This window comes from Neophocaena asiaeorientalis, unplaced genomic scaffold (genome assembly GCF_003031525.2).
Source record: "Neophocaena asiaeorientalis asiaeorientalis breed wild unplaced genomic scaffold, Neophocaena_asiaeorientalis_V1.1 scaffold99, whole genome shotgun sequence".
In the NCBI taxonomy this organism is placed as follows: Eukaryota; Metazoa; Chordata; class Mammalia; order Artiodactyla; family Phocoenidae; genus Neophocaena; species Neophocaena asiaeorientalis.
In genome coordinates this window covers 1,584,510-1,699,745 of record NW_020173022.1, presented here as the reverse complement: position 1 = coordinate 1,699,745, position 115,236 = coordinate 1,584,510, and the positions used below count along the sequence as shown (strand labels likewise).

At 40.0% G+C, this 115,236-nt stretch overlaps 1 protein-coding gene and 1 pseudogene across 1 annotated transcript; both read left to right on the top strand.

The window, feature by feature from the left end:
- The first annotated feature begins 40,401 nt into the window (after positions 1-40,401).
- DPT (dermatopontin) lies at positions 40,402-80,530 on the top strand. The gene is made up of 4 exons (XM_024742472.1): positions 40,402-41,400; positions 63,254-63,379; positions 75,690-75,797; positions 79,384-80,530. Exons 1-4 carry the CDS (start codon positions 41,096-41,098, stop codon positions 79,448-79,450), a joined length of 606 nt encoding a protein of 201 aa, XP_024598240.1. The 5' UTR covers positions 40,402-41,095; the 3' UTR covers positions 79,451-80,530.
- Positions 80,531-84,141: 3,611 nt separating this feature from the next.
- Positions 84,142-86,752, top strand: LOC112398050 (riboflavin kinase pseudogene; annotated as a pseudogene).
- The last annotated feature ends 28,484 nt before the right edge of the window (positions 86,753-115,236 follow it).

Genomic DNA, 115,236 nt, shown 5'->3' with positions numbered 1-115,236 from the left:
AAAAAAAAAAAAAAAAAAAAAAAAAAAAAAAAAGCTTCCCCACCAGGCACTATGGTGTGGAAATGCAACTACTAGAAATATGCTTATTTCAGTAATGCATTGCCCTCTCCTCTTGGTCCTTTTAATGTAAATATCCTTGAGAGGGATCATACCTGAGTCACTGATACTTTAATCAGAAAATATACTAATAAAATAATCAGAAAACTTTCTTTAGTCACAGGAGAATTGGTGTGAGCACCCAGCTGCTGGGTTGGGGATGCTTTGGGGAACAGAGTGACAAAGGAGGATAAAAAGATAAGGACAGGCACAGAAAGGAGAGAAAGGGATATCAAAGCATCCTCACTGAGTTAAAAGGCTCTCTACCCCACAGCTAACCAAACTCCTCAGGTCTCTTCTTCTCTTGTCCTCAGTGTCACGTTTTCTGGGGTCATTGTCAACCATAGTGCATGTGTGTGCATGTATGCGTGTGAATGTATGCGTGTGCATGTGTGTGTGTATCTGCATAGTAAGTAGCCTACATTCTAGTATTCTAGTATATAGTAAATGGTATTCAGTGTATAGGAAGTATATACATAGCATACAGGAAGTGTTCTAGAATTCTATCATGTTACTAATACAGATTTACTTGTGATCACTAAGAAAAAGAAGAGTTCAGAAAGTGACTTTTGCTTCACTGCAGAAACTACTAAAAATGACTAATTTTCTTCTCTAGCTACTAAACTGGACTTCATTTCTCTCATAAAAGTTTGAAATTGTATCCACAGAGGTGACCTCAAAACAGAGTTAATTGTTCTGGAAGCAGGCTGACACATTTTCCAAAATTCTAGGACAAAGGGACAGTCAGGTATGAAGTTTCTTAATGGCCTATTCCAGGAATTAAAATGTAAAACCATTTTGGAACAAGTCACCTGCAACCCAAGACAGAAAACGATCTTTCCAGAAATGAGGGAGGGGGAAGGTGGGAAGGACTTGGATGATGTAGCAGAAGAAACAGAAAACCAGCAAGTATGGACAACTTCTGTAGAAGCAGACTTTGCAGTTCACCCTGTTTACTGTTTATTAGACTCTCCTGAGACTCACTTTTGCTCTGACACCTTCAGAAAATTCACAGATTTTAACTTAATGCTGCCATAAAAACATTTTTTGTCCCTAGGAGGACATAGCTTCCTACAAGATAGCTTCCTACAAAATAGCCTTGCACGAAAAATAAAAAGCTTTTAGAGGAATGTTGACAGTAGGGCCCAGGTGGTCCAGGCTATCACTTGAGTTCTATTCATTCACTTTTACTCCAAATTCAGGTCTTATAGCTCTGGTACACTCATGTATATTTTGCTTAGAAAAAAAGCCATCACTCTAAAATTTTTCAACTCTGAAAATACTGTCATTGTTGTTTTCCAAGCTTTCTTCAGCCTATCATCAATCAGTTACACTTCTTTACAGACATAAACCTAAATAATTTGAAGCAGTTTTGGGTCTTTCCTTGATAGCTGTTGTTTAAATGGAAATCTTGTGAATGAGAATAGATTCTAATTCATATCAACTCAACCAATAATCGAGATTAGCAGATGGCATCTTTTTCTATAAAGGGCCACATAGTAAATATTTTAGGGTTTCAGGCCCAATGGTATCTGTGGCAAGTACTCAACTTTTCCCTCATAGCTGGAAAGTAGTCATACACGGAGCATAAATAAATGGGTATGGCTGTGCTCCAATAAAGCTTTACTTAAAAACTCAGGCAGCAGGCTGAATTTGGCACAGGCCATGGTCACTGACCCCTGATCAAGATGGCTATATAAAACACCCATGACACAGCAGAAGCAAGAAGAACTACAATTCTGCATCCTGTGGAAGGAAAACCACATTCACAGAAAGACTGACAAAATGAAAAGACACAGGACTTTGTACCAGATGAAGGGACAAGATAAAAACCCAGAAAAACAACTAAATGAAGTGGAGATAGACAACCATCCAGAAAAAGAATTCAGGATAATGATAGTGAAGATGATCCAGGAGCTCAGAAAAAGAATGGAGGCAAAGATCGAGAAGATGCAAGAAATGTTTAACAAAGACTGAAAAGATTTAAAGAACAAACAAACAGAGATGAACAATACAATACCTGAAATGGAAAATACACTAGAAGGAATCAACAGCAGAATAACTAAGGCAGAAGAACAGATAAGTGACCTGGAAGACAGAATGGTGGAATTCACTGCTGCAGAACAGAATAAAGAAAAAACGATGAAAGGAAATGAAGTCAGCCTAAGAGAACTCTGGGACAATATTAAACACAAAAGCATTCACATTATAGGGGTCCCAGAGGAGAAGAGAGAGAAGAAGGACCCGAGAAAATATTTGAAGGGATTATAGTCAAAAAATTCCCTGACATGGGAAAGGAAATAGCCACCCAAGTTCAGGAAGCACAGAGAATCCCAGGCAGGATAAACCTAAGGAGAAACACACAAAGACACATAGTAATCAAATTGACAAAAATTAAAGACAAAGAAAAATTATTGAAAGCAACAAGGGAAAAATGACAAATAACATATAAGGGAACTCCCATAAGATTAATAGCTGATTTTTCAGCAGAAACTCTACAAGCCAGAAGGGAGTGGCATAATATATTTAAAGTGATGAAAGGGAAAAACCTATAACCAAGATTACTCTAATCAGCAAGGATCTCATTCAGATTCGAGGGAGCAGTCAAAAGCTTTAAAAGCAAGCAAAAGCTAAGAGAATTCAGCACCACCAAACCAGCTCTGCAACAAATGCTAAAGGAACTTGTCTAAGTGGGAAACACAAGAGCAGGAAAGGACCTACAAAAAGAAACCGGTAACAATTAAGAAAATGGTAATAGGAATATACATATCAATAATTACCTTAAACATGAATGGATTAAATGCTCCAACCAAAAGACACAGGCTCACTGAATGGATACAAAAACAAGACCTGTGTATATGCTGTCTACAAGAGACCCATTTCAGACTTGGGACACATACAGACTCAAAATGAGGGAATGGAAAAAGATATTCCATGCAAATTGAAATGAAAAGAAAGCTGGAGCAGCAATACCATATCAGATAAAATAGACTTTAAAATAAAGAATGTTACAAGAGACAAGGAGGACACTACACAATGATCAAGGGATCAATCCAAGAAGAAGATATAACAAGTATAAATATATATGCACCCAACATAGGAGCACATCAATACACAAGGCAGCTGCTAACAGCTATAAAAGAGGAAATCGAAAGTAACACAACAATAGTGGGGGAATTTAATACCACACTTACACTAATGGACATATCATCCAGACACTTCAGCCTAAGAGAACTCTGGGACAATATTAAACACAAAAGCATTCACATTATAGGGGTCCCAGAGGAGAAGAGAGAGAAGAAGGACCCGAGAAAATATTTGAAGGGATTATAGTCAAAAAATTCCCTGACATGGGAAAGGAAATAGCCACCCAAGTTCAGGAAGCACAGAGAATCCCAGGCAGGATAAACCTAAGGAGAAACACACAAAGACACATAGTAATCAAATTGACAAAAATTAAAGACAAAGAAAAATTATTGAAAGCAACAAGGGAAAAATGACAAATAACATATAAGGGAACTCCCATAAGATTAATAGCTGATTTTTCAGCAGAAACTCTACAAGCCAGAAGGGAGTGGCATAATATATTTAAAGTGATGAAAGGGAAAAACCTATAACCAAGATTACTCTAATCAGCAAGGATCTCATTCAGATTCGAGGGAGCAGTCAAAAGCTTTAAAAGCAAGCAAAAGCTAAGAGAATTCAGCACCACCAAACCAGCTCTGCAACAAATGCTAAAGGAACTTGTCTAAGTGGGAAACACAAGAGCAGGAAAGGACCTACAAAAAGAAACCGGTAACAATTAAGAAAATGGTAATAGGAATATACATATCAATAATTACCTTAAACATGAATGGATTAAATGCTCCAACCAAAAGACACAGGCTCACTGAATGGATACAAAAACAAGACCTATATATATGCTGTCTACAAGAGACCCATTTCAGACTTGGGACACATACAGACTCAAAGTGAGGGAATGGAAAAAGATATTCCATGCAAATTGAAATGAAAAGAAAGCTGGAGCAGCAATACCATATCAGATAAAATAGACTTTAAAATAAAGAATGTTACAAGAGACAAGGAGGACACTACACAATGATCAAGGGATCAATCCAAGAAGAAGATATAACAAGTATAAATATATATGCACCCAACATAGGAGCACATCAATACACAAGGCAGCTGCTAACAGCTATAAAAGAGGAAATCGAAAGTAACACAACAATAGTGGGGGAATTTAATACCACACTTACACTAATGGACATATCATCCAGACACAAAATTAATAAGGAAACACAGGCTTTAAATGACACAACAGACCAGATAGATTTAATTGGTATTTATCGGACATTCCATCCAAAACCAGCAGACTACAATTTCTTCTCAACTGCACATGGAACAATCTCCAGGATACATCATATGTTGGGTCACAAATCAAGCCTTGGTAAATTTCAGAAAATTGAAATCATATCAAGCATCTTTTCCAACCACAACGCTATGAGATTGGAAATCAATTACAGGGAAAAGAACGTAAAAAACACAAACACATGGAAGCTAAACAATACGTTACTAAATAACCAAGAGATCACTGAAGAAATCAAAGAGGAAATTAAAAAATACCTGGAGACAATTACAACGAAAACACAATGATCCAAAACCTATGCGATGCAGCAAAACAGCTCTAAGAGGGAAGTTTATAGCAATACAATCCTACCTCAAGAAACGAGAAAAATGTCAAATAAACAATCTAACTATACACCTAAAGAAACCAGAGAAAGAAGAACAAAAAAACCCTTAAGTTAGTAGAAGTAAAGAAATCACAAAAATCAGAGCAGAAATAAATGAAATAGAAAGAAAGAAAACAATAGCAAAGATCAATAAAACTAAAAGCTGGTTCTTTGAGAAGATAAACAAAATTGATAAAACTTTAGCCAGACTCATCAAGAAAAAGAGGGAGAGGACTCAAATCAATAAAAATTAGAAATGAAAAAGAAGAAGTTACAATGGACACCACAGAAATACAAAGCATCATAAGAGACTACTACAAGCAACTCTATGCCAATAAAATGGACAACCTGGAAGATATGGACAAATTCTTAGAAAGGTATAACCTTCCAAGACTGAACCAGGAGGAAATAGAAAATATGAACAGACCAATCACAAGCAATGAAATTGAAACTGTGATTAAAAATCTTCGAACAAACAAAAGTCCAGGACCAGATGGCTTCACAGGTGAATTCTATCAAACATTTAGAGAAGAGCTAACACCCATCCTTCTCAAAGTTTTCCAAAAAATTGCAGAGGAAAGAACACTCCCAAACTCCTTCTACAAGACCACCATCACCCTGATACCAAAACCAGAGAAAGATACTCCAAAAAAAGAAAATTACAGACCAAAATCACTGCAGACCATAGAAGCAAAAATCCTCAACAGAATACTAGCAAACAGAATCCAACAACACATTAAAATGATCATACACCATGATCAAGTGGGGTTTATCCCAGGGATGCAAGGATTCTTGAAGATACACAAATCAATTAATGTGATACACCATATTAACAAATTGAAGAATAAAAACCAAATTATCATCTCAATAGATGCAGAAAAAGCTTTTGACAAAATTCAACACCCATTTATGATAAAAACTCTTCAGAAAGTGGTCATAGAGGGAACCTACCTCAACATAATAAAGGTCATATTTGACAAACCCACAGCAAACATCATTCTTAATGGTGAAATACTGAAAGCATTTCCTCTAAGATCAGGAACAAGACAAGGATGTCCACTCTCACCACTATTATTCAACATAGTTTGGAAGTCCTAGTGACAGCAATCAGAGAGGAAAAAGAAATAAAAGGAATAGAAATTGGAAAAGAAGTAAAACTGTCACTGTTTTCTGATGACATGATACTATACATAGAGAATCCTAAAAATGCCACCAGAAAACTACTAGAGGTAAGCAATGTGTTTGGTAAAGTTGCAAGTTACAAAATTAATGCACAGAAATCTCTTGCATTCTTATATACTAAGAACAAAAGATCAGAAAGAGAAGTTAAGGACACAATTCTGTTCCCCATTGCAACCAAAAGAAAAACATAGGGATAAACCTAAGGAGACAAAAGACCTGTATGCAGAAAACTATAGGACAGTGATCAAAGAAACCAAAGATGATACAAACAGATGGAGAGATATACCATGTTCTTGGTTTGGAAGAATCAATATTGTGAAAATGACTATACTACCCAAAGCAATCTATAGATTCATGCAATCCCTATCAAATTACCAATGGCATTTTTTACAGAACTAGAACAAAAAATCTTAATATCTGTATGGAGACACAGAAGACCTTGAATAGCCAAAGCAGTCTTGAGAAAGAAAAATGCAGCTGGAGGAATCAGACTCCCGGACTTCAGACTATACTACAAAGCTACAGTAATCAAGACAGTATGGTACTGACACAAAAACAGAAATATAGATCAATGGAACAAGTTAGAAAGCCCAGAGATAAACCCATGTACTTATGGTCAACTAATCTATGATGAAGGAGGCAAGGATATACAATGGAGAAAAGAGAGTCTCTTCAATAAGTGGTGCTGGGAGAACTGGACAGCTGCATGTAAAAGAATGAAAGTAGAACACTCCCTAACACCATACACAAAAATAAACTCAAAATTGCTTAGAGACCTAAATGTAACACCGGACACTATAAGACTCTTAGAGGAAAACATAGGAAGAACACTCTTTGACATAAATCACAGCAAGATCCTTTTTGACCCACCTCCTAGAGAAATGGAAATAAAACCAAAAATAAACAAGTGGGACCTAATGAAACTTAAAAGCTTTTGCACAGCAAAGGAAACTAAAAACAAGACAAAAAGACAACCCTCAGAATGGGAGAAAATATTTTCAAATGAATCAATGGACAAAGGATTAATCTCCAAAATATATAAAGAGCTCATGCAGCTCCATATTGAAAAAACAAACAACCCAATCCAAAAATGGGCAGAAGACCTAAATAGACATTTCTCCAAAGAAGACATACAGATGACCAAGAAGCACATGAAAAGCTGCTCAACATCACTAATTATTAGAGAAATGCAAATCAAAACTACAATGAGGTATCACCTCACACCAGTTAGAATGGGCATCATCAGAAAATCTACAAACAACAAATGCTGAAGAGGGTGTGGAGAAAAGGGAACCCTCTTACACTGTTGGTGGGAATATAAATTGATACTACCACTATGGAGAACAGTACGGAATTTCCTTAAAAAAACAAAAATAGAATTACCATATGACCCAGCAATCCCACTACTGGGTATATACCCAGAGAAAACCATAATTCAAAAACAGTCATATACCACAGTGTTCACTGCAGCACTATTTACCATAGCCAGGACATGGAAGCAACCTAAATGCCCATCCACAGACAAATGGATAAAGAAGATGTATTACATATATACAATGGGATATTACTCATCCATAAAAAGGAACGAAATTGGGTCATTTGTAGTGACGTGGATGGATCCTGAGACTGTCATACAGAGTGAAGTAAGTCAGAAAGAGAAAAACAAATATTGTATATTAATGCAATATGTGGAACCTAGAAAAATGGTACAGATGAACTTGTTTGCAGGGCAGAAATAGAGACACAGATGTAGAGAACAAATGTATGAACACCAAGGGGGCAAAGTAGTTGGGGGTGGTGTTGGTGGTGGTGGGATGAATTGGGAGATTGGGATTGATATATATATATTAATATGTATAAAATAGATAACTAATAGACAACCTGCTATATAAAAAAATAAACTAAATAAAGTTCAAAATTTAAAAAAACCACCCACTACCTTTTATTTTTATGTACTCCTTATTATATTATCTGAGAGTTATGAAAGTCTCTAAATTGCATAAACTATCTATACATTCATGTAAAGTTAAAAAATTTGCAATACAAAAATGTTTCATTTTTAAAAATATTTTTGTCATAAACTTACAGATGAAATACATACAATGAATTCCATCTAGCTAAATTCCAGTTATTTTTCTGAATTCATGAACAAATTTTTATGCTGTTGTAATTTGTATATGCACATCATCTTTCGATTTTGTGATTTACACTCAATACTCTCTTGTAGATCCTTTGTTTACTATATTGATATACTCTGCTTACTTATTTTTAAAGATTATGCAATAAGTATTTCATTATACTTATAAAGGTGGCTTAGCAAAAATTCTCTTATTGTTAAATATTTGGGTTTTTTCCCATTTTTTCCATGAGCTAAATAGCACTCTATAAAAATCTTTGTACAAGTGACATACAAGAAAGTTAAAATCTAAATGTAAAATCCATATTACTTCTTCCAGCTTTACTAATTATTATGCTTGAAATATGGTAACATTATGTACTCAAAAACACAGCCAGATAATTTATTTTAAAGCAACCAGACTGTAAATTAATTGAATTGCCTATCATTTTGAATGATCTGTCAGACTATCCTACACAACTTTTTCTAAGAAATGTGATTTGATCTTAAATTTTTTTCTTTTTCTATAGTTCTCTACAGATATTGTATATTCCTTCACAGATTCAATGCTTTATTTCAGTATTATTATACAAGCTCACCTGTGCTGATGGCTTAAATACTCCAATCTGTGGTCAAATACTGTATTTATTATTTTAAATAAGACAGCTTCATTGTCAACAGCTACATAATTAACCTCCAGATACTGTCATGCTCATATTCACAATTTTCTTTTTCCAAATGAAGGAGATTTGAATGTAAAGTTCGGTAGTTTCCTATTAGAATAAAAGACTTTGCTCCAGCTCAGAGCTCAGGCATTGCTTGGTATTTCTAGGGCCAGCAGTAGACTCTTGCCTTGTAGATCCAATGGACACTGATGTCTGAAATAGCAGAGAGGGCTAGGTGGGAACAGTATAATGATTTCTCTGTAGGAAAAGGTTTTCATCAGGACGGCTCTCATTTGACTGGAGTATTTCAGAAATACAAATCACCCATTTAAAATGATTGAGACAACTAGGCACCCAAATACAGACTGGTTCAAAACTTTTGATCCATCCTATTTGCATCTTCAGGCACTTAAGCCAGCAAGGGACACCTTTATAGAGAAATGGCACATACTCTAGATTACAGCTTCTCAAGCAATCAGTGGTAAAGAACCAGGTTTTTGTTTGTTTGGTTGTTTTTCCAAAATGTCTTCAACTGTTTTATAAAACAATAAAAATAATTATCAGAAAAAAAAATTAAAAAACAAAGACATGCCAAAGACAAGCCCCCGCCCCAATTTTGCATTTACTATTAGAGACAATTTTTATTTTTTATTATTATAGTTAATATAAATATATTTATTATAATTATGTTAGGTATTATATCAAATTAGGGTTAAATAAATATAATCAGAACAAGCACAGCATAGGTAAAATTATAAAAACTATCCTCGTGTTTTCATTGAAAGTGTGTGTGCGGGTGAATAACATAGACTTTACCTAGCTAATTGTGAAAAGTTCTGAGGCCCAAATTTAGAATAGCACCACTGTAGAGGACCTTGGCTTTAGAGTCAAAGACAGCTGGTTTTGTCTCAGTCTCTTACTGGCTGGGTGACCTGAGACGACTTACTGTCTTAGCTTCCATTTCTTCATTTGTAGAGTAGAGATAAAAATAAAATCAAGTAGGGTTTTTGTAAGGAACTAGTAAGACAATACATGTAAAGTGCTTAGGTTAGTATCTAGCATAATAAATGCTAAAAATTGATAGCCAGAATTTCTGTTACAGGGTCAGCCATCATGGAAAAGGCTTAAGGAGGTTTAGTGATAAAAAGTGTAAAGAGCAAGCATACATCTGTCTTCAAGGTACACCTAATAAAAGGAGTCAGATACGTGTGAAAAACCTACAGCACAATAGACTACTAAACTAATAAGACTTCGGCAAAGCTGCCAGATACAAATTCAACTTACACTATCAATAACCACCAAGAAACTGTAATAGAAATTGAAATGGCATTCACAATATCAGGAATCTCTAAACTTTCCAGGAATAGAAATAACAAGGAATGACAAAATTTTATGGATAAATCTTTCAAATTCTATTAAAAGACATAGAAGACATAAATAATGAATGAAATGGAATTAGTTGATATTATAAATTTGTCAGTTCTCCCCTAAATTAATGTATATATCTAACATGTTCCAATATAAACTTTAGCTGAAATTTTTGAAAAAGTTGACAAACTGATTTTAAAGTCTATATTGAAGAATTAGGTTTCACAAAGAGTTGTCAATTTTGTGTGTGCATGTGTGGGCACACAAACACATATACACACACACACACTCACATACAAAGAATGGAGAGAGAATAGTATATAACAGCACAGCAGCAGACAAAATATGGAACAGATAAGAATGCCCAGCAACAGAGCACATGTGTAAAGAAATGGAATATAATAGAGGTGGGGAATAGATAAATTGTTTAGTAGATGGTGTTAAGAAAGCTGGCTCATTTATGAGAAATAAATATATACATTCTTATTTCATGCCATGTATACAATGAACTCCAGATGGCTTAAAGCCCAAAATATAAAAGTGAAACTTTAAAGCTAATAGGAGAAAACATGACCTCAGGGTGGAAAAAGTTTTTTTTAAACAAGACTGTATAAACACAAATTATGAGGTAGAAAATTGTTGGATCTGACTACACAAACATTAAAGATTTCTATTCAACTTGGGCCTAATAGGAAGTGTTAACAGATGTGTACCACACCTAGAGAAGAATTTGCAATGTTTAAAATCAATGGGATTTATACATTATAAAAATAATTCCTATTAATCATTGAAAAAATAGAAAATGAGTAAAAGATATGAATACAATGCACAAAAGGAGAAACCTGAACGACAAAGTTAAAGAGATTCTCACCCTTACCTGTAATAAGAGATATAAAAATTAAAACAACAATATTATGTCACTTAATTGAAAAAATATTAAAACTTAGAGGACTCCAAGTTTTCAGCAAGTTGGGAGAAACAGGAATCCACATGCCTAGCTGGTGGGAATGGGAACTAACACAGTCTTCTTGGAAAGTTATCTGGCAGCTCTGAGGGGAATTAGAAAGTCTATGCACCCTACAATACAGCAGTCTCTCTCCTGAGAACATGCCTGAGAAAGTCTCACACAAGCCCATGAGGCACCATGTAGAAAAATATACACAGCAGCATTATTTGTAGCAGCAAATAGCTCTCCATGATTAGATGGAATATTATGCAGCCATCAAAAGCAATTAACTAGTGGGTATACATTAGAATATAATATTGAGTAAAAAGGTAAGAAATACAATGAGACACCCTTATGGAAGCTGAAAGCATGTACATACACAAAACACCACCACATATTTTCTGCAGATACATACATATCAAGAACGTATATTAAACATCATAAAGGAGGTGACTTCTCAATGGTAAGGAATAGTAATAGGAAATGGGAGATGCAGGGAAAACTAAAATAAAATAATAAAGGGACCTTGTGGGATCAAACATAATAGTGTGTTCTGAATTAAGAAAGGTGTTTGATTAAATCAAAGCTCTGCACCTAAAATCCAAAAAGTTAAAAAGGAGGGGGAAAAAGGTACATGCAACGTGGAACAGAGTGTTACCAAAGGCACGCTTGGTTCCCCGTATGTGCTTTACCTAAGCACATGGAAACACTTGAAACCCTCAGGAGAGAAAAATGAGGATTGAGACTCTGTTTAATCATGAACTGTGGTTCTCCCAGACTGGTCTTCGATCCCTTGACGTTCCTTTCAATTCTGCTATATTTGTGATGATGAGCCAAGTGGGAAGCAGAGGGCTTGGTTTCTCTAACCTGAGAAGCTGGTGACAAAGCTATCTCCTGGTTGAGGTATCCTAGAAACGCTCAACTGTGTTCTTGCCTGAGCAGTGTTTTCCATGTTTCTCCTGTACTGCTGGCAGTAGCAAATGTCTTTACCATGGCTGCCGTCCAGAGAATTTGAAGCCAGAGCTTTGCTCTGGGCTAGCATCCAGAAGAGTAATTTGGATTCCAAGGCTGAAGAGCCCCAAACTTTAAGGAGGACTCAGAGGCTACACTGACTGCCTCTTCAAGCCTTTGTAAGCAAGAGGGGAAAAGGCTGGAAGCGCTCAGTCACTCTCAAGTCTGTGTGCCGGCCTTACTTTGAGTTTTGTTCTTGTGCCAGGAGGCCCAGATATGTGGTGTTTCAAGAGCAAGAGGTGAAGCGTTACCAGGATAGGTATATGTTTGTATTTTAGACCTTGCCTCACCTCCACCCTGGATCTGAAGATCAGTTGGGTAACATTTTCCTTATGGGTGCTGTGTTTGTGAAAAGACTGAAGTGTGATTATCTTTTCAGTGTGTCAACATTCATTGACAAAGCAAGCATGTTCCCACACAGGGTGATAAGAGACATCTGAAAGTTCTTCTAGTCTCACATCAAATGTCTTCCAACAAGCTGAAAGTCCCATTATGTTTATTAATGGTAACTATCATTTAAAATATGTATAGTGTTGTAAGATGTTTATAAACGAAGTCTCATTTTATAATTTTAACAAAACTGCTAATGCTCTTATCATTCCTAGTTTACTAGTAAAAATGGTGTCAGAGAGGCTCCTGCCTCACCCAAAGTGACACAGCTAGGATACAGCAGATCCAAAATGCAACCCAGGTCTACATGGGTCCATGTGTACAGTCTCACACCATCTCAGTATCGGTATTAAAAGCTTCTGTTGAGATATAGATATATTTTATGCAGCAAATTGGAAACTAAGTCATCCTCAACATTCAGTATTATTGATTGGTTAAAATTAGGCAGATGTGGACTCAAAAACAGGACTTTGAAAGAATGAAGCACAGAAAACATAAAAAGCTTCCAAGCTTGGGACCACTCATCACCTAAGGAGAACCAAATAGTGCATCACATAGGAGAGGCCCAATCAACACAAATTCCCTTCCCTTTTTGTCTTGCATGAGGTACACAGTGGAGTGTTAGAGACAGAAGCCTGGACACCAGAGATCCTGGATTATAGGAGAGGGGGTCGACAAAAACTGAGAGTTCTCTGAAAGGGTGATAAGAGATTCTCCAAGGCAAACAGAACCCATTTTTTCCAAACACACCAAAGGTCAGTCCTCTCTAATCACACAAGGGCTGTTCCCTATGCCATCTTCTAGCTAAGGCTGATGGTCCCAAAGCACAGGACAGGTTTTGATTCTTTCTCATTACCTCTAAGTCTACCTGAGGACTCTGCTGATAAGGAGCCTATAGGTTGTCATTGTTATATGTCAGGCTTACTGACTTTCATTTGATAGCCAAAATGCCCAGTGATTACAGGTAATAATAATCATAGCTGCAGTGATAGCAAACTCTAGTTAAGCACTTAGTACGTGTTAGAGGCAGTGGCAAATGCTATGTGTGTACATATATATATAATATATATGTATATATGTACAAAATATATGCATATATATTATATATGTATATAGTCTCATTTGATACTCTAACAGTCCTCAAAATTTAATATCATTACTCCTATTTTATATAATTAAAACAGAATGGAAAGGTCAATTAATTTGCCTGTGACCACCCAGCTAGCGCGTGGTGGTGTAGAAACAATTTATTTCAGGCTCCAAATGCCATACTCTTGACCCTTACATTATACTCTTTGCAGCTATTACCCTGATCATCTATGATCTGGGGAAACTGAAACACAGAGTATAAATTCATTAGGGTAACAGTTTGTGATATATTTGTGACCTAAAAACATATTTTACTTCTTAATTGTCCAGCCGTTTATTTTACTAATATTTACAGTGAGAAATAATTAATTAATATAATTAACATCTGCAGTAAAGTATAATTGAACGTGGTAAATATATTACTAGTAAATGAAAAAAAGTAAACATTAAATGCCATCATAAGTGTTATTTCCGCCACAATTTATTGTCTTCAACTCAAAAGGCTTCTTTAATTTCCTCTAAACCAGGGATTCTTAATCTTGGGTCCCAAAGGATTCATGGATAGAATTCCGGGGTGGAAAAGGGAGGATATACAAAGATTTTAGAGAGGAAAAAAAATGGCATTTTTGTTTCACTGATCTCTAATTGAAATGCAATATGTTTTTCAATGACAACTACTGCCAACAAACTACCCCAGTATTTATGAATATCTAATTGATGACTTTGTCATCAATAAAAATTGCATATTTTAAAATATTATTGTACAGGTGTGACAGATACTTGAAATATCATTTGTGCATATCTCTACTTAGAAATTGAAGTAGTTATTAGACCTACTGCTAAATCTTTTATCTAATACTTCCATAAAGATACAAATATAATTACTATATAAAAATATTTTGATAAGTGCATTTCAATATAATTTGTCTCTTTTGTAGTCCAATGTAATTGATATATTTAATAACATTATTGAGAAGAGTACATGGGCTTTACCATAGAAAAGTTTGAGAACCTCTCCTTGAAGCTACACATTAGAGGTAACTTCTCGTGCAAGTGGGACAGAGAAGGTAACTGAACCTGACCTCTGCAGAGAATGGGGGTCCTGAACATAAGGCGCCCTCTGAAAAACTCCTTCTATCCCACCTTGCTCAGACCAGTGAATGTGCAGATAGAGGTCTCTCTTTGGTTAGCTTATTTCTTCACGTTCCTGGAAAGCAGCATGTCCTCATAGACAGAAAGCTCAGCAATTGGTGTCTCTCCAAATATTGACTAGGCAGGGTCTGCAGTGCTGGCGCGTACTTCAGGAGTTTGGTGCTGACACCCGGGTCCTGCTGGACCTTCCTATTTGATTCTGGGCAAGGACTTCAAGACTCTGAACCTCAAGTTTGTCTCATCTAAAGTCAGGATAACAAGGCTTGATATTTGTAAAGCACCTTACAACTTTCAATCTCCCTTTACATTAACACTTCAGCCGTCACAACAGCTCTGAGGTACTGGATAAGCATTATCACCTTTGTGCCACATGTGACAGGACAGGGTAGAGCTGGGACCAGCACCCTTAGCCAACTACCACTTCCTCAACACAGATGCCCCCGCACTGTTTCCCTGCAGAAGTAGCTTCTGGGCACCTCTCGCCTGTGGCTTTCATCTTTAAAGACGCTCTTCCTCCAATGACTCATTTCTTCCCATGATGATCCCTCTCTACCCTGCTCTATGTAGCACCTGACAGCCTACCTCTCATGAATCCATCTTAAATAGTAATATTCTTGTGTGCTCAGATCTGAATCTCATAACAAATGTCAGTCCACAAATTTATGGACTGGATGAGTCATTTAAGCTGCCTGAGCCTTATTTTCTTATCTATAAACAGGGTATTACTGATTTGAGGTTTGTCATGAAAATAAATGATGTATGAAGATACTTTTGTAGAATCATACAGTACTTTATAAAATGTCACTTGACGCTATCAACAACCAAAGTAAAGACAGACTGGGTCCCAGCTATCATTTTTCAATGATTAATAGGAATTATTTTTATAATGTATAAATCCCATTGATTTTAAACATTGCAAATTCTTCTCTAGGTGTGGTACACATCTGTTAACACTTCCTATTAGGCCTGCTGCTCTATCTTAAATAAACAATAGCAATCTTCTCTTGACTCATTCATTTAACTTATATATATATTGAAATTTTGCTACTGTACCCAGGAGTTGGGTTTAAAAAAGGAATAATGCTTTATTGGTTCTCTTGGGTGTATTATTTCTTCAAATTTTCCTCCATAGAGAGGGTAAAACTCATCTTGGTCTATAACAAAGGTAAAAGGTCTAAGGAAGGCTTTTCAAGGGAGAGGCTGTCTTAGTTCTCACTAATCCTGGACTGATCTGAGTGGAGAGGGGGCCTCCCAGGAGAGATGGGACATGAGCACTGAGTCACCTGTGGCCAAGCACAGAAGGAATACGGGACTACACATCTTGCGTGTAGGAAGGCAGCTAATGTTTTTTAACAAATTTAGAGGACAAGTGTAAGCTACTGTGAAGGAAGGAACCCCTGGGAGCCAGAGACACTAAGTCCGTATTCATCCACTTGGAGATTCTTCCCTCTGGACATCTACTGGGTGCTCATGGTAGGTCTGAAGTTAGGGCTAGGGACCGACCCAAGGGACCATCCATGGATGGTGCAGGCCAGTTGCACATAAAGCATGAAACATCATCCACACCCTCTCCTCTAATGAACAAAAACCTGCAGTTGCTTGTGAGAAGGCAGCTAACTCTGTCACCCCTGGGTCAAAATTGAAGATCCAGGGCTTCCCTGGTAGCACAGTGGTTGAGAGTCCGCCTGCCGATGCAGGGGACACGGGTTCGTGCCCCGGTCTGGGAGGATCCCACATGCCGCGGAGCGGCTGGGCCTGTGAGCCATGGCCGCTGAGCCTGCGCATCCAGAGCCTGTGCTCCGCAACGGGAGAGGCCACAGCAGAGAGAGGTCCACGTACCGCAAAAAAAAAAAAAAAAAAAAAAAAAAAAAAATTGAAGACCCATTGGGGCTGGGAGAAAGCAAAAGAAAAGAAAAAACACTAGCCCCAGGGTAAGGGGATGGAAATCTCCCTGGGCCAGTTTTTATACGAATCCCACTGCTGAGAGTAGGGCAGGACCAAAGAGAAAGACCCATCCTAGCAACCTGAGACCCAGGGCATGCCTAGAGCAGATTAGCAAGCCCCTAGCAACAATCAGCAACAGTCTAGTGCTGGGAATCAGGAGGAAGCAAGGAATGAGATGCTCTCAATCACAAGGGCACAGGAAAGCAGGTTTGGGTGGTGCAGGAACACTGAGGAAGACTTTCAGGCTGCCAACTGTCACCAAAGATGATGCTAGAAGAATCCGGAGCTGGTGGTGCACTGAAGGTAACAAAAGCTAAAGTCTGATTGGGGTACATTTGGGCTTTCTGAAACTAAAGGTTCATATCAACCGTCAATTCTTTAAAATAGTGTTGCCTTTTCTCCACCTTCATTCCTGAACTCTGATTAGACCTAAGTTAGTCATCTAGTCTCTATGGTCCATACTCCTCATGTTTCCCATCTCATTGTTTCCCTGTGCTACATCCTGGCTTATTTCTGCAAATTGATGCTTTCAGGTCACTTATCGTTTCAGCTGTGTCTAATCTGTTGCTCAGCCTACTCAATGAGTTTGTAAATTTCAAGTATACTTTCTTTTATAGGAGCTATATTTGATTTTATTTGACTCTCCTTTGTCACTTTTGTAGTCTCTTATTTCTTGCTCATACTTTTGGCACTTTTTTTTTTTTTTTTTTTTTTTTGCAGGCTCAGCGGCCATAGCTCACGGGCTCAGCCGCTCTGCGGTATGTGGGATCTTCCCGGACCGGGGCACGAACCCGTGTCCTCTGCATCGGCAAGCGGACTCTCAACCACTGCACCACCAGGGAAGACCCTGGCACTTTTTAAAATGTATTTAAACTAGGAATTCCCTGGAGGTCCAGTGGTTAGGACTCCACACTTTCAATGCCGAGGGGCGGGGTTTAATTCCTGGCCAGGGAACTCAGATCCCACAAGCTGCACAGCGCGGGCAAAATTTTTTAAAATGTATTTAAACTAGGAATTCCCTGGAGGTCCAGTGGTTAGGACTCCACACTTTCAATGCCGAGGGGCGGGGTTTAATTCCTGGCCAGGGAACTCAGATCCCACAAGCTGCACAGCGCGGGCAAAATTTTTTAAAATGTATTTAAACATTTTAAATATACACACTTTATATACCACAACTAACAAATCCAATATCTGAAATCCTCATGCATCTGATTCTACAACCTGTTTGCTTCTGCTGGTTCTCATCCATGATACCCTGTTTTTTCCATGCTTTTTGATTATATTCTTGTTTGATTTAACTTTATGTGGAAAAGGGTCCTGGTGAAGCTATATTCTTCCATAAAGAAATTGTGTTTTGTTTAGCCAGATGATAGGGGGCTACAGATGGAATACAATCTAAAAATAAAGTTTTAACTTGCAGTTTTTTTAAACTAAATAGGTAATATGAATTTGACAAGAAATCCCAAGAGGGCCAATGTTCAGTTAAGATTTCTTATTTCGGGGAATAATACTTTTTTTCCTCTCCATCTGTGGCCAAGTTTAAAGCGGCAATTTTCCTTGTGGGCCCTATTTGTGTGTGTGTGTGTGTGTGTTTTCTTTCTTGTAACTTAGTCTATTCTTTTGTGAAGAGTAGATGGTCTTTAGGGTTCCGGCTTTCCTTACCCTCTCTGATTTGCATGGACTCCTACAACATGGGTGGTCACCCAGATCACCAAGAATTAGCTGATATCTCCAAGACAGCCAGTGGTTTAACTCTTACTCTCCTTTCGGATTCCTGCTTTTTCTTTGTTTGTATCAAGTTGGAATCACTTATAAAAAATAAAGGAACAGAATGTCCTAGTGATGCTTGTTAGTCTATTCTCGGGTTTGAATCCCAGGTCCGCTATCTTAATCATTATGCAAACTTAGGTAATCTATTTGCTTTTCTGAATTAGTTTTATCATTTTTTAAACATAACTAAGAATACTTATCTACATATCTGACTCTCAATAAGATTCAAGATAATGACTGCAAAGTGCCTAGAACCAAAGACCTTGCCTGTCTATTAAACTGTGGCAACCATTACAAGTTTTATTAGTAGGCTCCCTTGAGATAAATGCCCTGAAATCTTAAAAAACTCCAAATTGGCCACGTCAAGGCACGTCTGCTGCTCACTTAGCCCAGAGTGATAGTAACACAGGAGAGACCCGGTTTGGAGTCCACACACTATTATACTATGGGTGAGGGGAGTCGTAAAGGAAATTTATTTTTTTCTCCATCTGTGTCTCAATAAGAAATGACCTGGCAGCATAAATGGCACATCTCATGTATGAATGATTGCCTCTTAAAGAAATAATAAACAGGATAGGACTCTCAATCAAGAGACCAAGTTTTATTATTTATACAGGCTCTTGAAGAGTAACAAGGAGTCTGATTTCAGTGGTATTTGCGCTGTGACGCAAGCATTTTCCATCTGCCAGGGTGATGGTCTTAATGATTACATACACAACATCCAAAGGGTAATTTAATTCACAAGTTCCTGATCCACTTACACCAATCTAATTTGAACTTGGCCTGATAGACACCGATAGACATGACAATAAGATTGCCCTCTCTCCTTTTGGTTAATTTGGCCAGAGAAAAATTAATGCTAACTTAACGTCCATTTGAAAATTCTTAGGTCTATTGGATTTTACACATGGCAAAACACCATTACTTTTAAAGGTTTTTAAAAGTTTTTTGATGAATAGTTATGTGTTTATGGCCGCTTTGGACTTTTTGTTTGCTGTGCTCTGCAGCAATCATTTAAATGTCTGTCTTTCAAAGAAATAATAAATTATGACAGCAACATTAATTGGAAGCTGTCCTATATCTTAGGAAATGTTTGCCTATAAAACTATGGAAAGTGGCCATGGTTTCCATTCTTTCCCATCTCTGGAGGGATGTTTATACTAAACTGAATTGATTTTACTGGCAGCTCTACCCCCTTCCAGTGTTCACTCAGACTTCCACAAATATTATTTGAACCCTACAATGAGTATCTTTTTGGGTTGGGCTCCCTAGGAAACAGATTTTGCTGGCAGGTCTATTGACAAATGCTTTTGGCTACGACACCTGTAAGTGAGGGAGGAAGGCAGGACCGGGAAAAAGTAGAAGTTGAATTTTGACCCAGTATCAACGAAGGCCTCAGCTAGTCATACAGAGAGTTCTGGAGCTGAGGATGGCCCTTCAGAGTTGTCTTAATTGAGGCAAGGGCCCCAGGCCTTTGTACCACTGTACTGACCAGCCATTGGTCTGCGACCGTAGAGGGGATAAAGCCTTGGGCAAGGAACTTTCTTCTACCAGGGGCAACGCCTGAGAAGGCACTCAGCTGTGAACCATCAGCAGCCAGCATTCCCAGCAGCTAGGGAAAGTCTATGCTTCCATCCTGAAGGTGGGACATGGGCAATGCATTACAGTGTCCCCTAACCCGGGGATACACCGGTGAGCAAATCAAACATAGTTTCCTGCTTCAATGTTTCTCTATTTCCTTTACCTTGGCCTCCAAAGGTCACACGCATCCTGTGCTTGGTAGCCCTGCTCCACTCTACCTTCATTTACTTGTTTGGGCTTCCTTTCACTCGAGGACCTTGGAGACAATTATGACCATCGTTAGCAATGTTTGAATCAGCATTGGGCCCCTTCTTGCTTGAGGAAAGAGTTCTATTAGCCCAGTGCTGTGTTCCCAGTGGTTTAGTTCTATCCATGATCTGAAATCACAGCTATAACATGAAGGCATATTTAGGATTGATCCAGGGAATGGGCACTCTCCAACATCTCCTTTCCTCCAGTGTCTTTTAGATATGGCTCTACACTAGCTGGTCTCAAACTATTGAGCATCAGAACTTCTGGAGGCTGTTTTTAATGACGCAGAGGTATCTGGCCCCAGAGGTTCTGATTTAGCAGGTCCAGGTAGGGTACTGGTACCTGTAATTATAGAAAGATTCTGAATTGGTTCTTATGCATTTCAGATTTGAGAAGCACTTCTCTACTCCATGTGCTTTGTGATTCTGGGAGTCTCTTCCCCTCACCCAGACTTACATTCCTGACTTGAATATTTGTCTCCTCTGGCTAAATTCTGTTCCCCTTTGAAAACTGGGCTCAAGTGTCACCACTGCATATAAGGGCAAAATAGCACCATGATTGAGTAGGGTTTCTGCAACCAGACAGGTGAAATCAAATCTCAACTTATTTTATTGACAACATACAGAACTAAGTTTGCTTATGTAATCTCCCTGAGCTTCAGTTTCTTCATCTGTTACATGAGAATCATAAACTATTATCTCATACGGCTCTCAGGGTTGTGGTGAGGATTAAATGATATAATATTCAATACATGTAAAGTGTTGCAGGCACACACTAAGTATGCAACTGTCACTTCCTGGTGGGAAGGTAGCACAGCACCGTACTGCCAAGTGCAGGTTCTTCGTCCGTATGTGGTCAGAAGCGGGACCTTATACAGTGTACTTAATGTCTCTGAGCCTTAGTTTCTTCGTTTTAAAATTGGAGTAATACTAACCTCCATCTCAAAAGATTGTTTTGAGTATTTGAGACAATACTACCTGTAAAGTACTGTGTACTTTCCTGGCACTTAGGAAGGATCTCAGCAAATATCTTTTATCATTATTCTATGAAGATATCCTGTCTTTTCACTCACGTTGCAGAATTTACTTTTCCTCTTTGGCATTTCCATAAAACTGTTCATACCCTTATGAAAGTACTCATATTACTTAACAATTATCCCGGAGAGACCTTCAAGACGGCAGAGGAGTAAGACATGGAGATCACCTTCCTCCCCACAAATACATCAGAAATACATCTACATGTGGAACAACTCCTACGGAACACCTACTGAACACTGGCAGAAGACCTCAGACCTCCCAAAAGGCAAGAAACCCCCCCACGTACCTGGGTAGGGCAAAAGAAAAAACAGAGACAAAAGGAGAGGGACGGGACCTGCACCAGTGGGAGGGAGCTGTGAAGGAGGAAAGGTTTCCACACACTAGGAAACCCTTTCACTGGTTGAAACGGGGGGTGGCGTGGGGGGAAGCTTCGGAGCCATGGAGGAGAGCACAGCAACAGGGGTGCGGAGGGCAAAGCGGAGAGATTCCCACACACAGCATCAGGGCCGACCAGCACTCACCAGCCCGAGAGGCTTGTCTGCTCACTCACTGGGGCGGGCGGGGCTGGGAGCTGAGGCTCGGGCTTCGGTAGGATCCCAGGGAGAGGACTGGGGCTGGCAGCGTGAACACAACCTGCAGGGGTTAGTGTGCCAAGGCTAGCCGGGAGGGAGTCCGGGAAAATGTCTGAACCTGCCTAAGAGGCAAGAGACCATTGTTTCGGGGTGCGTGACTAGAGGGGATTCAGAGTTCCGCCTAAACGAGCTCCAAAGACTGGCACGAGCCACGGCTATCAGTGCAGATATAAGCGTGGACCCCAGAGACGGGCATGAAATGATAAGGCTGCTGCTGCCGCCACCAAGAAGCCTGTGTGCGAGCACAGGTCACTATCCACACCTCCCCTCCCGGAAGCCTGTGCAGCCCACCACTGCCAGGGTTCTGTGATCCAGGGACAACTTTCCCGGGAAAACACAAGGTGTGCCTCAGGCTGTTGCAACGTCACACTGGTCTCTGTGCTGCAGGCTCGCCCCGCATTCTGTACCCCTCCCTCCAGCCTGAGTGAGCCACAGCCCCCTACTCAGCCGCTACTTTAACCGCGTCCTGTCTGAGCAGGGAACAGACGCCCTCAGGCGACGTACAGGAAGAGGCGGGGCCAATCTAAATCTGAACCCCAGGAGCTGTGCAAACAAAGAAGAGAAAGGGAAATTTCTCCCAGCAGCCTCAGAAGCAGCGGATTAAAGCTCCACAATCAACTTGATGTACCCTGCATCTGTGGAATACATGAATACACAACGAATCATCCCAAATTGAGGAGGTGGACTTTGGGAGCAACAGTAGACTTGGGGTTTGCTTTCTACATCTAATTGGTTTCTGGTCTTATGTTTATCTTAGTTTAGTATTTAGAGTTTATTATCATTGGTAGATTTGTTTATTGATCTGGTTGCTCTCTTCTTTCTTTTTAATTTTTAATATTTTTTATTTTTAATAATTTCTTAATTTTAATAACTTTTCTCTTCCTTCTTCCTTCCTTCCTTCCTTCTTCCTTTCTTTCTTTCTTTCTTTCTTTCTTTCTTCCTTTCTTCCTTTTTTTCTCCCTTTTCTTCTGAGCTGTGTGACTGACAGGGTCTTGGTGATCCGAATGAGTGTGAGGCCGGTGCCTCTGAGGTGGGAGAGCTGAGTTCAGATATTGGTCGACCAGAGACCTCCCAGGTCCATGTAATATCAAACGGCGAAAGCTCTCCCAGAGATCTCCATCTCAGCGCTAAGACCGAGCTCCACTCAATGACAGGCAATCTACAGTGCTGGACACCCTATGCCAAACAACTAGCAAGACAGAAACACAACCCCACCCATTAGCAGAGAGGCTACTTAAAATCATAATAAGGTCACAGAGACCCCAAAACACACCACTGGACATGGTCCTGCCCACCAGAAAGACAAGATCCAGCCTCATCCATCAGAACATAGGCACTAGTTGCCTCCACCAGGAAGCCTACACAATCCACTGAAACAACCTTAGCCACTGGGGACAGACACCAAAAACAATGGGATTTATGAACACGCAGCCTGTGAAAAGTAGATCCCAAACAAAGTAAGTTAAGCAAAATGAGAGGACATAGAAACACACAGCAGATGAAGGAGCAAGGTAAAAACCCACCAGACCAAACAAACGAAGAGGAAATAGGCAGTCTAGCTGAAAAAGAATTCAGAGTCATGATAGTAAAGATGATCCAAAATCTTGGAAACAGAATGGAGAAAATACAAGAAACGTTTAACAAGGACTTAAAAGAAACAAAGAGCAAACAAACAATGATGAACAGCACAATAAATGAAATTAAAAATTCTCTAGAAGGAATCAATCACAGAATAACTGAGGCAGAAGAACAGATAAGTGACCTGGAAGATAAACTAGTGGAAATAACTACTGCAGAGCAGAATAAAGAAAAAAGAATGAAAAGAATTGAGGACAGTCTCAGAGACCTCTGGGACACATTAAATGCACCAACATTCGAATTATAGGGGTCCCAGAAGAAGAAGAGAAAAAGAAAGGGACTGAGAAAATATTTGAAGAGTTTATAGTTGAAAACTTCCCTAATATGAGAAAGGAAACAGTCAATCAAGTCCAGGAAGCGCAGAGAGTCCCATACAGGATAAATCTAAGGAGAAACACACCAAGACACATATTAATCAAGCTACCAAAAATTAAATACAAAGAAAAAATATTAAAAGCAGCAAGGGAAAAACAACAAATAACATACAAGGGAATCCCCATAAGGTTAACAGCTGATTCCAGAGCCCACGCTCTTTGCACTACATCAAGACCAGGCATTCTGATCTCTAGCCTAGAAGATTGCACTGTGGGATAGGGAAAAGGTACTGGCTTTTGAAAAACCTGTGATTAAGTTTCAGGATTTCAGAGAGCAGTGCACAGGACATGGTTGAAGGTGAATTTAGCCTCAGGTGAATCCTGCTGCAAAGCCAGTTGTTCCTGGTTTAACGAATGTGATTAAGTTGCAGTGGGAAGTGGGTTCGAGAGGAAGAGTTTCAGGACCCTGCTCTGGCTCAGTGGAATAAATAGTGCAGGGATCCAGCCCTCAGCTGGAAAGAGGAGCCTCTCGCTTGAGTGTCCTGCAGAGAGGAGCAGGAGAGAGAGGCTGTAAGCTAGTGTGGTCTCGGGGAAAGCGTGGACTGCACAGCCAGACAGGCTAGGTTTCAGCCTTCTTTCTGACATTCTCTAGGGTGTGCCTCGGGTATGTTCCTTCACCTAGCTGAGCCACTGCTTCCCAGTTGGGAAATCAGAGACGTTCTGATCATTTTCACAGCAAGGTGATGATGATTACAAGAACTTACGATTAAGAGGCCAATCTCAGAGCAGGTAGTTTGACCTTCCAGCTCTGGGATGGCTGGGACTCAGAAAGCAATCAGAAAGCCAAGCTGCTTCACTGGGGGATGAGGTGACCCAGGGCAGCCCAGGCTGGTCTGTAGTTACCAGCATAGGCCAGACCTTGCCTTTACTGCCCTACAGGAAGGAATAGGTCATGGTTCTGGTTCACTAGCTGGTACGAGGTAGTTTCTACCAGGCTAGCGTAGAAGAATGAAGCAGTGAGAACAGGAATTGCTCAAGGCGAGATTATGTCCCGGGAAAACAGCACCAGGCCGCCTTGTTCAGCCCAGAAAGCAGCAACCTGCAAGTTGGAGCTACAGAGTCCCCGGGTATGGGAAGGGGTAGGAGAGAAATTGTCTACTTCTCAAGGCCACTTTCGGGCCTCTGATACATCACCCACACCTTTGAGCAGAGTGTGAAAATGGCACCCAGCCCTGCCAGATCCCCCTCCTTGTATTTTGCCTGCTGAACAGCAGGCTCTCAGGGGCACAGCTTTAGAAGAGTGAGAGTTTTCCAAGTCCAGACTAAATGGAGCCGACATGGCACCAGGGCCTTGGCATTTATTATTCCTGGGGAGACTTGAGCTCTCCTGTAATTTGCAGTTAATATGGTGAACTGTTTCTCACTTGTCAGCAACCTTGACTGAGTGCCTGCTCTCTGCAGAGCACAGCTGCACAGACGGACTTAGAGTCCTGACTTTGAAGCACACAGTAGGGAATGGGAGCCTGAGCCAGGGCTTACTAACTGAAGGGCTTTGAACTCCCTGAATTTCAATTGCCCCATCTGTAAAATGGGAATAGTGTTAATATAACCTGATGCAAATGAACAAATGCATTTTCAGATACTTTCTCTAATGCCTGGCACTTGTTAGATGCTCCATAAATGCTACCAATACAGTGAATAGTAGAATAGTTGTATTCTCAATGTGGTCACACTGAAAAGCAAAGGAAATAATGATAGAATGAAATGCACAGATTGCATGACTAGAAAGAAACATGGGCTGCAGAATTATGGAGAATGACCTTAAAAGCATTTTTTTCAGACAGATGGCCACACTGTCACTGATGAAAGTCAGTCAGCTCTAAGGGGGCCTCGGCTTTAGAACTGCATTTTATATGAGAAGGATTTTTAACTTAGTTATCATATGGCTCAGGGGTGTGGGTGATAATTTCGTTCATTCCACAGATATTTTTACTGCCTCCCATGTACAAAGTTTTCAAAGTAAAACAACTGCCACATCCAGACTAGAGTGATTGGAATTATTTGGGTCAAAACTGAAAAGAAGGTAGTTTTCCCTGTGCGTTTTCAACTGGTTCTTTCAGCATTCCCTTTCCGCCGGGTGTCTTCTCCCCCAGCACATCCCATCTCAGCACAAGTGTCCTTAGTCATCTCTTAGGGTCTCCCTCTCTTCCGGATGTCAGTCAGAACTTACCTGTCCTTGCTCACTGTCTTTGGTTTTTTGGGACCCAGCCTCGGCTAACTATGAGAAATTGAACTGGGAGACCACATTTCACATCATATTAATGATTACAATCCCATTATAGTCTTAACCATCTGAGAAATATTTACAGCATAAACAGGGACGGGTTGGGGACTGTACACACTGGCCCAAGGAACAGAATCTAATAGGACTTCAGACACTGCAACAGGAAGAGGAGGTATGTACAGATATTTTTGCTTCCTACTCTGTCATTTTTTTTGCCAAAAGATGGGAAGAAGGAAGCAAAACATTTGCAGAAAGAACAATGGGCCAGATGCTGACTTGGGCTTTGGAAATATGTAAATGAATAAGACAGTCTGAACACGTTTTAAGTAGAAAAAAGGATGTGATTTGGAAGGTGCTAAGATACCTTATACTTTTTTCCTCCCAATAGAGCTTTTAGCCATTGTTATGCTTGTCACCTCTCACCACCCACCTAACTCATTTCCTGTTTGACCTCTTGGATCAATCCTTAAAATGCTCCAGGTCACAAAGTAGACATTTAAAAGGGAATTTGTGATTGTACTGACACAGTGCTTCTGCTAAGTGGTCAACCCTTAAGTTTGTTTTCCTGGCATTTTAATAAAATGGTCACATCAGGGTGGTTCCTTCAATCAGGCCTATAATAAGGCTTCACAGGTGAATATTAGTTCTTATCAAAATGTGATTATTTGTTTATATTTACAGTCTAGGGTCAATTATTTTTTCCTGGGGAAATACCTTTGAAATAATAATTCAAGTAGAAAGTCTGGTTCATTAAGAAAATTTACTTCTATTTACAAATAGACAGAAAGGAACCTAAGGCTTATTTGAAGTTGTTTGATTAAAATGTTATAATACTGTATGGGTTAAAATTCAGAAAATATCAGATTTAAAAATTTTTAACCTGATACTCTCTAGAATATTGAATTTAAAATTAGGTCTTTGAAGGCAGAAGCAAGTGCCCTGCGGTTTATCCTCTCTTGGTAGCAATTCATAGTCATAAAATATTAGGAAAGAATCCTTTGGAGCAGGGACCCATGGTCTGTGGTTGGATTCAAGGTGTCCATAACGTCCCTGAAAATGTATGTTAAAAGTCTAATGTATGCACTTTCTTCTGGAAGGAAGGTTTAGTGTTTTCATCAGATTCTCAAAGTTGTCTATGATCTTTAGAATGCTAAGAATCACAATCTTGGAGATAAGCTACGCCGACCTCCTCATTTTACCGGTTGGGAAACTGCCCACTCCCTCCCAAACTTGTACGGTTAAGCAACTTGCCTGACAGTCTGCATGAGCGCAAGGCAGATCCCAGGCATAGACGAAAGTCTGTGGACTTCAGGAGCATAAGAATTAGAACCATCTGCACTAACACCAGTATCTTCTGGACCTTTTAGGCAAACGAAAGATACTAAGTTTAGTTTTAAAAAATATTATTTTTCACCGTAATTGTAAATGGCTCATTAACATTGAGGAGCTGGAATTGTATCAGTGAAACCCTGCATCACTTAGGTTTACTGGCATCCAGTTTGGCTCTGATTTAGGACAGGGGCTGCATATGTGCTGGAATAAACACCCCCTCCCTCCCTTTCTCCTGCGCTGCATCCTGCTCGCATGTTTGGTGCCGGTGGCAAGTATTTGATCTCTTCTGATGAAGCCCTGGAGTTGAGGGATGCTGTCTGCTTTTGTTCCATGGAAAATTACTGCCATATCTTGCCCTGATATCTGAAACCTCATACCATGGTTCTCATCCAACAGGTCTGTCAGGTGTGAGGTGTTTGCACAACAGTTTCTTGGCCTATAAGGAGAAGATAAAATTTCCCAGACGAGGAGGAAGTGATATGAGTGGAAACCTGCAGAGCTTTAATTCCCATCTCTCCTCTCCTCACCTCATCCCCACCTCTCTCAGAGTCTGTCAGTACAATGCTATCTGCATACATACTACAAGCTGTACAGGGTCCATAAATCGTAGCTGTAAGTGATCCACCATTTAATATTTATTCTACTCAGTGTGTCAACTGATTTGTCTTTAGCTGAGTGAGAGTAAATAAAGTTGAATTTGAAAAGTTAAACTGTCAGGAGTTGGGCTTCCCTGGTGGCGCAGTGGTTGAGAGTCCGCCTGCCGATGCAGGGGACGCGGGTTCGTGCCCCGGTCCGGGAAGATCTCCACGTGCTGCGGAGCGGCTGGGCCCGTGAGCCATGGCCGCTGAGTCTGCGGGTCGTGCTCCGCAACGGGAGAGGCCACAACAGTGAGAGGCCCGTGTACAGAAGGAAAAAAATAAAAAAACTGTCAGGAGTTGAGTGACCTTGATTCCCTTTCCTGGCCAACCTGGGAAAAATTGCCCAATTCATCGATCTCGATGCTCTCCAAATAAGTTGTTTAATATCATTACTCATATTTTTCTCAGTGATTTTTCCTGTAAAATGGAATTTTTACTTGTGTGTTTCAATCACTTCTCACCCTCAATCAATTTCCTGACCACCCATGTCAGGGCGACTGTTAAGTTTGGTTTGTTTCTTACCGTTTTAGTTGTTGCTGGGGAGACACGGCACCTCTCTTCCTAGGTACCATGTTTGGCAGAAGGAGTTTTCTGTTTTAATTCATCATTTCAGTTCAGCTCAACAATGGCTTTTGAGCCTTTACTATGTACCCACACTGACTCTGAGGAACTCATGGCTGAAACAAGCAGTCCTTGTCTTCAAGAAGCACACAACTTTGTGTGGGAGTCTCGTGTAAGCTGCTAATTTTAACACATGGCAGCATGACAATTTCATGCTAAAAAGAAATACGGGCAATGTGTTATGGCAGCTCAAAGCAATGACATCTGAGTTGTGTGATCAGAAAACTCTTCAGAGAGGAGGCTGCATGTGAGTTAAGCTTTTTTTTTGCCTAAAATAGTCAACGGGTTATCTTTTGTTGAATGCTTACTATGAAGCATTGTCCATTTTCTCCTTTCATACTCACAACAACCTATGAAGTAGATACTATTATCCCTACATTACAACTGGGCAAACACAAACGTAGAGTTCAAATAACCAACTGCCAAAGGCAGTTCTCCTTGCTGACTCCAGAATCCCTCACCTCACCACTCTACCACGCACCTGCTTATTTGTGTAAGTTCTCTAATCAGCAGGAGTTGAAAGCATCCCAGGCTGCACCTCTATGTCTACTGGGTGAGCAGTGGAAATGGAGTGTCAGAGGACAGGACTGTGCAGCCTCGAAAAGAGGATAGGGATTGTCCTCAACTCCTGAGTGGTTCCTCTGAGCCAGGCACTGCCTGAGCACTTCACAGACTCAATTATCATCTCATCCTCATAATATATTTGAGAACTGGATTTTATTATGCCAATTTTTATAACTGAGGAGACTCAGAGAGTTATGTTTACTTACTTGAGGCTTCAAGGAATACTGGAGGGCAGAGATTTGATCTCAAGTCCTGATGATTCCTTCCCAACCTCTCTAATCCACTACTAAATGTTAGAGATGGAAAGGGCCCCTCATCTGATGCAATCCCCTTGTTTTAACAAATGAGGCTCAGAGAGGTTTGATGACTTATCCAAGGTCTCAGCAAGCTTTAATAAATGATTTTGCTTTAATAAATGCACAAGTATATTACATTCCTGGATGGGAAGAAAGTACTGTCAAAGTGAAGTTTTCCCAATTCAGATATGTCATTCATACAGCTCCAATTAGAGTGGCAAAAGGATTATTGACAAACAATCCAACAAAATCATTCTAGAAATCAGTGACACTTAAATGTTCAAGTCTTTCAGGGTAATTGTCTATTCCATAGTACAGTCTACACAGAAGGGTAGAATGGAAGAGATAAGAACCCTTTCCTTCTAACACACAAGGTACTTTCATATGTTATACCCTCTTTCAATGAGTCCAAGTACATTTTAAGAGAACACTTCCAGGGGAAACGTTCTTATCCTTACTACTGTCCTGCAACCTGACAGCTAGCCAGCAAGCTGATGCACAGGTAAGCCCTGTGATGACGCCTTCAACGAAAGGGGCAGCAAAGGCATCATAAGTCATCCCTGAGTCAAAGCCTTCCATTCCAGCCCTTAAAAATATTTACTGTATTAGTTCTTCTTCCTTCCAACTGCAATAAGAATTAACGCTTATATAATGTCTCTCATCCCAGGAGCTTTAAGGGATTGACTAACATAATGGTGCTTAGTACCTTTCTGATTAGCCATGGGAAAATGTCAGTTTTCATTGCTCAGGAAAATTATTGCTCTTCCTTGTAACTGCCCCCCACCCCCGACAGCCTAATTCATCATTCTCAGGCCAGGAGAGCAGAGTCCCTGCACTGGAAGAGCAGACTGAGACCGGAACAAGGGAGGGACTTGCCTCAGGGATTGGGAGGCTGTTTCTGAGGGGTGGTGTTTACACAGGGCTCCAACTCCCAACGTGAGCAGTGCTTTGGGAGTTCCATGGTTTAGGGAGCCTCACCCTCCCTGCTGCTCTCCGTGGCTCACTGCAGCGCGCCTCACTACTGTGGTTTAAAACCATGCGCTTCCTGTAAGCCACCTTTTTGTCTCATGGATTTGTTTCTGATGCCAAAAGCTCTGTGTGTGTGTGTGTGTGTGTGTGTGTGTGTGTGTGTGGTTCCTAATTAACAGGGCAAAGGTTGCAGCATATGGACGACCTCCTTTCAGAACTATGCAATCTCACTTGCCCAGTATCCAAGTACTTAGAAGAAACACATTACTCCTATGGGGATACTAGTACTTTACACTATACTCCTTCAGTACTTTTCCATCATTGTACTACAGATGTATTATATGTATATGTAACAATCCACATAATCTAGCAGATAGAAAGAAAAAAATTCATTCAGAAAACACTTAAGTGGTGTCATTCCAAGTCAAATTTCCTAATTTGAAATCGGCCTTTTAAATGCTTAAAGCTATGTATATAATCCACATGGTCTAGCAGGTAGTAGGCACTCAGTAAATATTTAGTCTCTTCCATTGGCAGGGCTATAGCATGAATAAGTTCATCCTTGCGTTGATTGGAGGAGGTAAAGCTGGCCTTATTATTTCCACTTTACCAGTTTGGAAATATGGAAAGAAAAATGTTCCTTTCAGTTGTGTCAAATTCCCATCTTTCATACCAGTTTGGAAATATGGAAAGAAAAATGTTCCTTTCAGTTGTGTCAAATTCCCACCTTTGCAACTTGTTCCATTCAGGAAGTCAAAGGTAAATCTTGTCCAGAAAACAGATTGGGAATCCCTTTGACTTGTCCTGATGTATGTGAGTCAGGCTTCTCCACTAGGCCATGCAATCTCTGTCCCTGGAGATCTTCCTGAGCAAAGAAAACTGACGTCTCACAGACCTGCACACTTACATCAGTATGTCTAACTGTGGCACACACTTTTATACTCATGATTTTGAATGTCATGTTTGCATTCTTTGAAGGACAACTTTTCCCAGTTTTTCAAAGGAGGTGACTGATGCTGAGAAAGAAACTTGCCCAAGGTCACTCAGCCGGTGCAGATAATCTGTTTTAAAGTCTGGTGGAACACAAAGCTTTGCTCTCTCCGCAAATGGAACAAGTTGCAGCCGTGGGCATTTGGATGGAGTGATATGAGCGCTGAGGGTAGAAGGTTGGTGGGGAGAAGTGGGGCTGGCTTCACATTGAAGAAGGAACCACATTGACGCTTCCCAACATCCCGCAACTGAAAGGAACATTTTTCTCTCACTGGGTAGCTAAGGGCCACAAGCAACTGGAGACAGATGTCCAGTGCTGAGGACAGTCACCATGTTTCAAAATTGCCCTTGTATTGAATCCAGGCGCTTATCATTTATATCAGCCAGGTCCCGGCAAGAAACAGGTACATATTCAAGAGGGATGACTGGAGAGAATAAATGAAAGAACCATGTGCAAAGGTGTGAGCAGGATTAAAGGTGAACACCCAGGTCAGCTACACTAGAAACAGTTGAAATACTGCCCCCAGGCCTGAAGGGGCAGGGAAAGGGTGATGTTACTGGAACCTAGTCTTAGAAGAGGGGACAACCAACAGAAGCTGAGGCTTCATGGAGAGAAACCCAGTCACTGCCTACCAGGGCTTGGCAGGGAAATACTATATTGCCCCTTTCTTCTCATCCTTTAATATTCCCCTGGTGCCTCCCACTGGCCAAGCCTAATGAGGACCTGAGGGCGGAGGGCACTTTCACGCAGTGCATTACGCTTCTCAGGGCCCAGGGCAGGAAAGAGAAGTACTCTGGAAAGTGAAATGAAGCATAGCCGTCACATCACCTTGCAAAACCATAACTCATTATTTTTTTTAATACCAGCCTCTCTTCAAGCACTTTCTACACACTGTCTCATTTAATTTTGTGTAGATTAAAAGTAAAGTATGTGCATATATGTATGAGTGCATGAATGTGGGCACACCCGTGCATGCACACAGATATACACACACACACACGCACACACACACACTCACACACACACACACACAGCCTGCATGGCTTTGGCAACTCGATCAGTGCTTCTGCTTAGGTGAAGCAACCCCACTGTCCAAGAGGGTTGAATTATTTTGGTAGATGTTAATATTGCAGCATTTTAAAAAGCTGGGTTAGAAAATAGCAGTCATTGGCATCCAGCGTGCTTGGCTCCAGGCTGTTGACAGGGAGGGGAGGAAGGTTGGGCTGCAGCCTTTGCTGTGGTTCTCAGTTCTTCTCTGTCACTGTCTGCATGAGCCGTGTGTGAGCAGGAAGCCAGGGTGGGCTCCGTGAAAACAGGATTATAGTGCAAAGCCCTCACCGCAGCCCGCGTGCCACGGAGCCAGGGACACACCTGGACCCGGACCAGCAGCTGGGTAGTTGGCAGAGGAGCCTTGCGTGGTTCTGCCTCACTCACTCGGGGAACGGTATGAAATCAGATTCATTCTCAGTGAATGAACATGCACCTAACCCTGTGGTTCTAGACTTTGTTATGCATGAGAGTCACAGTGGGAGTGGGGGTGGGGGAGCTCATTAAAAACACAGATTCCAGGGCCCCGTCCCCAGGGATTGCACTTCAGTAGGGTTGGTGGGGCCCCAGGAATCTGCCTTTAGCACATTTTTCTGTGAATATGATGCAGGTGGTCTGTGGACCTCACTTTGAGAAATGCTGATTTGGAGTGGTCATGTGTTTTTAGAGTTGGGAGAGACAATAGGCTTCCTAGGTGACCAAGTCCATCATTGAAGGCTAGAAAGGTTAAGTGAGCGTACAACCCCAAAGGAAGTACCAGTGCGTCCCTGCGGGAATGGGAGCAAGAGAGTGAATCTTAGTTAAGGTAGTCAGGCAAGATCAGAGGAAGCGGCAGACAGACAGCGCTGGGGAAGCAACTGGCAGAGACAATGGAAATACTGTCTCCCTGGAGAGGAAAGTCATCTTCAGGGAGGCTCCTGCCCCTGCCTGCTGCAGAATGGTCAGAGGCAAGGGATTGTTAAATGTGCATGAGCTACAGGACACATTCGTCGAGTCTCACGATGCCAAGTCCTCCACACCCCTGAGAAACCCGGCAGGGGTGATGGGACCGACTGTCAGAGCAATGTGGGGTGCTTCAGACCCTCAATTTGGAAGTGGGAGACATGGGTTGATATCCAGACCCCATCACCCAATATGTCTGTAAGTTGGGCCATTACTTCTCAAAGCCTCCATTTCCAAACTGGTAAAGTGGAAATAGTAAGGCCAGCTTTCCCGCCTCCAATCAACGCAAGGATGAACTGTTTCATGCTACAGCCCTGCCAATGGAAGAGACTAAATATTTACTGAGTGCTTACTAGCTGCTAGATCATGTGGATTATATACATAGCTTTAAACATTTAAAAGGCCGATTTCAAATTAGAAAATTTGACTTGGAATGACACCACTTCAGTGCTTTCTGAATGAATTATTTTCTTTTTTTCCTCATCTGTATCCATATCTTTCCAACGGGACATTCCTTTCAGCAGTGTTCTCTAGCAGATCATAAGCTCTTGATTACATGTATTCTGATTTCAACATGTTGTTTCACTTACAAGCACATAATCTATTTACTGAAGTGATATTTCCAGCAGCCTCCATGTCTCTGGGCTTCATTCATCCTCACAGATCCTCAAATACTAATTCGGCACTTAGACCTACCCGCTTCCTTCCATGAGCGTCTCAGAACAAACATGGCTTGGCTCTCCCTTCACAATCTTGGTTCCAGTGCACGTGAAGGCCTCCTTCTCTACCACGAAGGCACTTCCTCCTGCCTGCTGCTTCCGGAACTCCTAAATTCTCCTCCCTCACTCTCTGCCTTCATTGCTCAGCCCTGAAACTCACCCTCAGTGACCTCTGCCATCCACACTCATCACATGGACTAACGGAGCCCCTGAGGGTGGTGAAATAACACCCTCCCGGTTTTGCTCATTCCCAGGCTAATTCCGCCAGTCACATCTCTGCACAAGGATACTCAGCTGCCTGCAGAGCCCTGGGCTGCTCATCACACCGATTTGTCTAACGATCCCCTCCACTCCAGTGTCTAGTGTTTCTCTGAGGTGATAATGACAACCTACCTTTGTGTCCAGCATTGTAATTTACAAAGGTTTACAAAGGCTTTGCCAGACCACAATTGGATATGATTCCCGCAGTCATCTCACGGTGGCTATTATCTCTCATTTCACAGATAATAACACAGGTTTGTCTAACTCAGTGGTTCTCAACCAGAGATGATTTGATTCCCCAGGGAATGTGTGGCAATGTCTGGAGGTATTTTTGGTTATCACATTTTGGAGAGGGGAGACCTACTGGCATCTAGTGGATAGAGGCCAGGGATGCTGTTAAACATCCTATAATGTACAGGACAGTCTCCACAACAAGGAATTATCTGGCTCAAAGTATCAATAGTGCCAAGCAAGATATTCTGGTCTAATGTCATTTCATTTACTTGTTGAACCAAGATTCTAACCCAGATATTTGGAGTCCAGGAGCCCCTGCTCTTTTTAGCATCGTGTGCCACGGCTTTCAGGTCCTGCCACTACCTTGGTTAATATCATCTCCTCATTAAGAGAAAAAGACTGATGAACTCCATGAAGTTCCCTTGGTGCTTTGTGCTAGCTTTGAAAATTATGGTTGTTATTAATTCTCTCTGAACCTAATTTTCCTCAACCATAAAATGGTTAGCCTAGAACTATTGGAAGATGAACTGGTCTGTCACACGTAAAGCACATGGTTGAGTAGCCAGCACACAGTAGGTGCACTTTATTCTCCCCCTCCCAGTCTTCTCTCCTCTCTCTTCTTAACTTCAGCTCTTCCTGAACTTCTTTAACTTTCTCTGCTGCCCGCAGTGTGAGCATTTTTAACATTTAACACTTTAGCTCTCAAGCTCTCATTTAGCTTCAAATGGCAAAAATGTGGGTTCCATCATAGGAAAGAAAAGGATCACACAAAGAGAGGCAAGCTTGAGGAAGAGGAGGACAGACTGGGTATACCAGGGCTATTCAAGATGTTCCTCAGCTAAACGGTGAAGCTGGCAAATATTCTTGTTTGGGGGAAAATATGAACATTTCAGCAGACACTTGCCATCTTTCCTGAGAGTACATATATAAAGACCCTGTATTTTGGCCACATAGCTCTGCAGCCAAATCCTAATTATACACAGAAGTTAAAAGGGAAAAAAGAAAGTGCCCCCAAATGGAATCCTCCAATAATTTCCAGTCAATATTTTAGGTTAAGTATCTGTTCATCTGGGGCTACCACCTTCTCCCAGGCACCAGGATGAGCCATGCCTTCTGCCTTTCCAATAGCTTGTCCACGGAGCCAACAGGTCTTATCCAGGTTGCTCTAGTAGATGTAGATCTGCTCTAGAGTGACATCGTGAGTATATACTGTTTTAACTAGCAATGTACAACAGGATCTGCCCCAATCCTAAAGTAACTCGCTCAGAGGGATGTGTTGATTCGAAGGCCTTTGTGGAGGCTCCCCGTTGAAATCAGGCCAAACAGCATATTCAGAATTTCTCAAGAAGGGATTATATGCCTGAGGAGGCTTCCAGGTAGGAGTGGATCCAGGTTCTAAAAAGTCTCACCAGAGCAGCTGTGGCTTCCCATAGCTTTCCGAAGAACTTAGGCCTAATAGCAAGTATGGGTGAGGATGTAGAGAAATTGAAACACTCATACCCAGCTGGTAGGAATGTAGAACGGTGCAGCTGCTTTGGAAAGCAGCCTAGCAGTTCCTCAAGAAGTTAAAAACAGAGTTACCATATAGGTCCAAAACTCCACTCTTAGGTACACATCCAAGGGCAATGAAAACATAAGGCCACACAAAAACTTGCATGTAAATGTTTATAGCAACATTGTTCATAGCCAAAAGGTGGAAACAACTCAAATGTCCATCAATTTATGATGGATAAATATCATGCAGTATGTCCATACAGTGGAATATTGTTTGGCAATAAAATAAATGAAGTACTGACACCTGCTATAACATGGAAGAACCTTGAAAAAATGCTAACTAAAAAAACCATCACAAAAGGCCACATACTGAATGATTCCTTTTGTATGAAATATCCAGAATAGACAAATCCATAGAGACAGAAAGTAATTTTGTGGTTACCTAGGGCTAAAGGTTGAGGGAAAATGGAGAGTGATTGCTAATGGGTACAGAATTTCTTGTTGGATGATAAAAATGTTCTAAAATTGATTGTGGTGATGCTGGTAGAACTCTATGAATATAGCAAAAGTCATCGAATTATATACCTTCAATGGTGAATTGTATGGTGTATGAAGTATATCTCAATAAAGCTATTAGAAGGAGGAGAAGGAGAAGAAAGAAAAGGAGACAAAAAGGAAAAGGAAGAAGAATCATCAAGGCATTGGAATACTCATTGGCAGAGTCTCTCCAAAACACCTCAAGTTCATTACTACTAGGAAGTGAGACAGTCCAGTGATTATGCTGTGGGCTCTGGAATAAGTATGATTGAGCTGGGGTCAGATAGGCGTTAGCATGACTGTGTTACTCCTTACCAAGTGACTCCTGAAATTTAGGTAGAGTTTTCTGATATAACTTGTGTGTAGTGGTTCTACAGCATGCATCAGGTCACCTGGAGGGCTTGTAAAAATGAATATTGCTGGGCGGCACCCCAGAATGCCTGATTCAGTAGGTCGGGCCAGAGAATTTGAGTTTCTAACAAGTTCTCAGGTGATGCTTACGCTGCGGGCCCTAGAACCACACTTTGAAAACTACTGATCTAATACTGAGTTCTTGACGTTCCCCAGGGCCTACTGAGCATACTTTGCCAACAACAGCAGAAATTCATAGTGCAAATTAATTAGTATGTGTGATTTAATATTAATAACTTTATCAATATTTTATTTGGCGATTATTATTTTTTTTTTTTTTTGGCAGTACACGGGCCTCTCACTGTGTGACCTCTTCCGTTGCGGAGCACAGGCTCCGGACGCACAGGCTCAGCGGCCATGGCTTACGGGCCCAGCCGCTCCGCGGCATGTGGGACCTTCCCAGACCAGGGCACGAACCCATGTCCCCTGCATCGGCAGGCGGACTCTCAACCACTGTGCCACCAGGGAAGCCCGGCAATTATTTCTAAATGTTGATACATAATTAGTGGACTGCAGTTTTGATGAAATGATGAAAGGAATCACAGTCTAGGAATCAGAAGACCTGGGGGTCATGCCCTTCCGGCCCTAGGAATTTGAACCAAAAAAGTTCCTGACCACAGTTTCCTCACCTGTGAAAAACAAATCCCAATAATGCCTCACTAATATATACAAGGCTGTGGGAAAGATAATATGATAACCTAGTTGAAAATGCATGGCAAATTGCATATGCATTAAATGTACATTCTTAATGTCTGTTCAGGACAACCAGTCTCTGGGAAACCTCCAGCAATGGGCTGCAAGTCCTCAGTTTCTAGAATCCCCTGAGACACTGCATGAGTTAGGATGCTATCAACTCTAAGTAACAAGAATCTATACCCAAACTAGACTAAGCTCTAAAGATGTTTATTTTAGGGGGTCTAGCCATGGAAGCTGTAAACTGTAAGATAAAAGAGGTCTGCAGAGAATGGGGAAGAGGAAGGGCCTGGAAATTGTTGGGAAATGAATGTGTGATAAAGATGAGTGCTTACAATGATTTGCATTGTCTCTTGGAGCTCTTTAAATCTTAAGACATATCCAGAATGCAGGATGTAACTCATAAGCATCAGAACGATCCGTTTTAAAACCTCTACAGTAGTGGAGTACCTTGGCTGTACATGCAAATCATACAGGAAGGTTTTAAAGGATACTCTTGTCTGGGCCTGGTTCAAAAGCTTCTGATCTGATGGATCTGGGGTGAGGCTCAGACACTGGTGTCTTTCAAAAGTTCCCCAGGTAATTCTTAAGTGCTGACAGGGTTGAGAATAATTGCTCCAGCGTATCATAAACCCAAGTGGTTGCCCTGAGCTTGGAGGACTCCAGTTGCCAGCACTGGGGAGTTACTTAGGGATAGGAGTGATAGGACAGTGGTCCCTAATCTTTTTGGCACCAGGGACCGGTTTCAAGGAAGGCAGGTTTTCCACGGACCGGCGGGGGAGGGGAGCGGGGGAGCTGGGAATGGTTTCGGGATGATTCAAGTGCTTTATATTTATTGTGTACTTTATTTCTATTATTATTACATTGTAATATATAATGAAATAAGTATACAACTCACCATAATGCTGACAGGAGGTGGAGCTCAGGTGGTAACGAGAGCAATGAGAAGCAGCTGTAAACACAGATGAATCTTCGCTCACTCACCCGCCATTCACCTCCTGCTGTGTGGCCAGGTTCCTAACAGGCTGCAGACCAGTACAGTCCGCAGCCCAGGGGTTGGGGACCCCTGTTATTGGAGAAGGTGGTACTAAAACAAACTGGGACTCATGCCTATTCAGCCCAGAGCCTCTTCCCCTCCCTTTGATAACTACATCCTCAGAGCAAATTACACGCTCGACACACACACAAATATACACACATGTTTGCTTTCCTCCCATGTGTAACTTTCTCCTTCAAGGTTACCTTAATTTAGCCTGAATGCCATCTGGTAAATATGCTATAAATTGACAAGGGGTGGACTCTATGGTGTGATTTTTTTCCCCCTGGATCCACATTCCTTTAGGAAAGTGGTGCTTAAACTTTGGTGTGAATAAGAATCACGTGGAAGAATTTTTTAGTGTAGATACCTGGGCATCACCTGTGAGGTTATGATTTAATAGGTCTGGAGCCCAGGAATCTGCATTTTAACAATCTTCACAGGAGCTTGAGAAATCATTGGTCTACAACCACAATTTTAAGAAACTTCCTGAGGGACAGCCCTGATGAAAAATGGGAAATACTACCCACTTAGGAGATGCCCAAAGGACTCAAGAAATTTGAACAGCTAAATCACCAAAGAAAACAGACAGATGACCAATAAACACATGAAAAGATGCTCAAAATCATTAGTCATTATGGAAATGCAAATCAAAACCTCACTGAAATACTACTGGAAACCTAGTAACTTGTTAAAATGGTTAAAATAAAAGAAACTGCAATTTTTCTGGGAGGGATGCACTATAGTTCAGCACTTGAGAAATCAGGTAGTTTCTTACAAAGTTAAATATACACTTAATCCAGTACTCTCACTCCTAGGTATTTGCCCAAATGAAATAAAAATTTCTTCTCACAAAAACCTATTCATGGACGTTTATAGTAGTTTTATTCATAACTACCAAACACTGGGAAAAAAAAACAAATGTCTTTCAACTGGTAAATGTATAAGCAGTCTGTAGTAGAGTCATACCATAGAATACCACTCAACAGTGTAAAGGAATGAACTATTGACACTAACACACAACAATATGGATGGATCCAGAAAGCATTTTTCCTAGTGAAAGGAGTCAGACAAAAGGCAACATATTGTATGATTCCATCCATTTGACATCCTGGAAAAGGCAAAACTACAGTGACGGAAAGTAGATCAGTGGTTACCAGGGGCTGGGTATTGGGAAGGATTTGACTACCAAAGGGCATAAGGGGACTAGAGGGTTGAGGGAACTGTTCTGTGTCTTGATTATGGTACTGGTTGAACGACTGTATGCTGAACATTAGAAGAGATGAATTTTATTATATGTAAGTTATACCTCATTAAAAAGAAAACTCAACACAGAGGGGAAAACCACCAAAGGATAAAAAGTGGCTTTATTCAAATTAAACTCATGACGTATTTGTCAGCCCAGCACGGTTTCTAGGTGTAGATGGGTCCAATTTCAGCAGCTCAGAAGGATGTTTAAATGTAGCGATAATGCCCAACTTTTCTCTCCAGGGGCCCATAGTACTTCCCTATGTGACTTAAAAATTCTCAGAGTAGCCTGCAAACTGGCATTCCATGCTCATAACTCAGGGTTAAAAGATGTTGGGCTGAGAACTTAAAGTAGGTATCTAGCCTTGCAGAAATGTGAATAACTCTGACCCTTCAACCTATTATTTTGGTGTTTTGAAATCACTTTCTGCATATTTGTGTGGTCCTGGAAGGCTGGTTTGGAGAACAAATACAGGGGTTTGCTAGTGGTGGGGTTGTGGGGGGTAGGGAAGAGAGAAGTGAAGTGCTAAGAGATGAGGGACAAATTTGCTCCTTTTTTCAAGTGAATGTTTCTGAGGTGTGTGAAGCCATTTGCTTTTATAATCTATCTGCTAAGTTGTTCCTCCTCTAGGGAGTTTCTTCCATTTGCATGTTCCTTACGTTTTCTTAGAATTCCACCTTAAAACAAACTGAATGTACTTATGGCCAATATCTCGGCGCTGAAAAGTTTTGCTTAAACGATGACACACTGCAGTTGGAGCCTGCTTGCTCGCCCACATCTGGAAGCCACATGTCAGCAGCAGCTGTATAAAACCAGCAGCCCAGCAGACATAGGGTGACATTTTTTGCCAGAAACCCAGACAGCATGGACCTCACTCTTCTGTGGGTGCTTCTGCCACTGGTCACTGTGACCTGGGGACAGTATGGAGACTACGGGTACCCATATCAGCAGTACCAAGATTATAGTGATGATGGGTGGGTGAATTTGAACCGGCAGGGCTTCAGCTACCAGTGTCCCCATGGGCAGGTGGTGGTGGCCGTGAGGAGCATCTTCAACAAGAAGGAAGGTTCTGACAGACAGTGGAACTACGCCTGCATGCCCACGCCTCAGAGCCTGGGGGAGCCTACAGAATGCTGGTGGGAGGAGATCAACAGGGCTGGAATGGAATGGTAAGAGCCAGCGGGCAGCACATGGCCGGTATTATTGCAGCATATCCCTCTCACTGGGGGATGCTTGATGCTCAGGGAATAGCACTTACTAGAGTCTGGGCAAGTTCTACCAGGAACCTTTCCATTGCATGCTCCGGGTGGGGCAGGGTCACTGCTGAGCAGACCGCATTACAGGACAAAAACCCAGAATGGGAGGGTGTCCATGGCAGATGGACTCTTCTGTGGTTCTGTTCCTTCCAGAAGCAGCCCTACTCTCAGTTTGGTCCAGGACTAGTAGGGGTTTGCGAAACGTTTACCAGTTCGCCAAAAGTTAAGTACAGAAATTCAAAGTATTTATGGAACTTTATAGCAATTTAACATTATTGTGACATCCAAGTGACATTTTAGTTTGGTAATAATTTATTTTGACTGTTTTACAAAAGTATTGGTACCCAATAGTTTGGGGAAAATAAACAATGGGACGTTCACCACAGACAGTTTGAGAAATATTGATATAGAGCAAACGAATGGGGAGAGGGGTCAAAGAAGCTTAGGCAAAGAGAAGTGAAATTAAATAGCTCTCTCCTGCCCCGATTAAATGTGCTCTCTCAGTTTTGAGTACCAAGGTCCTTCTCTCTGTCTGAATTTAAAATGGGTTTCACTGCTGGGAAATAGTTTACTAAAGTCTTTTGGGGAGAAGGACTGTTCTCTTCTGACTGGACTCTGCCATGGTTAATGACATGGAAATGGTCTGAGCCTGTGTCTTCACTGTGGGGTGTGACTGTCTCACCCTAGTACTTGGTCAGAACCCATCCTAGGAGCTATGGTCTGTGAGGCCAGTTAATCATAGCAGCCAGGATGAAAGCAGCACCACTGGGTGGGTCGGGGGAATGGGTGGAAGCAGACCCTGTGGAAGGCTGGCCTGGGGAAGAGGAAGCCCAACTGGCAGGCTGCTGTTATGGTAACTGTAGAGAGAAGATTCTTTGAGGACTCCCAGCATGCATGTGGTGTAATGGGGGTTAGGGATGGTCAAGCACAAAACTCTGAGGATCACTCCAGCAGCACACAGAACAATGATGGGAGATCAAGAGGAAAAGACTGATGGGTGGAGGGGACCTCTCAGTAATAAAAACAGCAGCCATTGATTGAGTGCTTACCCTGAGCAAGCACCATGCTGGGTGATTTCTATGGACTATCTCATTTAATGCTCAAAACAAATCTCTAAGTCATTTTATAGGTAGATAGAATGCAGTCTAGAGATCAGGGGTTTCCTCAGCTGGGAAGTGGTAGAGCAAGGATTTGGATTCAGTGAGTCTCAGCTCCAAAGTGTATGTGCTTAGCCCTGGTGATGGGTGAGACAGACTTGAGAGTCTGCTCCCTCTGCCCATTGTGGGCTCAGTCAGCACAGCCAGGGCCACAGGACTGGACTCAGGGCAGTTCTTCATCCTGAGGATGGAGGGCTCTGCAAATCACAGCAGAAGCCAGCCCTGGAGGGATTGGACGAACTTGTTTACTACCATGACTGAGGAGGGGCTCAGCCAGCCTGTGGAAGGGATGGGAATAGGGTCACACAGGCAGCTTCAGGTCAGGGGTCCCATTATTGGACCTTTCTCATCCCCCTCACTGCCTCTAGTGAGCAGATTTAATTATCCAAACCCCCTTCTGACAGATGGCTGACTCCGAATCCAGCCTCACCTCAATGACTGACAGTCTCCAGTGGTTCTCTGTAGCCAGGCCAGTTGCCTGGCACAGAGCATGGGGATGCCCAAATTACAACTGTCTGTCTAGTCCTCCAACTCAGGGGGCTATTATATGGGTGGGGCCCCTTTCTAATGTTCCCCTTGTAGAGCCACAGCAAAACACACTCAGATGATTTCTTAAGCCCCAAAGGAAGAGCCCTGGGCTCTGAATCAGGAGGCCTGGATTTAGATCCTGGTTCTAAAGACAACTTGCTGGGTGACCTTGAACCATGGGTTCAGCTCTCTAGGCTCCCACCACATTTGGAAAGCGAGCAGTCAGACTGCATGATCTCACAAGGTTCCATGGCTTCAGTTCTCTTTCCTCTGCTTGGCTCTGAAAAGACAGTTGGATTTTTCTTTCATTCTGTTGATTCTTGTGTTTACCCCTGCTAGGGAGAGAAGGCAAATTATGTTTAGTTTCAAACTTGCCAGAGTGTGACTGGTTTGTCATTAACTCCCAAACTGTTTGAAGAAAAGTATGAGAGGGAGTAGAAAGTATATGATTTTGTTTGACCAATGCAAGTCAAATGAGAAACTGACAGGCACGATCTCTCTTCCACCTTCTCTTCTTCCACATTTTTGAGTATGCAGAGTCAAGTGATATTTTTTTCTTTCTCCCTTTCCACCCTCTGTTTTCTCATCTCCTCCTCCATTAATCACAGAGTAAAAAATGTACAAACATGAAAAACAGTAGGACTCAGCTGTCCCAGGACTGATCTCAATTATTCCAGAGGCATTTTTGTTGGATGATTATTGCTTTGAGTTTAGACTCCAGTCTCAGTGAAAAATCTGGAAGGAAAGAAATTGCTCATAAACTGGGGAACAGTTATATCTTCCCGTTGGCTGCAGGGTCTTAATCTGTTCCGGAGGAAGAGTTGACAGTTTTGTGCAATTTGGCTGCCTTGTATAACTACATTAGTTGCAGGCTTATTTTAAAAGGGGACGAGGAATCTTGAACACTGATGTGACAACAGTACATAGGGTCTGCTAAAGACACTTGCTAATTGGAGCACAGTCTTTAAAAAGTGCTTCCGCCGTGGCTGAGTGACTTGTAACACTGCTGTTTGGCTAGGGTTTCTCTGTTGAAAATCACTTCTTCAGTTGGCAGATTCTGAAGTGTGCATGCTTGTCCCTCACTAACAACTGCTTGGAGGCTTTACCTGGGTTCCATGAGTGGCATTTTGCCATCTCAGAGCATGCCTCAGTTGCTCTTGGGGAGTCTTCTCAAACCTGGGTTGACCCAGGCTGCAGGACATGTGGGTCCTGTGTGGAATAGGATGAAACTGGAATTTTGTAGTGAGGCTGAGCTGGAGTGTGGTGGAAGGGGCTCTGGTCTCAGAATCAGGAAACTTTGACTTGCAGCTCCTGTTTCTATCACATCTGAGCTCTGTGGTCTTGGGCATTCAGTTTCTCATTCTGGAAAAAAAGAAAAGAGTGTGACACCCACCTCACAAGCTGTTAGAGGGTGTTACCGTGATGCTTACAGGAGAAAGTGTAGGAGAACTCTAAAACAAATCTAAATCTAAAACAAATTCTTGGCACATCATGGACAGTCAATAAAGATTTTGTGAATCTGAAATTTGATGAGGCTAATTTGAGGCAAACCAGCTTTACATGGAGTCTGAATTCAGAAGAAGAGCATTCAGTATATTGGCACCTGCTTTTTCCCCAGGGCTTCAAAGAATTCCCAAGAAGATATTTCAAAATGGTAGCTTGTTTTAGAGCTAATTATTTGAATTTACCAAAGATAAGTCGCATGATAGAGAAGAGGAAGCCATGTTACTTCCACAACATTCCAAAAGCATGAGCTACTCCAAATTTTGGCAGTTTTATCCTTGGCTAAGGTACAAGCCCACATAAGAGCATATAATTCAGCCTGTTAGGCTGAAGTAGCCATAGATGAAGGTACTGCCTCAACAATATCAAAAGAAGTTGCAATAGCATACTCGGCACAACATTTGCCATTGTCACCTTTTAAATAAGAACTACTAGTGAACCATGAATAGTCAACATGCCCCAAAGAATTTCCTACAGATCATTTACAAGGAGTCAGTAGGTGATCCATCAGTGTTAAGCAGTCAAGAGGAACTTCATCAGTGACAGAGGGGAGAAGAGTAGCAGAATTAAGATTATTACAGCATAAAAGAGTGATGTGAGGAACAGCTAACAAAAGGACTTCTTATGAAGTGAGGCAGCTGAGAAATGTTGAGTGTGATGCGAATTTTCAGGAGAGCTTCTACTGAAATGGTGAAATGGTCCTGGACAAACCTCAACTCTAAGTCCTTAGGTTTTCTCACGAGTAAAATAAGAGCATTACAGGGACTAGTTAAGGGACAGTGAGGCCTTGAGCCTTGTAATCTTCTAAGATGGTTTTTATGCCTTGAAGGGCTTCTTTACTTACAGGATGTTGATTAATTCTGGGAAGAGGTTTTAAGAGATCTATCTGAGTCTTGATGGGAGGTGGCCTGTGAATTTTGCCAATATCAGCTGTAGATTTTGCCCATGAGGAGGGTGGTAGTTGATTCAATAGGGGTAGATGATCAGTGTTTCCAGAATAAACTCTAGTACCATCAAAAACAAAGCAAATAAAAGATGTCAAAGAGTCATTTAACTCACCTGGTTGGCTGCTTGGATAACTACTGTCAATTCTAGAATTGCTTTCTCCTTTTGGGAGAAAGAAAGTTCTATATACTTCTCTAAGAAGTCTTGACCTAATAAATGGATGGGCAGAGAAACTAAGGAGAAAGGGGTATGTGTCTTTCAAAGGGCCTAAACAAAAGGGAATACGTCCAAGGACAGAAACCTCTTGAGGTTTATTAGAGATCCCTACTATTTGAATTGTTTTAGCGCTACAAGGCAAGGGGTGATTGACAGTAGAGGGGTTGAGTAGCAGGAGTGTGGCTCCAGTGTCAGTGAGGTCTGGAAGAGATTTATCCCCGATCTGGAGAAACGTTCTTCAAGTCGGTTAAGAGGGATGATTGGGAAGAGCTCCTATAGTTCCCAGGAGCTTAGTCACTGAGAACCGGGAGGATGTTGGAAAAGGCTGATTAGAGGGCTGAAGGCACCTAAAGCACTTAAATTTGTAGCAAATTCTTTTCCAATGTCCTGGCTTTTTGCAATAATAGCAGAAACTCGGGGCGGGTGGAGGATCATTTAGGGGCCTTCACTTGCTGGAGTTGAAGGTTAAGAATTTTGTCAGTCTTCCTTTTAGGTGACTCATTTAAAGTATGAGAGAGCTGGTTTATCAGATTAACTAAACCTGGAGTGGACAAATTTTCCTGTTCTGTCCTGGTCCTTTTTACCAGAAGGGAGATGTTCTGGGTCAGCCTATGACTAAACATAGAGTTACAAGCTATATGGGTGGAATCAACATCTGAAGAAAGACCAGAATTTGCTTTAAAAATAATATGAAATCTATTGTAATAGTCATAAACAGGTTCATCAGATTTTTGTGTGCAAGCCTGAATTTTGTTCCATTCAACGCAACAGTCTTTGGAAAAGCCCTAGGAATTCCTCAACGAAGTCACTTATTGATTGCCTGAGTCTGATCATATAATATGTTAGTGGGCTGGTCTCATGATTGTAATTCTAGAGAACTGTCGGGCTTTCCTCTACTAACAGTTTTCATTCAATGCTGGGCCCGGCCTTCATCTACAAGCATATGAACAAGCTGATGTTAAGTCTTAGAAACCAGGTTGATAAATCTGAATGACTATATTAATTCAGCAAATCTGTGAGGATCTCCAGTTACTTTGGGAGAATCTCTGACCTTGACTCGCAGTTCAGCACTAGTCCAGGAAATATAAGAAGTTAAGGGTTTGTCCTCTGGATCCCCCAAAGGCTTAATTTTAAAGGGATAGGTTCTGATAAGTTCAGAGGAAAAGGGAGTGGGGAGAGTTTCAGAGAAAAGGGGAAGTCTGGCAAGAGAATTAGTATTGGGGAACTGGGGATGTAAGGGAGCTGTAGGCAGGCAAAAAGAAGGGAAGGGGGAAGCTGGCACTGGAGGTGGGACTTGAGCAGGAGGAGGAGTGAGACAAGATGGTGCTGGAGATGGAGCCTGAGACAGAGAAACCAAGGAAGAAGAGCCTGAGGCTTTGGGAGCCATGTTACCTTTCTTTAACTGTTTACCTTAGTTCATCTTAAAATCTTATTTTGCAAAGATCCAATTTTAGGCTGCTGATAATGTTTGGAAGCCTAAAAATACCAATCGAAATAAGCATTCCATTTAGTTTTGGAAATTTTAGAGCTATGGTTGTCCAATTTGGTTTTAAGAAAAGAACGTTTAGGGATTTCAAAATTCCTCATAATGGTCATTGATATTCTAAATTGCTGTCAGTTAGGTCAGTCCAGTTTGGTTAGACATGCACACGAAGAAGGACCTTGGTTTTCAAACAGAAAATGGGCCAGGATCCCTGTAGGAAAGGGGAACCCTCAAAATATTTAGATAACTGGGATCCTATTTCTCAGAGCTTTTTCTGTAGAGTAAAATAATTCTTTTCAAACAACTTAAGCAGCTCAAATAGCTCAAACAGCCTGCAGGCCTAATAGCAGCCAGTTCTAAGGGAACAGTCTAGTCCTGGAAGAGCCAGGCAGGAAGCTGCTCAGCACAGTTCCAATAGAACAGCCCCTATTCCTGAAGGAATGGGCTGGTGGCTAGCCAGTTCAAGCTGGATAAGTCTGATTTCAAAAATCAGGCCAAAGTGCCAAATGAGTAGACACATACAGAACAAGGTCTTAACCAAAAAAGATGAAACCTTAAAACAGATCCCAAATAAAACCTGGAGAGCTTCAAAATGCAAAGAGGATGAAGCTCAGATCCAGGAGAAAGACTTGCCCTCAAACCCCAGGGTAAGTTAGAAAAGCAGTGAGCAACAATGAGCTCAATGTAGTACCACACCTGTTTGCTTACAAGCCTCAGAGTAATCAGGGGTCTTCACTGGACCCACATATGGAACAACAAAATGTTGACCTAAAACAAATAGACAGCCAGTTATAACTCCAGAAAAAAATGGGTTTATTTGGAGGAGCAAAGAATTGCAATTTAGGGTCTACAACTATAGTGAGGCATGCACAAATCCCCCACAAAATGGAGAGGAGAAAACTCTTTTATAGAGGGGAAAAAGAAGTTGGGGGGCCTATATTAAACAAAGTTCATGGCTTTTCATTGGTTGCGTTATGACGATCTCTCATGGGCTGAGCTCTTGCCAGGCAAGAAGAGGAAATCTTTCTTCTTCTATTGGGCTCTGCTATGTTTGAAGGGTATGAGAGCACCCCTTTCTGGTCTCCTGACTCTAATTGAGGTTTCTGCTTATTAATTTTTTACAGTAGGAACTCAGTTTTCCATAATCTGATTCTAACTGAGACCAAGGTTCTGTCTAGAGCAATCCGTCCTGATTCATTATTCTGATCATTCAGTAAACACAGTGCTCACCTCTTCAGAGAAGTTTTCCCAGACCACCTCCTCTAAACCAACGTCTCTCACACTCTACTCCCCAAACTGCGTTACGTTTCCCACAGTGCTCTTCTCATTACATGATTTGTATTTATAGTTTGTCCCCTTCAGATTATAAGCTTCATGAATGTAGGGACTTTGTCTCATTCACCACTGTATAGAATATTGCCCAGCACTAGAATAATGCTGGCACATAGTGGGCCCCACTAAATATGTAGCAAAAGACCAAGTAAGACTAGTTAGTGCATCGAGCAGCTCACAGTGCCCTCAACAAAGAAGCCTGAGATCTTCCTGCAAGGGAAACCATTTTGCTTACATTTTTTAATTTAATTTTTTATTTTATATTGGAGTACAGTTGATTTACAATATTGTGTTAGTCTCAGGTGTACAGCAAAGTGATTCAATTATACATATACATATATCCATTCTTTTTCAAATTCTTTTCCTATATAGGTTATTACAGAATGTTGAGTAGAGTTCCTTGTGCTGTATAGTAAGTCCTTGTTGATTATTTTCCATATAGTAGTGTGTATATGTTAATCCCAAACTCCTAATTTATCCCTCTCCCCCAGTACATATATACAGGGGAATACTACTGAGTCATAAAAATGAATGAAATAATGCCATTTGCAGCAACATGGATGGACCTAGAGATTATCATACTAAGTGAAATAAGACAGAGAAAGACAAATACCATATGATATCACTGATATGTGGAATCTATTGATACAAATGAATTTATTTACAAACAGACTCACAGACTTCAAAAACAAACTTATGCTTACATTTTTGATTCTTAATATTCCAGTGTCTATAATATGGGGCTCAATTTTATTGTACACATCTCATTTTGGCTTCTTGCATTCACCACCATGCAGGATGGTCTTTTTTGACTTCCTGAAGTTCTCTAAACCATGTGCAGAGGATGGCTGACACACTTGTTAGCTCAGGATAAATTCTTTATTAGGTTTCCATTATCCCACAAATCTTAATGTCCCAATATGCTTTTAAAAATACAATAGCAAAACTTTTTATTGCAAAAGCCACACAGGCTAAATGCTACATGGTATCCTGGTTTGGATCCTGTAACAGAAAAAGTACATTAATGGAAAACCTGGTAAAACCTAAATGAAGTCTGGAGTTTAGTGATGTACAATGTTAATTTCTTAGTGTTCATAAAGGCACCAGAGTGATGAAAGGTAACTTTAGGGTAATCTAGGTGAAGGGCATACATGAATCCTATGTATTATCTTTACAAATCTTCTGTATCTCAAAAATTATTTCAGAATTAAAAGATTAAAAAATAAGTGTGCAGGCTGGTAGAGTACATATTGGGAGTTTAAAAGCCAGAGTGTAACCGAATCACAAAATCTCAGCACTGGGAGGGATCTCATGTAAAATCCAGAACAACCTCCCTACATCATAGATTAGGAATTAAAGCCAAGAGTGAAGCAATTGAAAAAGCAGTGAAACAAGTACATTAAGTATAAGTGCTATTATCTTAATCCTAATTGATATGGTGCTTTATAGTTTATAAAGTATTCCTCAGTCATACATTCATTTGCTTATTCATTCACTACCAAATGTTTATTATCACAAACTTTGCCAGACTCCAAGATTATGAAGATAAATAACATACAGTCTATGCCCTTGTGCTACTCATGGTCTAATCTTATTTGATCTTCACAATAATACTGCAAGGCAGCATTACTATTTCCCCCATTTTATACATGAAGGAACGTGGTTCAGAAGCATTAGGAGACTTGCCTGTTCATAGCTAGTGCAGAGGTGGAACCCAAGCCACAGTGCTGATGCCACAGTGCTGCCAGTGAATATTAAATGTTGGTGGTATTTTTGGTCTTGAATAAAGTTGTAGTCAGTTCTGGGCTAAAGAAGATATCACACCTATGTAAGATTGACCTCTGAGGGAAACAAGGTTGAGTGTGGGAGAATAGAGTTATAGCAGATCTAGGATTCTTGCCAACTTTCCATCTTGGTCATTGTCCTGAGATCTAGGAATCAGTTGTCTGAGGGAACTTGGGCTTTGCAAAATGGCTCTTGGCTGTGCTCATAGGATGGTAAACGTTCACTCCTCCCAGATTTGCTTCTGTCTGCATACTTGTCAGACATAATATTCCTAATGAATAAGAGGTTTCCACAGAATTAGGATACCTTTCTCTCTCCTCTCTCTCTCTCTGTATGCGTGTGTTTCTTCAAGGTATCTTGAAGTAATTGAAAGAATATGGACTTTGGAGACAAACAGAACAGTTCTCAAAATGCAGCCCCACTACTAACTTTAGGCAAGTCATGTCAACTTTCTAAGCCTCAGCTTCTACTTCTACAAAGACAATGCCCCAGAATTGTTGTGAGAATTAAATGAGATAATATATATGTATTATTGGCTGTGTGTCCTTTGGGGAATTACTTAACCTCTCCAAACCTGAGTTTCCTTATCCATCAAATGGTGGTGGTGGTGGGGAACTGATTATCCAAGCCCATTTCACGGGATTGTTTTCATGATTAAAATAAATAATGCAGGTATAGTGCTTAACACAATGGCTGGCACATGGTAAGTCCTATATAAGAGTTATTTATCCTTACTATAATGACTACTCCCTGGAAACTGAAACTCAAAGAGATAAACGTCACACAGTTGGTAAATTATAAAGCTGGAGTTGAAATATACAAATTGCTAGATTACAAAGACCACTGATAGGTAACATTCTGTTTTGGGAACATATAATTCAGTATACATATTAAGTGTACAATATGAGTGTCAAATATTTTTCACATTTCAGATAACACAGTGGTAGTATTAGATCTCTTGGTTAACAAATATTGTAAATAATTGACTTCAGGAGCTCCTGTGGTTAATTAAGCCTGAAATCCCTGCGTGACCTGGAACTGTTCTCAGGCCAAAAGTGATCTCAGGACACAAATGCATCTCATAATATAACCTGGATCTTCTCAGAGGCCTTTGGGTTAGCCTCTACTGCTTGTATTTTTCTAAAACAGGGCAGGAGTTTGTGTTTTGGGAAGAATTTCTATTTCTCCCTTGTCCTGTCCTATGGCTTTCTATCCAGAGAAGCTGTTCAGCAGTTCATTTCTGATTCACCATCTTGAAACCTGCTATATACTAGCAGAATTAAAACCCGACATGGAGAAGATAGCAGAACTCTTACCCAGATGTGGGCAGGAAGAGAGCAGACAGCATATAACTCAGCATTATTTAAAGAGACTGTTCATATCCCCATCATTGTGGCAGGGGGACCAGTAATCAGTGGTACAGTGTTTACCTTCAAAACCCGTGCACTATCCCACGATGAGATGGTTCAGAGATAGTACATGTTAGGTGAAATGTGTGATGGTGACATCAATGTATCATGAGGAAGAAAAATCAGCAAGAGTTACAATTGTCAAGAAAGGAAGATTTCTTGGAGCAGGTGAGCTTCAAATTATGTTTTATCATCTACTTTCTGAGGCTAATCTTACTGCCCCACTGGAAGGGTTCAACCTTGATAATTCCTAATGTAGGCTCCAACAGAAAGTGTTTTGTGGAGACTAAAATGTAGCTTCTTTCCATTTAATTGCAAATATTTATGATAATAGTGATAATAACAACTACTACCTTTCCTGCCTTCCTGCATTTTTTTTCAAACATCTTTATTAGAGTATAATTGCTTTACACTGTTGTGTTAGTTTCTGCTGTATAACAAAGTGAACCAGCTATATGTATACGTATACCCAATATCCCCTCCCTCTTGTATCTCCCTCCCACCATTCCTATCCCACCCCTCTAGGTAGTCACAAAGCACCGAGCTGATCTCCCTGTGCTATGATAGCTTCCCACTGGCTATCTATTTTACATTTGGTAGTGTATATACGTCCATGCCACTCTCTCACTTTGTCCCAGCTTACCATCCCCCTCTCCGTGTCCTCAAGTCCATTTTCTACTTCGAATCTTTATTCCTGTCCTGCCCCTAGGTTCATCAGAACCAATTTTTTAAAGATTCCATATATATGTGTTAGCATACAGTATTTCTTTTCTCTTTCTGACTTACTTCACTCTGTATGACAGGCTCCATCCACCTCACTACAAATAACTCAATTTCGGTTCTTCTTATGGCTGAGTAATATTTCTTTGTATATATGTGTCACATCATCTTTATCCATTCATCTGTCGATGGACACTAAGGTTGGGTCCATGTCCTGGCTATTGTAAATAGTGCTAAAATGAACATTGTGGTACATGACTCTTTTTGAATTATGGTTTTCTCAGGGTATATGCCCACTAGTGGAATTTCTGGACCAAAGAGTAGTTCTATTTTTAGTTTTTTAAGGAAACTCCATACTGTTCTCCATAGTGGCTGTAACAATTTACATTCCCACCAACAATGCAACAGGGTTGCCTTTTCTCCACACCCTCTCCAGGATTTATTGTTTGTAGGTTTTTTGATCATGGCCATTCTGACCACTGTGAGGTGATACCTCATTGTAGTTTTGATTTGAATTTCTCTAATGATTAGTGATGTTGAACACTTTCATGTGTTTGTTGGCTACCTTTATATCTTCTTTAGAGAAATGACTATTTAGGTCTTCTGGCCATTTTTGGATTGTGTTTTTTGTTTTTGTGATATTGAGCTGCATGAGCTGCTTGTAAATTTTGGAGAAAAATCCTTTGTCGGTTGCTTCATTTGCAAATATTTTCTCCCATTCTGAGGGTTGCCTTTTTGTCTTGTTTATGGTTTCCTTTGCTGTGCAAAAGCTTTTAACTTTCATGAGGTCCCATTTGTTTATTTTTGTTTTCATTTCCATTTCTCTAGGAGGTGGGTCAAAAAGGATCTTGCTGTGATGTATGTCATAGAGTGTTCTGCCTATGTTTTCCTCTAAGAGTTTTATAGTGTCTGGCTTTATATTTTGGACTTTAATCCATTTTGAGTTTATTTTTGTGTATGGTGTTAGGAAGTGTTCTAATTTCATTCTTTTACATGTAGCTGTCCAGTTTTCCCAGCACCACTTATTGAAGAGGCTGTCATTTCTCCATTGTATATACTTGCCTCCTTTATCAAAGATAAGGTGACCATATGTGCGTGGGTTTATCTCTGGGCTTTCTATCCTGGTCCATTGATCTATATTTCTGTTTTTATGCCAGTACCATACTGTCTTGATTACTGTAGCTTTGTAGTATAGTCTGAAGTCAGGGAACCTGACTCTTCCAGCTGCATTTTTCTTTCTCAAGATTGCTTTGGCTATCCAGGGTCTTTTGTGTCTCCATACAAATTTTAACATTTTTGGTTCTAGTTCTGTAAAAAATGCCATTGGTAATTTGATAGGGATTGCATTGAATCTGTAGATTGCTTTGGGTAGTATAGTCATTTTCACAATGTTGATTCTTCCAATCCAAGAACATGGTATATCACTCCATCTGTTTGTATCATCTTTAATTTCTTTCATCAGTGTCTTATAGTTTTCTGCATACAAGTCTTTTGTCTCCTTACGTAGGTTTATTCCTAGGTATTTTATTCTTTTTGTTGCAATAGTAAATGGGAGTGTTTCCTTAATTTCTCTTTCACATTTTTCAACATTAGTGTATAGGAATATAAGAGATTTCTGTGCATTAATTTTGTATCATGCTACTTTACCAAATTCATTGATTAGCTCTAGTAGTTTTCTGGTAGCATCTTTAGGATTATCTACGTATAGTGTCATGTCATCTGCAAACAGTGACAGCTTTACTTCATCTTTTCTGATTTTGATTCCTTTTATTTCTTTTTCTTCCCTGATTGCTGTGGCTAAAACTTCCAAAACATGTGGAATAATAGTGGGGAGAGTGGGCAACTTTGTCTTGTTCATGATCTTAGAGAAAATGGTTTCAGTTTTTCACCATTGAGAATGATGTTGGCTGTGGGTTTGTCATATATGGCCTTTATTATGTTGAGGTAGGTTCCCTCTCTGCCTCCTATCTAGAGAGTTTTTATGATAAATGGGTGTTGAATTTTGTTGAAAGCTTTTTCTGCATCTATTGAGATTATCATATGGTTTTTACCTTTCAGTTTGTTAATATGGTTTATTACATTGTTGATTTGCATATATTGAAGAATCCTTGCATTCCTGGGATAAACCTCACTTGACAATGGTGTATGATCCTGTTAATGTACTATTGGATTCTGTTTGCTAGTATTTTGTTGAGGATTATTGCATCTATGTTCATCAGTGATATTGGCCTGTAGTTTTCTTTTATTGTGACAACTTTGTCTGGTTTTGGTATCAGGGTGATGGTGGCCTCATACAATGAGTTTGGGAGTCTTCCTCCCTCCTCTATATTTTGGAAGAGTTTGAGAAGGATAGGTGTTAGCTTTTCTCTAAATGTCTGATAGAATCGCCTGTGAAGCCAGCTGGTCCCGGGCTTTTGTTTGTTGGAAGATTTTTAATCACAGTTTCAATTTCAGTGCTTGTGATTGGTCTGTTTATATTTTCTAGCTCTTCCTGGTTCAGTCTCAGAAGGTTGTGCTTTTCTAAGAATTTGTCCATTTCTTCCAGGTTGTCCATTTTATTAGCATATAGTTGCATTTACTAATCTCTCATGATCCTTTCTATTTCTGCAGTGTCAGTTGTTACTTCTTTTTCATTTCTAAATCTGTTGATTTGAGCCTTCTCCCTCTTTTTCATGATGAGTCTGGCTAATGGTTTATCAATTTTGTTTATCTTCTCAAAAAACCAGCTTTCAGTTTTATTGATCTTTGCTATTGCTTCCTTCATTTAGTTTTCATTTATTTCTTATCTGATCTTTATGATTTCTTTACTTCTGCTAACTTTGGGGAGTTCTTTGCTCTTCTTTCTCTAATTGCTTTAGGTGAAAGGTTACATTGTTTATTTGAGATTTTTATTGTTTCTTGAGGTAGGATTGTATTGCTAAAAACTTCCCTCTTAGAACTGCTTTTGCTGCATCCCATAGGTTTTGAGTTGCCGTGTTTTCATTGTCATTTGTTTCTAAGTATTTTTTTATTTCCTCTTTCCTTTCTTCAGTGATTTCTTGGTTATTTAGTATTGTATTTTTTAGCTTATATCTGTTTGTATTTTTTTACATTGTTTTTTCCTGTAATTGATATCTAGTCTCATAGCGTTGTGGTCAGAAAAAATGCTTGATACAATTTCAGTTTTCTTACATTTACTGAGGCTTGATTTGTGATCCAATATATGATCTATCCTGGAGAATGTTCCATGAGCACTTGAGAAGAACGTGTATTCTGTTGTTTCTGGATGGAATATCCTATAAATATTAATTAAGTCCATCTTGTTTAATGTGTGATTTAAAGCGTGTGTTTCCATATTTATTTTCATTTTGGATGATCTGTCCATTTGTGAAAGTGGGGTGTTAAAGTCCCCTACTATTATTGTGTTACTGTTGATTTCCCCTTTTATGGCCGTTAGCATTTGCCTTATGCATTGAGGTGCTCCTATACTGGGTGCATAAATATTTACAATTTTTATATCTTCTTCTTGGATTGACCCCTTGATCATTATGTAGAGTCCTTCTTTGTCTCTTGTAATAGTCTTTTTTTTTTAAGTCTATTTTGTCTGATATGAGAATTGCTATGCCAGCTTACTTTAGATTTCCATTTGCATGGAATATTTTTTCCATCCCATCACTTTCAGTCTGTATGTGTCCCTAGGTCTGAAGTGGGTCTCTTGTAAACAGCATATATACAGGTCTTATTTTTGTATCCATTCAGCCAGTCTATGTCTTTTTGTTGGAGCATTTAATCCATTTACATTTAAGGTAATTATCAATATGTATGTTCCTATTACCATTTTCTTAATTGTTTTATGTTTGTTTTTGTAGGTCTGTTCCTTCTCTTGTGTTTCCTGTCTAGAGAAGTTCCTTTAGCATTTGTTGTAAAGCTGGTTTGATGGTGCTGAATTCTCTTAGCTTTTGCTTGTCTCTAAACATTTTGTTTTCTCTGTTGAATCTGAATGAGATCCTTGCTGGGTAGAGTAATCTTGGTTGTAGGTATTTCCCTTTCATCACTTTAAATATGTCCTGCCATTCCCTTCTGGCTTGCAAAGTTTCTGCTGAAAGGTCAGCTGTTAACCTTATGGGGATTCCCCTGTATGTTATTTGTTTCTTTTCCCTTGGTGCCTTTACTATTTTTTCTTTGTATTTAATTTTTGATAGTTTGATTTTATGTGTCTTGGCATGTTTCTCCTTGGATTTATCCTGTATGGGAACTCTCTGTGCTTCCTGGACTTAGGTGACTATTTCCTTTCCCGTGTTAGGGAAGTTTTCAACTATGATCTCTTCAAATATTTTCTCAGACACTTTCTTTTTCTCTTCTTCTTCTGGGACCCCTATAATTTGAATGTTGGTGTGTTTAATATTGTCCCCAAGGTCTCTGAGACTGTCCTTAATTCTTTTCATTCTTTTTTCTTTATTCTGCTCTGCAGTAGTTATTTCCACTATTTTATCTTCCAGGTCCCTTATCCATTGATCTGCCTCAGTTATTCTGCTATTGATTCCTTCTAGAGATTTTAAAATTTCATTTGTTGTGTTGTTCATCATTGTTTGTTTGCTCTTTAGTTCTTCTAGGTCCTTGTTCAACATGTCTTGTATTTTCTCCATTCTATTTCCAAGATTTTGGAGCATGTTTACTATCATTACTCTGAAATCTTTTTCAGGTAGACTGCCTATTTCCTCTTCGTTTATTTGGTCTGGTGGATTTTTATCTTGCTCCTTCATCTGCTGCATATTTCTCTTTCTTCTCATTTTGTTTAACCTAATGTATTTGGGGTCTCCTTTTCACAGGCTGTAGGTTCATAGTTCCTGTTGTTTTTGGTGTCTGCCCCTAGTGGGCAAGGTTGGTTCAGTAGGTTGTGTAGGCTTGCTGGTGGAGGGGACTGGTGCCTGTGTTCTTGTGGATGAGGCTGGATCTTGTCTTTCTGGTGGGCAAGACTGTGTCTTGTGGTGTGTTTTGGGGAGTCTGTGACCTTATTGTGATTTTAGGCAGCCTCTCTGCTAATGGGTGGGGTTGTGCTTCCGTCTTGCTAATTGTTCGGCATTGGGCTTCCAGCACTGGAGTTTGCTTGCTGTTGGGTGGAGCTCAGTCTTAACGTTCAGATGGAGATCTCTGGGAGAGCTCCTTTCCTGCCCTTTCATAATAAACTTTGTGCTATGCTCTGGGGTAGACACTTGACATATAGCTTCTCTTTAATCTTCATGTAATACTATCAGGGTAGAAATTGTCATACCCATTTTGTGGAAGTAGGTATAAATGTCAGCAGAAAGGACAAGATGGGGAATGGAGTCATTCTGTTGGGGTTTAAGAGAGAAATCCAGAACTTTTAAAGCTCCTTTAAGTAGGTAAATGTGCTCCCAAATTGGTTTGCCTCTGCCCCTTGCCATTTCACTGCCCCACCATCCCAAGCCAGTCTCTTGTTTCTCTTTTCTGTCTTTAGTACAAATCTACTTCTTCTCTCCAATATCTGTATTGTTGTGGTGTCTCTTATTAGCACAGTTGTCTGGAAAGGATTGCAGACCAAGTACAGCACCTGACATAGAGTAGGTTCTAATGACTATTTGTTGAAAAACTTAACAAACATTCTGAAACTCTGTGACCCATGTTATAAATGTCTGATAGCAACTCAAAGGATTATTCTGGGGAAAATAGAATTTACAGGAGTCAAACTTTACTCTAAAAGAATGAGTCCCCCTTGGTGGAATTTAAACCCTCATCAAGCTGGGTTGGGAGAGAAACACTGGGGAGTAAGAGCTTTGCCACATGGTCTCCCGGTCACATGGAGTGGCCACCAGCCTGGATGATGATCAAAGCTGCTCTTATTTCATATTTGCCGTGGAGCTGTACACTGGATAGCAGTCCTGGAAACACGTCTGTATGTTTATAGGGCTGGAAAAAAGCTACCAGCACAACCAGCCCACCCATTCGATGGGACTGTAAAAGCTCTTAACCAAGATAGTGCTGTTTTCCTTTACCCTGTTCTCCACTCAACCCAATGCCACCCCCAAGTTGCTAAGAGTTTGGACTTTCTTTGAGTTGGGACTGAGACCAGCAGAGACTGGAAGGAGAGACTAAAACTTCACAGAGGAGTTCACCAGCAAAACCAGATATGTGCACACCTTCCAGTCCTGGCCTCCATCATTGGGCCTGACCAACAGCCCTGGATCCAATGAAGAACACAAAAAAACAGTGAGAAAGCCTGGCCAGAGATTGGACCAGAAGCAGAATGACAATCCCGGAGCAGCAGTTTGTGCTCCCTGAAAGTTCATGACCAGGAGCTTTGGCCTCAGAAAAATCTGAGTTTGGATCCTGGATCTTCCTGTTTCTATCTTCGCCAAGATTTTTGCAGGCATCATTTTATTTCATCCTCACAGTGACTTAGATGAGGCTCCACACAGGATATGAAGGTCAGGGCTAGGACCAGAACTCATGCTGCTGATTCCTCAACAAGGGCTCTTTCCCCTGCATCCTATCACTTCCATGTTTTGTTATTGTGGACACAGGAGAAGGTTTTGTCTTTGCTTTTAGGGTGAAGGCCCTGAGAGAAACCACTTTCAGAAAGACCACTTTCTCAGAAAAGGTCCATGACTATTGTCAGAGGAGGAGTAACTGCCTGCTGATTTTCCTTCTAGAAAGTTTCTAGTGTCAGATGGAGCACAGCTAACAGTGCTCCAGTTTGTGAAACTGAGCCTCCAGGCATCAAAGAGATGATAAGAAAGAAAATATGGCTTTTCAAATGGAGAGGAGAGAGTCCTGAATGAGGGCACCCCAGGGTCCTGAGACTCTGAGGGAATGTTCTCAGGGAGTCTGTGCCTAGGGCTCAGCTGGGGTCCTATCACTGTACACCAGGAAAGCTACAGTCTTGGGCTCAAACTCTTTTCTGTGGACCATTCAGGAGCAACAACCAAGTTCTGGGAAGTAAAGCAGATCCTCAAGAATGTCTTTTCACCATCAACCTTTTTAAAAAATTGAATCTGGGGCTTCCCTGGTGGCGCAGTGGTTGAAAGTCCGCCTGCCGATGCAGGGGACATGGGTTCGTGCCCCGGTCCGGGAGGATCCCACATGCCGCGGAGCGGCTGGGCCTTAAAAAAAAAAAAAAAAAAAAAAAAGCATCTTGATTAGTTGCTAATAAAACTCTTAAAAAAAAAATTGAATCTGAATCACTTTAATGATTCAAGTTTTCTCCAACTTCCCCCGCCACTCCCATTGACAGGCTGCCCTCACTCCCTTTCTCACCTGCCTGGTTCCTGTGTTTGCAATCCTGCAGTTTGTGGCCAAATGTTTAACTGAGTCTTATTAAATAAGGTACTTTTTAAAAAGGTGATTGAAAGGGAGAGAAACGCCTAAAACTATATTCATTTTTCACCCTCGTCCTGGAGTAGGCTTTGTTCCTGAAAGAGAAGGTGGAAGTGGGAAGATGGATTGCTCAATGTGAGTTCCTGAGAACTACTTGGAGGGAGTTTCAGGGCCCTTCCTGGATTTGAATGACAGGCTTTTTAAAGTCCATTCTGCCTCTGATAATGGAAGATGCCCTGATCATTCATTTGTTCATCATTCTTCCATCAAACATTTGTTAGACCCCACTGTCAGGCACTGTGGGGAATTCAAATTGAAGATTAAGTGATCTTTCTCCTTCAAGGACTTTACCATCTATTGGGGGCAATAAGTCATACTCAATTATCTATGCTGCAAAGTGGGTGTGTCAGTGACTAAGACAGTCGACTGCTGTGAGCTTTGTTTTAGGGAAACAGCAGCTCAAGGAACACATATGAGTCCACCAGCTTTCCACTGATGGAGACTGGGAAGCCAAGGGCAGATTTCACAGAGTATACTCACAAGTGCCGTGTGGACTAAATGAAAGTATGATGACAATAGTAAGTAATTTATTAATCATTAATAGACACTATCCCCAGAGTTGTACATACATCGCCTTATTTGGTCTTCACAATAACTTTAATAAGTACATACTGTTATTATGCCCATTTTACAGATGAGGAAACTGAGACCATTAGAGGGTCTGAAGCCTGTCAAAGGTGACACAGTCAGAAGTGGTTGGAGCACCAGTCCAGCAACATAGCCTATGCTCTTAACCACCTTGCTATACTGCTCCCACATGAGTGTGAAAATGTACCCTTACAAAACTCCAATTCTAGAAGGAATAATTTCATTGTGTTGGCCTCATGTACTGCCAAACTCCAGTGCAGGCTCACTACTAAAATGTGAGTGCAATGGGACAGAAGCTGGGGGAGGTGAGCTCTCTTTGGTTGTCTAACTTTCATCATATGTTCTTAGGCCCTGGGCCTGTAATGTCCAAATAATCTTCACAGGGCAGTGTTATCTGAGGTGGTGTGTGAAAGAGTGACACACACACACTTCCCATACAGGACTATGGGGTCAGCTGCCTGGCTGGCAGCCGGCGGAGAATTCATGGAACTTGGATAGCCTTCAGAACTGGTACCCTGTGAAACCATTCAGCTTATCTTGCTACATTTATTTTTGCTTATGGGAACTCACCACCCTGGGAATGCTATCCCCGTGATAGTCTGAGTGCACAGGACAAACCAAGACAATGGAACAACAGCTCCAGGGAAACCACAGCCTGGCTCAGTTCTGAAAGGGCTGTTTTAGAGGAAGGCAGAATTTTAGTGATGGTAAGGAGGAAGCTCACAGAGAGCACCAGTTTGCTGCACCGTCTCTCTTTGGACACATATGAGCTTTGTTTACAACTCTTAGAGCTTTCTGTTGAAGTTGGCTTTCACTCGCATTGCTAGGATTAGGATAGAATAAGACCATGCTGGAAGATCAGCCCCCAAGGCTACCCTTCAGACCTTGGTTGTCCATTCCAAGTGTGTGGCTTCCTGATACATACCAGGTGTTTTCCAAGGCGGTAATACTCCTGATGAGATGCGAGTACTGGGAGAGCAAAGAAGACTAGATCATCAAAGAGCACAGGTCTCAATTTACGTCATAAATTGCACTATTGATCTCCTACAGTTGAGCTTTCTAAGGTCTCCCAGAACTTCTTACAGGTCCTGGGAACAGGGAATTCAAGCCAGTTTGTATGGTGACCGAGTACCAAGCCCATCTCTCAATTCTTCTTTCCACACAGAAGCACTGTGATTGAAACAGAATAGTGAGGGAGTACAAGTTTGTTGAATGAATGAATGAATGAATGGATAAATCAACACATGTTTGAATATATATAAGCATAAATGAATAAATGAATAATAAATGATGAAAAGTACAGATGCTTTCTGACCAGACACGAAATATATTTAATATCTAGTTTTGTCAGACCCAGAAGATCATTTCCAATAATTAAAAAGAATGAAATGAAATCCAGTCACTGATGGTTTTATAGTTTGTGTGTCAGCAAGGTCCCTCTCACCTATCAGCATCAGGTACTTATTCTTACCTTATCTATTATATTTTCTGGAAACTTACCTTTCCTTGAAAAGCAGGGTTGTATTCCAGCAGCTGTCAGGTTGTGACACAGAGACAACTGCCTTCTCTGCTTACTCATAAGAGGGAACATGATCAATGGCCAGGTGGGTAAAAATACAAAGAAGCAGAGGTAGCTAAAGACCTCCTTTGGAAGGTTTTATGAAAGCTCTCACTCTGCGCAAGGTGGGAGCCCACTGTGGCCAGGTGGAGAACAGCAACCTCATCAACACAGCAAAAGGAGCAAGCCTTAAGGCACCGGTGGGATATGGGGAAGGAGTGGGAGAAAGTGGGACAGGAGATGGAACAAAGGGAGAAATGATTACACTGTTCTAAGCCAACGCTTAGCTAGCAAGGTGCTGTGAAGATGAAACAGGCTGATTCCTAGACCAACAGCAGCCCAGATAGAATGAAACAGTGAAAATTCATGTGACTGCAGGGAGGGTCTGTAGACTAGAAGAATTAGAACTGAGCAGCTTAGACAGGAAAGGGACCCTTAGAGGATGTTTGAGGAGTTCAGGTGGCCCGTCACCACTCTGTAAGGACTGCCTCCATATGCCAGGACCCACAGTGGGCACTGGGGAAAGAATTTTGACCAAACACTCCCTGACCACGTAGAGCTTGCTGTCTAGTGGGCAATAGAAAGATTCCTGGATAAGTTGTGAAAACTTGGGGTTGTGGTCCCAGCTCCCCACAGCTTGTACTGGGTCACCCTGTACAAATCGCTGTGCCCATCTGGGCTTTGCCTGCAGAGTATCCTTGTGCTCAGCCTCCAGGCTTATGCTTCTAAGAAGGTCTTGTGAAAGCTTCTCTTTGTATTCTTTTTATTTTAATTCAAGTAATGTGAATTATATTATCTTTTATTTTAAATGGCATGAACAATATAATATTGCATTTGTAAAAATTCTAGATGCCTCTATATGCATTCATTTATGCATTCTTCCATCTAACAATATATTCATAGAGGTCTAACAAGAGCAGAGTTTCCCAATTTTCCTTCGGTTGAAAGACTGTGAATCATTTGAATTTTAATGGCGAGTATACATCATTCCTACCAGTAAAACAAAGGTTTTTTATGATTTGCATAAAAGTAGAATAAATTGTAAGGAATCTAGGTCATTGAAAGAGTGTCATGACTCAATAACTGAGGGAGCTGGGATCTTGGAAAGGGGGGCTCTACTTGTGCATCATTGTGGTTGGTTTACTTGGACTTGTTCTCTTCTCTTCAGGTACCAGACGTGCTCCAACAATGGACTGGTGGCAGGGTTCCAGAGCCGCTACTTCGAGTCAGTGCTGGATCGGGAGTGGCAATTTTACTGTTGTCGCTACAGCAAGAGATGCCCATATTCCTGCTGGTGAGTTTAGCAGCCAAACGCAACTCCTCACTGCTTCTGGGGCTGGAGGGGAGCTTGCGGGGTGGTGGGGGGCGGTGCTCTGGTCCAGGCTTCTGGCTTCAAATAAGCCTGGGCTGTCACAAACAAGTTTTAATTATAGCATCTAGCCTATAGAAGGGGATGGATGGATGGATGGATAGATGAGTGGAAGAAAATGTCAGAATAATACTCACACTGGGAGAGAACTTACAGGTCATCAACCCACTGCTCCTATATCCCTCTTTTGGCAGAAAAGGAAACAAACAGTATAGAGCAAGGATGTGACTTGCCAGAAGCCACCCAGCTATTTCATGGGGGTTCACTTCTAAGCTGAAGCGTACTGACTCCTGTTTTAGTGCTCTTTTCCCTCTATCACAATAACTACTCATCACATCCAAGGCTGCTGAACCCATCTGGGAACTTATGTTTTCCCACGGGACTTCTTTGGAAGAAGCCAACCCTGTTCCAGGTCAGAGTGGCAAACACAGTATATAATTACAGACTGAAAAAGGAGGCTAGTGCTTTCTAGATAACTATGTAATTCCAGTCTGTGAAATTTTGTTCCTTTCCGGCTCCCTGGGCTGATGCCAAATATCCCCTGACCTAGACTTTGGGTTGACTAGGAGAATGTGTGTATATTTATTTATCCTGATAACTTACACTGGATGTTGACAACGTAACTTGTCCCAAGTTCTTCAGTCTGCAAACAAGTCAGACATTTCTGCTTTGGACAAAGGAATCCAAAAGTCAACATTTGAAGGTTGGCTGACTCAAATGATGTATCTCTCCACTGTGTGAGGCTTGGAAGAACAGCCTTGTGGGTTATGCTTATTCTCTGCAACCAGAGAGCATTATTCCACAGATGCCCACTTGGGGCACAATGTCTCTAGGGATATGCATCTCAAAACTCTTAACATTTTTCTGTTTGAAGCAATGATAAATGGTAACTTCAGAGATCAAGGTCAGCTGATATCAGTAGCTAGCTGATGGGGCAGGGACCTCGTCCAGCTTTCCAAAATGCCTCCATAAAGCTGTTCTGACTCCACCACAGCAGGCAAACAGGCATGGCTAGGGTGTAGAATATAACTGTGAAAGGTCCTGAATCCAAGGCCAAAGGGGCTTCACATTCTGGGGTAGAGAAGAAGGAGCCCACCAATCATTAAGATGCTAGGAAATTAATGAACATGGAACTATGTAGGTAGGCACAAAGTCTTGATATCAAAGACTGACAAATAGAGATGTGCAACTTTTCTTAAGTTGCCCAAGACATTCAAATCTCTGGTAGCAGCATTTATCCTTGGCTTTGGTTTACAACGGTCTGCCCATCTTCCTTCACCACCCTACCCTGCCCCTTCCTCATCCCACTACATCACCCAGACATGTCACTGATGGTTGGTAGAACCAAAGGGTGGGGGGAGAGAGGAGAGAATTACTCAGAAAGACACAGCAAGTCAACTTAGAAGCGGTCCCTCTAAGGAAGGCTTCACTTGGCTGCACCTCTTTCTGGTTGCATGGTGTTAGAGCTGAGAGCTACCACAGTTGTCAAGGAAATGGTACTTTTTCAAAGGGACCCTTGGAGCAGCAGCAGAATGAGACTGCCATATCACCATGGTAAGCAGTTCATGACTCACTATCCCACTGGTATGTCTAGACATTTTAGTGGCATCTTTAAATTTCCGGAGTCATGACGGTATATGTTTTTCTAAATTGAATGAAACCTCTAGGGCACGAATTAGGTCATAGTTCTTCAGGATCTAAGCATATTGCCTGGCACAAAGTGGGCCCTTAATAAATTTCTCGGATGAATAACAAAACATCACAGGTGCATAGGAACTGTAACAGTGGTGAAACCTGACATTGATAGGATGATGTTTTATAGTGGAAAAAGACTTCATTCACGAGCATCATTTTATGTGATCCTTTTAACAGCTCTTTGGAGTGAGAACTGTTTTCCCACACCTTCCCACAGTGAAAACTCCTGATAACTCTCTTATTTGAAACCTTCCCTTACATCACTTTAACTAGCTTGAATCACCTCCCAGGGAACTGGACATGTGTAGGTGGGGACATTTTTCTCTTCCCACTTTGAAGTCCATTCTGCAGCATTGAGCCTGACACTGAGAAGTGAGCATCTATCCTCTCTGTGCTTGCAAGCTTTTAGGGATTCAGGAATAGCACCACTCTGCACAGGAAAAAAAAAATCATCCAACCAACTCCCACATAAGTGCGCGATTTATTTGTTTGGTGGGAACCAAGGTGCTGCTCCCATTTCAGCCTCTGCAGTTTCTCATGAGATAATACAGCATCACTGAACTCTGGCAAGAAAGTGAATTCCTGACAGATGCAGACATGGCGTCACTCACCGGTCCCCACTGGGATTGGATACATATGTAAACGTTACACATATTTATTTATATGTGAGAATTAATTCTTAGTCCATTCATCTGCAAACCACAAACACGTCACTGAGGAAGCCACAACCTTTCACAGACTGTTTGAAATAATTCCTCAGTCTCCAAACAGCTCCAGCAGCTGCATGCCATGCACCAGGCTGTCCCCCATCAGCATGCTAAGGCTGTCCATGTGGAGAATATGTCCCAGGAACCGACAGTTTTGAATTGAGCATGTGTTTCCTTTCCTAAATGGTTCTTCTCCAGATTCGTGACCTTACATCAGGTTCACTGGATAATATGTTTTGACCAAAAAAATAATGGCCTTCCTCAGAATTAACATAGATAACCCATTAGTTTTCCTTCAGCCTTGAGTTTCTATGACTCTCAGATGTTGCATTCTATTTTCTGCTGCCTGGTCCCCCTCTCCCCTGCTCAAGTCATAGCCACAGAATTTTTCTTCTTAATTCCTAGATAGCTCTAGCTAACAACAACAAGAAAATCAGTTCATCATAATATTCTCCTCTGTCTACCCCAAAGCACTCCATCAAAGCTAATCTTTAACTTCTACTCTCATTATTCAGATTTTAATACAAGATGGATAGTCTCTGCATGACTGTTCCCCATGAAATCGTGGCAGACACAAGAATGACCTCATAGGCACCTCCACTGTGGCGTCTGTCACCCCCACCCCAGCTCAAATGCCTGCTGCGGCACTGTTCCCAGAGGTCTGGTGGGAAGGGCAGCTTCTACACTGGTTCTTCTGAGCAGGTGGGAAGCTGTTATTATAGAGATGGAGACACCCACACTTTGAGAAATAGGACTGAACGTTAATATTTAAAGCAGCTTGCATTGAGTTTAGATGCTTCGGTGCCCTGGACCAACCGTTGCCTGGCATTGCATGATGCACAAAGCACTCATTCGGGAGACAATGGCCCCTCTGAGCTTGAGCAAAATCAGTCATACCTTTCATCAGTTGGGGTGGCCATCGTAATTACTCTGCCATATTTATAATACAGAAATGTGTTTGCTGCATGCATATCAGTGCTGCCTCCCTTCTTATGCACAAACTTCAAGAGCAGAAATTTCAGAGATGTCGCTGGTTGTCTAGTAAGTATTGAGTAACGGAGGCCAGGCCCTACTTGCTACCTTAGAACAAAGTGAACCTCGCAATTTGAGACCAAATGTGTCATTTTGTTCTCCCTAGTCTGCTCTCCTTTACTGTTTTCTAGAAATAATCATTCATTCTTCTATTCATGAATTCATTTAATCAGACTGAATATAAATGAATATAAAATAAGTACAACTCATAGACTTTGACTCAGTTCCTGTTGATCACGATGATGATAATGATGATTGTTATTTATTGAGCACTTACCATGTGAACCCATTTACTTTGTTTAAAATTATATTTTATTTTTTACTACAGAAGGCTTTTATCAGTTATCTGTTTTATAAATATTAGTGTATATATGTCAATCCCAATCTCCCAATTCATCCCGCCACCGCCACCACCCCCGCTTTCCACCTTGGTGTCCATACATTTGTTCTCTACATCTTTGTCTCTATACCCTGCAAACTGGTTCATCTGTATCATTTTTCTAGGTTCCACATATATGCGTTAATATACGATATTTGTTTTTCTCTTTCTGACTTACTTCACTCTGTATGACAGTCTATAGGTCCATTCACGTCTCTGCAAATGACCCAATTTCGTTCCTGTTTATGGCTGAGTAATATTCCATTGTATATATGTACCACTTCTTCTTTATCCATTCATCTGTAGATGGGGATTTAGGTTGTTTTCATGACCTAGCTATTGTAAATAGAGCTGCAATGAAGTGTAGGGTGCATGTGTCTTTTTGAATTATGGTTTTCACTGGGTATATGCCCAGTAGTGGGATTGCTGGATCATGTGGTAATTCTATTTTTAGTTTTTTAGGGAACCTCCATACTGTTTTCCATAGTGACTGTATCAATTTACATTCCCACCAATAGTGGAAGAGGGTTCCCTTTTCACCACACCCTCTCCAGCATTTGTTTATAGATTTTCTGATGATGCCCATTCTAACTGGTGTGAGGTGATACCTCATTGTAGTTTTGATTTGCATTTCTCTAATAATTAGTGATGTTGAGCAGCTTGTCATGTGCCTCTTGGCCATTTTATTGTCATACCGCTGCTTATAGTAGTCTCTTAGGATGTGGAAGAGGGTTCCCTTTTCTCCACACCCTGTCCAGCATTTGTTGTTTATAGATTTTCTGATGATGCCCATTCTAACTGGTGTGAGGTGATACCTCATTGTAGTTTTGATTTGCATTTCTCTAATAATTAGTGATGTTGAGCAGCTTGTCATGTGCCTCTTGGCCATTTTATTGTCATACCGCTGCTTATAGTAGTCTCTTAGGATGCTTTGTATTTCTGCGGTGTCTGTTGTAACTTCTCCTTTTTCATTTCTAATTTTATTGATTTGAGTCCTCTCCCTCTTTTTCTTGATGAGTCTGGCTAAAGGTTTATCAATTTTCTTTATCTTTTCAAAGAACCAGTTTTTAGTTTTATTGATCTTTGCTACTGTTTTCTTTGTTTCTGTTTCATTTATTTTTGCTCTGATCTTTATGATTTCTTTCCTTCTACTAACTTTGGGTTTTGTTTGTTCTTCTACCTCTAGTTCTATTAGGTATAAGAGTAGGCTTTTTATTTGAGATTTTTCTTGTTTCTTGAGGTAGGATGGGATTGCTATAAACTTCCCTCTTAGAACTGCTTTTGCTGCATCCCATAGGTTTTGGATCGTCGTGTTTCTGTTGTCATTTGTCTCTAGGTATTTTTTAATTTTCTTTTTGATATATTCAGTGATCTCTTGGTTATTTAGTAACGTATTGTTTAGCCTCCATGTGTTTGTGGGGGTTTTCCTTTTTTTCCCTGTAATTTGTATCTAATCTCATAGTGTGCTGGTCGGAAAAAATGCTTGATATGATTTCAATTAATTTACCGAAGCTTGATTTGTGACCCAAGATGTGATCTCTCCTGGAGAATGTTCCATTTGCACTTGAGAAGAAAGTATAATCTGCTGTTTTTGGATGGAATGTCCTATAAATATCAATTAAATATATCTGGTCTATTGTGTCATTTAAAGCCTGTGTTTCCTTATTAATTTTCTGTCTGGATGATCTGTCCGTTGGTGTAAGTGAGGTGTTAAAGTCCCCCACTATTATTGTATTACTGTCGATTTCCTCTTTTATAGCTGTTAGCAGTTGCCTTATGTATTGAGGTGCTCCTATGTTGGGTGCATATATATTTATAATTGTTATATCTTCTTGGATTGATCCCTTGGTCATTCTGTTGTGTCCTTCCTTGTCTCTTGTGACATTCTTTACTTTAAAGTCTATTTTATCTGATATGAGTATTGCTACTCCAGCTTTCTTTTGATTTCCATTTGCATGGAATATCTTTTCCATCCCTTCACTTTCAGTCTGTATGTGTCCCTAGGTCTGAAGTGGGACTCTTGTAGACAGCATATATATGGGTCTTGTTTTTGTATCCATTCAGTGAGCCTGTGTCTTTTGGTTGGAGCAGTTAATCCATTCATGTTTAAGGTAATTATTGATATGTATATGCCTATTACCATTTTCTTAATTGTTATGGGTTTGTTTTTGTAGGTCCTTTTCTTCTCCTTGTTTCCCACTTAGAGAAGTTCCTTTATCATTTGTTGTAGAGCTGGTTTCGTGGTGCTGAATTCTCATAGCTTTTGCTTGCCTTTAACGCTTTTGACTTCTCTGTTGAATCTGAATGTGATCCTTGCCAAGTAGAGTAATCTTGGTTGTAGGTTCTTCCTTTTCATCACTTTAAATATATCGTGGCACCCCCCTCTGGCTTGTAGAGTTTCTGCTGAAAAATCAGCTATTAACCTTATGGGAGTTCCCTTGTATGTTATTTGCCGTTTTTCCCTTGTTGTTTTCAATAATTTTTCTTTGTCTTTAATTTTTGTCAATTTGATTACCATGTGTCTTGGCATGTTTCTGCTTGGGTTTATCCTGCCTGGGACTCTCTGCACTACCTGGACTTGGGTGGCTATTTCCTTTCTCCTGTTAGGGAAGTTTTTGACTATAATCCCTTCAAATATTTCCTCAGGTCCTTTCTCTCTTTCTTGTCTTTCTGGGACCCCTATAATGCAAATGTTGGTGTGTTTAATGTTGTCCCAGAGGTCTCTTATTCTGTCTTCATTTCTTTTCATTCTTTTTTCTTTATTCTGTTCCACGGCAGTGAATTCCACCATTCTGTCTTCCAGGTTACTTATCCGTTCTTCTGCCTCAGTTATTCTGCTATTGATTCATTAGAGTGTATTTTTCATTTCAGTTATTGGATTGTTCATCTCTGCTTGTTTGTTCTTTAATTCTTTCTAGGTGTTTATTCTTTAATCCTTCTAGGTCTTTTTTAAACACACCTTGCATCTTCTCTATCTTTGCCTCCATTCTTTTTCCGAGGTCCTGGATAATCTTTACTATCATTATTCTGAATTTTTTTTCTGGAAGGTCGCTTGTCTCCACTTCATTTAGTTGTTTTTCTGGGGTTTTATCTTGTTCCTTCCTCTGGTACATAGTCCCCTGCCTTTTAACTTTGTGTATCTTTTGTGAATGTGGTTTTCCTTCCACAGGCTGCAGGAATGTAATTCTCCTTGCTTCTGCTGGCTGCCCTCTGGTGGATGAGGCTATCTAAGAGGCTTGTGCCTCGTTTACTTCTTATACATGTGACTCATGATACTATGACACAGATCAGAGAATAGAGGTGCAGAAATTGCGACTTGTTCAAAGTACTGAACTCAATTCCAACAGGTCTATCTGCTTCCCAATCCCATGTTCTTTGCAGAGAACTGAGCTCTCTGAGTGTTGATAAGGAAATAAGACCTGGACAGGTGAAGTATTAGGTAACAATAGAGTAGGCACCCAGTAGTGAAAACAGAGAAGAAAGTGGTTATTTTTGCTGAAGGGGAGATGTTGCAGATGGAGTTGCCCCCACTGATTGCAGGACCATGGCAACCATGATGTAAGTTGGCCAGTGAAAGGCAGCATGAATCAAAACAAATGTGTTTGCTGACCAGCCCTGAGCTTGGACAGCAAGCTGGAAACTCAGTTCTAAGAGAATAATTTGGAAAATACTTAGGGACTTTCCTCTTCTAATTTAAGTCACAGATATCTCTGGAACTGTGTTCCCCATGTTGTGATACATACTTGAACTGTTTGATATATAGATCTCCAAAATCCGCCACAAGCGGACAGACATGAACATACTGCATTCTTTCTCATACCCCCAGAGTTCAGGGTCTCTCTGCAGAGAAGGGCACTTTGGTGACTACAGAGTCATTTAGTCTCACTTGACCACTTTCCCCAGCTCTTTGCAGTAGAAGCCAGGGTGACTGTTCCCTTGAGGTTGCTTTCCTTTATGCATAAGTGCAACTGGGTTTTACTTTTCGCATTTTTGCAAAAATAATTCAAACAGGTTCTGGTACAGCACCTATTGGGGGTGCCAGACCACTGGCAAATTAGCCTAACCTAAAGTTTTCTCATTTCTTGTAGCTTACCTAGAAAAGCATTTATTATGCAAGAGGATTGATCACAAAGAGATTCTGTTTATTTAAGACATTTCTCAATGATTTTCCTGTCAGAAAGGGGCATCCTCTTTTTGGCTGAATGCAGAATGTAGGCCAGCTTCAACACATCAAGTCTATAAATGTTGAATTTCTCCTCCATGCCAACTGCTGAACTAGATCACAAAGGTGTATATGACTTCCATGTACCAATGACCCGTCAAAGAGTTCACTGTATTTGATCATCATCGTGAAACAAGATGCTATACAGTATTCTGTTTTTAATCAGATGCTAAATATGTGGTGCTAACAAGTAATAGAACATTAGAATATGATATTTTAAATAAGGTGTTAATTGGGAAGTGGAGAAAATAGGAGCAAAACAGAACTAGAGATTGGACTGACCAGAAGAAGCTTCTCTGAAATGCTGTTTGAGCATGGGCTGAGCTCTTAAAAATGGGATGGAAAACATTGTTTACTCTTGTCTTTAAAAATGCTGAAGTATGGCTTCCTCAGGTACCCCCTTTTGGTTTGTTAACTTGTAAGTGCTGAGTTTTCTTCCAGTTTTTACAGTAGAAGTCTGTAGTGTGTGCCTCTCTGGCATTTCACAAAGTGGGATAAGGTTAAGGATGTGACACTAGCTGACTTTGGGTCATGAGACATGGCCCCATTTGTTCATGTGCACTACAGTGGGGTGCATGGCCTGAAAGTGGAGCCTCTAGGATGACCCCAAATAATCCAGCTGTCCTACCTACCAGCAGGTCAGACATGTAACAGATAGATGCTGGTGCTATGAAGTCTGACTTTATGTTCAAGTCTCAGTAATCAATAATAAAGGTGACGTTTGTTAAAATCTTATACTGAGTCACTTTATGTTAAAGAATAGAGTCAAAACCCTTTAACTATTAAAAACTGCATAATTTCTTAAGCAAACCCCCGACAAAAAGTAAAATTGTCCTCTTTATCTAACTAAATTCTATCTCTACTCCCCTTTTTAAAATGAATGTGATAACATATATCTGAGTAAGCTCTGTGATATGTCCTAGTCTCACAGCAAAGGAGAAGGCCATCTATCAGCTGCAGTTCAGTTTGTGGTAATGTATTGGAGAGAAATCATTTATTGATTCTAGTTGGATCTACTGATAATTTCAGAGCTTTAATAACCTTAGACGAGAAAATCCTATATCAGTCTTAAAAATCCTTTCCATTTGTATGGGCTCTCTTCAGTTCATAACTAATTTCTTTCCATCTCCTTCAACCTTATCTAATACAAGAAGCTGTACAAGTGGTTCTATGTTATCAAGTTCTCACTTAGCTTTGGAACAACTTTCTGTCTGTCTCATCTTGCCTGCATAGGGCATAAAAAGTAATGTAAAGCGAGGAATTGTACCCCAATAGTCACTCATCTAAAAGCGATAGGAGGAACACATACACACACATACGTACTTCTTTGTAAAGGGGTATGTAAGACTCCTGATAGAAGAGCTTCGGTAATAGACTCATTTCAGTAAATTGAATAAAGACACGTTTCTGACTGAACTTTCCTTTCATCTTGCCAAGCTGAAGGCTTGTTTGATTGTTGTAATTGGCCTAGGAATGTATGGCAATGCTCAGTATGAAGTGTGCTTTGCCAAAAAGCTGCCTGAAGTGACCTGGTAATTCACAAGGAATCTGGAACCACACTGAACTCTCCCCTTCTCTCCCTCTGGAAGCTCATTGCCATAGCTTATGAAACCCTGATCTTCTGCTTCCCTGTAGTCTCTTAATTTCCTGACAAGTCCCTATGCCCTTGTCCCAATACCTAGTTCTGAAAGTTTAAATTCTTTTTTTCTTCTGAGGAGCCATACTAGGGCTTTCATTTATTAGAATATTTTGTGTGTGCATGATGTCATCACAAACTAAACGGAGACACATCTATCTGGTTCTAAAATTCAGAATCCTGGACCGTATTGAAACAGCAGCTCCCTCTATGAATGGTGTTTGGGAGGTTCACTTTCCTCCCAAAGGGGAGGAAAGGGGCCTTTCTCCTTCTGTATTTTCAGTTTCATAAAGTAGGGATAATTTCTATCAATATCCAAACTCCTTCCCTAGCCCCTTTAATCTAGGATTCTGTAAGACAGTCTAAACTTTATCTCATGATTTTATAACAAAAACAAAACAACACAAAACCCCAGAAATCAAGCAAAAACAAAAACTTGCCTGGGATCAAGATGGAAATACACAAATAAGCATGCATAATACCTTCGCCAGGGCATTCTAGAAATTCACTGAACAGCAGTCCCCCACAGAGAAATCTCCCAGTTGAACAGCAGGCCCTTTGGTCTGATCACCTCCAAAAATGAAGCAATAGGGAATGCTCGTTGAAGAAAGCGTTGGATGACTTTTGTCCCCCTTTGAAGCTTAAAATGTCATGATTTTTTTAAAATGCAAGCCTCTTTCCCACTTATTCCAAATGTATTTAACTATCCAAATCATCTGAAGGTAGATCAGTAAAGACTTAAATAAAAGTCTAGCCTAATTATTTCCAATAGTTTTGGCAATTGGATTTAACCTAATGCAGTATTACCTTATGTAGATTTTGCCTCAGCAGGTATTAAAATGTTTGGCAATTAACTTTTATACACTGTATCTAAAGAATGCTCTAAAAGTTCTGGAAAATACTTTGTGCTTCCTGATGCAAGAAAAACACCTCCTACTCCATCTCTTTTAATCCTAATTTGCATTATCCACATTCTCAACCAATCCCTCTTTCTTTGGGTAAACTTGAATCTAGCACTTGTTAGGATCCTCTGGGATCATAAACCAATGGAATCCAAATGACAACCTATTAGGTCCACTTATGAGTAATTTAACATTTTCATTAGAAAGATAAAGCCCCTGTTCTGGGTCTCTTTAGAAGCACAAAATAGACTTCTGCATTAGCCTTGTTTCCTTTCATATACATGTTGGGTCTGGCATCCTGATAGAGCATACTCATGTCTTAAGAAGAGAAAAATCAGAGAACAAGGACAACTGCATAATGTGGGAAAAGGGATGGTTATGAACAAAGACAGTGAATTTTTAGGGCTCTGGCTAACCCAGGTTACCCTGAGCTAACCATTGATCTTGTTGCATCTAAGCACTGAGATTCTCTTGGGAGACCTTCCAGTTTACAAATCAATATTTTTAAGATTTCATGACAATCTTGTAGTATCATGACTACACAGGGAGAGATCTTTCTATCATCAACATACAATGATCTGTGACCCCAAATCACATTAAATTACTAACACTCACTATTTGTTTCCCAAGCAGCCTTGGGGGTGCAGATGAAGACTTTGGGGAACCTGTATCATACTGAAAGGACTATTTTGGTCCTGAAGAGCTCCAGTGGTTTAGCCTTATAAGAACCAGGAAATTCTAGATTTATTCCAGGGTGGACCACAACGAACCTCTTCAGAGAGAGGCCCAGGATTGACATAATTTTGGAGAAAGAAGGAAAGGAGAAGGAAGAAGAAGAAACAAAATTTCTCCTAATAATTCAACTCCTACCACGTGTCACACATATTTGTATTAGTGCCAATGACAAACCTATAAGGTAGCTTTTGTTCTTCTATAGACCAGGAAACTGAGATTAAATGACTCTCCCAAGGCTATTTATTTATTCAGCAAATACTTACTAGGTACCAGGAACTGTTTTAGGTGCCAAAGAAACAATGGCAGACTAGGTAAAGACTACCCTTGTACAGCTTACCGTTTACTTTAATATTTTTCAAATACCTTTTTGATCATGACTCACAATAAACAATGCATATTAAACTATTACACAATACAAACATCATATAAATACAAACAGGCGTATATACTTGAAACAAAGTTTTTACACACACACCCAAGAACTTTTCTTTAGTGTGTACAATGCAGTCTCTGATATTTTCTATTCTATTTCTCCTTTTTTTAAAGTTCATCTGGTACTAACCAATTAAAGTGATTTCATGATCTGCAACTAAGTCACAATCCACAGTTTGAAAACATGGTTCTAGTGGACTTGAATGGAATGGATTAATATTGATATTAATCAATATTTCCTCGAGGCCTGAGGAGTTATCTACATCTTTTTCAGTGTACAGTTTAACGGCAAGAAGGAATATGAGAAGTGCAAGGAAGCTGTCCATCATTTTGCAGCCTGGAATAGCTTGGTGGAGGCCATCCAACTCTGGTTTGGGTCTCCCATAATGTTCAGACTCCATCTCTCCTTTATAGTGTGTCTCTTGTTTGCTCCTGTTTGCCCCCAGCAATAATAGTTTTACCTTTTCCCTCTAACCTTTTGTTCTTCCCACATAGGCTGACAACAGAATATCCAGGCCACTATGGTGAGGAAATGGACATGATTTCCTACAATTATGATTACTATATACGAGGAGCAACAACCACTTTCTCTCCAGTGGAAAGGTGAGCCTTCACCATGGGCTAGGGTTAGCGAGGTCAGGAATTAGCTCCACACAAGGATCATGCCTGCAGGAACCTGGATCTGGGGTTTTCCCTATTTGAGTTTCCTACCTGGTCTAAGATTAACTGAGAGATTGATGGGACAGTGGAAAGCAATGGGAATTGAACACATTTCATGGAGCAGCTCACCCTTGGAGATGAGGTTGTGTTCCACCTTGCTCAGAGCAGGAAATTCCCAACTTGGTATTCCATGATGTTCTAAGCTCTTCCCTTTATTCAATTTCAAAGAGCATTTTTCCTTACCAAACGTTAGGAAGAGAGCACAAAAATGGTTGAAAGAGTACCCACTGTCAAAATGAACCCTCTCCAATGCTATTTCTCCATATGGTCCCCACTTTGGGTTGTGGGAAGGGAGAGAGAAAAGAAGGAGAGGGGGCTGGAGGGGAGAAACACACAAAGCTTACCAACCTTATTTAGAAATAAAAAAGGAGAATTTAAATAACGGAAAAGAAAACGACACTAAGTTTTAAAATCTGTTTGCTCTCACGATCAGCTCCCAATCTTATCACAAATATTGAATACATCAAAACAAAACAAGAAGAGAATAAAAATTCTCCTCCCTACTAATAAAGAGATATGAATAAATTCAGGTGTTAAAAGTTTGATCTGTCTACTTTTAGTCAGGTGACCATCACTTTACACAGCAAATGAATTCCTAAAAAGTTAGCAATAAATATTTTTCAAATAGGACAAAACCTAACTCATTAACTCATTAAATAATAGATTGACAAATTTGAGTGTGACTTATCTTTTGTGTATATTTATGCTTTTGAGTGCAATGATATCACACCTAACTGAAGTAACTTATTTAATACAATCCTTAATTTAAAAAAAGAAAAATAAAACAGAAAAAAAATCCCATGAAGTAGCTCTGAAAAGACACAATACGTGTTGCCGGCTCCATGAACAAAAACCCTTACATTTGCTCATAGGAGAGCTTCTTAGTTCTCACACATTAATTATTTGTATTTTAGATATGTTTTTATCTAGCTTAGTTACTATTTTCTAGAAGGGGCAAATTAAAAAATAAAGAGGGAAGATATTACTTAGAATGAGACTCACTTCACCAGTGAGAAGAAATAGCTGAATGATGTGACACACACAAAAACATACTTAAGAAAAAGAAAGAAAGAAAAGGAAAGACCTAAGAACTCAAAGACTACGGAAGCCTGGTGACATTTAGCAGGAGTGTGTATCCCCAACGGGCAGCACTGGATAACGTTATAGCAGAGAGCTCAATATTCCTAATGATGTCTCCAAGTCATCATGTAAATTAGTTCTGCATTTCCTCCTTAAGAAGGCAGGAAGGAATACAGTAAAGAAAGCATGCCATCCAAAATTTCCACCAAATAAATACATTTTGGCAGTTAAAATGTCCAACTGCTTGGCTTGGAAATTTTCAGTTATGTGGTTTAACTCAAAATCTTGGAAAACTGAGATACTATGTCATGCATTTGTTTAAAATGAATATACCCATGTGATTTTGCTGCTGTCACTAACAATCAGTGGCTTAAAGGTCCACAACTTGGATTTCTTCCACTCTGCTAAAAGAGGCTGAGGCCACTACCTTGGATAAATATTGTCAGTGCACAGGACTCACTGGGCAGGAGCTTTTCCTCTACATGCAAATCATAGTGGTTTCCTCCTGGAATGGAGTTGCTCATCTGGGGCACTCCCGACAGCTGGGGCCAGATACTTCTTTGTTGCAGGAGCCTTTCCTGTGCAGTCTAGATGTTCAGCAGCATCTGGCCCCTACACACTACCTGGCAGTAGCAACCCCCGCCCATAGTTGTGACAACAGCAACAACGAACCCTGGGGAGCAAAACTGCCCCTGCTTGAGTACCGCTGTCCAGGAAAGAAATCAGCGACTAAGCCTGATTTGAGTACCTTGATTCTTTTACAACCAAGTAGTCTACATTTTGCTTAGCATCAATTAAAAGCTACAAGAGTAGTGTGAGTGCCTGGCTGAAGATCTTATTTACCTGTGTCCGTTGGCACAGAGATAAATTAGACTTGCCTACAGTAATAAAATTCATTTGATAAATATGCATGCTACCAATTTTCTAACCTCCATCTAAAACAAGCCATGTCCTCTGTTGACAACTGCAGGAATAAATACTAATAAATAGTTGGTTATCCAGGCTCTTAAAGATCTGTACTGGAGGACCCTATGCCCAGTAACTCTAAACAAACAGGCTGGAGCAGCAGACTCAAATTATAAAGCCTGCCTTAGGCTGTTTGAGCAGCATGTACCATAGCTGCTGTTATCTCCCAGAACTGAGAGTAGTCAGCCCCACCTTCCAGATGGATGAAGATCTTACCACTGTTGGTGTTTTAGAGAAACTGATCTGGGAAGAGGCCTTTCAGATTGAAAAGGAAGAAGGATATTCTAAGGTTGAGTGACCTCACTGTGCTTGGGAAGCATTTGTGTGATCATGTATGGAATGACTCTTTCTTTTTGCCCTTCATCAAGACTTTGCAAAGGATGTGACAGCCCAAGTCCTCGATGGGATTATGGGTATCAAGTTATGGAGGCATTCTGATATAAGATAAAGAGGAAGATTTGAGCTCAACAAACTTGGAACCTGAAATTGCCACCTAATTATGTTAACGAAGGTCACTTATTTCTCTGAGTCTGCTTCTTCACCTTAACAATGACTTATCACGAGAATTAAATGAAAAAATACGTAAAGCATCTAGTGCAATGCTGGATATATTGGAGGACTCAGCAAATAGTAGTTACAATGGTCGTTATCATTGTTAAACAAAATCAGACCAGAAAAGTGCTGTGCAGAGTAGGATCTCAAAAATTTTTTGTTAAATGGGTGAACAAAGAACTTAGGCTAGCCCTTAGCAAAGAACATTCCTTGAAATGTATCCACACCATGCTTTTTCAAAATTGAGCAATTCTATGTCCTCTCATACCCATGCCTGACCATTTAAACAAATACTCAATTCAATTTGTTATACAAGAATGGCAGGCATTTTCTTTTTCACTTTATGGGTTTTAGAGTTGTTTCCCCTGCCTTCATTTCCCTATGATAGTGTCTTCTGAAGGGGAACACACAGGGTATAGCATGGAGCCTAGCACATGATAGGTATTTAGGAGAAGAAAGAATGAGCAGATGGATGGCCTAGGTAAGAGAAGATTCTTTACCACGAAATGGAGACAATGTTGAATAAATGCTTTTATTACAAGTTGTTAACCTATATGTCCAAGAGGTCCCTTTGAGACAGAGCAGTGGTGAACTGATCACTGGTGATAAACAGGACCTCAACATGCCAGTGACCTAGCTAGTCCCCTCCTAGGTGCAACTTGAACTAGGTGAGGCGGTGTCCGGGACTCCTGACCTCATAGACGATTACTTGTAGGTTTTCTAGTGACTTCATAGATGTGTCTTCTGAGAGGAAAGTGAAACTAGTTGGCCCTAAATTCTCCAAAGGTTTTTCACTCCTTTTCTCTTAGCAGTGATTTTTCCTAAGGTGTCCTTTCTCACTGACGTTAGCTCTCTGACTCTCTCCCCACAGGGATCGCCAGTGGAAGTTCATAATGTGCCGGATGACTGACTACGACTGCGAATTTGCAAATGTTTAGATTTGCAACCTACCAATCTGGGTGAAGGGAAAGGGGCCAGGAGACCTGAGGATGTCCACTTATGTTGACATCAGTTGGGACTCCTAAATGGTTTCTACTGCTCTCTTTTCTTCTCCCTGAGCTGGTTGATAGTTGCTATGCCAGCTATCTGGGCCCTTCTGACTAGTATCACACATATAATAAAATCCACAGTTTCTCACTTTCAACATGTTCCATAGCAACCATTTTATATGAGTGACAATGGCTCTGTAGCACACCGTATATTCTGTGTGCATGTTCACAGCCTGAAAAAATGCCTGGCTGCTGGAGCACCTGTCACAGGCTTGCTGCTGCTTTTACTACCCAATAAGCTGCCTGTTGCTGAGCAGTGTCTGTGAACAGGTTCAGTAGTGGAGTGAAGGGGCAGAAATTGAGGAAGGGGAAGGAAGGTCTGCAGCTATGACTGTCTGAATGAAACCTAGGGTCCTCACCTAGAACAGACCTTCTGCCTTCAGGGGACACACTCTCCCCCACCACATGAGCCATGGTTGCCTAGAAGTTCACCTGCAGAGCTCTGTGCTCCAGGACGGAGGAGACTGTGAGGTGAAATGGGGAGGTGGAAGAGTTTGGGGGCTGAAAGACTGAGGATTAGAAGAATTTCCTAAATTGGAAGAAGACTACTAGCACACCCAGTAATGAAAATGAGCATCGGAACCAGAGGAACCTGTGGGAATCAGTCTCAAGTAAGACAAAAACAAGAAAGAAGAGAGAGGTCAGAGAATGGAACTCAAATTAGGAACTTGGAAAGGGAGTGTGGTCAGGGTGCTTTGGAAAACTGAAAAAGGGGTTTGACTCACTGGCACCTGGAAAGGCTGGCATATGCCCTGTAGCTGTGAGAGCTCTGGAAAACTCACTTGGATTGGTCTCAATATTCTGGATGGGAAGGCCTGTCCTGGGGGGCCTACTTCTCTTCTATGTGTAGTTTAGGAGTGTCTTTTGCAGAGGTGGCATTATCTTTCCTCCTCCTGTGATGTCTCCGTCCCCAGCCCTTTTCACTCTCTTCGTCATAAAAGGAATAAAAATATTAACATTTACTATGCTACAAATGTTAAGGGTCAGCTTTTTTCTCTCTTCACGTCCCCTTTCTGATTATTCATCCATCCATTCAGAAAATATAGCTTAGCACTGTGATTTGTGCCAAGTACCATGCATGGCACCAGGAATACAATAACGATAATGACAGAATATGGTTAAGAAATCCAATACATAAAATATAAAGTGCTAAGTGCTTCCATTAAGGATTGGACAAAGGGTGGAATCACATTTCTTTGTCTTTAAATCCTCCTCACACCAATGCTTTTTAACCACAGGGAGCCCCTATTTCCTTTACCCGTACAGTTGGCCTTTTCTTTTCAGTTCTATGCTGCCCTTCCCTTCTTTTCTCTCTCAGGGGACCCAGGAGAGCAGGCAGCCAAGCAAAACCACAGGGGTCACCCACCTTGTCATGCAAGCCATCTAGGTGGCCAAGATAGTGAATCTCAGCCAGTGATGCTGCATTTCCCACAGTGAGATCCTGGTATTAGGAAGAGGAAGGCAGAGCTAAGGATATGTCCTCCTTCGCCTTAATGCTGAGGCCCTTTTTCATATTATGGTTTTGCTTTATTTCTTCCATTTCATTGTTTCCAACTCTCTGGCAATTTTACTTTACAGCAAGCTTCACAGTGTTGTTTCACAATGGGCATCATTAATACTTTAGCAATTGCAGCTCTGGGTCAGGATGGCAGCCAGGAAGTGGACTTAGTTGTGTGTGTGGAACACAGCTGGAAGGGAGGCAAGCAACACAGACGGGCTGACTTAGCAGCTATGATGAAAACCAAAGGTGTGTAGGGGGTGTTGCACCTCACCAGGGCTGAGGTTGGAGAGATGCAGCTGGGAGAAGCAGTCCAGAAGACTGCCAGACAGCACAATTCGAGGAAAAAAAATAATAAAGCAATCCAATAAGTGTCTGTGCCAAGTAGAATACATGGAGAGAAACACTATGAGAGAAGCTGTTTTTGCATATAGGCCAAGGACAATAACAGTAAAAACATTATCAACTTGGTTCAAACCTGAATAATTTATACTTTCTATCATGTCAGTCAGTAAGAACTGGGTGTCAGACTGGGGCTAAATCCCAGATCTTTTGACTGCAAGTTCTCTCTCTGTGCTCTCATTACTCCAATCTTTCTATTTATTTGTCCACAGCCTTGGATGAGCTACCTCTCCACTCTAGGAGGACATTTATCTAGGTAATCATTGTGTTTTCTTGCAATCCTAGAATTCCGTAAATGCTATCATCTGCCCCAAATTGTTTACAAAGGGCTTTGCTAAGGCATTTTCTTCCAGAAAAGAAGCCTGGGATGAGAGTTGAAAACCTAGGTCCTACCCTTGGCTCTGACAGAAAGTGGCTGTGCAATGCTAGACAAATCCCCGGGCCCACCTTTTCTTCATCTGCCTGGTACGAACAGGGATCCCTTTTCCAATAAGTTCACAAGATGGTGATCACATAAAATGGGAAGAAAAGAGACATGATTCCAGCCTCACAGGGTCTACAGTCTGGTAGGGAGAGATGAGAAAATAGACAATGGAGACACAAGTGCAGCAAAGTTTCCTGAGGAAGCCAAGCCTATGGTTAACCCTGAAGGACCAGGAGAACTTGTGAGGTGAGTGGGAAAAGTGTGGGCTCTGGAGTCCAGCTGTCTGGGCACAAATCCTGGTTCTGTCCCTTATCAGCTGCATGACCTTGGCTCAATCACCTACCTTCCCTGAGACTCTATTTCCTTACCAGTAAAGACAATAATAGTACCCACATCATGGGGTTGTTGTAAGGATTAAATGCAATCTCACAGTGTCTTATTATATTTATTATACATACTTACATATTATACATAATAAGTACCCAATAAATGTAGTAAGAGGAATGGAATATTATTAGTATATATTAGAAAAAATGTTCCTCAGGTAAGCTGGATATTAGTAGAGATAAAGAATAGGAAAATTCACAAAAGAGGTGGGACTTAAGTTTTGCTCTCATTCATTTATTTATTTGTTTATTCATATTCAGTCACTGAATCAATAAATTATTAAGTTCTTATTATATATTAACCCCTGTACTAGGCACAGTTCCTACATTCCAGAGAATTATAAACTAAGGGAGTCAGACAAGCAAACAAATCATTACAGTCCAGATTGATAAGTCAAGAATAGGTATCATTTCAATAGAGAGTGGTGAAAGGTTAGGGTGGGAAAAGGGAAAGTGGCATTTCAGGCAATAGAAACAACATCATGGAAGGCATAAAAAGATGTATACGCTTAGGAAAGGTTCCCTGGGAAACACTGATGTCACCAAGGTGTCTGGGAGGCACACATGCAGTCATAATGCCCTAAGGATGTACTGTACACCCTAAGGATGTGCTCACATCAGCACCATAAACTATTTATGCATATTAACTGCAATTTTTATATCTATCTAGAACTCAGATTGCAGCTGGAGCCTCCTAGAAATCTAGGGAGAGGGAATTTATCAACTCCCGTCTCTGCTCCTCCATTCTTCTCATATGCACAATACCAGGGCCTGGGAAGTTTTCTCTCCATCCTGGGTGTTCATCCACATATATTATCTTTACCATCAACGGCTTTGACCCAGACCAGAAACTCAACATTTTTTTTTAGTCCCTTCAGAGGAATGTATTCTCATAAAAGCATTAATGAATGTACAAACTCAAACAAAACAAAAAAACTTAAAAATTTAGACATTTCCTTCTGCCATGTTTTTTTTTTTTTATTGCCCATCATGTAGTCAGGGGTTTTCCCTCTCTCTAGCTGGTCCTCCATCTAGCTTCCAACCTACTTGATTCTCTTCTTACACTTCCAGATTCTTCTCCCCCTATTAATGAAGGAAAAGGTTGCTCAATACAGACCGCATCCAAACAGGGATGCATATCAAGGTGGCCAACACAAGCAAAGGCCATAGAGTCAATAGAGACCACTCTTACAAAGAAAATCAAAGAAAAGAACAAAAGAAAATCTTACAAAGCTTCCATCAATTTTAATTAAACCTGGTTAGCGCTTCTCTTTAGCTCTCTGAAGTTAAACCACTGTGTTAAGAAGCAGTACCAGAGCCTAGTTACCGTTCTGGAAGCCAGAGTCATTTAGGTAAGTGAAATGAATATATTTTATCAACTAATTCCTTTGTAAAGCAAGGATAAGAAAACACACCTACCTCAAAAAGTCATTTTAAATAATAATGTATTCATGCATAGCACAGATTTTCATGGAACTTAAACTTTTCGCAGGCTGAAATAACCACAATCTCCTAAAAACTAAAAACCAACCAACACTACCTATGTATTTTAAAACCTATTTATTAGATTCTGCTGTGCCTTGCTAAGTACTGGAAATGTACCATTTGTGACCTCCTTCTTCTCCTCTCCCCAATGCACCCAGAAGGAGCCCAGGTGTCTGTGTGAATGAATGAGTATCTGTATCAGTGAAAAATGTTGAATAGAAATATCTTTTAAAAAATGTAAATTCCTATATTCTCTGAATTCTCCGAATTGTAGCATTACTGTTTATTTCTCTGTTCTTTTTTATACTTTTCTGCTTTTCCCAACTTTAAAAAACAATTACCATTGATTGTGTTTATAATTTTTTTAAAAAAGTATTTTAATCTTATGGAACAAAAACGGTCACCAGCTGCCAAGCATTTTAGCCCCAGGACCGTGTTCCAGCTGAAAGGTGAGCATATGGTGACTTCATGGAAAGAAAGATTATAAAACCAGACTCTTTCATCTAACTGGCCACCTAGTGAATTATAATTTAATATGAAGAATTACCTGCTCTTTCCAACGTCTCTCACCATCCCCAGAGACAATGGAACAGATGTTCATTCTGTCATACGGCCAATGAGAAACGAATATTTTAAACTCCTCCACTCGCCAAAGTCTAACTTGCCCTTCAGGGCCAAGCATGGGCTCAGCTTCCCCAGAAAACTTCCAGTGCTTTCTAAGACTGGTTCAGGGTCCCTCCCTGGCTCCCCCAGTACTCCACGTCTTTGTTTTCACTCTCATGAAGGCAGGGATCCTGCCTCTCTGGTTCATTTGTAGGTTTTTAGCGCCTGGCAAGATGTTTTACACATAGTGGGCATCTAAGACATATGTTTTAAAATTAATCTGGATTTCTAGTTGGTTTTCAGTTTTTATTGGGAAAACCTACCAAAGCTCTAAGCAATCAGTAATTGAAAACATGAGTAAAGGTACTTTGAAAATTGTGTAGTTCTATTAAGAGGCGTGGTGGTATATGTTGCTGCTGTGGTTTTGCGGGGGGTTAATGCCATCTCCTGCTCTTTCCCCAGCATCACTAGGTAATCACTAATTTCATCCTTTGCAGACCTACTCACTAATGATGAGGGAGTTGGAAAACACACCAGTCACAATTGTCACATGTTCAGAAAGTGTGTTACCACACTAATGACCAGAATGTGAATTTTGGTGTTTTTATGACCTTTTCAACTATATTGAAATCAATATCTGAGCAGCAAGGACAGGGCTAGGTATTTGTTGCACATGAGATAGAGCCTAGTTAACTAAGACCTGAAGAGACTTGGGGCTGAGGGGCAAAGGGGCTCAGGTTGGTAAACTGGTATAACTCTGTATGAATTTGGATGCTTTTTGAGTCTTATAACAGCATATGAGTTCCAGGGGGGTGGGAGGGCAGTGAATTTTGTTTGATGCATCCCCGATACAACAAATATTTGATGAATAAATAAAGGTAGAGCCCTAAGACTAACGCTAACACAGATTAAAATTTCATGAATACAGACGTTATGACCCTTGTTTTTCCTGGTTATTCCCACTAAGAGTTACTTGTGGGATTAGCTGATGATAAACTGGACTGAAGCAGTGAAGCTAGCTTCTCAGAGTCAGGGTTTCCTGTTTATAAGGTTGCCTGGCAGGCATTCATAAGCCATGCTGGTGTGCCACATCTTCCCTCTCTGAGACTGGTGGATTTCAACTGACCTGGGTGTCTCCTTGGGCCTCTTTTGTTGGCAGACTCAAAGGTGAGCTCATTAGCCCTAACCCCTTGGAAAGACGTTTTGGAAATCAAACAGGCTCTGAGTCATACCTGCCTGTCCCCTACCGAGACAGTAGAATGTCATGCAAATTAGTTCTGCCCATTGCTCCCAGGAAAAAGGAATTGAAAATCTCTCACAGTGTAAAACAGCACAGTTCAAGTTGGAGAAGGACTTCCCAGAAATTCAGAGAGAAGGCAGGCTTAGTTCTCCACATGCGTAGGTAAGCCTTGATAAAAGTCCTTGCAGACGGATAGAAAAAGATGGAAAGATGTGGATGAGTGGATTATTGGGGCAGGGCATCAGGCTCAGCCCTTCCCAGAATGGCGCCATTGCTTGTTCTAAATCCATAATCTCACACATCTGTGCTGTTGTACATTTAATGTTGACTGTTACTTCAACAAGGTATCATTAATCACCTACTTTGTTCCTGGAACAAACTGAAGGAAGCCACAAAGCATAAAACACACTCCTGACTTACTTCCGCGATCGCCGGCGTTCCGGAGCCCAGACGCAGCCTCTGCGTCGCCCGGCACCTTCTGTTCGGTCAGCGGCGTGAGGGTCTCGCCGCAGCGTGTAGTCCGCGCGGCTCGGCCTGTTGTGAGCCCGTGTGCTCGCCGGGCCGGCCGGCCGGCGCAGCTCCAGCCCGTATCCCCCGGCTGGTCCGGCGGGTCCGGGCACCGCCTCGACGGCGGCACCGCCGAACGCGCGGACTGGACCGCAGCCCGCACCCCGAGCGGACGACGTCATGAGGCACCTGCCATACTTCTGCAGCGGCCAAGTGGTGCGGGGCTTCGGTCGCGGCTCCAAGCAGCCGGGCATCCCTACAGCTAAGTTTCCTGAACAAGTAGTAGATAATATTCCAGCTGATGTATCCACTGGCATTTATTATGGTTGGGCCAGTGTTGGAAGTGGAGACGTCCGTAAGACGGTGGTGAGCATAGGATGGAACCCATACTACAAGAATACAAAAAAGTCCAGGGAAACTCATATCATGCATACTTTCTAAGAGGACTTCTATGGGGAAATTCTTAATGTGGCCATTTTTGGCTACCTCAGACCAGAAAAGAACTTTGATTCTTTAGAGTCACTTATTTCAGCAATTCAAGGTGATAGTGAGGAAGCCAAGAAATGACTAGTTACCAGAACATTTGAAACTCAAAGAAGACAATTTCTTCCCGGTTCCTAAAAGCAAAATAATGAATGGCCACTAATGGAAAAGCGTTTTATTTATTCATTCACTATTCTCTAATATTTTACTGCTCATAACTCTACAGTCTCATCTTGGTTATATTTTAAAAATCAAACATTTTCCTACAGCTGTGAATTAGTTTAAACAGTTTAATGTAGTTACCATACTATGTTCCAACTGTTCAATTAAACCCATCATGTTACAGTACTAAAAAGCTTCATTTTAAAAATTAAGATTCTATTTTATGTATGTTGATTAAAATGTACCACTAGAAAGGTCTTAAGTGTTTTATAATGGAAATGAAATATATATAAATACGGGTAACAGGCAAGTCATTAGTTTGCGATGAGAACTATAATTCTCATGGTAAAATTCTAGCATGCATGTACCTGCGTAGCATGCTTTGCTATCAGAAGGCTTATAAAAGCAACTATATTAAGCAGAGGTTTGACAGTTTATTACAAACCTAAGGGGAAAAATCCAGACTTCGTATTTTTGATATTTTGTGCATTTATATATTATTATAGACACGAAGACTTGCGAAATTTCATTTTAATTAGTCATTTCCTTTAAGGGCTCAAATCACTGTACTGTGTTCCATCTTTGTTACAGCTGCCTCAGTTTTAATTGGTCTACAGTCTGTGCCTATTATTTTTTTGTTTTTCTTTTAAAACAGTAAAACGAGCGTTTTTCGAATCTCTAGATCTCATTTTTGTGTTGTATAACACTTCTCTCTTTTTAAGAGTAGATATTCTTCAACATTTTTCTTAACCTTTGCTTCCGGTAAACGATTGTCAGTGTTAGTTTTTCCGTTTAGAATATCCTACAACTCTACATTTACAAAATGTAGTTTCATCTGAGTCTGTATGTGCCATCCCATCCCTTCACTATATAAACAGCGATTAAATGCATATCTCTCTTTTTTGTAGATTTCACATCCATTTTTATTAATTAATTACTTTGAGAATCATAATTTATTTAGCCATTAAGGGATTGGGTCCTGTCCCATTCTCAGAATCTTTTCACTTTTTTTGTGTGTGAATTTTATTTTATTTATTTTTTTATACAGCAAGTTCTTATTAGTTATCTATTTTATATATATTAGTGTGTATATGTCAGTCCCAAACTCCCAGTTCATCCCACCACCACCCCCCCTCCACTTTCCCCCCTTGGTGTCCTTATGTTTGTTTTCTACATCTGTGTCTCTATTTCTACCCTGCAAACCGGTTCATCTGTATCATTTTTCTAAGTTCCACATATATGCGTTAATATACGGTATTTGTTTTTCTCTTTCTGACTTACTTCACTCTGTATGACAGTCTCTAGATGCATCCATGTCTCTACAAATGACCCAATTTCATTCCTTTTTATGTCTGAGTAATATTCCATTGTATGTACATACCACATCTTCTTTATCCATTCGTCTGTTGATAGGCATTTAGGTTGCTTCCATGGCCTGGTTGTTGTAAATAGTGCTGCAATGAACGTTGGGGTGCATGTGTCTTTTTGTTTTTTTTGTTATTGTTGTTTTTAACATCTTTGTTGGAGTATAATTGCTTTACAATGGCATGTTAGTTTCTGCTTTATAACAAACTGAATCAGTTATATGTTCCAATATCTCTTCCCTCTTGCGTCTCCCTCCCTCCCCCACTTCCTATCCCACCCCTCTAAGTGGTCACAAACCACCTAGCTGATCTTCCTGTGCTTTGCGGCTGCTTCCCACTAGCTATCTATTTTACGTTTGGTAGTGTGTATATGTCCATGCCACTCTCTCACTTCGTCCCAGCTTACCCTTCCCCCTCCCCGTATCCTCAAGTCCATTCTCTAGTAGGTCTGTGTCTTTATTCCCGTCTTACCCCTAGGTACTTCATAACCTTTTTTTTTTTCCTTAGATTCTATATATATGTGTTAGCATATGGTATTTGTTTTTACATGTAGCTGTCCTGTTCTCCCAGCACCACTTATTGAAGAAACTGTCTTTTCTCCATTGTATATCCTTGCCTCCTTTGTCATAGATTAGTTGACGAGAGGTGTGTGGGTTTATCGTTGGGCTTTCTATCCTGTTCCAATGATCTATATTTCTGTTTTTGTGCCAGTACCATATTGTCTTGATTACTGTAGCTTTGTAGTATAATCTAAAGTCAGGGAGTCTGATTCTTCCAGCTCTGTTCTTTTCCCTCAAGACAGCTTTTGCTATTTGGGGTCTTTTGTGTCTCCATACAAATTTTAAGATTTTTTTGTTCTATTCTGTAAAAAATGCCACTGACAATTTGATAGGGATTGCATTGAATCTGTAGATTGCTTTGGGTAGTAGAGTCATTTTCACAATATTGATTCTTCCAATCCAAGAACATGGTATATCTCTCCATCTGTTTGTGTCATCTTTGATTTCTTTCATCAGTGTCTTATATTTTTCTGAGTACAGGTCGTTTACCTTCTTCGCTAGGTTTATTCCTAGGTATTTTATTCTTTTAGTTGCAATGGTGAATGGGACTGTTTCCTTAATTTCTCTTTCTGATCTTTTGTTGTTAGTGTATAGGAATGCAAGAGATTTCTGTGCATTAATTTTGTTTCCTGATACTTTACCAAATTCATTGATTAGCTCTAGTAGTTTTCTGGGGCATCTTTTGGTTTCTCTATGTATAGTATCATATCATTGGAAAACAATGACAGTTTTACTTCTTCTTTTCCAGTTTGTATTCCTTTTATTTCTTTTTCTTATCTGTTTTCCATGGCTAAGGCTTCCAAAACTATGTTGAATAATAGTGGTGAAAGTGGACATCCTTGTCTTATTCCTGATCTTAGAGGAAATGCTTTCAGTTTTTCACCATTGAGAATGATGTTTGCTGGTGGATTGTCATATATGGCCTTTATTATGTTGAGGTAGGTTCCCTCTATGCCCACTTTCTGAAGAGTTTTTTTCATAAATCAGTGTTGAATTTTGTCAAAAGCTTTTTCTGCATCTATTGAGATGATCATATGGTTTTTATTCTTCAATTTGTTAATATGGTGTATCACATTGATTGATTTGCATATATTGAAGAATCCTTGCATTCCTGGGATAAACCCCACTTGATCATAATTTATGATCCTTTTAATGTGTTGTTGGATTATGTTTGCTAGTGTTTTGTTGAGGATTTTTGCATCTATAGTCATCAGTGTCATTGGTCTGTAATTTTCTTTTTTTGTAGTATCTTTCACTGGTATTGGTATCAAGGTGATGGTGGCCTCGTAGAAGGAGTTTGGGAGTGTTATTCCCTCTGCAGTTTTTGGGAAGATTTTGAGAAGGATGGGTGTTAGCTCTTCTCTAAATGTTTGATATAATTCACCTGTGAAGCCATCTGGTCCTTGACTTTTGTTTCTTGGAAGATTTTAAATCACAGTTTCAATTTCATTACTTGTGATTCTTCTGTTCATATTTTCTATTTCTTCCTGGTTCAGTCTTGAAAGATTATACCTCTCTAAGAATTTGTCCATTTCTTCCAGATTATCCATTTTATTGGCAGAGAGTTGCTTGTAGTAGTCTCTTATGATGCTTTGTATTTCTGTGGTATCTGTTGTAACTTCTCCTTTTTATTTCTAGTTTTATTGACTTGAGTCCTGTCCCTCTTTTCCTTGATGAGTCTGGCTAAAGGTTTATCAATTTTGTTTATCTTCTCAAAGAACCAGCTTTTAGTTTCATTGATCTTTGCCATTGCTTCTGTTTCATTTATTTCTGCTCTGATCTGTATGATTTCTTTCCTTCTACTGACTCTGGGTTTTGTTTGTTCTTCTTTTTCTAATTCTGTTAGGTGCAAGTTTAGACTGTTTATTTGAGATTTTTCTTGTTTCTTGAGGTAGGATTGTATTGCTCTAAACTTCCCTCTTAGAACTTCTTTTGCTGTATCCCATAGATTTTGGATTATCATGTTTTCATTGTCATTTGTCTGTAAGTATTTTTTGATTTCCTCTTTGATTTCTTCAGTGATCTCTTGGTTATTTAGTAATGTATTGTTTAGCCTCCATGTGTTTGTGCTTTTTACATTTTTTTTCCCTGTAATTGATTTCTAATCTCATAGTGTTGCATTTAGAAAAGATGCTTGATATGATTTCACGTTTCTTAAATTTACCGAGGCCTGATTTGTGACCCAACATGTGATCTATCCTGGAGAATGATCCGTGTGCCCTTGAGAAGGAGGTGTAATCTGTTGTTTTTGGATGGAATGTCCTATAAATACCAATTAAATCTATCTGGTCTGTTGTATCATTTAAAGCCTGTGTTTCCTTATTAATTTTCTGTCTGTATGATCTGTCCATAGGTATAAGTGAGGTGTTAAAGTCCCCCACTATTATTGTGTTATCTTCAATTTCCTCTTTTATAGCTGTTAGCATTTGCCTTATATATTGAGGTGCTCCTATGTTGGGTGCATATGTATTTATAATTGTTATATCTTCTTCTTGGATTGATCCCTTGATCATTATGTAGTGTCCTTCCTTGACTCTTGTAACATTCTTTATTTTAAAGTCATTTTGTCTGATATGAGTATTGCTACTCCAGCTTTCTTTTGATTTCCATTTGCATAGAATATCTTTTTCCATCCCCTCACTTTCAATCTGTATGTGTCCCTAGGTTTGAAGTGGGTCTCTTGTAGACAGCATATATATGGGTCTTGTTTTTGCATCCATTCAGCGAGCCTTTGTCTTTTGGTTGGAGCATTTAATCCATTCACGTTTAAGGTAGTTATCAATACATATGTACCTATTCCCATTTTCTTAATTGTTATGGGTTTGTTTTTGTATTTCCTTTTCTTCTCTTGTGTTTCCCACTTGGAGAAGTTCCTTTAGCATTTGTTGTAGAGCTAGTTTGGTGGTGCTGAATTCTCTTAGCTTTTGCTTGTCTGTAAAGCTTTTGATTTCTACATCGAATCTGAATGAGATCCTTGCCGAGTAGAGTAATCTTGGTTGTAGGTTCTTCCCTTTCATCACTTTAAATATATCGTGCCTCTCCCTTCTGGCTTTCTGCTGAGAAATCATCTATTAACCTTATGGGAGTTCTCTGGTATGTTATTTGTCATTTTTCCTTTGTTGCTTTCAATAATTTTTCTTTGTCTTTAATTTTTGTTAATTTGGTTACTATAAACATGCGTTTATAGTAATCAGCATGTTTATCCTTGGGTTTATCCTGCCTGGGACTCTCTGTGCATCCTGGACTTGTGTGGGTATTTTGTTTCCCATGTTAGGGAAGTTTTCGACTGTAACCTCTTTATATATTTTCTCAAGTCCTTTCTCTCCCTTCTCCTTCTGGGACCCCTATAATGCAAATTTTTTTTTCATTTAATATTGTCCCAGAGGTCTCTTATTCTGTTTTCATTTCTTTTCATTCTTTTCTGTTTGTTCTGTTCTGCAGCAGTGAATTCCACCATCCTGTATTCCAAGTCACTTATCCTTCTTCTGCCTCAGTTATTCTGCTATTGATTACTTCTAGTGTATTTTTCTTTTCAGTTATTGTATTGTTCATCTCTGTTTGTTTGTTCTTTAATTCTTCTAGGTGTTTGTTCTTTAATCCTCTAGGTCTTTGTTAAACATTTATTGCATCTTCTCAATCTTTGTGTCCATTCTTTTTCCGAGGTCTTGGATCATCTTCACTATCATTATTCTGAATTATTTTTCTGGAAGGTTGCCTATCTCCACTTCATTTAGTTGTTTTTTCTGGGGTTTTATCTTGTTCCTTCATCTGGTACATAGTCCTCCACCTTTTCATTTTGTCTATCTTTCAATGCATGTGGTTGTCATTCCCTTCACCTCCACACAGCAGCATCTTTCTCTCCGCAGACCTCTGGCAGCACTCAAGTGCATATCTCTTACATTTTAGAAAAAACACCTAAAACTTCATGTTTAGGTTTCCTCAAAGTTTAAACGAGCACCTAGCAGTTCATTTATATATACCAGTTTCTTAAACAACACAAAATACTTGTTTCCCCCTTAGGAAAACTATTGAAGAGCCAACTAGACTCTGAAATACAAAGTTATTTGTTTTTAATGTGGTTATATGTTCCTGAGCAAATGCGAACTGTTGTAGTTGTGTGTGCACAATTAATTTAAGGCTAAAGAGTGCTATCTAGAAGCTAATTTTAAAGGTAACTCTTTATAAAACCATTTTCCCCTAATCCATATAAATGAGAGAACTGATTTTAACAAAACAGTTTATATAATAATTAGAAAACCACCTAAAGCTAATGTTGGAGAAGGGGGAAGCAGCAATAAATTCAGCTGGATTACTTTGAATTTTTGGTGTGTGAATTTACAGCAAACAATGTAGTTGGTGTTCTTTTCATTTATCCTCTATAGAAATACTTAGAAAATGTAATTTAATGTTAGAAATCCTATATTTGAAAGAAACCTCAATTATCAGTGGCTCTATGAAACAAAGTTAAAAACGAACATGGAAAGTGTAAAACATATCTGTGTTTGTTCGAGTACCTTGCTGCTGATCCTGTCCTCATTAAGTGTGAAAATTCTTTGATATTGTGTTGTCACCTTACATTTTGTTAAATTACTATTGCTTTTGAAAAACCTATAGTGTGTGGTTTAGGAATTAGTTAATAGTGTCTACATTTTTTTAAGTTTTTTATTAAGTATTTATATATTATAAGAAATTGCAGTAGGGCCATTTTTGATTAGTCAATATTTTCAGGCCTTGAAGTTAATCTTGACCAAATGATGTTATTAAAAAAACAAAAAAGCAAAACACACACACACACACAGACTCCTTTCTTCAGGAAGATTTTTTTTCTAGATAAGGAGCCAAGACCTAAAATTCAAGAAAGGTTAAAAATTAAAAGAAGTCTGCTTATAATCAAGTGTCCAGTGAGTGACAATCAAGGGTACGGTGAGTGATACACCCAGGAAATCTCATGCTATTGCAGAGGTAGGAGTATCACTATGGGCTGATGAAATAGAAGACATTGGGACAAGTGAAAAAAGAATAAGAGTCATGCCAGTAGTGGAGACTGTCTGGGCATACCTATGGAAGTGAGGTGCTTCTCAAGGAGCTGAGGGAAACCCTGGGGCCCATTAGTCCAATTCTTACCTCTTACCCATGGAAGGCTGGAGCCCACTGAGGTAAACGACTTGCTCAAGGACACCCCATGAATAAGTGGCAAAGTTGGATCTAGAATTCAAGGCTCTGGGATATTAGCTTGGTTATGTACACTCCCAGGTCCCTGTTCAGTGGTTTAGTGAGGTTAAATGTAAGGGTGATTCAGGCCCTTGAACTCTGTGCTCTAACAGGCTTTCCTCTCTAACAGACTTTCCTATTTAACACTTGCAGCTACTCTAGGTAGGCTTGCTTACTGTCATTTTTTAGATGGGTTCAAGGGTTTCTGAAATAGAACGTAACTTGCCCAAGGTCACACAGCTAGTGAGAGTGGACTTGGAACCCAAGTCAGGCTGTTTGCAAAACCCAGTTTCTCTCTGCTGTATCAACTTGGAGTCAAGGGTTTCCAGTGAGAGTAAGGAGACAGAAAGTTTTTAGACTCTGTGTTTTATTTTTCCATAGCTGAATGTTGTACAGTATAAAGAAAAGATTTAGAGATGTATTCCAATATTTTACATATTACCCTTGGACAGAGAGATACATTGTACAGTAAGTGGAAGAATGTTGTTGGAGGTCTAAAAAGCCAGATGAGTGGTCTGAAAATCATAGCATTACTACTCTACTTTTTCATATTACTGTAGACTTTACACATCATAGTAAAATCAGGAACAGATTCAACATCTCCTGTAGTTACAATAACTCTTTGTTGTCTGCCTTCTAAAATGACTCCTACATCACAAACCTTCAATTCCATAAGCTGAATCTAACCCAAGTAAGCAGGAGTATTCTGACAACTGAGACAATAATTATCTTTGCTCGGTCCCCCAGCCTCCCCAATTATTTCAGCTCCACACAGAGTCACAGCCTCATTTTTCTTTACCACATGTGCCGTGGGAAGATTTCTGCCTAGAGAATCATCATGCTTAATAAGTACTACTGTTCTCTTCAGTTGATTAAACCCCAGGATACCCAGTGTGTTAGCAGACTGATAACTGTGTTGGGCTGATATCAAAGCTCTTCTCATGAGGCTCTTTTTTTTCATGAGAAGAGAGGTTCTTTCCAACATTATCATGAGGCTCTTTTCCAACATTATCTTGAGGGATGAAGGTTACCTGCATCATAAACCAAATTGATCACTAGAATTTGGTAATCACAACCTATTCAATAAAAATATAAATTATTTTCTTTATTAGCTTTAATCCCAGTGAAGGAATTTGGACCCCTAATCTAAACAAGTAGAATAAAGTGTCCCAGCTCCATCAAACATTGTAAAGATCTCACTTGCTAAAAGAAAAGCAGAAAACAAGCAAGTTAACAGTAGTGGCAATTTTGAGGTCCTTGCACATGAAGTCAGTCGTCCTTAAAGAAGCTGCCTTTGACCTTACGTGTCACTTCAGCCCACACAGGCCTCAGTGAATTCAGCGTCCGTCTCCATGTCCTGAGGTAACCAGGTCTTTGATTTACATGTGGCTCTAAATGTAGGTACCAAATTGTGATGATGATAAAATTATTTTGTACATACTCTGAGCCGGGTACTTAGCCCTTAAATGCACCTCATTTGAATACTTATAGTAGACTTACAAGGTGACTATCATTATTCTCATTCTATAAACAAGAAAAACAACAGAGAAATTGAATTACTTTTCCAAGGCCACATACCCTACACAGCAGAGCTGACTCAGACCTGACTGAGTCCAGTGCATGAGTATTGTAATGTAGACTGCACTATGCTGCTCTTTGTAGGTGATGCTGTGGACCGCTAATTTCATTCTTTCTCTCCCCACTTGAGGCCTCAGCCAGCAAGAGTACCAAATCAACTCAACATCTGAAACTATAAAGCCAGTCAGTCTTCCCCTGGTAAACATGGCCCATTACTGTATTCCCAACACCTAGCAGAGTACTTAGTACATTATAGGAGATCAAAACGTATTTGTTGAGTGAATGAATGGCTTACTCAGTTGATTATTCTTGGCTAATGCCCTCAGTGGCAGCCCCTTTATTTATACCTTCTCTCCCATACTCTTTATTCATATTCTTCCAATCATATTATCTCACTATTGCTTTCATTCTCACATCCCCAAATGTTTTTACTACCTAAGCTCTTAGAATTTCTATCCCATGGCTCAAAAAAATAAAATAAATAAACATACATTTTCCATCATTTTCATAGACTCATACCTCGCCTCCTCCTTGTTTTCAGTAACTCCTGGTTTTCCCTGCATTCCTCTTGAATGGGGGCCATACATTCACATTTGCTCCCAGTACTATGGAATCATCAGTTATAATTTTTGCCTCCTGAGCAATTCTTGGATTTGACCTATTTTATTTAATCTCCAACTACGACATTTATTTAAACCCTTATCATTGCCTCACAGTCTCCTTAGCTACAGTTTTCTTTTGAAATCTACCCATCTGCTGGAAGAAGATTTTTCTAAACATAAATCTAATATGTTTTGTCCTTGCTTAAAATCTTCACATGATTCCTAAACATATTTCTACCAGTGACATATATTCTATGACACTGTGCCCCTCGGGTATAATTCTGCTCCAGCCATGCAGAATTATTCACATTTCCCTGAAGAGAACATGACATGTCCCTCTATGACTTTGTGTCTTTTATATATTATTTCCCATTCCTATATTTCCCGGATGCCTCTGTACCTGCACCTTCTTTCCCTGGCTGTCTCACAGTGCTGTACCCCTGATTCCCCAGGGTGAATCAGTAGTCCTTCACTGGTGCTGCCATAATACCTAACTATACCGACTTCACAGCATTTGTCATACTTTTGCATTTTTCCTATTTTGACAAAGACTAAATGTTCTCTTTGTCCCTTTGTACCCACTGTCCCACATACAGTAGGTATTTATTAACTATTAACTATATAAATATTTAAACTATGAAAGAAGTACCTTCCGACACCAGACAGTCTACAGTTCCATGAAAAATAACTACAAGTAGAACTCATCATCTCTTTTCCAAGCTACTGCAACATTTTTCTATTTGGTCTCCTTATCTCCATTCTGACTTGCCTCCTTCAAATTCCACTTACTCATGGCTGGGAGAGTGATCTATAGTGATCTTTAACTCTTACTTTCTATGCTCCCTATAGTTCATGGGTTTAAGTTCCATTTCCTAATAAAGCATCACTGTCTTCCATGGGATTGTCCTCTGCTTCTTGTCTCCCCATTCCTTGCCTTCCTTGATCTCTCCCAGGCTGGTTAGGAGGCCTTCATGGGGCATCATACAATACTGTGTACAGAACCATCACTGCCTTTGCCACTATGCTTTATGGTAACTATTTAAAATGATATTCCCACCCTCAGACAGTAAAATCCTTGAGGACAGGGATTGTGTCATATTTATCTCTGAATCCTTGGTAGCTACTACAGTTTATGACCTATAGCAGGTGTTCACCAATGGGTGTTGAATTAATATTATCTGACAAGAGACAGAGTAGTTAGAAGGCAGGAAAAGTGTTGCAAAAGAAAGCAAACTTTTGAACAAAGATCAGGCCTTCCAGGAGACTTTAAATTTAATGTATCCCAGAATGGTAGGGGACTTGTATTTCTCACCAAAATTTTCAACTGAAGACAATACTCTGGTACAAATTGAAATTTGATCATACCATAAAAGTACAGGTAATCTTCATAAAATTCAATGAATTTTATAAAGCAAGAAGTTTTTAATATGCATTTTCAAAATAACCACATGTAACATTAACATCATTGCACTTATCAGTTAGTATGCACAGCAGTGGATTGCATTCCATTACATGCTCTGTGCCACTGTTTGCCACCACACAATGTCCCCCATCATCAGGTAAGCTTCCAGTCAATTGGTCAGCACGTATTTATTAAAAACATCTTGTGGGGACAGCACCTTTTTGGTTGCAGTGGGGGAATAATGAAATAACAGCACTCAAGCAGTATTTCGATAGAAAAAAGATACCCAATAGCAATAAAAGATAATATATAAATTCAAAATGCAGAAGCTGACCACTGCAGATCTGATGAAAGGAGGCAATCACTGAAAGCTTAAGGAGGAAATGGAAAGGATTTGGATAATTTGGAATAGAAAAAACAGCTCTTACAGGATTTGAGAGTCAATATATGCTTCATTGGTTTCTCTCTTTATTCATCTATCAAGTATGCATTGAAACTAAGAGTCCAGTGCAAATTCATCTCCAGATCCAAGGGCTAGTTCGGTCCCAGTCATGTCTATTCTATTCATGCTTATTACCAAAGAATGCAAACATAACAAATAACCTGGACAGCTACATGTAAATCAATGAAATTAGAACATTCTCTCCTACCATATACAAAGATAAACTCAAAATGATTTAAAGACCTATATATAAGACATGACACCATAAAACTTCTAGAAGAGAGCATAGGCAAAATATTCTCTGACATAAATCATAGCAATATTTACTTAGATCAGCCTCCCAAGGCAAAAGAAATAAAAGCAAAAATAAACAAATGGGACATAATCAAACTTAAAAGCTTTTGGACAGCAAAGGAAACCATCAACAAAACGAAAAGACAATCTATGGAATGGGAGAAAATATTTGCAAATGATGCAGCCAACAAGGGATTAATCTCCAAAATATACAAACACATCATATAACTCAATATCAAAAAAACAAAGAACCCAATCAAAAAATGGTCAGAAGACCTAAATAGATACTTTTCCAAAGAAGACATACAGATGGCCAACAGGTACATGAAAAGATGCTCAACATCACTAATTATTAGAGAAATGCAAATCAAAACCACAATGAGGTGTCACCTCACACCTGTCAGAATGGCCATCATCAAAAAGTCTACAAACAATAAATTCTGGGGAGGGTGTGGAGAAAAGTGAACCCTCCTACACTGCTAGTAGGAATGTAAATTGGTGCAGCCACTATGGAAAACAGGAGGGAGGTTCCTTTAAAAACTAAAAATAGACCTATCATATGATCCAGCAATTCCACTCCTGGGTATATACCCAGAAGAAAACAAAAACTTTAATTCAAAAATGTACATGTACCCCAGTGTTCATAGCAGCACTATTTGCCATAGTCAAGACACGGAAACAACCCAAGTGTTCATCAAAAGACAATTGGCTTTAGAAGATATGTGTGTGTGTATATATATATATATAATTGAATATTATTCAGCCATAAAAAGGAATGAAATATTGCCTTTTGCAGCAGCATGAATGGACCTAGGGAATATTATACTTAGTGAAGTAAGTCAGACAGAAAAAGATAAATACTAAATCATTTAGTGATATGTATCACTAATACATATCATTTCTAAATGATATTATTTATATGTGGAATCTAAAAATAATACAAATGAAAAAAATAACAACCATATAGCTCTTCTACAGACCTGTGTGGTAGGTATTATTGCCCCTATTTTACAAATGAGGAAGTAGACACCCAGAGATTGTGACTTGACTGAGTTTACATAGTTACATGAGATAGGACTAAGACTTGAACTCAAGACTTCTGATTCCAAAGCCCAAGCTCTTTCCAGCATTGTGCAAGAGGCAAATGTCAAATTTTTCCCAAAAGTATCATTGGTCCTTCCAAATTCCTTCCAGCATGAGATTTTATAGATGATACTTGTAAAAGTAGAGTTGATTACAAACATTGGACAAGGAAATCTATACTGTGTTTTCCAATCTAAAAAGTATATAATCCTCTCTAGACCGTACTTATGGGCACCAATTCTGCCATAATTCAGCCATTATGACTGAACTGTTCCATCAAGCAACCAATCAGGGCAATGAAGAAACAAACGATATATCTGATTTATTTAACTGGGTGATTTAAGCACAATGGTTAAACCATTTAAGAGTGAAACAAAACCATAGTTTTTGGCCAAGCTTTGTATTACCTCATTCTTTCAGTGTTATGACATACAATACGCTGGATTCCTGTTTGTAAACAGCACCATGCCTTCATTAAAACTGAATTTTGGCGATTAGAGGTTCTAAAAAAATTCACTTTGGCTACTCAAAAATATTCACATTAGTCTCTTCTGGTTTCTTTCATATCTCTATACTCTCACACAATACCCTATTATTTGTTTAATTTTTAATACACTGCTGAATGTGTTATTATTGCTATGACTTGAGCATTACATAATTACTAAATGTTCACAGAATTCTCCACTTTTCTGTGACATTATAAGTGTGTCTTAAACTATTAATCTGAATTGCTATGAAGAGAATCTTCTGGGACTTCCAGTTTCACATTTTTTTTCTTGATGGGAAGACAGTGTCAAATGTTTGAGGCAAATGTTCAGCTTTCATCCAACTCCTGTATGTATGGGCATTCTTTTTCCCTAGGGTGTATCCCTGCTTCCTCAAGGAACCAGCATTATTAGGAATGATTTTGAAATAGCACAACAAGAGAGACCTCCTAAGTGTACCTCATGAGTAACAACCTCTTCGTCTTCAACAGCTTTGTGCTGGACTACAGCTACTAAGATGCCCCCTGGGCACCTGTTGGCTGCATTCTACCTTGCCCTGACTTCCAAGCTTGGACACTTGGTGTAGGTGCTAAATTCAAAGACAACCATTTTCTCTAAAGGGCAATATTTTAACTTAAAATGAAAACAATCCACCCCTAGCCAAGACCACGAGTCTTACGTAAATTTAGTTCAGAAAAGAAAAGCAGAAAAAGAATTTCTTTACAATGAGAGCTCTTGTTTCTAGGGCAAAGTATGACTCCTCATGCCTTGGTTCAGATGTACAGATATAGAAGAGATTTTGTAGGGAAATATTTCATCAATTGGGTTGGGAAGATAACAGCTCAGCACCATTGGGAGAGTATGGGATACAGAGTCAGGTTACCTGGTTCTCATTCTGCCTCTGCAATGTTCAATCTGCACAACTTTGGAAAAGTAACTCAATACTCATGAGTTAAAGTCTTTCTCTGTAAGATGAAGGTAACTATAATAATTCCTCCCTGCCTCAATGAGCTGTTGTGAGGGTCCACTTTGATATAATAAAACATGCTATAAATACCAAATGCTGATTTTGTTATTAGTATTAATTTTACATTCTGACCTGACATTCAAGATTGCCTGAGGAAATCCTTCTTTTCAGACCCCCTAAATGCTTTCAGTTTTGAATAGGAAAGAGTTTGAAAGCAAGTATTTGTTGAGTACCAAGTGTGGGTCCCACACTCTGCTAGGAGCTACAAGGATTAACAATAAATAAATAAATATATAGTAATCCTAACCTTAAGAATCTCATAATCTGGTCATAGAGAAGGTATGTATACAAAAGATAACTGAAAAAATCAGGATAATGTAGATTTAGAGCCAATTAGGTGAGACCTATTGGATGGAGTCATACATAGCAGAGGTGGAGGGTAGACAGTGCTGAGGCAAAAATTTGTGAAAGAGGCACACGAGCTGGGTGCAGATATGGGCATCTGGAGAGATTAAACTAAGGGAAAACTAACCTCTTAGTTGAGCCACTCCTGAGCTGAGACCAGTGTTAAAAGATAAACTGAGGCATATTTAAAATGTTTGAGTTTATTGAGCAAAAATTGATTCAAATTGGGCAGTATCCAATCTAGCAGATAGAAAGGAGCTCTGATAAGTTGTACGAAATGAAAGGCTTTCATAGGCAGAATGCAACAAGGAAGTTACACTAGGAAAAAAGTGCATTGCTTATTGCAAAGTTACTTTCCTTTAGGGGATGGTAGAGGTCTACCAGGCAGTTTACCTAACTAGTGATGATCAGGAAATTTTTGATTGACAGGTTTCAGATTTCATCCCTGGAAAATCTGAAACTATAATTAAGTCTCAGTCTGGTGACATGGAACTTAGCATGAACAACTCCACTTTGGGCTGGTTTTCTCTTTTTTAACACCAGAACGGAATGACAAAATAATTGAAGAGAAACAAAAAGATGGAATCCAAAATTAAGATCTTAGCACGGGATTTCTATCTTCCTAGAAAAAGGTGGAAACGTTGGCAAATGTATAAGAAAACATATTCAGTGAAGTTGACTGCAAGGTTGAATAGAAAATTCAGTGAAACCAAACACAATGAAATTCTCACCCAAGTACTAATTCTATCACACAAACTAGGAAAAAATATCTTACTAGAGGATTACATTTCATATTTTCAAGTATCCATATCTCTTTTAAAAATGATGAATATTTTTTGAGTCTGTAACTTGTCCAAGATAACTATACTAAGGTCTTTACAGATATTATCTAACATTATCTAGTTTAATATAACTACCCAGTGAGCTAAGTTTTATATCCCCATTTTACTGATGGTAAAACTAACTGAAGCTTTAGAGCAGTGGATTAACTTGCCCACATGAGTGAGGATTTCAAGAGATGTTTTCAATCATCTTAACAAATATTACTTTTTCTTTTTCATGAGCTACTTGTCCATTCAGATGTTGAAAGGTAACCAAACATTTATGAGAGAAACAGCTAAAATTGGATAGCTATTCTGTAATTTTGTTTTCTCTGTGAATTGGGATGTAACCTCCATTATTCTATTTTAGTGACAGAACACTTCAGCACTAAACATTTCAGACAAGGAACGTGGAATGTTCCCTGTAGGAGCTTGGTTTGAAAACCACTGCTAAGCAAATTAAAAAAGCTGAGAAAGGCAGAAGCAAGAATCCTTGCCTGGCACCAAGAACATCCCTGGCAGCAAATTAATTGGCCTTCTTTAGCATTTTTGCAATGCCAGGGACTGGGATTCCAGGCAGCACCAAGAAAAGCACTGCTGGGCTTTGTGAGATCTCGTCTCCATTACCGACATCTGGGTAAAATATGGTTTTAATAACCCCAACATTTTTTTTTCTACATTGTCCTGAGTTCTAGCTGGCAGCTCTGGATATTTCCACCTCTTTTGCCACTACTAAACTGAAAATCTCCCAATATCAAAGGAAAACCATTCCACCTAGCCACAGCAGCTCTTCCTCTCTGTGAAAGTTGCATGCATGGTGCATTAGCCTGAGCAGCCTCGTATCATGGGGATGAGGGAGGTCACAACCTTCGAGCCTTACTAGACAGCATCTTCTCTTTCCATTTGACCCAGACTCCATTTGCCATCTCTGCAGGTACTTTTGTGTTCCACAAACATTCTCATAGGTCACGGTGTAATTCAGTGTGGCTGAAATATTATTCAGGGAATAGATTGCTTTTTGTTGTTGTTTTAGATTGCTTTGTTTTGTTTTCATAGAAGTGTTCGAAGTTTTGGAGAAACATTTTTATAGCCAACCAGGTGTCTCATAACACACTCCATCCTGACTCAGGCCCCTGAGTGGAGAGATGGGATTGGGACCTCATCAGTAACGAAATAAGGGTAACTTCATTTCTGGAGATGAGTGGTGAGGACCACTTGTAGGCAGACCCTTAAGAAATAAAGAAATCCATGAAAGGTACAGGGAAGTGAAGAACAAAGATGATTCTTAAGAGGTCTAGCCAGAGCTTCATATATTGAATAACACTCCTGAGGGAGAGAGCCTGTTTTCCTTGTTGGGCCTCGATTGGAGCATTTCACAGACAGCTCTAGCTCAGGACAAACTCCTTCTTTTGCATGTATCCAAATATATGGAAGACGGCAATGATCAGATTATTCACGGCCCATGCGCACCTCTGCCTAGTTTCAAGTTGCCAACACTAACAAACCTCTTTGTCTAGATTGTCCAGACAACTGCCTCAATTTCTCCTTTCTGTTGTGAAGCTCACTAACACATCTTTAATTTGCTTCTAAGTGCATGGCCAGCTTAAAGTGTGCTGCGAGGGAAAAGGAGAAACAGAGTGGATAGAGAAAGGTATCCTTTGGGAAACCTGTGGCAGAATCTTGGTGAGCAGAGGTAGTTATGCCAAATTGGAAAAAGGGTCTCACAGTGTGTATTTATCAACCAGGCAATAGCTTTGATATTTTTTTTTTGGAGTATAGGGACTTCTTTATAATGCAGGATGACCAACCATCCCAGTTTGCCCAGGATTATCCAGTTTTAACGTTGAAAGTCTCCTGTCTGGAGAAACTCTTCCCCGGTAAGCAGAAAGTCCAAATGGCCATGGGTGTGGAAAGTTAGGGAAAAAGTACAAAACCCATACAGTGACCAAAAACACAGGGCTGAAAGTAACACTGTTTTGTGTGTCAATTGAAAGCAACACATTATGTGCCTTCTATAGCGACTGTTGCTGCTTTTTGCCATGATCTCTCTTAGTCTGTGCTGCTCTAATAAAATACCATAGATTGGGTAGCTTATAAACAACAGAAATTAATTTCTCACAGTTCTGGAGGCCAGAATTCCAGGATCAAGGCAGGGGCAGATTCAGTGTCTGTTGAGATCCAACTTTCTCATAGACGGTGCATTTTGGCTGTGTCCTCACATAGCAGAAAATTGCAAAAGAACTCTCTTGGACATCTTTTTTTTTTTTTTTTTTCAGCACGTGGGCCTCTCACTGTTGTGGCCTCTCCCGTTGCAGAGCACAGGCTCCAGACGGGCAGGCTCAGCGACCATGGCTCACGGGCCCAGCCGCTCCGTGGCACGTGGGATCTTCCCGGACCGGGGCACGAACCCGTGTCCCCTGCATCGGCAGGTGGACTCTCAACCACTGCACCACCAGGGAAGCCCCTCTTGGACATCTTTTAAAGGGCACTAATCCCATTCAAGAGGCAGGACCCTTGTGTTCTAATCGCCTCCCAATGGCTGAATCCTACCTTCACCTTCGAGGTTAGGTTACATATTTGGAGTTCACAATAATGGGTGATCCTCTGTTGCATTGCTCCAGGTAGTAACATTTAAGTGTGCAACTTAAGAGCATGGTAATCATAAGAATTAACAGTCCATTTTTTACTTTGCCTATGGATCAACAATTGTGCTTTGTATCAATATAGAGCTAGTTAAATTTTTTCACATTGTGACTGTTGTGACCCTGTTTCCTGAGTACAGATAATGAAAATAAGAATGATTGCAATACCTTTTGAATTACGGTTTTCTCAAGGTATATGCCCAGTAGTGGGATTGCTGGGTCACATGGTAGTTCTGTTTTTAGTTTTTTAAGGAACCTCCATACTGTTCTCCATAGTGGCTACACCAATTTACATTCCCACCAACAGGGCAAGAGGGTTCCCTTTTCCCCACACCCTCTCCAGCATTTGTTGTTTGTAGATTTTTTTCATCATGGCCATTCTGAATAGTGTGAGGTAATACCTTACTGTAGTTTTGATTTGCATTTCTCTAATAATTAGTCATATGTACTCCAATGTTCATGGCAGCACTATTTACAATAGCCAGGACACGGAAACAACCTAATGTCTAATGATAGATGAACGGATAAAGAAGATGTGGTACATAGATACAATGGACTATTACTCAGCCATAAAAAGGAATGAAACTGGGTCATTTGTAGAGATGTGGATGGACCTAGAATCTGTCATACAGAGTGAAGTAAGCCAGAAAGAGAAAAACAAATATCGTATATTAACGTATATATGTGGAATCTAGAATATATATGTGGAATCTAGAATCTAGAATACAGGAATCTATTCCTTCTCTGGGGCATGTGGGATCTTCCCAGACTGGGGCACGAACCCGCGTCCCCTGAAATGGCAGACGGACTCTCAACCACTGCGCCACCAGGAAAGCCTGCATGTGTCTTTTTGAATTATGTAAACCACAGAAAAATTTTTTAAAAAACGATTGTTGATATCTTATCAAACACAAACTAGACTTTGCTCATGTACCTGCATGTTTGGAAGACTGTGAAAATGTAAACTTTACTTCTTACCAAAGAAAATGGAAAGATCTTCCTACTAAATGTATATACCTTGTACAAAACACTGCTAGAAGAAGTAATGATTTCCTATCTGTGAAACTGTGGCTTTTATAATGAAAGTTTTTCATCAATTTTCTCTTTTCTCTAAATATGCAGAAGCACTTAAAGAGATATTTTACTTTATGGAAATGAAAGAAGATAGCTCTCTTACACATGTCTTTAAAAGATGACTATTACTGTTGTGGGCCATAGAAAAATATTTTATGTCAGCCCAATATTTTAACGTCTTTGTATGGTCTCCTTTCAGCATATTATGTGAATGTGGTAGTTTAAAAAACAAGTGCAGAAAATTGTTGATAACCTTCCTTTTAAGAAGTAGAGGTTGAATACCTTCCCCTTGAGTGTGGACTGGACTCACTTCTAATGAGTAAAATATTGCAGTACTGATAGTGTGTTAATCCTGAGAATTAGGTTATAAAAAGATTGTGGCTTTCGGCTTGAGTATTTTGTCTTGCTTTCTCCCTCTTGAATCATTCATTCAGAAGGAACACATAAGCCATGTCAGAAGGATTTGAAGGTGAATATAGAGAGGACCAAGTAATGAGACACTGAGGCCAGACAGCAACCATGTGACTAAACTTGGAAGTGAATCCTCCATGATTTGAGCCATTTTTTATGGTGCATCGTATGACTAATCGTAATTCATTTAATTATTCCCCTCTTTGTACCTATCTGTATATGAATGGGTTTTTCCCCAGCTTTACTGAGATAGAATTGACAAATATCATTGTGTAAATTTAAGGTAAGCAATGTGTTAATTGAATATATTTATATTATGCAAAATGAGTACAAAATAGCATTGGGTAACATCTCAATCATATCACATAGTTACGTTTTTTTGTGGCAAGAACATTCAAGATCTATGTCTTAGCAACTTTTAAGTATATAATACAGTATTATTAACTATAACCATCATGCTGTACATTAGGTCCCCAGAATGTATCCAATTTATAACTGAAAGTTTAAACCCTTTGATCAACAACTCCCCATTTCTTCCACCCCAGCAACCATAAAACATCTTATAGATAAAACAGTTTATTTTACCCTGATAAAAACTGAATTTGATCACATACAAGTACTCTACCCTCTTATTCCCCTGCCCTTTTATGTTTTTGATGTCACAATTTACCTCTTTTATATTTTTTGTTCATTAACAAATTATCATAGCTTAATAGTTAGTTTTTAATAGTATAGTTATTTTTGTCTTGTTTTTTAACCTTTATACTGGAGTTATGTGGCTAGTACTCCATCATATTACAGTATTAGAGTATTCTGAATTTGACTATATATTTACCTTTACCAATGTGTCATATATTTTCATATGATTCATGTTACTAAGTAGTGTCTTTTTATTTCAGCCTGAAGAACTCCTTTCAACATTTCTTGTTAGGAAGCTCTAGTGATGAAAATCCTCATCTTTTGTTTTTCTGGAAAAATCCTTCTCTCTCCTTCATTTCTGAAGGATAGCTTTACAAGTTAAAGTATTTTTAATGGCAATTATTTTTCTTTCAGCACTTTGAATATACCATCCCACTCTCTGACAACTTGTAAAACCTCTGCTGAGAAATCCACTGATAGCCTATGGGAGTTCCCTTGTAAGTTACAAGCTTTTTTATTTTTTTTTCTTTCTGCGTTTAAGATTCTCTTTTTGCCTTTGAGTTTGGAAATTTATTATAATGTGTCTTGGAGACGATCTTTTAAAGTTCATTTTATTTCTGTCGTATGTGCTTCATGAACTTTGATATTCAAATCTCTCCCCAGATTTGGGAAGTTCTCAGCCATTATTTCTTTTCTTTAATATTTTTAATTTTTTTAACATCTTTATTGGAGTATAATTGCTTTACAAGGGTGTGTTAGCTTCTGCTGTATAACAAAGTATTTCAACTATACATATACATATAACCCCATATCTACTCCCACCTGAGTCTCGCTCGCATCCTCCCTAACCCACACCTCTAGGAGGACACAAAGCACCAAGCTCATCTCCCTGTGCTATGCGGCTGCTTCCCACTAGCTATCGGTTTTACATTTGGTAGTGTATATATGTCCATGCCGCTCTCTCACTTCGTCTCAGCTTACCCTTCTCCCTCCAGGTGTCCTCAAGTCCATTCTCTATGCCTACATTTTTATTCTTGTCCAGTCCCTAGGTACTTCAGAATCTTTTTTTTTTTACTTTAGATTCCATGTATATGTGTTAGCATATGGTATTTGTTTTTCTCTTTCTGACTTAACTTCACTCTGTATGACAGTCTCTAGGTCCATCCACCTATAAATAAAGTGACCATATGTGCATGGGTTTATCTCTGGGCTTTCTATCCTGTTCCATTGATCTATATTTCTGTTTTTGTGCCAGTACCATACTGTCTTGATTACTGTAGCTTTGTAGTATAGTCTGAAGTCAGGAAGCCTGATTCCTTCAGCTCTGTTTTTCTTTCTCAAGATTGCTTTGGCTATTTGGGGTCTTTTGTGTTTCCATACAAATTGTGAACTTTTTGGTTCTAGTTCTGTGAAAAATGTCATTGGTAGTTTGATAAGGATTGCAGTTAATCTGTAGATTACTTTGGTTAGTATAGTCATTTTCAGAATATTGATTCCTCCAATCCAAGAACATGGTATATTTCTCCATCTGTTGATGTCACCTTTGATTTTTTCATCAGTGTTTTATAGTCTTCTGAGTACACGTCTTTCACCTCCTTAGGCAGGTTTATTCCTATGTATTTTATTCTTTTTGTTGCAATGGTAAATGGGAGTGTTTCCATAATTTCTCTTTCAGACTTTTCATCATTACAGTATGGGAATGCAAGAGATTTTTGTGCAGTAATTTTGTATCCTGCTACTGTACCAAATTCATTGAGTAGCTCTCATAGTTTTCTGGTTGCATCATTAGGATTCTCTGTGTATAGTATCATGTCATCTGCAAACAGTGACCATTTTACTTCTTCTTTTCTGATTTTGATTCCTTTCATTTCTTTTTCTTCTTTGATTGCTGGAGCTAAAACATCCGAATCTGTGTTGAATAATAGTGGTGAGAGTGGAAAACCTTGTCTTGTTCCTGATCTTAGTGAAAATGGTTTCAGTTTTTCACCATTGAGAATGATGTTGACTGTGGGTTTGTCATATATGGTCTTTATTATATTGAGGTAAGCTCCCTCTATGCCTACTTTCTGGAGGATTTTTATCATAAGTGGGTGTTGAATTTTGTTGGAAGCTCTTCTGCATCTTTTGAGATTATCATATGATTTTTCTCCTTCAATTTGTAATATGGTTTATCACATTGATTGATTTGCATATATTGAAGAATACTTGCATTCCTGGGATAAACCCCACTTGATCATGGTGTATGATCCTTTTAATGTGCTGTTGGATTCTGTTTGCTAGTTTTTTATTGAGGATTTTTGCATCTATGTTCATCAGTGATATTGGCCTGTAGTTTTCTTTTTTTCTGGCATGTTTATCTGGTTTTGGTATGAGGGTGATGGTGGCCTTGTAGAATGAGCTTGAGAGTGTTCCTCCCTTTGCTATATTTTGGAAGAGTTTAAGAAGGATAGGTGTTAGCTCTTCTCTAAATGTTTGATAGCATTCATCTCTGAAGCCATCTGGTCCTGGACTTTTGTTTGTTGGAAGATTTTTAATCACAGTTTCAATTTCAGTGCATGTGATTAGTCTGTTTATATTTCTATTTCTTCCTGGTTCAGCCTCCGAAGTGATCTTTGCTATTGTTTCCTTCATTTCCTTTTCATTTTTTTCTGATCTGATCATTATGATTTCTTTTCTTCTGATAACTTTGGGGTTTTTTTGTTCTTCTTTCTTTAATTGCTTTAGGTGTAAGGTTAGGTTGTTTGTTTGAGATGTTTCTTGTTTCTTGAGGTAGGATTGTATTGCTATAAACTTCCCTCTTAGAACTGCTTTATCTGCAGCCCAGAGGTTTTGGGTCATTGTGTTTTCATTGTCATTTGTTTCTAGGTATTTTTGATTTCCTCTTTGATTTCTTCAGTGATCTCTTGGCTATTTAGTAGTGTATTGTTTAGCGTCCATGTGTTTGTATTTTTTACAGATTTCTTCCTGCAATTGACATCTATTCTCATAGCGTTGTTGTCAAAAAAGATACTTGATACATTTCAATTTTCTTAAATTTGCCAAGGCTTGATTTGTGACCCAAGATATGATCTATCCTGCAGAATATCCCATGAGCACTTGAAAAATGTGTGATCTGCTGTTTTTGGATGGAATGTCTTCTAAATATCAATTATCCATGTTGTTTAATGTACCATTTAAAGGCTGTGTTCCTTTTATATTTTCGTTTTCGATGATCTGTCCATTGTTAGAAGTGGGGTGTTAAAGTTCCCTACTATGATTGGATTACTGTCAATTTCCCCTTTGATGGCTGTTAGCATTTGCCTTATGTATTGAGGTGCTCCTATGTTGGTACATAAATATTTACAATTGTTATATCTTCTTCTTGGATTGATCCCTTGGTCATTATGTAATGTCCTTCTTTGTCTCTTGTAATAGATTTTATTTTAAAGTCTATATTGTCTGATATGAGAATTGCTACTCCAGCTTTCTTTTGATTTCCATTTGCATGGAATAGCTTTTTCCATCCCTACACTTTCAGTCTGTATGTGTCCCTAGGTCTGAAGTGGGTTTCTTGTAGACAACATATGTACAGGTCTTGTTTTTGTATCCATTCAGTGAGCCTGTGTCTTTTCGTTGGAACATTTAATCCATTTACATTTAAGGTAGTTATCGATATGTATGTTCCTATACCACTTTCTTAATTGTTTTGGGTTTGTTATTGTAGGCCTTTTCCTTCTCTTGTGTTTCCTGCCCAGATATGTTCCTTTAGCATTTGTTGTAGAGCTGATTTGGTGGTGCTGAATTCTCTTAGCTTTGGCTTGTCTGTAAAGGTTTTAATTTGTCCGTCAAATCTGAATGAGATCCTTGCCAGGTAGAGTAATCTTGGTTGTAGGTTTTTCCCTCTCATCACTTTACAGATGTCTTGCCACTCTCTTATGGCTTGCAGAATTTCTGCTGAAAGATCAGCTGTTAACCTTATGGGGATTCCCTCGTATGTTAATTGTTGTTTTTCCCTTGTTACTTTTAATATATTTTCTTTGTATTTAATTTTTGATAGTTTGATTAATATTTCTTGGCATGTTTCTCTTTGGTTTTATCCTGTATGGGACTCTGCGCTTCCTGGACTTGATTGACTATTTCCTTTCCCATATTAGGGAAGTTTTCCACTATTATCCTTTCAAATATTTTCTCAGTCCCTTTTTTTTTTCTCTTCTTCTGTGACCCTTATAATTCTAATGTTGGTGCATTTAATGTTATCCCAGAGATCTCTGAGATTGTCCTCAATTCTTTACATTCTTTTTTCTTTATTCTGCCCTGTGCTAGTTATTTCCACTATTTTATCTTCTAGGTGAAGGTCACTTATCCATTCTTCTGCCTCAGTTATTCTGCTCTTGATTCTTTTTAGAGAATTTTTAAATTTCATTTGTTGTGCTGTTCATCATTGTTTGTTTGCTTTTTAGTTCTTCTAGATCCTTGTTAAACATTTCATGTATTTTCTCCATTCTATTTCCAAGATTTTGGATCATCTTTACTATCATTACTCTGAATTTTTTTTCAGCTAGACTGCCTATTTCCTCTTCATTTGTTTGGTCTGGTGGGTTTTTACCTTGCTCCTTCATCTTCTGTGTATTTCTCTGTCTTCTTATTTTGCTTAACTTACTCTGTTTGGGGTCTCCCTTTCGCAGTCTTCAGGTTCATAGTTCCCATTGTTTTTGGTGTCTGCTCCCAGTGGGTAAGGTTGGTTCAGTGGGCTGTGTAGGCTTCGTGGTGGAGGGGACTGGTGCCTGTGTTCTGGTGGATGAGGCTGGATCTTGTCTTTCTGGTGTGCAGGACCACATCCAGTGGTGTGTTTTGGGGTATCTGTGAATTTATTATGATTTTATCAGCCATTATTTCTTTAAATAAGATTTCTACCCTTTTCTCTCTGTCTTCTTCTGTAAGTGTGATAATTTGCAAATGGTTCTTTTGACGGTATCCTATTGATTATGTAGGCTTTCTTCCCCATTTTCCATTCATTTTTTCATTTGGCTTCTCTAGTTGGATAATTTTAATTGATCTGTTCAAGCTAACTTACTCTTTCTTCTGCCTCATCTAGCCTGCTCTTGAAATGCTCTATAAAATTCTTCAGTTCAGTCATATATCCCTCAGCTCCAAAATTTTTTATTCTTTTTTATATTTTCTATTCCTTTTTTTTAACTTCTCATTTTGTTCTTGTATCCTTTTCCTGATATCATTAAATTGTTGTATTCTCTGAGCCTCTTTAGGACAATTATTTTGAGTTCCTTTTCAGGCAATATTTGGCTCCCCATGTCTTTGGAGAAACTATTGGAGATTTACTGTACTATTTTCGTGGAGTTATATTTCCCTGATTTTTCATGATTCCTATAGCCTGTGTAGGTGTCTTCACATTTGAAGAATCAGTCACCTCTTCTAGACTTTATGGACTAACTTCATTATCAGAAGATTTTCACCTACAGATAGAGCATACTGGGGTATGCTGTGACCCTGTGTCTAGTGGTACAAGGTACCAGGTACACTATGAGAGAACATAGTGGCACCAGGTTCAGAGAGATGTGATGTTTCTTCAGCTCAGGTTCCTGGGGTCCACAGCATTGACAACTATGTGGTCCTTGGCAAGCACAGCAGAGGATCTACAGTGGCTGCAAGGGCTATTGTGATCTTCAGTGTTGTCTCCAGGCCCATTGGCTAGGGACCATGACAGGAAATGATGGTGGCTAGAGCTGGTGGTTTGCACACATTCAGCTGTGGGGGCCAGCTGCAGGTGCCTGTGCAGTAGCAGAGGCCAGTTTCAGACACACTTAGGGTGGGGGCTAATGTGGGCAACAAGAACCAAAGCCACATACAGGCACACTCTTAGCTGCAGGGACCCTGGATGTCAACTACCATGGTTTCTGGGTCTTCTCATGGGTACATGGAAGTGGAGGCCATTGACAAGAGTCAGGCTGGGAGCATGCAGGTGCATAGTTAGAGATGAGTGCAGTGGTGCAGGCCAGTGACCAAAGACAAGACTTGATCCAGGCCTGTAAGCAGCTACAGGGGCCTTGGCTTTTGGCATGCTTTCTCATGGCTACACAGTCTCCACTCAGGCATGCACACTGAATTGGAGGCCAGTGAAGGACATCAGATTAGGAACATGTAAGTACACAGCTGGAGGCTCTCCCCCCAAGTGTGTGCACAGTGGTGTGGATGAAACATAGGTTTCTTTGGCTCATGTCTTGCTGCAGAGTCTGTGTTGGCAGCCATTGCTCTGCCCATGTTATGTTGAGGGCAGGAAGGAAAGTTCAGGAATGGACACAGGCAGCTGGTGTCATGAACATGAAAGCCTATGGGGCAAAACTGGTCAAATCTGCAGGGTTCTGCAGAGGCTGTTCTGCTTCATCAGTGAAATCTGCTGGGTTTGTCTACAGAGCAGGTCACTGGGAACCACAGTAGGTTCTGCAGCATGGCTGCTTTTGGTAGTACCTGCTTTTCCCCTTGTTCCTAGCTTCTCTGGTATGGGTGGGGTAAAACCAAAGCAGGATCTTCGTGTGGCACCCAGAAAGGCTGGGGAAGCTGGTCACTCACCCCATTCTTCCTTTCCTGGTGAGGGGACCTCTTTCTAGCTGAGGTTCCCTCTTGACACTGAGCAATGCTGGCTTGGGGGATGGGATAAGAGGCAAAATGTAGCTGTCTTTCTTCTCTTTTGGTGCAGTAATTTTCAGGGCTTTTTTCCCCACTGTGTTGCTAAAGTTGATTAAGTGGACCCTTGAGCTCCTCCAGAGCTATTTTTGTTCATGGGTAGCTGTCTAATTGTTGACCTTTGTGGGGGGACAGAAGCTGGGCTCTCCTTTATCACCATTCTTCCAGACTTGAGCTTTGAGATGACTGCAGCCCTGACTGACAGCTTGTTGACAGTGCTCTGAGAGACCCTAAGCTAGAGGTGCTCAGCTCAGCTAAGCTGTGCTGGATTCCTGACCCACAGAAACTGTGAAACCATAAATATTCATTGTTTTAAGTTGCTAAATTTTGAGTAATTTGTTACGTAGCAATAAACAACTAATACCGTGCAGGACTTTCTATAAGTCAGCCAGCCACTTGACTTACTTTGTAGCTCATCCTTTCCCTCTCCACTCTTGCCACTTTTCTAATTCAAATCACCAACCAACGCTCTGAACTCATCTCCCTCTGCTTCCTTGGGGGATCTCACCTTACCTATTAGTTACAGCCTCTGTCCTGAACCTTTAGCACCTCTCTCTCTGCTTCTATGATCACAATATTTAACAGGTGTTCAAAACTTTCTCACAATAAACCCATCCTCAGCTGACATTTCCCCCCAAGTGACTTTTCTATCCTATCTCTTTTTTCAGTGTTGACCTTCCTAAAACAATGACCTTCATTTCTCTAAGTTGCATTTACAAACATCACACCCACTCTATTTGAGAGATTTCAGTTCAGATCTCATTCCTGAATTCCAGAAACTTAACCCTACTGGCTTATTATACATCTTCCATTGGATGTCCTACATTTGCCTCAAACTCAGTATAGGCAAAACTGAAATCATCTTCCTTTACAAACTTGGGATTTCTCTTGTTTCTATCTCAAGAACAGCCTTAAGTTTCAAGGCCTGAGTATAGTCTTCTGTGGCTCAAGGCTTCACCCTCTGGACCCGCAGCTTCATCACCCCCTGCACCCTTGGTATCAGCTCCACTGCCTGCTCTACCCTCAGCAGCTACTCCATTACCCCCATTCTCTGGACCCACAACTCCACCCACTAAGGCAGTCTTCCTTTTTCTTGAAGAGTAGAACATGCTTGCAGCCTAGTATCTCTATTGGCTCATTTCCTGTCTATCGAATTTGGGGAATCTGACCACCAATTTTAATTTTGTCCACTCACTGTCCTTTACAGTCCAAGGTGGAAGTGTTTCTGCTAGTATCTCCCAAAACCACATGGGTCTCCAATGTATGTTAAAGGGATCCATGCATTAGACAATAGAGGTCTCCACAGATTCTTCCTGGATAACTCCTTTTCTACTCCTAGCTTCTTCTGGGATGATTGATTAAATCCATGCATCTCATACCTAATCTGTTTAACAAAAGTATGTCCAGCAATACCCTTGATCTTCTCTCTATAATATGTTTTATCAAAAGTAAATTTCCTAATTTTTGCATACTTTGCAATCTGGATAGGTTTAGAACCTCCCAAATTGTCTAATCCTGGGGCAGGAAAGGGCTGCTTAATATGTTTGACTTCAATTTATCTCTTTTTCATTTTACTATAAGCAACAACAACAACAACAAAAAAACAGGCTACACCTTCCATACTTTGCTTGGAAATCACCTCAGCTAAATATAAAATTTCATCATTTACACATTCTGCTTTTCATTCAGCACTAGACTACCATTCAGACAAATTTTCTGCTATTTTATAAAAAGGATTGTCTTTCCTCCAATTTTAAATAACATGTTCTTCATATCGTTGAGACCTCACCAGAAGCACATGTGACTTCCTTTTTTTTTTTTTTTTTT

What these genes read in the sequence shown, in the direction of transcription:
- DPT (XM_024742472.1), top strand. Translation starts at nt 41,096, where the DNA reads ATGGACCTCACTCTTCTGTGGGTGCTTCTGCCACTGGTCACTGTGACC. An exon ending in AGATGCCCATATTCCTGCTG is followed by an intron (nt 63,380 to 75,689) that starts GTGAGTTTAGCA and finishes CTTCCCACATAG; the next exon opens with GCTGACAACAGAATATCCAG. An exon ending in ACTTTCTCTCCAGTGGAAAG is followed by an intron (nt 75,798 to 79,383) that starts GTGAGCCTTCAC and finishes CTCTCCCCACAG; the next exon opens with GGATCGCCAGTGGAAGTTCA.